The sequence below is a fragment of the Trachemys scripta genome, chromosome 7 (genome assembly GCF_013100865.1).
Source record: "Trachemys scripta elegans isolate TJP31775 chromosome 7, CAS_Tse_1.0, whole genome shotgun sequence".
Lineage (NCBI taxonomy): Eukaryota > Metazoa > Chordata > Testudines > Emydidae > Trachemys > Trachemys scripta.
Genome location: NC_048304.1, coordinates 45656477 through 45800655, shown reverse-complemented (window position 1 = coordinate 45800655; position 144179 = coordinate 45656477). Strand labels below are relative to the sequence as shown.

At 46.1% G+C, this 144179-nt stretch overlaps 1 protein-coding gene across 2 annotated transcripts; it reads right to left on the bottom strand.

Annotated features, from left to right (window-relative positions):
- Positions 1-63612: 63612 nt before the first annotated feature.
- MAPKAPK3 (MAPK activated protein kinase 3) lies at positions 63613-140432 on the bottom strand. 2 transcript variants are annotated; one of them, XM_034777253.1, is made up of 12 exons: positions 140278-140432; positions 137929-138275; positions 85694-85833; positions 84701-84765; positions 82232-82311; positions 73653-73779; positions 72056-72131; positions 71695-71819; positions 69244-69249; positions 69054-69139; positions 66388-66468; positions 63613-65447 (listed from the first exon to the last, which is right to left on the bottom strand). In XM_034777253.1, exons 2-12 carry the CDS (start codon positions 138151-138153, stop codon positions 65289-65291), a joined length of 1170 nt encoding a protein of 389 aa, XP_034633144.1. In that variant the 5' UTR covers positions 138154-138275; positions 140278-140432; the 3' UTR covers positions 63613-65288. The 2 variants fall into 2 exon arrangements, with proteins under 2 accessions (XP_034633144.1, XP_034633146.1); XM_034777255.1 differs by lacking the exon at positions 69244-69249.
- Between the last annotated feature and the right edge of the window lie 3747 nt (positions 140433-144179).

Genomic DNA, 144179 nt, shown 5'->3' with positions numbered 1-144179 from the left:
AGTGGTGTCCCACAGTGGTCAGTAATGGGACCAGTGCTATTCAACATATTCATAAATGATTTGGAAAAAGGGGTAAACAGTGAGGTGGCAAAATTTGAAGACAATACAGAATTACCTTGGATAGCGAAGTCTGAACCAGACTGCAAAGAGTTAAAAGAAATCTCATAAAACTGAGTGACTGGGCAACAAAATGGCAAATGAAATTCATTGTTGATAAATGCAAAATAATACACACTGGAAAAATAATCCCAACTATACATGCAAAATGATGAAGTCTAAATTAGCTATTACCACTCAAGAAAGATCTTGGAGTTATTGTGAATAGTTCTCTGAAGGCATCTGCTCAGTGTGCAGCAGCTGTCAAAACAGCTAACAGAATGTTAAGAACCATTAGAAAAGGTACAGATTGGCATGATATTTTCTGTCCTCTGTATAAATCCATGGTACCCCCACATCTTGAATACCACATGCAGTTCTGGTTGCTCCATCTCAAAAGAGATATAATAGACTTGGAAAAGATACAGAGAAGGGCAACAAAAATGATTAAGGGTATGGTACAACTTCCATATGAGGAGAGATTAAAAAAGACTGGGACTTTTCAGCTTGGAAAAGAGGTAACTAAGAGGGGATATAATGGAGGTCTATAAAATCGTGAATGTAGAAAGTGAATAAGGAAGAGTTATTTACCTCTTCATGTAACACAAGAACCTGGGGAAATTAATAAGCAGCAGGCTTAAAAATGAACAAAAGGAAGTATTTCTTTAAACACACAGTCAAGCTGTGGAACTTTGTTGCCAACGGATGTTGTGAAGGCCAAAACAGTAACAGGGTTGTAATGGGATTGCACTCACCTCTCACAAGTGCCATAAGCACCAACTCCAGGGCTGGAGCACCCATGGAAAAAAATTAGCAGGTGCTTAGCACCCTCTGGCAGCAAGCTCCTCCCCCCACCCAGCGCCTCCCATCTGCCGGCGGCCCCACCGATCAACTCCTCCCCCCCTGCACTCTCCCTCTCTCTGTTTGTGGTGGGTCTTTGGTGACTCAGCCCATATGTGAAATAAAAATCCCTTCCATGGTATAAGTCCAATAGAGGGTTTATCTCAGTGCCCGCTCTAATGTCACTATCTGCAGCCCTATCCCTGGCCTTGATCCTCAGATCAGTCCAATAGGATCTGACACAGTACCCTCATTCAAACTGTCCCTCAACCTCTTCTGGGCTCTCTCAAATTGTCCCTGCTCTGGTATGGAGCAGTACCACAGGACTCCCTCCCTGGAGGCAATGTCTTCACCCCCTCTTGGCCTTTCTAGCCCCCACTCTCCTGCTGGGCCACAAAGAGTTTAGCTCCCCTTCTGGGGTGCAACAATGTCTAGGCAACTTCCCCAGTGGCTGTTGTGCAGAGCATATGGGAGGGAATCCAGGCCTGCCCACTACTCTGGATCCCAGGTAATCAGTCCTATAGATAGCAGCCGTCCACTGCATTCCTTTAAACAAAGTGCATCACTGCTACAATTCCCCGAGCTACTTCCCCACAGCCCAAGCACATTCTTCATCCTTACCTCACGGGCTTGTCCTGGTTGAGTCCCAGCAGCCAGCCAGCAGCTCCTTCTCATTCCCCACCCCTGTCTCTGCCAGCACTTCTCTGTACAAGGTCCAGTAGCTCCCTCAGCCATCCAGGGCATACTGGGGGGGAGGGATAGCTCAGTGGTTTGAGCATTGGCCTGCTAAACCCAGGGTTGTGAGTTCAATCCTTGAGGGGGCCATTTAGGGATCGGGGGCAAAATCAGTACTTGGTCCTGCTAGTGAAGGCAGGGGGCTGGACTCGATGACCTTTCAAGGTCCCTTCCAGTTCTAGGAGATAGGATATCTCCATTAATTTATTTATTTATTTATTTATTTTCACACTCCTTCAGCTCCAGCAAGGAACTAAATGCACTCTGGCCCTGCAGCTCTTTTTATACTAGCCTGCTAGACTCCCTGCAGCTCCTTCTGATTGGCTGTGTAGGATGCAGCCACTCTAGGCAGGTTGGAAGACCCTCTCCATTACCCTTTTCTGGGGCAGGGTGTGGCAGGGCCATAAGGCCTCCAGCAAGAGGCGCCTCAGGGCCTAGTCCACCCTGTCACCGTTGTTCAAAAAAAGAATTAGATTAGTTGGAGGAGGATAGGTCTAGGATTGGCTATTAACTAAGATGGTCAGCGATGCAACCCATGCTCTGGGTGTCCCTAGCCTTCATGCCAGCAACTGTGAGTGGATGACTGGGGCGGGATCACTTGATGTTTGCCTGTTCTGTTCATTCTCTCTGAAGCATCTGGCAATGGCCATTGTCAGAAGGAGGATACTTGGCTAGATGGTCCATTGGTCTGACCCAATATGGCAATTCTTATGTTCGTAACTCATTGACATAGATGTTAATGAGACTCAGGGGAACTAAGTGGGTAGTCTGAGAAATGGGGCATCCTAAAATTAATGAGTAAGTGCAAATAAGGAAAAAGGGTTGACACTCATATATATGCATAAGCATAGGGAGTGGAAAAGAAACTCAGGATAAAAAGGTGTTGCCTAGGCTAAGTGGGTAGGGAAGGTAACATCCAACAGAATGGCCACCTGGCAATCATCCTACTCGTATTGTGTTTTGCCATGGTCTGAGCGTATGAAATCATTGATGTTACACATCTTGTGGTTTGTCTCTATCTGCATGTATGTGTCAGTAGTTGTGGCATTGTTCATCTTAATAAAATTGTTAATAAAAAGGATGTGTGATAACTTGTGAGCATGTTACTTGTGGTCACTCTTCCTCACGTGCCCCTAAAGTCTCCAAAGCTAAGGATATTTCTAATGGTGGTTCTCAACCTGCCAGTCCTGATACTGCTGTCATTCAGGAGTTTGAAGATTGGCACAGGTCACTGTGGTCTTAGAGACCACTGTTAATACCATCCCATCACTATTATAAAGGGTATACGTTCCAGCAACCTTTTAGTCTACCAAAAATGCATTCAACGGTCATCCTGCAGTGCTGAGTCAGTAGTTGAATCTTTATTTGGCACTGTTGAGGTGACCAGTATACAGCATCATGAACTAGGGTAAGTCTGTGTCTCCCAGAATCATTGCTGGCATTTCAACATCACCAATGGTAATCCACCAGTCAGCAAATAATGTCTTGGTTTGCAGCTTTTGGAAAAGTCCTGTGTTCTTAAAGATGTGAGCATCATGCACCTTCCTTGACAAGCCCACATTGACATCAGTGAAGCATTCCCAGTGATCCACTAGCACTTGCATAGCCATGGGAAAAGTATCCCTTTCTGTTTATATAATCGCTGATGAGGTGGAGTGGTGCCAGAATAAGGATAAGAGTGCCGCCTGTCACCCCAGCACAGTTTGGGCACCCCACTGTTACCAATCCATCCACTATTTCCTGCACATTGCTGAGAGTCACGGTTGTCTGTAGCAGGATACACTTAATGGCCTTGCACACTTGGATGAGTGTTAGATGGCCCCCACTGTGGATTTTCCAGCTCCAGACTGTTTGGTCACAGAGTGATAACAATCTGGCATTGTAAGCTTCCACTGTGTGATCACCACTTGCTTCTCCACTGTCAATGCAGCTCTTATTCTGGTGTCCCTGCACTGAAGCAAGCTCGGCGCGCAGAACCTGGAATGTGGCCTTTTGCATCTGAAAATTCTGCAGATCACTGCTTATCATTTCAGCCATGCACTACAATCTGATCACACCAAACAATGCTTGTTTCTCAAGCCCAGAAGCAATGAGCCACCCTGGAGAGCTGCTCTGGGAATACCAGCAGCAACCTGGCATTTTTATTCGCTGTGTCCATCAGCATACAGTCATCATTGCTGAATACCTCTTCTTTCTCCTCACACACACCCAGCTGTAGTAGTACTTGTTGAAGTTCTGCAAATACTGGAGAATCATGTGTCCTGTACTAGCAGTAGTCATTAAAATTGCACTGAGTTCTTCAGGATCTAGGCTTCTGCCAGAGAGATGGCAGAAACTGAAGAGTGATACACTGGACTGTGTGCCTTAAAATAAGGCATTAAAATTATGGCCTGGAGACAATAACATTGTGGTGACTTGACACCCAGTTCCCAGAAATCCCTGGCAAATAGCTGCTATCCCATAAAGCACTGCGAAAATGTCCCATAAAGCATTGCTCTGGACAGCAGCAGGGATCAAGCTGGAATACCTGCCAATGGTGCACTGCATTTTCCATCCACATAGCCACTTGTGATGAGTATGCACAGTCCCAATGTAAGTAGCCAAGTATGCACTTGCCTGAGCAACATACAAAAGTATATTGCTCAGGCAAGTGCATGTATAAAAGTATGTATAAAAGTCATTGGTTTTATGCTGATGTAACTTGTCAACCAAACTTTGTAGTGTAGACATGACCTTCTTACAGTAGCAGGGGCAGAATATTGACAGTTTTTCCCTCCATATGGTCCTTGAGTTTAATCAAGTTGAATTTGAGTTATGAAATTTATTCAGAAAAGTAAAAAAAAACTTTTCTGATACAAATGATACATGTTGGAAAACAACAAGGTTCTACTGTGCCTATTTTTTTAATGTTTTCTCTTTTTACCCTGCTAGTATTTTCCAGCAAATACTATAAGCTACTGGAAAAAGCCTCCATGTTTAGGTCAATTTAACTAATTCATAAAGTCAGTAAGCACAAAGGAGCTCAGAAATCTGCAAACCTTCCTCTCCCAAATTGGAGCTGAAAGAAACCTTTTTTGGTAACAAAACAAAAATTGAGAGGAACTCTTTATCCACTAACCTAATTTCTTATGGGGAAAGAAAAGGCACAGATACAAGCATGTGTTTGATTTCAGTAGCTAATAGGAGCATTAATTCTAAATAAAAAGGTTGCTAGCTGTAGCCAAAAGGAAATTGATTGTAAAAACTCCATGCAGTGCACAGCGAGGAGACAAAAAGCTGAAGACTTGTCCATGGGCACATAGCTGAACTGTAGGTTAACATGTAGTCTAATCATGTTCTTTAGTCCTTTGGATCCTTTCTCTGAGAGTTCTTGACAGCTTGGATACAGAAACTGACAGTTTTGTAGATTTACAGAGAAACATAGTAGAACCTCAGCATGTGCAAAAAAAAAATCCTTTTGAAGGCCAATATCCTCATTAAGCAAGACCACTGGAAAGAATCAGTAGCTTGATAAGAATTGCAGCTGTGCAATTACTGTGTTTTGTGATTTTTCCAGTTCAAGCAGATTTCCCACCCGTTTTAACTGAATATTACTGCTGCTGCTAGGCCACCTCTTTCCTGCTGTATTAAATCAGGAATTCCAACACTAGCATCTCTTTAGTTCATCAAGGTAGCTGGCAAAGTCCCTGCACAGGAGTGCTGCTGTCTGAATTAATCAAAGAAGCAGGAAATTATAAACTACTCACACAAGGAAAGGAAGCAAAAGAATTGCTTGTGGGGTGAAGAGTAATGAAAAAGACACAGGGTGGAGGGAAAAGAAGATGAAGGCAAGAAAGGAAAGAGGATAAGGCAGTGGTTCAAACACAAGACTGAGAGTTAGGGATTCCTGATTACTAATCCTGGCATAATACCAAATCCACCCAGGCAAGTCACTTAACTTCTCTAATGGAGTTTTACTCATGTGTGACAGGTTTCAGTGGTAGCCGTGTTAGTCTGTATCAGCAAAAAAAACAAGGAGTCCTTGTGGTACCTTAGGGTATGTCTACACTACGAAATTAGGTCAAATTTATAGAAGCTGGTTTTATAGAAATAGGTTTTATACAGTCGATTGTGTGTGTCCCCACATAAAATGCATTAAGTCGGCGGACTGCGTCCACAGTACGGAGGCTAGCGTCGATTTCCGGAGCGTTGCACTGTGGTTAGCTATCCTACAGTTCCTGCAGTCTCCGCCGCCCATTGGAATTCTGGGTTGAGATCCCAATGCCTAATCATGCAAAATAGTGTCACGGGGGGTTCTGGGTACATGTCGTCAGGCCCCTCCCCCTCCGTCAGAGCAACGGAAGACAATCGATTTGCGCCTTTTTACCTGGGTTACCTGTGCAGATGACATACCACGGCAAGCATGGAGCCCGCTCAGCTCAGCTCACCGTCATCATATGTCATCTGGGTGCTGGCAGACGTGGTACTGCATTGCTACACAGCAGCAGCTAATTGTCTTTTGGCAGTAGACGGTGCAGTATGATTGGTAGCCTTCATCGGCTATCTGGGTGCTGGCAGACATGGGGCTGCATTGCTACACAGCAGCAGTCCCTTGCCTTTTGCAGGAGATGGTGTATTATGACTGATATCCGTCATCATCGTATTCCAGTTCGATCAGAGGCACCTGGGCAGACATGCTTTGTCTCCTGGAGACTCAGTCCTGCCGGCAGTCCTATTGAACCGTCTTGACGATGATGGCTAGCAGTCATAGTACAGTATCTTCTGCCAAGCACCCAGAAGATGCCGATGGCTATCAATCATGCTGCACCGTCTGCTGCCAGCTTAAGATGTAAAAAATAGATGGACCAGATTTGTTCTGTATTCATTTGCTTCCCCCTCCCTCCGTGAAATCAACGGCCTGCTAAACCCAGGGTTTTGAGTTCAATTTTGGGGGGGGCCATTCTGTGTGACAGTTGTTTGTGTTTCTCCCTGATGCACAGCCACCTTTGTTGATTTTAATTCCCTGTACCTGTACGCCATGTCTTCAGTCGCCCCTCCCTCCCTCCGTCAGTTTCGCGCCTTTTTTCAGACCAGATGCCATAGCACTGGGATCATGGAGCCCGCTCAGATCACCGCGGCAATTATGAGCGCTATGAACACCCCGCGTATTGTCCTGGAGTATATGCAGAGCCAGGACATGCCATAGCAAAACCAGGACCAGCCGAGGAGGCGATTGCAGCACGGCAACGAGAGTGATGAGGAAATTGACATGGACATAGACCTCTCACAAAGTATGGGCCCCAGCAATGTGCAAATCATGGTGTTACTGGGGCAGGTTCATGCCATGGAACGCTGATTCTGGGCCTGGGAAACAAGCACAGACTGGTGGGACCGCAGCGTGTTGCGGGTGTGGGACGATTCCCAGTGGCTGCGAAACTTTTGCATGCGTAAGGGCACTTTCATGGAACTTTGTGACTTGCTTTCCCCTGCCCTGAAGCGCCAGAATACCAGGATGAGAGCAGCCCTCACAGTTGAGAAGCGAGTGGCGATAGCCCTGTGGAAGCTTGCAATGCCAGACAGCTACCAGTCAGTCGGGAATCAATTTGGAGTGGGCAAATCTACTTTGGGGGTTGCTGTGATCCAAGTTGCCAGGGCAATCAAAGACCTGGTGATATCAAGGGTAGTGACTCTGGGAAACGTGCAGGTCATATTGGATGGCTTTGCTGCAATGGGATTCCCAAACTGTGGTGGGGCAATAGACGGAACCCATATCCCTGTCTTGGCACTGGAGCACCAAGCCACCGAATACATAAACCGCAATGGGTACTTTTCAATGCTGCTGCAAGCCCTGGTGGATCACAAGGGACGTTTCACTAACATCAACATGGGATGGCCTGGAAAGGTACATGATGCTCGCGTCTTCAGGCACGCTGGTCTGTTTTGAAAGCTGGAGGAAGGGACTTTCTTCCCGGACCAGAAAATAAGCATTGGGAATGTTGAAATGCCTATCGTTATCCTTGGGGACCCAGCCTACCCCTTAATGCCATGGCTCATGAACCCATACACAGGCAGCCTGGACAGTAGTCAGGACCTGTTCAACTATAGGCTGAGCAAGTGCCGAATGGTGGTGGAATGTGCATTTGGATGTTTAAAAGCGCGCTGGTGCAGCTTACTGACTTGGATAGACCTCAGCGAACCCAATATCCCCATTGTTATTGCTGTGCGCTCCACAATATCTGTGAGAGTAAGGGGGAGACATTTATGGCAGGGTGGGAGGTTGAGGCAAATTGCCTGGCCGCTGATTACGCGCAGCCAGACACCAGGGCGAGTTTTGTGACTGGCCAGGCTACGGTGTGAAACTTCTGTTTCTCCTTGATGAACCCTCTGCTCTCCCCCCCGCCCCCCCCGCTTCACTCTACTTCCCTGTAAACTAACCACCCTCCCCTTCCCCCTTGGAGCACCACTTGCAGAGGCAATAAAGTCATTGTTACTTCACATTCATGCATTCTTTATTAATTCATCACACAACTAGGGGGATAATTGCCAAGGTAGCCCAGGATGGGTGGGGGAGGAGGGAAGGAAAAGGACACACTGCAGTTTAAAACTTTAACTCTTATTGAAGGCCAGCCTTCCAATGCTCGGGCAATCATCTGGGGTGGAGTGACTGGGTGGCCGGAAGCCCCAGCACCGTGTTCTTGGGCGTCTGGGTGAGGAGGCAGTGGGACTTGGAGAGGAGGGCTTTTGGTTACACAGGGGCTGTAGCGGCAGTCTCTGCTCCTGCTGCCTTTCCTGCAGCTCAACCATACGCTGGAGCATATCAGTTTGATGCTCCAGCAGCCGGAGCATCGACTCTTGCCTTCTGTCTGCAAGCTGACGCCACCTATCATCTTCAGCCCGCCATATGCTCTGTTCAGCCTGCGATTCATCCCGCCACCTTTCCTCTCGTTCATATTGTGCTTTTTTGCACTCTGACATTGACTGCCTCCACGCATTCTGCTGTACTCTTTCAGTGTGGGAGGACATCTGGAGCTCCGTGAACATATCATCCCGAGTCCGCCGTTTTCTCCTTCTAATCTTCACTAGCCTCTGCGAAGAAGAAACATTTGCAGCTGGTGGAGGAGAAGGGAGAGGTGGTTAAAAAAAAGACACATTTTAGAGAACATTGGGTACACTCTTTCACGTTAAATTTTGCTGTTCACATTACACAGCACACGTGCTTTCGTTACAAGGTCACATTTTTCCTCTTATATTGAGGACCTGCCGGTTTGGTGTGAGAGATCACTCACGCAGTGCCAGGCAACAGAATTTGGCTTGCAGGCAGCCATGGTAAGCCACAGTTTTTTGGCTTTTTAAAACTTCATAACGTGGGAATGGTTTCAAACAGTAGCGCCCTGATTTCCCATACCAAGGACCCATTGGGTTGGCCATTTAAAATGGGTTTGCAATGTAAAGGGAGGGGCTGCGGTTTCTGGGTTAACATGCAGCACAAACCCAACTAACCCCCCCCCCCCACACACACACACACACACCCAATTCTCTGGGATGATCACTTCACCCCTCCCCCCACCGCCTGGCTAACAGCGGGGAACATTTCTGTTCAGCCGAGCAGGAACGGGCACCTCTGAATGTCCCCTTAATAAAATCACCCCATTTCAACCAGGTGACCGTGAATGATATCACTCTCCTGAGGATAACAAAGAGAGATAAGGAATGGATGTTGTCTGCATGCCAGCAAACACCGGGACCATACGCTGCCATGCTTTGTTATGCAATGATTCCAGACTACGTGCTACTGGCCTGGCGTGGTAAAGTGTCCTACCAAGGCAGACGGGATAAGGCAGCCCTCCCCAGAAACATTTTGCAAAGGCTTTGGGAGTACATGAAGGAGAGCTTTCTGGAGATGTCCCTGGAGGATTTCTGCTCCATCCCCAGACATGTTAACAGACTTTTCCAGTAGCTGTACAGGCCGCAATTGCCAGGGCAAATTAATCATTAAACACGCTTGTTTTTAAACCATGTGTAATATTTACAAAGATACACTCACCAGAGGTCCCTTGTGTGCCCTCAGGGTCTGGGATCACGCCTTGGGTGAGTTTGGGGGTTACTGGCTTCAGGTCCAGGGTGATAAACATATCCTGGCTGTTGGGGAAACCGGTTTCTCCGCTTCCTTGCTGTGAGCTATCTTCATTGTCTTCATCATCTTCCGTGTACCCCGAACCCGCTTCCCTGTTGTGTGTTTCTCCATTGACAGAGTCAAAGCACACGGTTGGGGTAGTGGGGTAGTGGTGGCTGCACCCCCTAGAATGGCATGCAGCTCCGCGTAGAAACGGCATGTTTGTGGCTCTGCCCCAGATCTTCCGTTTGCCTCTCTGGCTTTGTGGTAGGCTTGCCTTAGCTCCTTAATTTTCATGCAGCACTGCTGTGAGTCCCTGTTATGGCCTCTGTCCTTCATGGCCTTTGAGACTTTTTCTAATATTTTGCCATTTCGTTTACTGCTACGGAGTTCAGCAAACACTGATTCATCTCACCATATGGCGAGCAGATCCCATACCTCCCATTCGGTCCATGCTGGAGCTCTTTTGCGATCCTGAGACTCCATCATGGTCACCTGTGCTCTCCATGCTGGGCAAACAGGAAATGAAATTCAAAAGCTCACGGGGCTTTTCCTGTCTACCTGCTCTGTGCATCCGAGTTGAGAGTGCTGTCCAGAGCGGTCACAATGAAGCACTGTGGAATAGCTCCCGGAGGCCAATAACGTTGAATTCCGTCCACACTACCCCAAATCCAACCCGCAAAGGCCGATTTTAGCGCTAATCCCCTTGTCGGAGGTGAAGTAAAGAAACCGGTTTAAAGGGCCCTTTAAGTCAAAAGAAAGGGCTTCGTCGTGTGGACGTGTCCAGGCTTAATTCGATTTAACGCTGCTAAAGTCGACCTAAACTCGTAGTGTAGACCAGGCCTTAGAGACTATCAGATTTATTTGGGCATAAGCTTTCGTGGGCTAGATGATGAAGTGGGTTCTAGCCTACGAAAGCTTATGTCCAAATACATGCGTTAATCTCTAAGGTGCCACAAGGACTCCTTGTTTTTTTACTCATGTGTGTGTTCCTCACAGAAATATTAGACAACTTACAGTGTTTTGAAGTTAAAAAGTTCTAAAAGTGATTTAATATTTAAAAAGGTAAGGTACAGAAAGAGGAAAGAAAACAGCAAGGGTAAAATGCCACTTAGAAGAATAACTAATTTAGGGTAATGTGTGAAAGTTTCCCAGCTGATGTGAGCTCTAGTGCAGCAATATAAAAAAAAAAAAAATCAAATCCATTAATAGGATGTCGCAGCCAAAACTGCCTAAAAGAAGTGATTGGAGGGTTATCAAGTGAGTTTAAATGTTGTCAACAAATGCCTAATAGGGTCTTTAATACTTAGGGAAAGGGGTTATTTCCCTGATCTTTCTCAATTTAATTCTAAGAGCAGCACATTACCAAGAATGGATCACTCAGGCTAAATTTTCTGGGTAATCTTCCCTAGCTTTGAATAATCACAAAGGAGGAGGAAAAAGAATAGTAATCAGCCTCTCTTTTTAACACTCTAAATGATGGGTGAGATGTGGAATGCTGACACAGAAAGTGGCTAGAATATTTTAGCTACAATGCAGTTGTTTTAACAAGAAACAAATAAAACTTGACAAATAAAAAAAATACAAAACAAAAAGTCTATTTAGTTCACTCTTATAGGCTTTACACGATTTCTATAAGCTTCCTCTCAACTTCTCTGCTGCTGAACTCATGTGCCTGAGCTACTGTGATCTCTTATTGATATCCCAGAATACATTGTAAGGGAAACTGTTGACTCAGGTCCTTGTCTTGCAAATGCTTATACATGTGTTTTAAAGTACTTGAGTAGAGACACTGAAGTTAATGAACTACTTGTGTGCTTAAAATTAAGCACATTACACAAGTGCTTTCAGGATTGGAGTCTCAGTTTTCTCTACCTAGTACACACATGCTACTCAAATGCAGCTTTCAAGTCAGGCAGCTCAATACCGAAACTGAGCTCCTGCAGAATTTGGACTCTATCATATAAGTGAAGTGAGAAAATGAAGTGATTCTTTTACTTCCAACTGTCACATGAAGTAAACACGAGACATATGGAGAGAATTATTTTTCCTTATTACGGATGGGCAGAGCTGGAATATATGTGAAAATCATCATATTGTAATCTACCAATTACTGGTCCTTAACTAAATCTAAACAGTACACCGCAACAATAGATTGAGTACATCCATACTGCATCTGGAGGTGCAATTTCCAGGTTGGGTAGACAAACATCTGATAAAAACACCAGTGTAGCCATGGCATAGTGGGCAGCAGCACAGGCAAGCCATTCCAGTCACTTTGACTGCCTGTGCTGCTTTGGCTACTGCCATAAATATAAAGGGAAGGGTAACAACCTTCCTGTATACAGTACTATAAAATCCCTCCTGGCCAGAGGCACCAAATCCTGTTACCTGTAAAGGGTTAAGAAGCTCAAGTACCTGGCTGGCACCTAACCCAAAGGACCAATAAGGGGACAAGATACTTTCAAATCAGGGGAGGGGGAGGAGAAAGGCTTTTGTTCTGTCTGTTACATGCCGCTTTGGCCAGAGCAAGATCAAAGAAGCAAGCAATCCAACTCCTATAGAGTTAGTAAGTATTTAGCAAGGAAATGCGTTAGATTTACTTTTATTTTGGCTTGTGAATTTTCTCTGTGCTGAGAGAGAGGGTATTCCTGGTTTTCTTTTCGTAACTTTAAAGTTTGGCCAGAGGGAAACCCTCTGTGTTTTGAATCTGATTGCCTGTGAGATTATCTTCCATTCTAATACAGAGGTACTCCTTTCATTTTTTTTCTTTAATTAAAATTCTTTTTTTAAGAACCTGATTGATTTTTCATTGTTTTAAGATCCAAGGGTTTGGGTCTGTGTTCACCTGTACCAATTGGTGAGGATATATTCTCAAGCCTCCCCAGGAAAGGGGGTGTAGGAGCTTCGGGGATTATTCTCAAGCCTGCCCAGAAAAAGGGGTGTAGGGGCTTGGGGGGATATTTGGGGAAGGTAGGGCTCCAAGTGGCCCTCCCTAAATGTTTGTTTAAATCACTTGGTGGTGGCAGCGTTACTTAATCCAAGGTACAAGGAAGGATTTGTGCCTTGGGGAGTTTTTAACCTAAGATGGTAGAAATAAGCTTAGGAGGTCTTTCATGCGGGTCCCCACGTCTGTACCCTAGAGTTCAGAGTCGGGAGGGAACCCTGACAGCTACATTGGAGCTCAATTAAAGCTAGTGTAACTATGTTTACCATAGCTGGAAATTATACCTCCAGCTGCAGTGCAGATGTACCCTCAATGCACCACGAAGTTCTCCCCCAGCATGTTTGCAGAGATAATCTGGACTCCAATAGTCACCTTCAGGGTAAACTGACATCTTGGGAATAATTTCCTTTCTGGTGGGATCACAGGAGGATTTGTGCAACTTGGGATGCTGTGACAGGGTTGTAGCTCACCACTGCGGCGCCTCCTCCTGGTTGTCTCGGGGAATTAGTTCGAACCAGTAGAGCGCCCTCTTCAGGTGGCATCCCGCCTGTCGTCTCGCCTTTGTTAGGTGCACGGACTTGCGTTGTTCCCAACGTACGGCGTCCTCTTCCAGAACACTGTCCTCCGACAGTGTCCCTTTGTCCATTCACACCCCCTTCCGGGGAGGGGGGGGTGGTTAATCAACAGCCCCACACTTTCAAACCCAATCCTGGCAGTCCCAGGTCTGGCGTGGTTCTGGCCGGCTGCTCCCTGCGGCCTACGGCTGTGCATAGGGCACCCCAGCACACAAAAGGGGAAAAAGTGGGGGGACTCAGGCCCACCCACTACTCTGAGTCCCAGTCCAGAGGCTCTCTGGCAACAGTCTCGCCGTCCTCCTTCTCCTTCCTCCTCTGACTACCCCTCTGGACCGCTTCCCCAACGGCCCTTCTCTGTGTTAGGCCTCCTCCTTTCAGACCTGCCACCTGGCAGGCTATGGAGAAGGGCCTTCTCCCACTCTCTCAAGCTGGCCTGCACTGCGCTGTCCGCAGTGCTGGCCTCCCAGCTCTGGAGACAGACCTTCCCCTCTGAAGGCCTGGGACAGACTGACTGCTCTCACTCTGAGCGGCCTTTTATATGGCTAAGCCGAGCCTTGATTGGCTGACCCCAATCTGCCTCCTGATTGGCTCCCAGTAAGCCCTTCTCTGATTGGCCGCGCATCTACGCAGGCACCTAGACCTGCCGCAGCTGAGTCGGCACCTGGTCCCGTGGCATCGGTGCAAGACCAGGGGAGAGACTAGACCCACGTTGGGCAGTTCTCGGTCCCTGTCGGCCTCCAGGCCTCCGACTCAAGTTGAGCGGAGTAGCCCGACCCAGTCATCGCAGGCTTCCCCGGATGTCTGGGTGCCCTCCATGCCAGAGGCCCTACAAGCAGCATGTGACATCCCTGCCGATACCAGGGGCACTGCCACCGTTGGCTCCCTGGTCCAGAGGCAAGCCACAGTCACCTCCTGGTCGGTACCATTCGCAGTTGAGGGAATGTTCCCGATGCCAATCACTGCTCAGCAACCATCCCGTGCATAGTCCACGCCGATCACCGTCGACCTCCACCAGGTTGTCTGGCTGGGTTCCGACTGATAGGGGTTCCAGGCACCGCTCCATATCGAGGGACAGTAAATCTCACAAAGGGAGCAGGCCCCGTTGAGACTGAGACAGACAGCAACGGAGGTCTTCGTTTCCGAGAGGCTTCTATAGCCCGTCGCGATACGGGCGTCGACGCTGTTCCCATTCTTTGTCTCGCTTCCTGCAGTCCCATGCGTCGATCCCCAGCGCCTCACCATCATGGATCCGCCTGCCAGAGCCAATCGCAGAGCAGCTGCTACTGGCGGTACTGTTCCTCCACATCGGGATCATGGTCTCGTGGTCAGCACCGTTCCCGACGCCACCACTCCTCCCAGTCCAGGGACAGCGGCAGGTCATACACCAGCCTGGAATGGGACAGGCTAGTCAGGCTGAACAGCTTGCTCCGCCAGTGCCACAGCAGGTAAAGTGACACCGGGCTCCTTGACCGGCACCGTGGTACCAATTGGCCCATGGCTCCCGACACAGCCCCCGGTGGGGGCTCACTCGGTGGCCGGAGCCTCGGAATGACCGCCAGCCTCCCTTTCCCAGCCTCCCAAAAAGGAGTCGGTAGGATGTGCATCTTCCATTCCGTGCCCAGAGGGCGACCAAGTGGTGGGACCTCCAGTACTGGAGGGTATGCAGAGTACCACACCTGCATCCTCACCACAGGGAAAGGCAGGGCCAACCAGCTCCTACTCCAAAAAATACAGACTCAAGGAGGCTGGTCTTATTTGGGAGAAAGGTTTATTCGTCCTCGAGTTTCCAGTTAAGGGTGGCGAACCATCAGGCTCTCCTGGGTTGGTATGAGTTCAATTTGTGGGGCTCTCTACCCAAATTCGAGGACTCCCTCCAGGAGCGTGACAGGAAGGAGTTCAAAGCTCTGATGGAGGAGGGTACAGCGGCTGCCAGGGCAACCCTGCAGGCAGCGTTGGATGCTGTGGATACGGCTGCAAGGTCCATGGCCTCTGCGGTGTCCATGCGAAGGGCATCGTGGTTCCTGCTGTCTGGGCTGTCCAATGAGGCGCAGAGCTCCTTGCAGGACCTCCCGTTCGATGGAAAGGCCTGTTTGCGGAACAGATGGACGTGAAACTGCATGTCCTGAAAGACTCCTGCACTTCACTTAAGACGTTTGGCCTCTATATCCTGGCTCTGGCTGGGCCCAAGTTTAAGCCTCAGCAGGCTCCCACCCAGGCCATCAACTTTAAATACAAGCCCCCTTATAAAAAGTCGCGGGACTATAAAAAACGCCCGCAGAGGCAGTCCCAGTCTGCCACCCAGCCTGGCTTTCTTGTCAACGGGCATAGGGGGTCGAACTGGGGCAGGGCGAGGGTGGTGCAGGGGTGGATTGAGCACCCACAGGGCACAGTAGAAGTCGGCACCTATAGAGTAGGGCACTTACATCAGCAGGACTAGGCTGTAGTGTGTACACTGACATAATTAGGTTGATGTAAGCTGCCTTACATCAACCTAACACTGTAGTGTAGACCAGGCCTCAATTTGCACAGATCTAGATTTTTGACCTACCAAAAGCCCTCCTGATGTTTCCTTTCACCCAAACTAGGAACCTCTCCAACCTTACCATTTCCATCTTTTAGTAGGACCCATAGCCTGACCACAACTTTTCCCCCTGCTGCTCTCTCCTGGGAAAAGGTGAATTTCTCTGGCTGCTCCTCTCTTCCCCGTCTCCTAGCTTCAGGGGAACCACAGTGAGCATAGGAGTGGCACTGCTTTCCTAAGTAAGTGCATAAAGTATCCCATGAGCCTAAATAGCAACAGATTTCCAAGCAGCTGTGCCTAAAGATTGAGTGTCCTCTACTATCCTAAGGTTTATTATGAGGTGGCATCTGTTCCAATTCTGCTGCTCCAGGTTTTTTTTAGGGGTGTCAGTCAGCTTCCGGCCCCTCAAAGACTCTTCTGGATTTGGCAAGGACAGTGGCCTGTAGCTAGAGGTCCTCTTGAAGCAAGAAAATGGGGCTCATTCCCCCAGCAGCCTTAGAAGGCCCTCTGTTTGGACAACAAGACTAAGCAAATCAGTTGCAATTTTGTTTATAAACTGCCGTTCAGTCTATTTTTTTCCATGTGTTCCCTTGCAGTAACCCAAATGTTACAATGTATATATTTTCTGCCCTAATATAATGTTTTCTTTACATATCCATTTTTAACAGCACTATCTCGACTCTTCCCTCACATCATCTATTTTGATTATTTAATTCCTATACTTGTGAGGGATCATCATTGTCCGCTATTTTTAGCAACTGCCATTGGGTCTATTTGTAAATGAACCTTGCACCATTCCAGCCTAAGCATTTTAATACTGTCTTGTTTTGATTTCTCTCTTTATAGAGCTAGCTGTATAATGATTCAGTCTGGGGTTTCCCCCCCTCATCAGACTCTCTGATGTATACATTGCCTTGTTATTGTTGTTGTTTCTCTTGTTTTAAAGTTTTCTATCTTATCTACCTAATTAAGTTCTGGAGTAGGCTTCCAAGGGAGGTTGTGGATCCCCATCATTGGAGGTTTTTAAGAACAGGTTAGACAAACACCTGTCAGGGATGGTCTAAATTTACTTGGGCCTGCCTCCGCATAAGCAAGATACATTAGATGACCTCCTGAGCAGTGCCGGCTCCAGGGTTTGGGCTGCCCCAAGCAGCCAAACAAACAAACAAACAAAAGCCGCGATCGGGATTGCGATCTGCGGCAGCAATTCGGCGGGAGGTCCTTTGCTCTGAGCAGGAGTGAGGGACCGTCCACCAAATTGCCGCTGAACAGCTGGATGTGCTGCCCCTCTCCGAAGTGGCTGCCCCAAGCACCTGCTTGGTAAGCTGGTGCCTGGAGCCGGCCCTGTCCTGAGGCCCCTCCCAGCTGTACATTTCTGATTCCTTGACCTTATAATACTTTACACCTTTCCCTGGGAATACCTGTTCTCCACTCCTCTTTGAGTCTCTTTGCCTTGTTAATTATCCTCAATCTTTGATCAAACTCCTAGATCCCATTCCGCTCTTCCCATCCCTGGCTCTAGATCCAGCCGGCTCCTCCACTTCTTTGCTTCCTACAACCCTAGGCCCTGATCCAGAAAGGTACTTAGGCCCCTAAATCCCAGTTTTAGGCACCACTGTGATCCACAAAAGTCTCCCAAACACTGTAGGTGCCTAAACGTACTTGGTGCTTAAGTTTTCAGGGAGAAAGTTCCCTTGATTCCTAAATTTCTGCCACCAAGCATGTCCACTGTTGTCTCTCTCTAGGCATCCACCTGTCTAGCTCTCACCTAAGCCTGAGACTGATCCACCAACTGGAGGAAGATAGGCAGAGAAATGCCCCCACATGTGGGGGCCCATTCAGAGGTCATTTACTGGATCAGGTCCCATTCAAAATCTGGCAGGAGGATGAGGAAGTATGTTGCCACTTCCCATTTTATAAGTTTTAACCTAGCAGCTAGAGCACTTGCCTATTATGTGGGAGATCTAGGTTCAATTCCCCCCTCTGGCTGAGGGGGAGAAAAAACTTGAACTAGGATCTTCCACCTCTCAGGAGAGTTTGCTAACCACAGAGCTATGGGACAGTATGATGTGAGGCTCCCTCAGCCTCTCCTGTTAAAGCTGTTTCATTGTGGATAAATAACAAAAAAAAACCATTGGAGCAATGGGACTGGACTCTGGGTCTCCCACCTCCAAGGTGGGTGCCCTAGCCAGCAGGCTACAGCATCATTCCCTTCCTTTGCTCTGGCCCAATGACAATTTGACTGGGATAAATATTTAAATAGTCATTGGGCCAGGGAAAGGGAGGCATTTCAGTGCCTAAGTCCCTTTGTGGATTTAGGCCCACGCCTCTTCTCTACCTGCACAGGCTCCTCTTTAAGAGTGAATGGCACGTGATTAAAAGAGAATAGTTGCCAACATCAGTGGTATTAAATAATAAATGTAGGATCTCTTAAGTAAATTCTAATTTTAGGACCAGTCATGAATTGAGTGGTTATAGGAGTGAAGTATGAGCTGGTTTATTGGGTGAGTTGTTGCTGTGAAATGTACTTCTACCTATGTGGATAACACTTTTTGAATATGTAATTTGCTATTTGAAAACTCTGTGGCTGCATTGTAGGTACTGTTTTTTTTTTTCATAATTATAGTCTTTTTAAAAAAAAAAAAAAAAAAAAATCAAACAGTGTCCTGCTTTTCTCATGCACTTAATGCTGAGCAGAATTTCCTGTGTCTCAAATTAAGTCCGTTGGGTGCTTCTAGTTTGACTGTTTTCTCTATATAGAAGTAGCAGGTAGCAACTGCTATAATTAAATTCCTATCAGGAGTTCCATGACAATACCCTCCCCTCTTGTCCTGCTTTCAGTTTCTCATAGCTTACTGAAAATTTTTCCTGTTCAGCTGAAAGTTGTTCATCCTCCATCACCCAATGTAATTTTCTTTGTTGTGCAAAATTTACAGAAAAACCTCTTCAGCTGCTTTTGAATTATACAGTGATGGAAAAAGTGTACTTCATCAACTGTAAAACATTAAACACTTTTAAAGGTCCTTCAAGTGACAAAAAATCCTCTTTGTAATTAGAGTTTCATTTGTAGTATATGGATCTTGCTAAGTAATCCTCTCTTACTTTACAAGAAATACCTGGCCTGCTGTAGAGATGATGTGTGTTTATACAGAAAAGAAGGATGCTCCAGTGGTTAAGGTGTTGAATCTCAGTCTGCCGAGTACCAGGGCAAGTCCCTGCTCTGTTACAGATTCCATATGTGACCTTGAGTAAGTCACTTAGGCCCAGAGCTGCAAAGGTATTAGGTGCCTAACTCCCATAGAAATGGAAGTTAAGCACCTAAGTCCTCTTGTGGATATGGACCTTAGTATCTCCATTCCCCCATTTCTCATGTGTAAAACATAATATATTTTTTCCTCACAGGGGTGTTACGCAGATAAATACACTGAAGTGCTTGGTTACTACAGTGATGTGGGCCACAGCAGTAGAGAGAGAGCTATTGGATATGTTCTTATGAAAGCCTCTCTGTCCCCCCTCAGTCCTTCTATTGGCACCCCCGTTTTGGCACAACAGAGAAATTAAGATATAAAACTTGTTATAGTGCTTCTTCCCAAGTGTTTCTGCATTGTGCAGACATTCATAGGCTACTCTGTGCTCTTCATTGCTAACCTACCAGCCATTCCTTTCAAATGGATGTGAACCACCCAAATCCTTGTAGGTGCTCTTTGATTCTGCTGGCTTTGGTGTTCTGGTCCCCTTAGCAACAAAGTGCTCCAGCACGTAGCCATTCTAAGAGGAATCACATCACAAGTGTGGGCATGGTGGAATGGGGGTGTTGGGGGGGGGGGAGTAGCCTCAATACACATGCCACCTACAGTTTTTTTTCCTCCAAACATGCAATTGTACCTATGAGTCATTTTATTAATCCAGAGGACAGAAAACAAGTGAACAAACACCCTGTTTCACAAGCATCTGTCTGCACTATTTACTTCTCTCCTAATGAATGAACAGCTAAAACAAAATTATTCTAATTGGCAGCAGCTTCAAAGGGCATTGTTTGCTCTTTGTCAATAGCTGCTGCATGGGTCCTGCCAAGGATCACACTATATTGTCAGAAGATGATATTTAATGGTTCACACCAAAGGCAGTATAACTCTGAAAATTTTCCAAGGAAAACAGTATGAGGAAACTTATCTACAAGTCAAGGAATAGAGGGTAGATTATAAGGCTTCCAAAATGACTGCATCCAGAGGCACTGACTTCCCCAGTTCCTGGGGGGTGCTCGACCCCTGCTTTGCTCTAGGCCCCACCCTCACTCTACCCCTTCCCCCAAGCCCCTGTCCCGCCTCTTCTTGCCCCTGCTCCACCCCTGCCCACCTCTTCCTGCCCTCTCCCCTTCCCCCCCCCCATGCCTCCTGAATGCTGCTGAACAGCTGATCCTGGGAGGGATGGGGAGAAGCTGATCGGGAAGGCCCACCAGCAGGTGGGATGGCTGGGGAGGTTAGGGGGAGGAGTTGATCGGTGGGGCTGCCAGTGGGTGCTGAGCATTTTTTTTCCATGGGTGCTCCAGTCCCAGAGCACCCACAGAGTTAGCATCTATAGCTACATCTTTTCTTTACAAAAGCCATTAAACAATGACACACATGAAGAAATTAGAGATAGAGCTCTAGTATTGTCAGGCACAGGATCAAGCCTGAACTCCAGGCGCATGGCAAAATCAGGTTTTTTACTTTGCATGTAGTAAATCCTGTGATTAAACAGAGGCCCTCAGTGCATTTTTTGGACGTGGAAGTGTGTGTGGGGGGGAACATGGTGGAGTGAGACATTTCTTAAACAAATTATTCAAGCAGTTGCTTGAAACCTCCCATGAACATTTTCGAAGTGATGGTTAAGGGAAGGCTCAGTACAACACAAACCAAGCTCTATTCACAGTACTGCAGGCTGGGAACTTGCTGCTTTATTTTACTGTATAACACCTCACAGTGTATTGGGGGGGGAAGAGACTCACAAAACAGGAAGTAAGGGATGAGTGGAACATGGCTCCACCCCACAATACTGTGAGTAACCCAGTTATGACCACTTTACTACAGGAAGATTGATCCTACCTCTAGCAGCAGGAATGGAGAGGAGAAAGAAAATTCAGTTTTGTCCTCCACAACAACAGGAGGGGAGGGAACTCAATATTGGATTCCCTCATGCCAGATATTGGACCCCATTCTTACCTGAAGCCTGCAAATGTAAGTCTGTGCCTGGGTGAATGAAGAGAAAGATATATGGCTATCCTGAGGAATCATGTATAATAAACTTTATCCCAAATGCCTTACAAAAGTTTCATTTATTATTTAACTGCATGTCTGGCTTAATTCTCACAGCAGCAGCAGATTCCACAGTTATATTTTAAATTGTTTTATTTGAAAATTGCATACAGGGATGGGGTGGAGAAAGAAATAGCTGGGATTCCTTTATAAACTCATATCGTATAGCCAGAGTCCAAGTTAACAACAACAACTGCTTGGAACCTAGTTCTTGCAAAACTATGATACATTTTCTGTCCAAGTTCTGTCCCCACTGGCTACAGTAGTGGAACCCATATGTCAGCTCATAAGACAGAATGTGCAGTGGGACTGGGTAGATCCCCAAAAGCAAGCATCTGACATGCTGAAACAAATTATGACATGCCCCTGTCCTGAAGTACTAACAGCCAGGTGAGCCACTGACACTTCAGTGTGATGCATGGGAGAAAGGATTGCTCTTTTCCAGGAGCAGACAGTCACTTACGCCAGTCAGAGATTGATCATAGGTAGGCCCAATTAGAAACAGAGCTTCTGGTTGTGTATTTGGGGTGTAGCGATCCCAGCAGCACATCTACAGCCACCCAGGAATAGTGCAATCAGACCACAAACCCCTAGAGACAATCATGGCAAAATTCCTTAGTGTGCCAAAGACATGGCAGCACATGCTGATGTGCCTCCAGTAATACCATATAGAGATCAGATATTGTCCAGGGTGATTAGATGTTAGCTAACACTCTTAGTAGGGCATATATATCCATCAGGGCATTGAATCCATTAACATGGTGCACTCCCCCAATTTCAACAGTGAAGCTGATGGAAATCAAAGAAGCTATGGAAAAGGACATCCAGCTACAGGCATCAAGAGAGCGATACTAGCAGGATGGCCAGAAGCCAAAAGCCAAGTAGGTAGGACCAGAACCATATTTTCAATTTAAAGATGAGCTGAGTGTGCAGGATGGAATCCTATTTCTAGGACAGAGAGCTGTTTTCCCACCACATTATGTAAGGATGTGTTGAAGAAAATACACGCCTCACACCTGGGCCATGACAGCGGTCTTAGATGGGCTCATGTGTTTATAGGCCATGAATGAATATGAGTCCACTCCTTGATGGAAGGATGTGACACCTCCCGGTCATGTGATAACCACCAGCAGAAAAAAACTCTTACCACATGAGCTGCCCACCTAACCATGAGAAAAGATGGGAATGGACTTGTTTACCTTTAAGGAAAAGCAATACTTGATTACATAGACTCATAGACTTTAAGGTCAGAAGGGACCATTATGATCATCTAGTCTGACCTCCCGCATGATGCGGGCCACAAAGCCGTCCCAACCCCTTTCCCTTGACTCTGCTGTTGAAGTCCCCAAATCCTGTGGTTTAGAGGCTTCAAGTAGCAGAGAATCCTCCAGCTAGTGGACTGCTATTCTAACTTTTGGGAGGTTGAGGCCCCGTCTGATACAAGAAGCAAGTTAGGGATTGGCAAACTGAGGGCCCACTTAACAAGATATGGCATTCCAGACACTGTATTTACCAACAACTGTTCCCAATTTGGCTTGGAAAAATTTAAGGAATTTGCATACAAATGGGAGTTTGACCACCACACTTCCTGCCTGGCATTCTCTCAGAGTAATCATAGAATCATAGAATCATAGAATATCAGAGTTGGAAGGGACCTCAAGAGGTCATCTAGTCCAACCCCCTGCTCAAAGCAGGACCAATTCCCAGCTAAATCATCCCAGCCAGGGCTTTGTCAAGCCGGGCCTTAAAAACCTCCAAGGAAGGAGACTCCACCACCTCCCTAGGTAACGCATTCCAGTGTTTCACCACCCTCCTAGTGAAATAGTTTTTCCTGATATCCAACCTGGACCTCCCCCACTGCAACTTGAGACCATTGCTCCTTGTTCTGTCATCTGCCACCACTGAGAACAGCCGAGCTCCATCCTCTTTGGAACCCCCCTTCAGGTAGTTGAAGGCTGCTATCAAATCCCCCCTCATTCTTCTCTTCTGGAGACTAAACAATCCCAGTTCTCTCAGCCTCTCCTCATAAGTCATGTGCTCCAGACCCCTAATCATTTTTGTTGCCCTCCGCTGGACTCTTTCCAATTTTTCCACATCCTTCTTGTAGTGTGGGGCCCAAAACTGGACACAGTATTCCAGATGAGGCCTCACCAATGTCGAATAAAGGGGAACGATCACGTTCCTCGATCTGCTGGCAATGCCCCTACTTATACAGCCCAAAATGCCGTTAGCCTTCTTGGCAACAAGAGCACACTGTTGACTCATATCCAGCTTCTCGTCCACCGTGACCCCTAGGTCCTTTTCAGCAGAACTGCTACCTAGCCATTCGGTCCCTAGTCTGTAGCAGTGCATGGGATTCTTCCGTCCTAAGTGCAGGACTCTGCACTTGTCCTTGTTGAACCTCATCAGGTTTTTTTCTGCCCAATCCTCTAATTTGTCTAGGTCCCTCTGTATCCGATCCCTACCCTCTAGTGTATCTACCACGCCTCCTAGTTTAGTGTCATCTGCAAACTTGCTGAGAGTGCAGTCCACACCATCCTCCAGATCATTAATAAAGATATTAAACAAAACCGGCCCCAGGACCGACCCTTGGGGCACTCCACTTGAAACCGGCTGCCAACTAGACATGGAGCCATTGATCACTACCCGTTGAGCCCGACGATCTAGCCAGCTTTCTATCCACCTTACAGTCCATTCATCCAGCCCATACTTCTTTAACTTGGTGGCAAGAATACTGTGGGAGACCGTATCAAAAGCTTTGCTAAAGTCAAGAAATAACACATCCACTGCTTTCCCCTCATCCACAGAGCCAGTTATCTCATCATAGAAGGCAATTAGGTTAGTCAGGCATGACTTCCCCTTCGTGAATCCATGCTGACTGTTCCTGATCACTTTCCTCTCCTCTAAATGTTTCATAATTGATTCCTTGAGGACCTGCTCCATGATTTTTCCAGGGACTGAGGTGAGGCTGACTGGCCTGTAGTTCCCCGGATCCTCCTTCTTCCCTTTTTTAAAGATGGGCACTACATTAGCCTTTTTCCAGTCATCTGGGACCTCCCCCGATCGCCATGAGTTTTCAAAAATAATGGCTAATGGCTCTGCAATCTCACCCGCCAACTCTTTTAGCACCCTCGGATGCAGCGCATCCGGCCCCATGGACTTGTGCACGTCCAGTTTTTCTAAATAGTCCCGAACCACTTCTTTCTCCACAGAGGGTTGGTCACCTTCTCCCCATGCTGTACTGCCCAGTGCAGCAATCTGGGAGCTGACCTTGTGCGTGAAGACAGAGGCAAAAAAATCATTGAGTACATTAGCTTTTTCCACATCCTCGGTCACTAGGTTGCCTCCCTCATTCAGTAAGGGGCCCACACTTTCCTTGATTTTCTTCTTGTTGCTAACATACCTGAAGAAACCCTTCTTGTTACTCTTAACATCTCTTGCTAACTGCAACTCCAAGTGTGATTTGGCCTTCCTGATTTCACTCCTGCACGCCTGAGCAATATTTTTATACTCCTCCCTGGTCATTTGTCCAATCTTCCACTTCTTATAAGCCTCTTTTTTGCATTTAAGATCAGCAAGGATTTCACTGTTTAGCCAAGCTGGTCGCCTGCCATATTTACTATTCTTTCTACACATCGGGATGGTTTGTTCCTGCAACCTCAATAAGGATTCTTTAAAATACAGCCAGCTCTCCTGGACCCCTTTGCCCTTCATGTTATTCTCCCAGGGGATCCTGCCCATCTGTTCCCTGAGGGAGTCAAAGTCTGCTTTTCTGAAGTCCAGGGTCCGTATTCTGCTGCTCTCCTTTCTTCCTTGTGTCAGGATCCTGAACTCGACCATCTCATGGTCACTGCCTCCCAGGTTCCCATCCACTTTTGCTTCCCCTACTAGTTCTTCCCTGTTTGTGAGCAGCAGGTCAAGAAAAGCTTTGCCCCTAGTTGGTTCCTCCAGCACTTGCACCAGGAAATTGTCCCCTACACTTTCCAAAAATTTCCTGGATTGCCTGTGCACCGCTGTATTGCTCTCCCAGCAGATATCAGGGTGATTAAAGTCTCCCATGAGAACCAGGGCCTGTGATCTAGCAATTTCTGCTAGTTGCCAGAAGAAAGCCTCGTCCACCTCATCCCCCTGGTCTGGTGGTCTATAGCAGACTCCAACCACAACATCACCCTTGTTGCTCCCACTTCTCAACTTTATCCAGAGACTCTCAGGTTTTTCTGCAGTATCATACCGGAGCTCTGAGCAGTCATACTCCTCTCTTACATACAACGCAACTCCCCCACCTTTTCTGCCCTGCCTGTCCTTCCTGAACAGTTTATATCCATCCATGACAGTACTCCAGTCATGTGAGTTGTCCCACCAAGTCTCTGTTATTCCAATCACATCATAGTTCCCTGACTGTGCCAGGACTTCCAGTTCTCCCTGCTTGTTTCCCAGGCTTCTTGCATTTGTGTATAGGCACTTAAGATAACTCAATGATCGTCCCTCTTTCTCAGCATGAGACAGGAGTCCTCCCCTCTTGCGCTCTCCTGCTTGTGCTTCCTCCCAGGATCCCATTTCCCCACTTACCTCAGGGCTTTGGTCTCCTTCCCCCGGTGAACCTAGTTTAAAGCCCTCCTCACTAGGTTAGCCAGCCTGCTAGTAAGATGCAATCAGCAACACTGCTACCAGGGAGGGGAGACCTGCTACAGCCAGAAAGATGAAGATACCACCGAGAGCATTGGCCAACAATCAGAGAAAGAAGGTACTAGAATATGACACTTCAGCCAAGGACCTACTGGTCCTGGAGACAGGTACTCCTTGAGGAAGCAGCCATTAGAGAGACACTAGAAGGAGTGGACTAAAGGAAGTCTAAGGGGTGCAGTGGCACCCAGGTCATACAAGGTGACTACAAAGAGGGACAAGTGATCTGAAGGAACAGAAGATACTTCAACACCCAGAGAGCTAGAGAGAGATAGAGACCATCACAGAACAGAGAGAGAACCATCCAGAGGCCAGCACCACAGAAAGAGTTTCACAGAGAACGAGTTTGCTAGACTCGGAGACAGGGAGGGGTCACTCCTGTTGTGAAGACCAAACTATCTCAATGACTATGTAACCAGCTGAGTCTGCAGCAAAGAAGCATACTGAGCTATGTGCTAGCAACCTCTGGCTGACGGGACACGGGGTGGGATCTTGGTATCAATTATTTATTTTAAGGTTTATATTAAAAATTTTGTAAAATAGAGATGATGTATCATGATGAGTGGAACTGGAGTCACAGGGCCAGTGTTCCCTGAAGGGACTATTGCTGGTACACTAGTGAAACAGGGAAGCTGGAGAGTTAATCAGGAAGCAATTCAGCCTCACGAACAAAGCAGTCCACAAGGTTTAACTTCAAGTTTTGCTTCAACTTAACTGCATTCAGCTTTACACTTGGTGATTGAAACAGGATGGAAAAAAGGAAACAGACAATTTAAAAAACTTCAGAAAATTGCTCTCCAGAAGAGCCACACGTATTTGATCAGCTAAAACCAATAAGTCCTCTATAGATTTTTTGACAGTAGAGAGTCTGTTTCTGATGGCGTAAGATTTTTCTTCCTTGGTTTTCCAATAGAGTCCCATTTCTCATATATTCCACCCCCTTTCACAAATCAAACCAAACTGAAATGCCACATTGTTAATTTACAGCTGCATCCTCATACGTGGCCCATGAGCATGGGTGCAAATGGGGAGAGGGTGCAAAGTAGTCATTTGATGGTGGCGGGCAACTCGTGGGAGGGACATGGTGGCATCAGCTAAAGGGGAGGACACATGACTCCTCCCCACCCCACCTCCAGCCTGGGGCCCCTGCACTTTCTCCATCTGCTCCCCATCCCATGTTACTGGCATCCCCTGGCATGTTCGGCTGCTCTTCCTGGCAGCCAGACCGCGGAACCACTCCCGGATGCTGCCCCATGCAGCACAGCAGCTGCCTGGGAGAGTACCTGGCTGCGGCAGCAGTGGGGCTGCCTCCTGCCTGGGCTTGACTTCCAGGACATGGGCTGACCGAATTGGAGTTCCCCCGCCCGCTTGGCATGCTCAGAGTCGGCTCCTGTCCCCAGGCTCAGCCTGCTCCCAGCCCAGGCTCAGGAGCCAACTCTGAGCATGCTGGGGGGGGGCGGGGGAGGCTCTGGCTGTCTAGCCTGGGTGGGGGGCAGCCTTCTACTGCTGCAGCCAGGCGCTCTCCCACTCAGCCACTGCGCTGCACTGGGCAGCGTCCGAGGCAATGTGGCTGGAAGAGGAGAGGCTCTGGCCTCACCTCTTCCCTTCCGGCTCTGGCCTCGCCCCTTCCTCTCCCAGCCCAGGCTGGCTGCTAAGGGCGCTTGACCCTGCAGGAGGGGCACTTGACCCTTTGTTCACCTCCCACGAGTCACCCGTTTGACACTCCCAATCCTGGGGCTGGCTTTCCGGTGTCTCTATCCTCAGTGTACTCTGAACTACAATGGCATATAACTCTTTCCTCCTAGGCTCCACCTCCTCCTGCCCAAAAGAGGCCATTACGCTGGCTCAGATTGCCAGATTACAGAAGGGGTGGCAGGTTTGTATAATTTTTATTGGTGCCCAGAACAGGTCCAAGTCCTGCTGCCGCCCCTCCCCTCCTTCCCCCCGCCCCACACACACATGGGCCTAAGGCTCTTGGAGGGAGTTTGGGTGCAGGAAGGGGATTCGGGTGCAGGCTCTGGGACAGAGTTTGGGGGCTGGGTGTGGGCTCTGGGCTGGAATGGGAGTTAGTGCAGGAGGGGGTGCTGGGTGCAGACTCCAGGAGGGGGGTTTGGGTGCTAGGTGCAGGCTCTGGGCTGGGACAGAGGGTTGGGGTGCAGGTCAGGGGGCTGGGCATGAGGAGTTTGGGGTGCAGCAGGCAGGCTGCCCTGGGGCTGGGATGGGGGGCCAGAGAGGACTCTCCCCAGCCCTCTCCCTACCAGCAACAGCAGCAAGATCTGGGGGAGGGGGAGGACACTCACCCAAGGTCCCCCAGCCTGCTGCTCAGGATGTCCAGCCAGGATAAGCCCCCCCCCACTCAGAGTCCCTGCCGGGGGTGGGGGCTGCCATGCACCTCCTCCCTCGACAGGGCAGCAGCTGCCTCAGCCAGCCCCCAGCACCACTCCCTTGTAGCCAGCAGCAGCCGGGGAGGGAGTGCAGCGTGGAGCTGCAGAGGGCAGCTGCCTGCTGCCCAGAGCAGGCAGGGATGCTTGGAGGAGGCACACAGGGGTGGCAGGCAGAGCCAGGGGACACTCGGAGGAGGCATGCCCCCCCCCACAAGCCCTGAATTTGCTGGAGCCTGGACACCACGGGCCCATACAACTCACTGCCCCTGGATTACAGCATACACTAGCTACACCCCCTCCAACTCTTGGCAACCCGGTCCCCTATGTTGGTGGGGCTGGGAAGAGGTGGTGTGGATATGGTTATACTGGCTCTATCCCAATCAAGCATTCTGGGGGAAATCCACTATTACCAAGTTATGACATGTCTGTCTCCTTTGCACTGCCAGAGCATTACAAAGAGGCTGGAGCGAGGGCCACCATCTAGTTTTTACCATTAAGGTTGCCTTAGTGTTTTTCCTCACAACTCAAAATGATAAATAGGCAAAGACGTAATAAGGCAAATGATCATACTATCTTCTTCTTCGAGTGATTGCTCCTGTGTATTCCACAGTAGGTGTGCGTACTCGCCACATGCACTGGTGCCGGAAGTTTTTCCCTTAGCAGTATCCGTACTGGAGGAACACCACGGCGACCCCTGGAGTGGCGCCTGTATATCGCGCTATAAGGGGAGCCACAGACTCCCCCCACCCTCAGTTCCTTCTTGCCACCAGTGAAGGTAGTCGGAACTTTGTGCTCCAGCTCTGCTGCAGCCCTTCTTCTTGACCTTAGTGGTACCGTTTGTGGATCATTCTTCAGTTGTTAGAGTGGGCTCGGGGCATGCCCCATGCCCCAGGCTTCAAGTTGTGTGACTCTTGTCGCCATTCTATGCCCAGGAGCGACCCTCATGCTGAGAGTCTTAGCTGCCTGGGTGAGACTCACATTAGCGACCATTGCAAGATCTGCAGGTTGTTCAAGCCAAGGACCAAGAAGGAGAGAGACTTTAGACTTCGAGCTCTCCTGATGGAGTTGGCACTGGCCCCAACGCTGGTATGCAGATCGGACTCAACGCCGGCCGCCGCATCATCGGTATGTAGCGAGGCCCCTTTGACCAGTTGGCGCCACTCTCCCTCCGAAGGACATGTCCCTGCTATGAAGGACATGTCCCTGCCCATCCCGAGCTCGCAACCAGGTTCGGGCCCCAGGTCTCAAGGCAAGCCTCCTTTAGGTGCCCACCAGACCTCTCCGGCCAGCTGCAGTTCCCACTCTGAGGATCACTCCCCGCACTGCTCAGCGCACAGCAGCCACTCGTCTGGCAGCTCCCAGCCATCCTCGACGCCGGCCAGACCGTCCGAGCCGCCGTCGGGATGGGAGTCGTGGGGACCCTCTACGCCGCTTGCCAGTGAGCGTAGGCACCGAGAGAGACATCAGGAACGCTCACCTGCAAGGCGTGGGTACTGGAGCCGCTCTTGACAGGACAGACGTCATCGTTCCCGTTCCAGCTCCCGCTCGACTAGACGTCACGCCAGAGGCTCCCCCTGGGATACCTCGGTGTCAGGGCACCGGGCTTCGCATTGCTGTCACGGGTACCGAAGCAGTTCATCGCGTGGTGTCATAACTATAAATGGAATGGTAACAGCCCTTCTGTGTACAATACTATAAAATCCCTGCTGGCCAGAGATTCCAAAATCCTTTTATCTGTAAAGGGTTAAGAAGCTCAGGTAACCTGGCTGACATCTGACCCAAAGGACCAATAAGGGAACAAGATACTTTCAAATCTTGGTGGGGGGAAGGCTTTTGTTTGTGCTCTTTGTTTTTGGGGGGTGTTCGCTCTTGGGACTGAGAGGGACCAGACATCAATCCAGGTTCTCCAAATCTTTCTGAACAAGTCTCTCATATTTCCAACTTGTAAGTAAACGGCCAGGCAAGGCGTGTTAGTTTTTATCTTTGTTTTCTCAACTTGTAAATGTACCTTTTTGCTAGAGTGTTTATCTCTTTTTGCTGTAACTTTCAACCTAAGGCTAGGGGGGATTCCTCTGGGCTCTTTAAGTTTGATTACCCTGTAAAGTTAGTTTTCATTCTGATTTTACAGAGATGATTTTTACCTTTTTCTTTAATTAAAAGCCTTCTTTTTAAGAACCTGATTGATTGTTCCCTGTTTTTAGATCCAAGGGGGTTGGATCTTGATCCACCAGGAGTTGGTGGGAGAAAGGAGGGGGATGGTTAATATCTCCTTGTTTTACGATCCAAGGGGTTTGGATCTGTATTCACCAGGGAATTGGTGAAGAGTCTCTCAAGGCTACCCAGGGAAGGGAATTAGCACATTTGGGAGTGGTGGCAGCGGACCAGATCTAAGCTGGTAGTTAAGCTTAGAAGTTTCATGCAGGCCCCCACATTTGTACCCTAAAGTTCAGAGTGGGGAAGCAGCCTTGACACGTGGGTACCGGTCCTCGACGTCGAGCTCCAGGTCCCGAGGGAGACGATGTCACAGGCACCGTTCCTACCGCTCCCGGGGCACCGAGTGTTCATCAGTGACCTCGGCCTTGGCACCCATCCTCAGTCTGTGCCATTCCGCCGGGACACATACTACCATTGGGCACTCAGCTGGACCAATGGCAGGGGACCCTATGGCAAGGACAGTGGGCACCGTGGCCACCAGTGCCAGCCCAGACTGGGGCCTGTTCGGTCGCTGGAGCGTCCCAGGCTCCATTGGCCTCGCCAGCCGCCCACGGGACAAGTCGGCAGGTTACGAGTCGGCGGACCCACGCCCGGACTCTGATCTGGGGCTCGACGCCCCGGCACTGACAAAGGCGCCTGGCTCAGTGCGGGCCCTCTCCCTGGCATTAGACGACACCATATCGGCGCCTCCACCATTGGTCCCGCAGGAGGACTTCAAGGCACACCAAGACCTGCTAAAGCGGGTGGCATCTAACCTCCAGCTGCAGGCCGAGGAGATGGAGGGTCCGTCTGATTCCCTCTTTAACGTCCTGTTTCCCTCAGCACTGGGCTGTATGGCCCTGCCTCTGCACCAGGGTATTGCCAACATCTCAAACTCCCTGTGGCAAACTCCTGGCTCCTTCGCCCCAATCTCCAAGAAGGCTGAGAGGAAGTACTTTGTGCCGGCGAAGGACCACTAATACCTTTATTCCCACCCGGCACCCAACTTGCTCGTGGTGGAATCGGTAAACCACAGAGAGCGTCAGGGCCAGCCCGCGCCCACCCCCAAAAACAAAGACACCAGGAGACTGGACTCCTTTGGCAGAAAATTTTATTCGTGAGCTAGTTTCCAGCTTTGGGTAGTCAACCACCAGGCCTTACTGAGCAGGTCCAACTTTAACCTGTGGGTGTCTCTGCCTAAGTTTGAGCCCCTCCTCCTGGACCGGGACAGGAAGGACTTCAAGGCTCTGGTGGAAGAGGGGTCGGTGGCAGCTAAAGCGGCCCTGCAAGTGGCGTTGGATGCTGCTGACATGGCGGCCCGCTCGATGGCTTCCGCGATCTCCATGTGCAGGGCGTCGTGGCTCCTGTTGTCGGGACCATCAACGGAGGCCCAATCCCTGATGCAGGATCTCCCGTTCGATGGCAAGGTGCTCTTTGTGGACCAGACGGACGTCAGGCTGCATGGGATGAAAGATTCCCGCACCACCTTGCAGACCTTGGGCCTTTACGTCCCTCTGGCTAAGGACAAGGCCAAATCGCTTCCGGCGACTGAACCTGAGAAGAGCAGATATGAGCCTCCGTACAAAAGACCCAGAGATCAGAAGTGTCAGTCTCAGTGGCAGTCCTGCTCTGCCCCACAGCCTGGACCCTCTAAGGGTAAGAGGCAGGGAAAGAGGCAGTTTTGACTATTTGCAGGGGGGCACCGGGCCTGTTGCCAGGGAGACCCCCACGATTAATAAAGTTTGTGATCTGCAACTGATTGTCTGCCTTCCTCAGGGCGTGCTCCCGCATAACTTTGGACCAGTGGGTCCTCAATACCATTTCCAAGGGCTACGTGTTGCAGTTCACCTCACCCCCGCCAAATCACCTGCCCTCCATGATGGTCCCAGGGGACCCGGAACATGTTTGCCTCCTGGGTCAGGAGGTGGATCTGCTGCTTCACCTGGGGGCGGTGGAACGGTAGAGTTCCAGGGCAAAGGGTTCTACTCCCAATACTTCCTGATCCTGAAGGCGAAAGGGGGTCTCAGGCCCATTCTGAACCTGCGCGACCTGAACAGGTTCCTAACCCGTTCCAAGTTCCGCATGGTGTCCCTGGCTTCTTTTATCCCCTCCCTGGTCCCGGGGGACTGGTACGCAGCCCTGGACCTTCAGGATGCATATTTTCACATCTATATTTTCAAGGGGCACAGGTGCTTCCTCCGATTCATGGTGTGGATGGACCACTACCAGTTTGCGGTCCTCCCCTTTGGCCTATCCACGGCTCCCAGAGTTTTCACAAAATGTATGTCCGTGGCGGCAGCCTACCTCAGGCGGGAGGGGGTACAAATCTTCCCTTACCTGGACGACTGGCTCCTCAAGGGAGAGTCTCGTTTCAAAGTGGAGTCCCATGTGGAGCTGCTCCAGTCGACATGCGCCGATGTAGGCCTTGTCATGAACGAGACCAAATCAACATTAGTACCCGTTCAGCGCATAGAGTTCATTGGGGCCCTGCTGACTCCTCGAGGGCCACAGCCTCTATCCCGCTGGACAGAGTTTGAGACTCTAAGGGATCTCATCGCCTCGGTCACGGCCTTCCTGGTGACCACGGCAAAGGCATGTCTTCAGATTCTGGGACACATGGCGGCGTGCACTTACGTGGTCCACCATGCCAGACTCCGTTTGAGGCCCCTCCAGATATGGCTGGCCTCCCAATTCTCCCAAGCTCGGGACGGTCTGGACAAAATGCTCACGGTTCTGTCCCTGATACTGAGTTCCCTTCTATGGTGGTCCTGCCCGAGCAATATGCTGCAAGGGGTTTCCTTCAGGGAGGCCAACCCGTCTATAGACCTGATGTCCGATGCTTGGGACCTCGGCTGTGGAGCGCACATGGGAGACGTGCAAACCGAAGGAACATGGTCGACCCTGGACTTGTCCCTGCACATAAATGTCAAGGAACTCAGGGCGATACGATTGGCGTGCGTGGCTTTCCTCATGCACCTCCGTGGCAGGGTGGACAGAGTCCTCACGGACAGCACCGCCGCCATATACTATATCAACAGGCAAGGCAGGACTCGCTCCCTAGCCCTCTGCCAGGAAGCCCTGAACCTATGGGAGTTCTGTATAGCCCACGCTATCTCCCTGAGGGTGGCTCACCTCCCGGTCGTCCGCAGTATGCAAGCGGACCGCCTCAGCAGGGTCTTTTCCCCCCAGTATGAGTGGTCGCTCCACTCGGAGGTCGCTCACCGGCTCTTCCGAGAGTGGGGAGCTCCCCAGATTGACCTGTTTGCAACCTGTCAGAACCGGCATTGCCCCCGGTTCTGCTCCAGGGGAGGGGGAGGGAGGTGCGATTTCCGATGCATTCCTCCTGAGCTGGTCGGGCCAGCTCCTCTATGCCTTTCCCCTGTTCCCCCTCATTGCCAAGGTCCTTCAGAAGGTGAAAGTGGACAAGGTGAGAGTCATTGTCATAGCCCCAGCGTTACTGGTACGGGCCTCTCCTACGCCTCGACGGCCCCCTGAGGGCTCTACCGCTCCGCCCAGACCTCCTCTCCCGGGGGAGGGGGGCGCCTCCTCCATTCCAATCTGGCCGCGCTCCACCTGACAGCGTGGCTGCTCCGTGGCTGAATGAGGAGGAGAACAGGTGTTCAGAGCAGGTAAGGCGAGTCCTCCTGGAAAACAGAAAGCTGTCCACGTGTTGGACATATGTGGCGAAGTGGTCCAGAATCGCCAGGAGGGTGACTGAGCGGAGAGTCTCCCACTCCGCCGCACCTCTCCAGTTTGTCCTGGACTACCTTTTATCCCTTAGGGCCCAGGGTCTGGCACCTGCTTCAGTTAGGGTGCACCTCGCGGCCATATCAGCCTTTCACCCGCCGGTGCAGAGGCACTCGGTCTTCTCGCACTCAATGACCTCCCATTTCCAGAAGGGCCTTGACCATTTGTTCCCACACGCTAGGCCCCCCGTGCCACAATGGGACTTCAACCTGGTCTTGTCCTGTCTCACAGGACCCCCCCTTCAAACCCCTGGCCATGTGTTCCTGGTCACACCTCTTGTGGAAGGTGGCCTTCCTCGGGGTGATCACATCAGTCCAACATGTCTCGGAACTCAGGGCCTTAACCTCAGAACCCCCCTATGTGTTTTTCCATAGGGATAAAGTCCAGCTCCGCCCACAGCCGGCGTTCCTCCGCCTTCCATATGGAGCAGAGCATCTTTCTCCCCATGCTCTGTCCTAAGCCCCGCTCCTCTAACGAGGAACGCCGCCTCCACACGCTCGATGTGCATAGGGCGTTGGCTTTTTATCTGGGTCAGACTAAGCCGTTCTGGAAATCCTCTCAACTCTTTATTGCCTCTGCCAAGCAGGCAAAGGGGCAGCCTATCTCCACCCAGTGACTCTCCCACTGGATCACCTTGTGCATACACACATGCTATGACCTGGCAGGGATTCCCCCACCACCGATCATCAGGGCACACTCTACGAGGGCTAGGGCCCCATCAGCTGCCTACGTCGCCCATGTCCCCATCCAGGACAGCTGTAGGGTGGCCACGTGGGCCTCAGTTCACACATTTACTTCACATTACATGATTGTCTCCCAGTCTAGGGATGATGCCGGGTTTGGCAGGGCGGTACTTCGTCCCGAACTATTGTGAACTCCTACCCACCTCCAACAGATATTGGTTGGAATTACCTACTGTGGAATACACAGGAGCAATCACTCAAAGGGGTCCTATAAAAGGTAGCCAGCCAGTCAGGCAGTGGCATAGACAGCTGCAGCGGCACAGGAGCCAGCAAACAGAGCTGTAAACAGGGGAGTTTCAGTGGCAGTTTGCGGGGGAGATTAACAGAGCTAGGCAAAGGAATAGACAGGCTAGTGAAGGGAGGGGGTGGTGTTCTGCTGGTGTTTTGGTGCCCATTGGGGGTTTGTTTTGCTGTGGGTGTTGGTGGTTTGGTTTGTGTTTCCCGGAATAACAGGTTTTAGGTGGGAAGGCTATGACCAATACGGAGGCAGCAGTGGAAGACACAATGAGGATGACTGGATGTGGCATGTACATGATCCTGGAGGGGGATAGCTGAAAAGAGTTTTGTTTGCATGAAGTGCCGCCTGATAGAGCTGGTGGAAGAAAAGATCCGAGGATTGGAGATGCAGGTGGAAACTCTGGTAGAGTTTAGAAGGGGGTTCGAGCAGATGATGGAGCAAAGACATGAGGAGGCTGAAGGAAAAAGCTCAGACTTGCAGATGGAAGCAGGACCAAAGAACTCTGAGGGGAGACTGCTGGGTGAGGAAAGTGGAAGCATGTGACTAAGAGAACCTGGCAGAGGAAAAGATGGACTAGTGAAGGAGAAATAGAGCTCAGGAACAGGTTTGTGGAGTTGGAAAATGAAGAAGGGGCACAGCAGGTGGTCGCTGAAGGTGAGAGGGCAAGGAAGAAGAGAAGAACAGTAGTCCTATAGGAAGAGGGGAAGAGTCAATGGAGATAACACCACCAAATATGAGCCCCAGGAGGATACGGGATGGATTGCGGAGGATTGCAATTGAGAGGATTTGCAGCCAGAGGGAGCAGGGGATAGACCGGAGAATCGCACCATCACCAGTAAAAGGAAGGTCTACGTGATTGGGGACTCCTTACTGAGAAGAATAGACAGGCCTGTAACTAGAGCTGATCCGGAGAACAGAAGGGTGTGCTGTCTGCCGGGTGCTAAGATACGGGATGTGGACCTTAGGCTGAAAAGGATCCTAATGGGAGCGGGAAAGAATCCGCTGATTGTCCTTCATGTGGACAAATAATACGGCTAGATTCTCGCTGGAACGTATCAAGGGAGACTATGCCAGGCTGGGGAAGATGCTTAAGGAAATTGAGGCTCAGGTGATCTTCAGTGGGATTCTGCCTGTTCCTAAAGAAGGGCAACGAAGGTGTGACAAGATTATGGCGATCAACAGATGGCTCAGGCAGTGGTGCTATAAGGAGTGCTGTGGGATGTATGGCCACTGGGAAGCATTCATGGACAGAGGACTGTTCTCTCGGGATGGACTTCACCTGAGTAAGGAGGGAAATAGACTTCTAGGATGGAGGCTGACACAACTGGTTAAGAGAGCTTTAAACTAGGAATTTGGAAGAGATGGTTAGGAGATGTCCAGATAATCTCGACACCAGAATTTAACATTGAGAAGGAAGAAAACAAAGTAAGAAAGGATACAGCCATGGGTATGAGAATGGACATAAGGTGGAAGGATAGTGAAGATACCAGTCTATTAGGTGATACTGGTGGTAGAATGTCTGTGCCTAATCAGGTAAAGAATGTCAGTGAAGCCAAATGGCAAAAATTAAGATGTTTGTACACTAATGCGAGGAGCCTAGGTAACAAAATGGAGGAACTAGAGCTACTGGTCCAGGAAGTGAAACCAGATATTATGGGGATAACAGAAACATGGTGGAATAGTAGTCATGACTGGAGTACAGGTATTGAAGGGTATGTGCTGTTTAGGAAAGACAGAAATAAAGGCAAAGGTGGTGGAGTGGCATTGTATATCAATGATGAGGTAGACTGTAAAGAAATAAGAAGTGATGGAATGGATAAGACGGAGTCTGTCTGGGCAAAAATCACATTGGGAAAGAAAGCTACTAGAGCCTCCCCTGAGATAGTGCTTGGGGTGTGCTACAGACTGCCGGGATCCGATTTGGATATGGATAGAGACCTCTTTAATGTTTTTAATGAAGTAAACACTAATGGGAATTGTGTGATCATGGGAGACTAACTTCCCAGATATAGACTGGAGGACAAGTGCTAGTAATAATAATAGGGCTCAGATTTTCCTGAATGCGATAGCTGATGGATTCCTTCACCAAGTAGTTGAAGAACCAACAAGAGGGGATGCCATTTTAGATTTGGTTTTGGTGAGTAGTGAGGACCTCACAGAAGAAATGGTTGTAGGGGACAACCTTGGTTCTAGTGATCATGAGCTAATTCAGTTCAAATTAGATGGAAGGATAAACAAAAATAGATCTGGGACTAGGGTTTTTTATTTTAAAAGGGCTAACTTTAAAGAATTAAGGAAATTAGTTAGGGAAATGGATTGGACTGAAAACTTGTGGATCTAAAGGTGGAGGAGGCCTGGAATTACTTCAAGTCAAAGTTGCAGAAACTATCAGAAGCCTGCATCCCAAGAAAGGGGAAAAAATTCATAGGCAGGAGTTGTAGACCAAGCATCTTAGAGAGGTGATTAAGAAAAAGCAGAAGGCCTACAAGGAGTGGAAGATGGGAGGGATTAGCAAAGAAAGCTACCTTATTGAGGTCAGAACATTTAGGGATAAAGTGAGAAAGGCCAAAAGCCATGTAGAATTGGACCTTGCAAAGGGAATTAAAACCAATAGTAAAAGGTTCTATAGCCATATAAATAAGAAGAAAACAAAGAAAGAAGAAGTGGGACTGCTAAACACTGAGGATGGAGTGGAGGTTAAGGATAATCTAGGCCTGGCCCAAAATCTAAACAAATACTTTTCCTCAGTCTTCAATCAGGCTAATGAGGAGCTTAGGGATAATGGTAGGATGACAAATGGGAATGAGGATATGGAGGTAGATATTACCACATCCGAGATAGAAGCCAAACTTGAACAGCTTAATGGGACTAAATCGGGGGCCCAGATAATCTTCATCCAAGAATATTAAAGGAACTGGCACATGAAATTGCAAGCCCATTAGCAAGAATTTTTAATGAATCAGTAAACTCAGGGGTTGTACCATATAACTCGAGAATTGCTAACATAGTTCCTATTTTTAAGAAAGGGAAAAAAAGTGTTCCGAGTAACTAGTTTGACATCTGTAGTATGCCAGGTTTTGGAAAAATTTTGAAGGTGAAAGTAGTTAAGGACATTGAGGTCAATGGTAATTGGGACAAAATACAACATGGTTTTACAAAAGGTAGATCGTGCCAAACCAACCTGATCTCCTTCTTTGAGAAGGTAACAGATTTTTTAGACAAAGGAAACACAGTGGATCTAATTTACCTTGTTTTCAGTAAGGCATTTGATACGGTTCCACATTATTAGCTACATTGGAAAAGATGGGGGATCAATATGAAAATTGAAAGGTGCATAAGGAACTGGTTAAAGGGGAGACTACAACGGGTCATACTGAAAGGTGAACTGTCAGGCTGGAAGGAGGTTACTAGTGGAGTTCCTCAGGAATCGGTTTTGGGACCAATCTTATTTAATCTTTTTATTACTGACCTTGGCACAAAAAGTGGGAATGTGCTAATAAAGTTTGCGGATGACACAAAGCTGGGAGGTATTGCTAATACAGAGAAGGACTGGGATATCATACAGGAAGATCTGGATGACCTTGTAAACTGGAGTAATAGTAATAGGATGAAATTTAATAGTGAAAAGTGCAAGGTCATGCATTTAGGGATTAATAACAAGAATTTTGGTTATAAGCTGGGGACACATCAGTTGGAAGTAACAGAGGAGGAGAAGGAGCTCGGAGTATTGGTTGATCACAGGATGACTATGAGCCGCCAATGTGATATGGCCGTGAAAAAAGCTAATGCGGTCTTGGGATGCATCAGGCGAGGTATTTCCAGTAAAGATAAGGAAGTGTTAGTACCGTTATACAAGGCACTGGTGAGACCTCATCTGGAATATTGTGTGCAGTTCTGGTCTCCCATGTTTAAGAAGGATGAATTCAAACTGGAACAGGTACAGAGAAGGGCTACTAGGATGATCCGAGGAATGGAAAACCTGTCTTATGAAAGGAAACTCAAAGAGCTTGGCTTGTTTAGCCTAACCAAAAGAAGGCTGAGGGGAGATATGATTGCTCTTTATAAATATATCAGAGGGATAAATATCAGGGAGGGAGAGGAATTATTTAAGCTTAGTACCGATGTGGACACAAGAACAAATGGATATAAACTGGACATTAGGAAGGTTAGACTTCAAATTAGACCAAGGTTTCTAACCATTAGAGGAGTGAAGTTCTGAAACAGCCTTCCAAGGGGAAAAGGGGGGGCAAAAGACATATCTGGCTTCAAGACTAAGCTTGATAAGTTTATGGAGGGGATGGTATGATGGGATAGCCTAATTTTGGCAATTAATTGATCTCGATTATTAGCAGGTAAATATGTCCAATGGTCTGTGATGGAATGTTAGATGCGGTGGGATCTGAGTTACTACAGAGAATTCTTTCCTGGGTGCTGGCTGGTGAGTCTTACCCACATGCTCAGGGTTTAACTGATTGCCATATTTGGGTCGGGAAGGAATTTTCCTCCAGGGCAGATTGGCAGAGGCCCTGGAGGTTTTTCACCTTCCTCTGCAACATGGGGCACGGGTCACTTGCTGGTCTTTAAACCACGATTTGAGGACTCCAATAACTCAGGTATAGGTTAGGGGTTTGTTACAGGAGTGGGTGGGTGAGATTCTGTGGCCTGCGTTGTGCAGGAGGTCAGACTAGATGATCATAATGGTCCCTTCTGACCTTAAAGTCTATGAGAAGAAGAAAGGACAGTTACCTGTTCCGTATCTGGCATTCTTCGAGATGGGTTGCTCCTGTCTATTCCACACCCCACCCTCCTTCCCCTCTGTCGGAGTTGTCCGGCAAGAAGGAACTGAGGGTGAGGGGAGCCTGTGGCTCCCCTTATAGCGCGATATACAGGCGCCACTCCAGGGGTCGCCGCAGTGCTCCCCCAGTATGGGTACTGCTAAGGGAAAAACTTCCGGCACCGCTGCATGTGGCGAGCACGCACACCTACTGTGGAATAGACAGGAGCAACACATCTCTAAGAACGTCAGTTATGGAACAGGTAACTGTCCTTTCACATTCCATAAAGTAAATGGGGTGAGGGGGGGAAAAAGGGCAAAATTACATATTTGGGATTTTTACCTCAAGCCAGAAACTCTTACTATATATTTAAACTTTTTATACACCTATTAGCTTATTGAACAAAACCATACACCTTCTTAAAATTTACATTACACTGTTTAACAATCATATATGTATTATCCAAGAAACTGCTACTTGCCCAACCCTTTGTTATAAAAGATTCTTGTGACCTTTTCTTTTATAAACTCTCATACTTCTATTGTTTACAAGCAGACCTTTCATATTTGGTAGAGGGAATGCCCTTAGTCTAGGAAAGTGTCTTTTCTTTGTTCAATACAATTCTGTTCAGCTTTTCCTGAAATAGAAATCATTAAAAATGGCCATTTTCCTTCTCCCACTTTTCTTCTTCGGCAAAATTTTGGCAGCCTACCCAAATAATGACTAAATGTGCAGACATCTGAACACTGGGTTTGTACCACTACAACAGCAGCGGATGAGACTATGTTTGGAACAGCTGGGGACTGCCAGAGTAACTGTAGGCAGAGTGGGAAGATAGCCAGGCTGGACTCCCCTCACATGGTCACAGTGGCTTATGTTTCCCCTGGGGCACCACCTACAGAAGGAAATGGGCCAGACTTCTCTCTCCACCCCATCCCCACAGACTAAGCATGCTGTTTCACCCCAGCAGCACATCCCCCATTTCTTAGGGCACTCCATAGAGGTGGCACTCCCTCACTTCCAAAGAGTAGTGGGGAAAAATAGCTAGGCCAGTTACCCCACAACCATCCCACAGACCCATCACATGATGCCAGCAGCCTCTCCCCATCTCTGAAGGTACCGCATGGGGCAGGAGCTCTCCCAAGTCCAGAGTGAAGGAGAGCAAGCGCACACAGGGTGGGATGGCCCATGCCCTGGAATAATAGCCTTCTCTATTAGATAACATATTTAGTTCTGTTGCTCATTTGGTAGCAGTCTCTGTTGCAATGTTGAACATGCAGGGTTCAAGCTCTGCTGATGATGCATGATGGGGAGGCTGTTACAGTTGTGTAAAAGTAGAACTTGTTTTTATTCTTGTCCATTAAAAAAACCCTTAGGAAATTACATAAAAAAATATTAAAACAACATTATATAGGTTGCAAAGTCAAGAACACGTACTAGGAAGGGCCAGATCTACAGTTGTCTGTGAAACTTTAATACTGCCCTCATTTCTATGTATTACAGTATAGTCATTGCATTGGATGATCACATACTATTTTTTTCCCCCAAAAGATCCCTGCCTAGTTCAGGACACAGGCTGCACCTGGTATGGGGGCAAATTTATATAGATAGCCATAAAACAGGAATTTTCTAACTTTAATGTGTTAGACTTTGCAACTTAAAAGAATATTAATATGCAAGATATATATGTCACAAGCTATACTGTAGCTGTCAGTTCTTCAACATATTAGAGAAATTGTGGGGGGCATGGTGTGGTTGAATGTCTTCTTGTGCTTGGAGAAGGGTACTGCACTAGGTTCTTATGTTGTCTTAACTTATGATTCCTTGTAGTCTCGTGGGTGTATTGGCATGAGAAACTAGACAAACAAATTTCCATACAAAATATCATTAACTTAATTTTACACGTGTAAGTGTGGGAGCAGGGGACACAGTGTTTCCCCCTTCCATCAGCATCACTTCAGTCTTCCCTGGCTATAGTCCAAGTCAAGATTGGTACTGGGGGTGTTATTTAAAGCTTTCTCCACCGAATGTGAAAAGTGGATACAATTTTTTTTACCCTACCAACTCTTAAGTGTTTATACCGGGGTAGGTAACCTATGGCACAGGTACCAAAGGCAGCACGCGAACTGATTTTCAGTGCCCAGGTCCTGGCCACTAGGGGGCTCTGCCTTTTAATTTAATTTTAAATGAAGCTTCTTAAACATTTAAAAAACCTTATTTACTTTACATACAGCAATAGTTTAGTTATATATTATAGACTTATAGAAAAAGACCTTCTAAAAACATTAAAATGTATTACTGGCATGTAAAACCTTAAATTAGAGTGAATAAATGAAGACTCGGCACACCGCTGCTGAAAGGTTGCCGAACCCTGGTTTATACCATGGAACCCTCTATTTGTCTCCATCCTATGCTCTCAGAGCTAAGTAGACATCTTTTGCCATCCCCATTGCTACATGTCCACTGCTTCAGCCAGTTTTCTTCTTATGAATGATAAACACTTACGCCAACATATTTTGCAAGTATAACTTTTATATGTTAAAATGTAATGTGCTTATAGTTTACAAGTACACTAGATGAGGCAGAGGAGTGGGAGGGGTGGTAGCAGTAGTGGAAGGCATTGGATTGCATGAGATACTGTTCAGAGGAGTGGTGCAATAGGCAACGGCTCTTTCCAAATTCTCTAGAAGAGCTCCTTAGGTAATGAACAGAAGCGAAGCTCTTCACCTGAGTATCATAGGAAGCCAGCAGAAGGGCAGTTTCCCTCCTAGAAGATTTACAAAGGATGAGGAAGTTTGAGACAAGAAGGTTCTTTGGATATTGCTCAGAAAGTAGACTGCTGAAGATCCACTTAGATGAGCTGCAAGACACTCCTTTACTGTCAGCTTCCTTTTAGGAAACAGCCTGTAAAAATATATTATATAACCTCTTCTCCAAACACAAGTGAGCAGTACAAAAAGTCAGTTGTATAGCCCCGGTAGTCATCGTTAAATATATTTTATGACAAATTTGATAAACATCTGCATACTGAAAATGATTATGACTAAGTAGGCACAGTAATAATCTTAATAACCTGGAGACTATTCAAAAAATTATTTTTTTCCCTTTTTCTTCTAAGCGATCACTTTTAATGCTTATAGCCTGATTAACAGATTTACTCGTAAATTTCCAGAAAATTCATTCTGTAGTCAGAGTAAATGCTGTAACTTTGGGGAGTAGAAACTATGCATAACGAAGAGGTTTAATTCCCAATAAAAGTACAAATCTCTTACTATGGAGCTGCTGTGTCACCACCATAATAAATCCTGAGGAATTATTGAAACCATGTTTCCAAAGGAGTACGAGATGATACATCTTGTATAATGAGCTAGGGGGTAACTATCAGAAGAGCTGAGGTGAAAACCATTCAATACAATGGAGAACAATCTTGCATTGGCAGAAAGATGGCCTATCTGACCTAGCAAGTCTTTTAAAAGACTAGATTCTACTGGTCTGATTAATATGAATATCCTAGAAGATTTGAAACACTCACCCCTACTATTCATTCCTCAAGAAAGGCAGTTGCAAAGGACAGGGCCGGCTCCAGGGTTTTGGCTGCCCAAGCAGCCAAAAACAAAACAAAAAAAAGCCACGATCGCGATCTGCAGTGGCAATTCAGCAGGAGGTCCTTCGCTCCCAGGAGGAGTGAGGGACCGTCTGCTGAATTGCCGCCGAATACTTGGATGTGCCACCCCTCTCTGGAGCGGCTGCCCCAAGCACCTGCTTGACAAGCTGGTGCCTGGAGCCGGCCCTGGCAAAGGAACTACTAGCAAAATGCAACATATCTAGCCAACTTTTCACTTCCCCACATCTAGTATATTCTCCCCCTCCGAGAACATATTAGAAGAGCAAGAATGAATGTGGACTTCAAATTTTTACATTTTAGCACACATTCTGAAATGAAGCTTTTTATTCAATATATTTGCTTTCTGTATTCTGTCAGGGCACCTTCTCGGTCTCACTAGCCTTGGCTGCTTTTAGCCTGGGTGAGACAGGCTTGGGTAAAACAGTCCCTCTTGGTTGCACGGGGAAGTCCGTTCCTCCTCTCCACCAGTCTTTTGGGCTTGTTTTTCTCCCTTATGGGAGGGAATGCAGCCTCCCCTCCTGGTGAGGCTTGCTGCTCCTAACCTACTGGCAGCATGACTCCTTTTCTCTCTCCCCCTCTTCTCCCAACAGGGGAGGGTTTAAAAAGGTTTCAGGCAGCCCTTAGTTGGAATCAACTGATCCTAATTGACCTCAGGTAACTCCCTCTCAGCTGATCCTAATTGATTCTCTGGTAACCCCTTCTCAGCTGAACCTGATTAACCTGTAGTTACCCCTCCTCAGTTGATAGGGAGGAGGGCCTTTTAACCTTCTGAGACGGTTTCCTACCCACCCCCTTGCAGCTGTCTGTCCTGAGTTTATCACAGTATGCACTTAGTACAGTAATCTGCTTTGTTTATTGCCTCCCTGCACTGCAGAGCTAACTTAGCTAAGTGAAAATGAGAGGAGTTCTACTCCTTCACGTGTATCATCATCAGCATTTGTTCTAAGTTCCAATCAGTTACATCTGTGAAAACTCACTGAAGGCAATAGAACTGCAGGGACATTAGTGGGCATAATTTAAAGGCAGTGGGACTGCACAGAAGAGAAAGCCTAAGTTGCGCCACAAAACCTTTATTATTAGTGTTGATGCGTGTCAGGGTTCCCTCCCCACTCTGAACTCTGGGATACAGATGTGCAGACCTGCATGAAAAACCCCCTACTCTTATATTCCAGCAGTTTAGGTTAAAAACTTCCCCAAGGCACAAATACCTTTTTGTGTCCTTGGATGTTATTGCTGCCACCACCAAGTGATTTAAACAAACATTCAGGGAAGGGCCACTTAGAGCCCTATTCCCTCCCCCCATATCCTCCCAAGCCCTTTCGCCACCTTTTCTGGGGGGTGGGAGGAGGGGCTTTAGAATAATATACCAACCGCTAGGTTAACAAATTTAGCACACACACACCCCAATCAGGTTCTTAAAAAGTAAAGAAGAATCACACCTGCAAAATCAGGATGGAAGATAAGTCTTTCCATTTACCTTGTAAAGTTAAAACCCAGAGGATTTCCCTCTGACTGCTTCCCAGTTACAAAACCGGAATAAAATTACCTCTTAGCATAGGGAAAATTCATAAGCTAAAACAAAAGAATCTAATGCATTTCCTTGCTATTACTTACAATTTCTGTAATTTTACATGTATAATTTCAGGATCTTTTTAGGAGATTTTTTTTCCTGCCCTGGTCCCCCTCTCTGTCCAAGAGGGCACACACAAAGAGCACAAACAAAACCTTCTCCCATGCCCCCCAAAATTTGAAAGTATCTTTTCCCATTGGTCCTTCTGGTCAGGTGCCAACTAGGTTAATTGAACTGCTTAACCCCTTACAGGTAAGTGATTCTGTACCTCTGGCCAAGAGGGAGGTTATGTTACTGCATAAATAAGGGTTGTTACCCATCCATTTATGATATGCCCCCCAAAATCACAGATGGTGGGGGACGGCCTGTTTCGCACTGGCTGTGATTTCTTCCTGGAGCTCTAGGAGAAAACAGAGTGAAGAAGACACATGCACCTTTAGATATACTACTGATTATATAAAAACTAACAATATTTTTCACATTTCGAGGACTATTTTAACTAGTTGATTTTTGGGAAACTTTCACGGGAGAGTGCATCAGCTCCTTTGTTAGAAGCTCCTGAAATGTGTTGTATTTCAAAATCAAAATCTTGAAGAGCTAAACTCCACCGAAGAAGTTTTTGTTATTTTCCTTGACTGTACGAAGCCACTTCAGTGCAGCATGGTCGGTTTGCAGATGGAAACGCCGTCCCCAAACATATGGGCATAGCTTTTCCAGACTGTACATAATGGCATAACATTCCTTTTTGGTGACTGACCAGTGGCTTTCCCACTTAGACAGTTTTTTGCTGAGAAACACGACAGGATGGAATTCTTGAGCAAGTCCTTCCTGCATTAAAACTGCTCCCACACAACGCTCGGATGCATCTGTGGTTACTAGGAAAGGTTTGTCAAAGTCTGGGGCCCTTAGCACAGGGTCAGACATGAGTGTCGCTTTAAGCTGGTTAAAGGCCTGCTGACACTTCAGTCCACCGAACTGCATTTGGCTGTTTCTTTTTGGGCAGGTCTGTCAGTGGGGCAGTGATTTGGCTATAGTGCAGTACAAATTGTCTGTAATATCCGGCCAAGCCTAAGAAGGATTGGACCTGTTTCTTTGACTTTGGGACAGGCCACTTTTGGATAGCATCCACTTTGGCCTGTAGGGGGTTGATAGTTCCTTGACCCACCTGATGTCCAAGGTAAGTCACTCGGTTTAGGCCTATTTGACACTTTTTAGCCTTAACTGTTAGTCCTGCCTCCCTTATGCGCTCAAAGACTTTCTGGAGATGCTCCAGGTGTTCTGCCCATGAATCAGAAAATATGGCCACATCATCAAGATAAGCGACTGCAGATTCTCCCAATCCCACTAGGAGACTATCTACACATTTCTGGAAGGTGGCGGGTGCATTTTGCAGCCCGCAAGGGAGCACATTAAATTCATACAGCCCCTTATGGGTGATGAAGGCTGACCTTTTCTTGGTGGATTCATCTAGAGGTACTTGCCAGTACACCTTGCTTAAGTTTAAGGTAGAGATGAACTGGGCACGTCCCAGTTTCTCCAATAGTTCATCTGTACATGGCATTGGATAGTTGTCTGGGTGAGTCACAGCATTTAGCTTATGGTAGTCCATGCAAAAAGCATATTTCCTCATACGGTTTGAGAACTAGAACCACTGGGGATGCCCATGCACTGTTAGAGGGGTGGATTACACCCATCTGTAGCAGGTCCTCGATCTCCCGTTCTATAGCAGTTTTGGCTTGAGGAGCCACCCAGTAAGTTTGGGCTCTAATTGCCGAGCATTACCTGTGTCAATGGAGTGGTATGCCCGTTCAGTCTGTCCTGGGGTGGCTGAGAACATCGGTGCGAAGCTAGTGCACAACTAAGCGGTGGATGTGGTATACCTAGACTTTAGTAAGGCATTTGATACGGTCTCGCATGATATTCTTATCGATAAACTAGGCAAATACAATTTAGATGGGGCTACTATAAGGTGGGTGCATAACTGGCTGGATAACCGTACTCAGAGAGTTGTTATTAATGGTTCCCAATCCTGCTGGAAAGGTGTAACGAGTGGGGTACCGCAGGGGTCTGTTTTGGGACCGGCTCTGTTCAATATCTTCATCAACGACTGAGATATTGGCATAGAAAGTACGCTTATTAAGTTTGCGGATGATACCAAACTGGGAGGGATTGCAACTACTTTGGAGGACAGGGTCATAATTCAAAATGATCTGGACAAATTGGAGAAATGGTCTGAGTTAAACAGGATGAAGTTTAACAAAGACAAATGCAAAGTGCTCCACTTAGGAAGGAAAAATCAATTTCACACATACAGAATGGGAAAAGACTGTCTAGGTAGGAGTACGGCAGAAAGGGATCTAGGGGTTATAGTGGACCACAAGCTAAATATGAGTCAACAGTGTGATGCTGTTGCAAAAAAAGCAAACATGATTCTGGGATGTATTAACAGGTGTGTTGTGAGCAAGACACGAGAAGTCATTCTTCCGCTCTACTCTGCTCTGGTTAGGCCTCAGCTGGAGTATTGTGTCCAGTTTTGGGCGCCGCATTTTAAAAAAGATGTGGAGAAATTGGAAAGGGTCCAAAGAAGAGCAACAAGAATGATTAAAGGTCTTGAGAACATGACCTATGAAGGAAGGCTGAAAGAATTGGGTTTGTTTAGTTTGGAAAAGAGAAGACTGAGAGGGGACATGATAGCAGTTTTCAGGTATCTAAAAGGGTGTCATAAAGAGGAGGGAGAGAACTTGTTCACCTTAGCCTCTAAGGATAGAACCAGAAACAATGGGTTTAAACTGCAGCAAGGGAGGTCTAGGTTGTACATTAGGAAAAAGTTCCTAACTGTCAGGTTGGTTAAACACTGGAACAAATTGCCTAGGGAAGTTGTGGAATCTCCGTCTCTGGAGATATTTAAGAGTAGGTTAGATAAATGTCTATCAGGGATGGTCTAGACAGTATTTGGTCCTGCCATGCGGGCAGGGGACTGGACTCGATGACCTCTCGAGGTCCCTTCCAGTCCTATAATCTATGAATCCTTGATCTGCTGTCACTACATACGTCCAAGAGTCATTGAGAGGTTCACCTCTTCCACGCCACCGTCACTTTTTCCTTCATAGTAGACACTGAGTGGCTTGAAAGTGTCATTTCCTCCCTGGGCTGTAAACTGACAAACCTTTAATTCTCTGGAATAAAAGGGCTTTAGAGAATTAACATGGTACACTTTAGGTGGGGGATGCTATGAGATAGTTAGTACTCCCAGGAGCTCTTGAACTGTATATAGCCCTTTCCACGACGCTTCCATCTTATGGGCCTGGAGTGCCTTCAAGACCATGACCTGGTCCCCTACTTTGAAGGAACACTCTCTGGCATGTTTATCATACCAGGCCTTTTGCTCTTCCTGAGCATCTTTTAGGTTTTCTCTAGTAAGGGCTAAAGAGTTTTGGAGGGTGTTTTGTAGGTTGTTTACAAAGTCCAGAATGTTAGTTCCTGGAGAAAGCGTAAGTCCCTCCCATTGCTGCTTCACCAACTGTAATGACCCCTTAACCTCATGGCCATACACAAGTTCAAATGGTGAAAACCCTAAACTGGGATGTGGTACAGCCCTGTACGCAAAGAGCAAGTGCTGCAACACTAGGTCCCAATCATTGGAGTGCTCATTTACGTATCATGGCCCCCAAAGTTCCATTAAACTTCTCCACCAGGCCATTTGTTTGATGGTGGTAAGGGGTGGCAACCAAGTGGTTCACACCCATGAGCTTCCCAAAGGCTTTTCATGGTCCCTGCCAGGAAATTAGTTCCCGAATCCATAAGGATGTCAGAGGGCCAACCTACCCTGGCAAAAACGTCTGTCACACACTTTTAGCCCTGGTGTTGCTTAGAGCTACTGCTTCTGGCCATTGGGTGGCAAAAATCCATGAAAGTCAGTATGTACTGCTTTCCTCTGGGAGTCTCTTTTGGAAAAGGATCCAGAATATCCAGAGCTACTTGCTGAAATAGAACCTCAGTTATGGGGAGTGGCTGGAGAGGGGCTTTGCCCACTCTTTGGCACACCTCACATGATGGACATAAGTAGAAACATCCTTGCCCATTCCCTCCCAGTGGAAGGACTTCTCCAAGTGGTCTTTGGTCCTGTTTACCCCAGCATGGTGACTAGGATGATCGTGGGCTAAGCTCAAGAGCTTTACCTGGTACTTAGTTGGAACTATCAACTGTCTTTGAGGATGCCAGTCTTCCTGGTGCCCAACAGAAAGTTTCCTTGTATAAAAGTCCTCTTTCTACAACAAACTGGGATCGAGTAGAAGAGCTGAGAGGTGGTGAGTTGCTCTGTGCGGCCATCCAAGCCCCCTGGAGGCTTTCATCTGCTTCCTGCTCAGCCTGGAACTGTTTCCTTGATGCTAGAGACATCAGTTCCTCACTGGATTGTGGACTTGGGGTTGGTCCCTCTGGAAGCAATGTAGGTGATGGGGCTGTTTCTGTTGACTGAACCGCTCTCCACTGGTGCACTGTTGTATTTCAGGCTCCGGCTGAGCCTCTTGCATAGGTTTATCTGCTGCTGCCAGGGCAGGCTCAGTGGTGCCCTCTGGCATTGGAGTTATAGACGGGGTTGCAAGCATTGGATTCAGTGTTGGCAGTGGTTTTGGTGTTGATTGCTCTGCCAGTTCCGGGACTGGTTCTGGCTGGGTCTCTGACTGGATCCACTACTGCTGTTGCAGATGTTGGCATGGGGTCTGGTTCCACCACCTCAGTCTGAGTCTCTGGTAACTCAGATGGGGCCCTTGTAGAAAGCTCAGGAACAGGGATAGGTGTGAAGGCTTGTTTAGCCTGGCTGTGGGTGACCATTCCCACCTTCTTGGCTAGCTTCACATGGTTGGCCAAGTCTTCCCCCAGCAGCATGGGAAGGGGATAATCATAGACTGCAAAAGTCCACATTCCTGACCAGCCCTTGTACTGGACAGGCAACCTGGCTGTAGGCAAGTCAAAAGAGTTTGACTTGAAGGGTTGAATTGTCACTTGGGCCTCTGGGTTGATGAATTTGGGGTCCACTAAAGATTGGTGGATAGCTGACACCTGTGCTCCAGTGTCCCTCCACGTGATAACCTTCTTCCCACCCACACTCTCAGTTTCCCTTCACTGTGAGGGTATCTGGGAGGCATCTGGGCCTGAGGACCTTTGGTGAGACCCCGGTGCAATGAACTGTAATCTGTTGGGGTTCTTAGGGCAGTTGGCCTTTACATGCCCCAGCTCATTACATTTAAAACATCGCCCAGCTGACTGGTCACTGGGGCGAGGTGGGTTGCTGGGATAAGGTTTCTGGGGTTTTCCTTGGGGTGTAGGTGGGGCCTTAGGCTGCCCCCGGTGGTATGGTGTGGTCTTGGGGTGTCCCTTCTGGTATCCACTCAAACTGTGACCTGGGTTGTTCCTCTCTGCTACCTCCACCTGCTTTGTTCCGATTTGCCATGCCTCTCGGTCTGGGACTGCTCACATTGATCAGCATAAGCAGCAACACTTTCTGCTGAGTCCATTTTCTTATCCCATAAACACTGTTTTACATCATCATTGGTCAGTCAGGAACTGCTCCTGTACAACCAAATCACACATGCCTTCAAAGCTAGTTACACCCCTTCCTTTGACCCACTTATCTAACAGATCCTTCATCTGGTTTACATAAGCCACATTAGTCCAGCCCCTCTCTTAAGGGCTGGAAATTTTACTCTGTAAATTTCATGTAAGTTGAAATTGTTTCAAAACCAAATCCTTAAATTTACCATAGTCAGAAGCATCCTCAATAGGCATCTTGTTGATTATGTCCAGAGCTCTTCCAGTCAATTTTGCTACTAATGTGGTTATCTTGTGATCTTCAGGAATTGCATGGAGGGTGCACAGTCTCGCAAAGGTGATGAAATATTCAGCAACATCACTGGATTCATCATACTGTGGACATAGTCGCTCCCATTTGTGGATTTTTGGGGAAGTGGAGCCAGCTGCTGAAGGGTTCCATCTTTTCAACTCCACAACAGCCAGTTCATGCTTCTGGGTTGAAATCTGGGCCTGTATCTCTGTCTTAACTCCAGAGCTCTTTTATGGGCAGCCTCCTCCCTGGCTGCCTCTGCCTCTAAGCATTTTGCCTCCTTCTTCTCCTCCATGTCCAACTCCAAGTGCTTTAAGACCATTTGTCTTTCATGTTCTTTCTGTCTCTCTTCAGCTTCCAGTCTGGCTAATTCTAGTTTCTTTTGTACCTCACTTTCCGTCATCCTAGCCCTCCTGCACTTAGCCTAGCCTAACCAGAGAGCTAGAAAGAAAAAAGAAAAAAAACGCACAAACACCACACTCCCTGGTTTTCAAGCAGCTGAAAGGAAAAAATGTGTCCTTTTAAAATCCCAACGTCTGTGCTTCTGGTTCAAAATGATCCCACTGCATTGCCATCATGTCAGGGTTCCCTCCCATCTCTGAACTGTTGGCAAACTGGGTCCCCCTGCAGTTGCTGGGGTGCATGGTGCAGAGCATCCACAACAGCTTCTCTACTGAGCAAGCCCAAGCCTCAAGAGCTGGTCATTTTCCCACCCTAAACTGTTCCATTGAAGATGGCAGCTTCTGGGCAGCCTCATGCTGGGATCTGCTAGTTCCACTTACACTGATCCAATGGATGTAGGGTACTTGGACTTTCAGAAAGCCTTTGACAAGTTCCCTCACCAAAGGCTCTTAAAGCAAAGTAAGCAGTCATGAGATAACAGGGAAGGTCCTCTCATGGATCAGTAACTGATTAAAAGATAGGAAATGAAGGACAGGGATAAGTGGTCAGTTTTCACAATGGAGAGACAAATAGCAGGTCCCCCAAGGATCTGTACTGGGACCTGTGCTGTCAATACATTTATAAATGGTCTGAAAAAAGGAGTAAACAGTGGGGTGGAAAAATTTGCAGACAATACAAAGTTATTCAAGATAGTTAAGTCCAGGGCCGCCCAGGAGATTCAGGGGGCCTGGGGCAAAGCAATTTCAGGGGCCCCTTCCATAAAAAAAAAATGTTGCAATACTATAGTAACATGTATTTGGAAATGTAAAAATTAACCAGTGAAATACATTAAAAAAATTAATCTGAAAATACACAAAATACATTTAAAAACATTAAATGCTTTAATGGTATGTATACATTTGCAATTACATAATGGGCTGTTGCTGGGTGATGGTTGGTGCCAATGGGCTGTCGCTGCCTGGGGGTGGCGCTACTGTTGCCCAGGGCTGGGTGGGGAGCTGGGCTCTGGGTTGGGGGTTGCCTGGCTCAGATAGGCTGGGAGGAGGAGGAGATGGAGTTAGGGGGGTGTCCAGCTCAGAGGGGCTGGGCGTCAGGGCTGTGGGGGGATGGGGTCAGGGGGGTGTCCGGTTCAGAGGGACTGGGCTCAGAGCTGGGGGGTCAGGACTGTGGGGGTGTGACAGGTTGGGACTCACCATCCAGCACCTCCCACTGATTGTTCTGGGAATTAGCTCAGTTCATGGGGAGCGCCCTCTGCCGGTGGTGTCCCGTCCGCCATCTCTTCCTCACTGATGTCTGGACCCGCGTTGCTGACACTGGGCTGGAGTTCCCTTCTGCTCCCCCGGGCCTGCCCAGCACTGCGCTGTCCCAGGTGCTAGTCTTCCAGCTCTGGAGACTGACCTTTCCCCATGAAGATCTGGGACAGACCAACTGCTCCCTTCCTGAGCAGCCTTTTTATAGGGCTGACCTGGGCCCTGATTGGCTCCCAATAAGCCCTCTTCCTATTGGCTGTTCATCTGCACAGCCCCCCTGGCTTGCTGCAGCCCCCTCTAGCATGGGGGTGGGGCAGCCGCCCCACCACAGGGGGGATGGGGTCAGGGAAGTGTCCGGTTCAGAGGGACTGGGCTCAGACCTGGGGGTCAGGGCGGCGGGGGATGGGGTCGGGGGTTGCCCAGCTCAGAGGGGCTTATCATGCCGCTTACTACCTCTCCCACAGCCTCAGTGAGCCGCGTCCAGGAGCTCCTGCCGTTCGGCCCGCTGGAGCTCACAGCCCCGCCCCCTTACCATGCGGCTCTGAGCGGGAGGACCTCAGGCCCCGCCTGAGCCTTGCCGCTGTAGCGCTGTCCAGGGCCGCTGCTGGATGCAGCACGCTGAGGCGCTGGGGGATGGCAGAGGTTGGGGGGGAGCCTCCGACATTCTTGTGGGGGCCCCTGCGGGGCCCGGGGCAAATTGCCCCACTTAACCAGGGCCGCCCAGGGGAGGAGGGGTAAATCCAAAGCTGACTAGAAAGAGTTCCAAAGGGATCCCACAAAACTGGGTGACTGGGAACACAGTGGCAGATGATATAGAATGTTGATAAGTGCAAAGTAATGCATAACATAATCCCTACTATACATACAAAAGGATGGAGTCTAAAGTAGCTGTTATCACTCAGGAAGATCTTGAAGTTACTGGATAGTTCTCTGAAAACCTTTGCTCAACATGCAGCAGCAGTCAAAAAAGCCCACAGAATGGTAGGAACCATTAGGAAATGGATAGACAGAAAATATCATAATGCCACTATATAAATCCATGGTAAACCCATACCTTGACTACTGCATGCAGTTCTGGTTGCCTTATCTCAAAGATATATTAGAATTGGAAAAAGTACAGAGATTAGCAACAAAAATTAGTAGTATGGAACAGTTTTCATATAAGGAAAGATTAAAAGGACTGGGACTGTCGATTTTAGAAAGGAGACGATTAGAGGTGATATGATAGAGGTATATAAAATCATGAATGGTGTGGAGAAAGTTATTTATACCTTCACATAACACAAGAACCAGGGGTCACCCAATAAAATTAACTGGTATCAGGTTTAAAAACAAACATAAGGAACCACCTCTTCATACACACACAGTCAACCTATGGAACTCATTGCCAGGGGATGTTGTGAAGGCCAGAAGCATAACTGGGTTCAAAAGAGAACTAGATACATTCAAAGGCTATTAGCCAATGTTCTGGGGGTCCCTAAACCTCTGACTGCCAGATGATAGGCCTGGACAACAGGGGATGGATCACTCAATAATTGCCCTGTTCTATTCATTCTCTCTGAAGCATCTGGCGCTGGCCACTATCAGAAGACCAGATACTGGGTTAGAAGGACCATTGCTCTAATCCAGTATGGGCATTATGTTCTTAGAAGTAACAGGAGATGTAGCACTGTCAGTTATAGTGGACGCGCACAAAGAGACTTTTATTATTTGAGAGTCAGACAACTGCTGAGTGTTACCTGAACTGCTTCCACTTCCTCTTTAAATCTTTCAGATCGGGGGCAGGCTTTCTGAGGTGAAACCACTGAAAATACCATGTTTCACAGACCGGAGCAGCACCAGGGTTTTTGGCACCCTAGGCAGGAGGTCCTTCCGCGCTCCCGGTCGTCGTCAGCAATTCTGTGGTGGGGGGGTGTCCTTCCGCGCTCCTGGTCTTCGGGGCACTTCAGAGGCGGGTCCTGGAGTGAGTGAAGGACCCGCCGCAGAATTGCCGCCAAAGACCAGGAGCACGGAAGGACTCCCCGCTGCCCAATTGCCACCCCCCAAATCCTGGCACCCTAGGAGACCGCCTAGGTCAGATAAATGGAAGCGCCGGCCCTGTTCACAGGAGCCCAGAGCACCTGGGGGGAAGGGAAGGGCAGAGATGCACAATAGATGGCAATTATTGCTGCCTTTCAGCAAAGATGTCATGCAATCACAGCCTCACTCAAAGGCTGAGCCTGGCACTAAACTGAGAGCTGCTGCTTATACTATTACATCACATGGGTCAGCTGAAATAGTCGGAAGCAATGTGCAGTAAGATCCAGTGAAAGACGACACCTGGCAATATGTGACAGGACAATCCCATTACACAATCCCTCAAATGAAATTTTTCCACATCAAGTCAAAATGCAACAATAAAATGAAATTAAACGGGACAAGAAAGTCCAAATAAACAGAATGAGAAAGTCAGACTGAAATGATAAAGTTAAACAAAATACTCTATTGTCATTCAAATCATGACACCTTTTCCACTGATGTAGACATGTTCCTATGAAACATTTTGATGAAGCAGCACTTTCTGACAGAAAACTGTTCTGATAAAGTTTTCAACCAGCTCTACTGATTTATAGATGTGTTCTAGCAACTGCTTGTCCTCTCCTGAAATAGATCCACCTCTCTAAAACCATGGATCTGGGACACTCATCGGCACCTTTCATACAGAGGCCTTGTGCTTTCACTGTTTCTTGACCTCTCCCTGCCTCCACGGATCATAGGTAATACTGTGCAGCTGAAAGCAACCAATCCTTGTGTCCCACAATCTTGGGTTTCTTAGAGTAAGACAGTTGCTGTTGGGAGCAATATTCTTTCAGGGTGACCCAGAGGAAACTGCCACAAAGGAACCATCCCTCACACTCCCAGTACCCAGAGCTTTAACTGGGCTGATTTAATTGGCAGAGTTGTCCATTGTCTCTGGGCTTGGTGTGCAAATGCTGGGGAGGTTTCAGGAGTTTGGCATGGCACAGGGATACACCTTCCATTCCTAGATATTTTGGGCTTTTCCTTCTCACTGCTTTGCACATAATATAGGATCCTATTTTGAAAGTTTCCTGCCAGACAACAATCCCTTGATAATATTTTCCCCTGCCCTACGTGATTGTAAGAGATGGAGTGGCAGGCAGCCTCTTGAGTCAAAACAAAGATAAAGAGACATCATGGAATAGGTCTCAGGCTTGAGGGGAACTAAATAAATCTTCATCCAGGTCAGAAATTTGTAAGATTGACAAAGGATCATTAAAAAGGGAAGGTCTACTTTGCCTGATCATATATCTTTCTTTAAAAACAAAGAGCGAGATCAGCCAAGTAACTGAGAGAGGGACTGTATCTGATAACACATGGACAGTGCATTTGTTCAGTTATCAGCTTCTCTAAAAATTGAGCCTATTAGATAAATGAAGGTATTTACTCAAATGACTCATTCATATCCATAAGGCATAGCCTTGCATTAGAATTCTCCAGAAATAGGTAGAATACATTTTGTACTTGTCTTTAGGGAGATTTAATTACTTCTGAATTCAGGAACTGCTCTGAGATGGGGTAACAGCTAATATCCAAACCAGAATTTTCCTGATTCATTAGTGAAGCAATACATTTTAGATTTAAAAATCTGAGTCCCCCCCCACACCAGTCTTTCTCCACCAACACACTTTATTCTACTGTTAGTGTTTTAAGAAGTTTCTTTTCCAGATCTACCCATCCTTTTCACATTTAAATAATTTTCGGTTTCCAGAGAGCTCAGTTTTAGCAGGTGTTTCAGTAGCTAAGCAATAAGAAATGTCTCCCGAGAACCGTTTTCCAAGCTTCTCAAAGCGGTAAGCAAGGAAATTTCAGGAGAGCAATTATAGTCCAAATAACCATCCCATTTAATTGCAAGGACCTGAATAAAACTGATGCAACAAAAAAAAGGAGGGACCATCTATAATTCCTGTTAATGAATAAAGTGATCAGAAATGGTTGTGAAACAAAAATCATTTGTAATTAACTTCAATACATTGGAATTCAGCACAAGTCAATTCTATAATAAAACCATGCAACTTCCACTTTTTGGATTCTTTATGCTCCACACAGTCCATGATTGGCAGTTACTTTATGGAGTTCAATTGTATGGCCCAATGTAATAATGAAAAATAATACCCCATCCACTTGACAGACAATACTAACAAAGCTTTGCTTCATTCCAGACTTAGTAGGGGCAGGAGGGGACAGGGCAGAGGTACCTATACCATCTTTGAGTTCCACCGCTCCTTTGGTCAGCTAGGGGATACATTGGCTCATGCTGACACTTACAGCTGTTTCAGGGCTACTCTCTCTGCCTGACCGACTATAGTTCCAAGGTGCCATTCCAGCAGCCAGGGATTGCTGGAATGCAGTAGCACTCCCACCTTGTTTGTCTCTACCCCTAAAACACAGGATATGGTGAGGGGAATGCCATCAATGGTGCCTGGAGATTCCCTCATGCCAGGGGAATCCATAGTTGGATAACTAAGTTGGCTTTATGGCCCATTTACCCTACTGGAGCATGTAAAGGGTACCACAGCAGAGCCAACTATCTGAAAATATGAGGTATCAAGAGTAAAAACAAGGGGAAAAACCAACAAAGAAATTAAAAATCTCTCCTGCTAGGTAGCAAAAGATTGTAAAGACAAGCAGGATGGCACTGGGCAAGGACGCTGGCATCTGGATTGGGACCCCAAGGAATGTCTCAGCCAGACATAAGACAGACTCACAGAAGGAAACTTCACCAAAGAACAATAGTGCTTCATAATACAACTGCCCCATAATCTTCCTCCATTGATATGTTTAGAGTATACTTTTGGATTTGGAAATGGTTAGTACAGTTAGATTCCAAACTCTTGAGGAATGCTGAGTGCACGAATGCAAGGTGGGCATGTAATTTCTTGAATGGATCTAAAAGTTCTCTGCATCTGGAAGTTACTGGGCAGGCTTGGAAATAAGGTTAGATTTATCCATACAGAACATTTCTGCTGGAGAGGAGCTTATAACATCACTTGCCATGATAGGGATGTACCCACATGTGTGCAGGGGTCTTTTTCTATTAGCAAGGTGTGCATGTACAGAGCATTGCACATAGTTAATTAGGATTTTGCCTGATGAGGTTCCTCAGGACTCAGGGTACTATTTCTTGGGCGGGGGGGGGGGGGGGGAGTGGTTTAAGAAGATCCCTAGCTCCTTCAAGGAAGCCAGTATTCCGGTGGCTATTACATCTCCATCCATTTTCTAAATTCTCAATCTTGTTCCTCAAGACAGATGCCATTTAAAGAAATTATAACTATGCCACATAAGGATGCCCATAGAACCCATTGTGACAAAGTTCCTCCTCTACCTTGGTAGGTCCTGCACTTATTGGCGGATTTGCTTGCTTCACAGATTCACCCTGTGGGTCAGGAAACAGTCCAGAGACCTTCCCCTCTGGTAGAAGCTATAGTCCAGGTCAATTCCTCCTGTATTTGATCAGGAGTTGGGAGGTATGGGGGGAACCCGGGCCCGCCCTCTACTCCGGGTTCCAGCCCAGGGCCCTGTGAACTGCAGCTGTTTAGAGTACCTCCTGGTACAGTTGCACAACACCTACAACTCCCTGGGCTACTTCCCCATGGCCTCCTCCCAACACCTTTTTTGTCCTCATGACTGGACCTTCCTCCTGATATCTGATAATGCTTGTACTTCTCCATCCTCCAGCAGTACGCCTACTCACTCTCAGCTTCTTGCATACTCTTGCTCCCAGTTCCCCTCACACACTTTCTCTCCTCTGGCTCCCCCTAGGTTGACTGGAGTAAGCCCTTTTATAGCATCAGAGGGGCCTTAATTAGAGTCAGCTGCTTAACTGCCTCACCTGACTCTTAGCAGGTTAATTGGAGTCAGGTGGTCTATTGGCCTGGAGCAGCCCCTGCTCTTGTCACTCAGGGAACAGAAAACTACTTATCCAGTGGCCAGTATATCTCCCTTCTGCTACTCTGTTGTTCCCAACTGGTCTTGGTCTATCACACCATGTTAACCTCCACTTGCTTGAGTTTTGAACCTTGACTTCCAAATTCCTTGCTTAATTGTTCACAGCTATGGATACATTTAGATCCTAGGGGGGAGCATTCTCAGGATGACCAAGCCAGTCAGCTGTAGTTGTGCAGCTCTAGGCATTTGCATTAAAACAGGATAAATAAAGCATATCTGGGGTACAGCACAGAACTCATGACACTAGACATTTTTCAATTCTCACTCCCTTTTCATCATGACACATTTCCACCTCCCCCACCTCATATTAACTTTTCTTAATAGCCCACTGTATAAGACAATCTCATTATTAAGGCTGCATTTCATTCACAGAAAGTGAATTTCTTTCTAATGAAAAACACATTTCATCAATTTATTTAATAGCTGAAATTGACCTTACAGTTTCAACTGGAATGTTTCAGTACATTTGCTCCTTTGCCTAAGCACTATCCCCCAGGGCTTTTTACCTACAGGCACATCTTCCTACTAGATTTTCCCACTGACCTCCTTCCCTGGGGACTCTAGCAGCTTCTGCCAGGGACATCTCAGCTTCTTATAATCCCTATTTCAGGGCTTTCCACAGAAGCTTGACCTGATCCCTGTAGCCTCCCTAGAGAGGGGAAACTCCCCTTGTACCTCTCTCCTAGATCTCCTTCCTCTGACTGAGTTTTCCTCTTTCTGCATGTAGTTTTCCCTGTATCTGTATGTAGTCCTCCCTGACCCTTTCACAGCTGGGGTCACTAATGGTAATTAAGACATTAGAGCAGGATCAGCTGGGGGTTAACTGGTAGGTCATGGGCAAGGTTGAGCCTGATTCTCCTTAACAGGACAGATACCCTGTGATGGTTCTTCTTCCAGCAGCTTAAACAAGGAGCCTGCCCAGCAGACCAGACCACTAAAAATAGCAAGCTGAAGAGAGATAGAACAAGAGTTTAGGAGAAAGCAAACCCTTGTTCTGATCAGAGGAAAAAAGTATGGGTTTTTTTGAGGGAGTTAGATCCATTTTCTCAGTGCATAATTATTCTTTTCCTCTCTCTCTTCACCCCACTTTGGTTTATAGGGAGTCTGAAAGAGCAGTAATGAATGAACAGGGGTTGGTAGGTAGGGGAGGTGTCTGTGATGTCAGTGGTAGCAAGTTCATAGAGATTTTAGCAAAAAGGGGGCAGGAGTTGACCTGGATCTTGACATGAATGGGGAATTCACGGAGTTAGGGAATGGTGTGTGTATGTGGGGGAGTGATGGGGCAATGCTTCCTTCCACCTGTGAAAAAATACAGGGGGTATGCAGCATATGATGGTGGCTGGGAAACCAGGACACAGGGAGGCTTTACATGATGAAATTGCAATAGCCAAAGTGCAAGGAGACAAAGGCATGGGAAGGAAGATGCAGAGGCAAAAATGAAACAAACCTATATTACAGGGAAGGGAGGCAGATTGCAGGTCTGAGTCTGGAAGAAAAGTAGAAGGGGTGATGTACAGTTTGAGAATGAACTTCTCAGTTCAAGAATTAATTCTTCCCCCAGTGGAGACAGGAAAATGTCCTTGGGATAGTTTAATTGTGGGTGTGAGAGCGGCACCCCCTAACAGATGTTTCAAAACATTGCAAAAAATGTTTTCACAAATGTACCTCCAAGACCACCAACTCCCCATCCCACCAAATACCCCTCTTCTCAAAAAGCCTCACAATCAGAATTTAGTCATGTACTGGCCAAAAAACCCCAAGTTAATTGAAATGAGAACAGGAAATTAGATCAAACTGAGTATGTAGCACCCTACTTGTCCCCAAGTTGAGGCAAGTGAGGAGCTGCAATATAAATGGGCTTCCAAACCCCAGCTAATGAAGAGTTAAGACATGCAGTCCCAAGACTGCATGCTTTTGTTTTCTCAATTAGAAGACACCGCAGTAGAACAATGGCTTACAATTAAAATTGGTTTTGAAATGTAGTGTGTCAGAAAAGGTTCATCACAATGTACATTTGATCAAAAACAAGGAGGTAGTCAGATGTGTAATACAGGCAGAGAAAAGCTGATGGAGGGAATTACTGTATCTGTGTGTGAGAGAGTGCGCGCATAGAAATTAGAAATTAATGGAGATATCCCATCTCCTAGAACTGGAAGGGACCTTGAAAGGTCATTGAGTCCAGCCCCCTGCCTTCACTAGCAGGACCAAGTACTGATTTTGCCCCAGATCCCCAAGTAGCCCCCTCAAGGATTGAACTCACAACCCTGGGTTTAGCGGGCCAATGCTCAAACCACTGAGCTATCCCTTCCCCCCCCCCTCTAGAGGGAGAGAGATGGACTGGAGACATGCACAAGGGAAGCGGCAGCCCATAAGCAATCATTAAAAGAAATGGGCAGGGAATTGTGCATACAGATCTTATTCAGCTTCTGCCTAAAAGATTTTTTCCCCCCTTTTTAATCTATGTTTTCTTTGCAGCCTGTCCTATTGGCCATTCACTTCTTTCTCTTCCTGGCTGTGTCACCTCATCAATGTGACTGATGAATATGCAAATGAATCAGTTTTATAATAGTCTATCCTCTTTAAAAACAGGCGATAAATTTGGACTCCCAAGCAGTATGTTCCAAAGAAGCTATTATACCAAGTGGGAGGACTGCATGGGAGTCGGGGTAGGGTTCATGGAGGTAAGATCCAAGTACCATAGCTAATAATCGGAGCACTTTATGATGTGTGAGAGTGTTGTGATGGATATTTTGTATAACTGAGCTAAAGACCACAAGGAAAAGATCTCCTATGAAACATGAGAATCCATAGAATACAGAGCACCATTCATGCCTTGTCTTGCAAACCTCTTCCATGGCAGAGTAACCTACATTAAGGTAGGCACCAAAAAAAAAATCACTGAGCTTCAAACAGTTGCAACATTTCAGTATCATTACAAAAATCTTTAGGGTGTGGATGCTATCCACTAAAAGCAATTTTGTTTTACTTTGTTCGATGTTCTATGTTCCCATCCTTGCTTCTTACTGATGTTGAGACTCTTAATACTCACCACTTTTTAATGCTGTAACAAGTGCAATGATGCCGAAGGACCAGCAGGTAGCTCCACATCCACAAAAAAACCTTTGAAATTAAAAGCCTTCATTTTCCAAGGCTTTGTCTAATCTACATCTTTTGCCATGTAGTGGAGGGGGGGGGGGGGCGGGAAGGGTTACAACATAATTATCCCCAGATTTAGTTACAAAACACTTGCATATTTCAGTGAGGATGGCACATTAACCACATGCTCAAACTCTGCTGAAATCTTTGATGTATCCAAGGCTTTGGTGTGGCTCAGTAACAAGGTTAAAATAAAGCTTGTTTATATTGTAAATGGAACCAGATTGTGTAACAACCATGTTGTAGCCAGTTTCCCCTACATGGCTGAAGTTGTAGCACATTTGGGCTTGAAGGGTTGACATATATTACATGGCATTTACCTCACATGTTCCTCTGTCCCTCATTAAAAGATGTTAAGCAGAAATATTCCCTCATGCCCCCTCTCCCCATTTTCACACTGTACTTTGGAGATCTTCCTGGGGCTGCCCCTTGTGGTTTGACTTAGTCCATTCCTAGATGTCACGGTACAACAGAATGTGATGGCATTCGTCAGAAAAATAATATGTCACAGCTTCCACGGTCCAGGGACTGGTATTTGAGTACCTGAGGGCCTGACTCACCAATTTGTCACTCCAGTTTTCCAGTGGCGTAACTCCATTGATTTTGAGGAAATTACACTGCTGTAAACTTGGGGTAATGTAGTGATGAATTGGGCCCTTGGTATACTTTGGAGTTCTCCATCAGAAATGACCAATGCTTCAGCACATCCCTTAAAGCAGTGGCTCTCAACCATTCCAGACTACTGTACCCCTTCCTTGAAGGAGTCTGATTTGTCTTGCACACCCTCAAGTTTCACCTCACTTAAAAACTACTTGCTTACAAAATCAGACAAACATACAAAAGTGTCACAGCACACTATTTCTGAAAAATTGCTTATGTTCTCATTTTATACAATTATAAAATCAATTGGAATATAAATATTGTACTTATATTTTAGTGTACAGTATATAGAGCGGTATAAACAAGTCATTGTATGAAATTTTAGTTTGTACTGACTTCGTTAGTGCTTTTTATGTAGCCAGTTATAAAACTAGGCAAATATCTAGATGAGTCGATGTACCCCCAGAAGACCTCTACATACCCGCAGTAGTACATGTACCCCTGGTTGAGAACCACTGCCTTAAAGAGCTCCAGACTGCTTGAACTGACAAGTTAAGAGAAAACCTGAGCCACTGTTTTGCAGGAGACCAACGGCTCAGACTTTTAACCTTTAGATGATGGGAAATCCACTGCAGAGGATGAATAACACTGGGACCACGATGGCTGTCATATTTCTATATAATCAAAAACGGGCAGATTACTAGAAAGACATCCTTTGCACTCCTTGCCCTACTAGCTGGGATATGGGAGAACGAATTCCAACTTGAAGAGGTGTAAAACTCAGATGGCTGGTATGATGTGGTAGCTACCCTCTGAAAACAGATGAACTCTTGGGAGGAAGGATAGATGGTCTTGTGGTAAAGGCACTAAACTGGGACTAAGGAGATCAATTCCTAGCTCTGACACAGACCTCCATCCATGTGACCATGGGCATGTCACTTAATCGCTCTCTGCCTTATTATCCCCATTTTATAGATGGGGAGTAACGTTTCCCTATTATACCAGAGCCTAAAGGATAAATCAATTAATGTGAGATACACTATGGTCATGGGAGTAGCTAGATTGAAAACATGAAATAACCCTTTAGTGCTTGCATTTACAGAGATTTCTGATTTAAAAACAAAGCTTTGAGAGCAAAAAGATGTTCAGATAAGCTGGCCAGCCTTTGAGTGCAGGTGGTATTTTTCCTTTTTAAACTTTTCCTTTCCTGCCAAAATCCTCAAAGATGCCTGTACCTGGTACTGTATCATGAAACCACACAACGTTTCAATGAAAACAGGGACTACTGTAGGAAGAAATGCTGGAACATCATGATTTATTAAAATAATTTTGTAAAATCCTAAGATTACACAAAGAAAAGTGGATGGTTTGTAGGGAGAGCCAGTGCTTCCTACATGGGACCAGAGCCCATCTGTAAGGTCGAAGCATCAAGCAAATCTTCAGTGGAGAGGTAACAAGTTCAGTGTGGCTTTCAGATAGATTGGAAGATCCAGACTCTGTTTGGCAGGATTGCTTTACTTCCTGTACACTGCTGTCCTCTTGTCTGACCCTTTCAGCCCCTCATTTCCCTTGTTACAATGTGTTTATTTGCACCAATGGAAGCACTTAATTTCACATAAACAGCTCTCAACATTCTTGCTGATGTTTTGTTCGCCTCAAATAAAACCCGTAATGCAGTAAGAGGAAACAATCTGAACATAAAGTAGAAGAACAAATTAACAAACCACAGCCAGAATACCATAAAACAGAAGTTTGAGTTAGGAAAAAAAAGACAATGGGTGCATATCCATGTTGGGACTCTGGATCCAGCAGTATTGCTGACATAGGTTTACACTTTCTAGTGTCAGAATGGGTCAAAATACTCCCCAAGGTTTAAAGTTTGCTTGTTAAAGCACAGCAGGTAAAACCTAACAGAAATAAGCATTTTACATCAGGCATAAGACTTGCATGTACTAGACTGGATGAAGTTAGATAATGGGATTTCCTACAGAGAACAACCCTTTCCATTTCTTTGTGGACTTCAGACACCTCTTTTTAGAGCAGAGGTGTGTATAGTTATCCAGTTGTGTTCATTGAAGGTTCACAGACTCAGCAGGATTAATGACATGTTCTGAGTCCTAATTAAAAACAAACAGCTTTATGTAAAATACTGCCATAGATTTAAAAAACAAAAACAAAAAATGCAAGAGAGGGATATGCCAATAGAACAGACATGGCATCATTGTAATTGTAGAAAATGAACAAACTACTGAATTAGAAAAGTGCTACAAAACCTGAATTTCACATAAGACTAAGGATCTGTGTGAATAAGGAAATGCAAGAAGGAAACTCTTACTCCATCCATTAGCTGCACAGGAAGGTTTTCCTAAACCAAGGACAGTGATTCCCTATTCAGATGATGATGTGCAGCTGTAGGAGTTAAACCTGGAAAACACTCACTGTTCTAACCAATGCTAACATGAGCTGCGATTCAGATGCGCCAGCAACACCAAGAGTTGAGACTGTGCTGCTTGTGTGAAGAGAGCAGTGATGTTTCACTCCATTCCCCTTGCCCGAACTCTTGAACCTCTCCTACCAGAACACTTTGGTCTTCCCCTCCACAAGCTTAAAATCACAGTAGAAGTCAGGCTGTGGTTAAAACCTTTGTGCATCAGTATCCTAAAACTTGATCTCCTGTACCCTCTGCTGCCCCAAAACAGCTAAAGCTGTGTCAAAATTCCACAATTTCTGGTAATGCTAGGTACCCCTGGCAAAATGTAAAAATCATATGACAAGAACAAATCCCCCTTAAAAAGCAAAGCCCAGAAAAAGTTCTAGAATGATGTAGTCTTTAACACTTCCCCCCCTTTGCAGGCCAGGTTCCTCTTTTTCTCAAGGCCAGCCCCTTTGTGGTATAGGGTGAGCTGACCCTGCTCATTTTTATTTGTTCCTTTTAATTTTAACCCTCAAATCCTTAGCCTCCTCTCCTTTAGTCTCATTGGTTGTTACATCCTGGGGCTGCGGAGGAGGTGCCTGCCTGTTTCTGTTTCTTGCGGCGTTTGTTGAGGAGGCGGTTGTTGGATGTTTTCAAGTCTTTGATTTTCACTTGGTCGTAGTCCACTCTCATGGTAGCCAAAGCACTTGTCATCTCTTCCTGAAACCACATTGAACAATTGTGAAAACTCAGACATAGGCAAGACAGCCATTCCATCCTACTGATGAGTGACTGTCTGACAGAATGGAGCCCTGTTGTAGGTTATATTATAATCAATAATAAATTAGACCTTTCTGTTGCCTGGGAGAGACTAAAAGTGTTATCACCTGCTAACAAGGTATGGGAGCAAAAATCTTACTCCTACTCAATGTAGGCTGCCTATGTGAGTGTCAATGAATTTTGCAAACAGAAAATAGTTCAAATTTACAAGAGAATGCACCAGACTAATGGTCAAGTGATCAGAGAACATCCAAGAGGCCTGAACAAAATACATACAATCAAATAGAGACATGGGACTGAAAAATCATAAATGAAACTATCATCTCAATCCCTTTAATGACATTTTATATGTGAGTCTTGGCCTTATCTTAACTCATTTCGCAGACAAAACTCCATCTTAATGTAGTTTAAAAGTTGAGAGAATGTCTGAGTAATTTAGGTTAAAATACATTACAGGGATGTTGCAATTATCCCAAACATTATAAAATGTTTATAATTTTAACCTTAAAAGAAATGAAATATGTTAAGGTATGGAAACAGAGTTAGAGAATCCAAACAACCTTAAGTCTGCCCTATAATGACAATGTAATAACCATACAGTTATGATCAATGAACAACAGTGTTTGGAGTCCCAGATTAGATTTAAATGATTTTTTTTAAAAGACAAATTAGATCTTTTTCACTCTTTTTCCTTATGGTGTCTCAGGGCAGAGTTAAGGTTGTTTGGGTGCCCATAATGTGCATTTCCATACATTAACATGTTTGGATTTCTTTCATTCCAAAGAAAGAAAGGCCTCTCCACCCCTTCTCAAACCCCATTCTGGGAAGAATCCCCAATAACCACAAAACTAATAATTCACGCAGCTGTTCTTTGGCTGACCTTCACTTCATCCCAGTGGTCTTTATCCTCTTGCAGGACCCGTGCAGTATGAAGAGGGGTTGGTGGTACCACCATTGATTTCTAAGGAGAGAAATAAAACCAGAAAGAAGCATTCTGCAAAGCTAGCTGTGTGAAATGATCACTTACTCTCATGAATGTATGTGAGGCAGAAGACCTATCTAAGCTACTTAAATGGCCTCCCATTACCTTAGAATCTGAGTGCCCAACAATCAAATGCATTTATCCTTTTTTCACCCTGTAAGGTAGAGAAGTATTATTATCCCCCTAAAATATCACCAAGGCATAGAGGATGTAAAAGCCACAGTCTGGCATTTCATTTGTTTTTTATTCTTTTCTAGGTTTTTTTTAAAAACCATATATTGTGTATTCTTATTATACTTTGTTTTTAACAACTGTTCATTCATTAAGTATCCCATTCAAAGCAGTTCATTATTTTTCTTCTAGCATTTGTGATAGGGGAAATTTCATTTTGCACATATAGTACTACTGGCTATGATCTCATCAGAACTTAAATGTAGGGAGGGACACAGTAGTACTCCCATAGGAAACCTTTCAGGAAAAGTCAGGTCTGGGTGAATTGGCAAGTGGAAACACAATCAAATGTTTGGAACAGGTGACTGGGAATTCGGTCACTTGAGTTCTATTCCCAGCTCTGCTCAGTATTTGCAGTGTGATGCTGGGCAAATAACCAAGCTTTGTGCCTCAGTTTCCCCATAAGTAAAATGAGAACAATTATGATGACCTCCTTTTGTAAAGCACTTTGAGATCTACTGATGAAAAGTGCTATATATGAGTGAGGGATTATTATTCATCCAAATGTAAAATAGGTACAAAATAACTGACTGGAAAAGGTTGGGAGGCTAAATTAATGGCTGAAAATAATTTAGATACTTGGCTGAAAGGTGCTACAGAAGAGAAATGTATAGTTTTATTATCTTGAGTAAGTACATATTCAATGCCCCCAACAACTGTTTTGCTTGAGATGCTCTTTCATATAAGACTTAAGACTGAGGTCCATGATCTCTTGTCAAGAAAGGTCTTGTAGATCTTTTTGGTAGAGTAGGGTTGTTAGCTCAATTTCCTTGCTAAATTCCAGCTGAGTAATGACATTTTGCCTGTCTACAGCTCACACTGTAAACTCAGTTGGGCACAGAATTCTCCTGCTGTTGCATTCCATACCAAAGCAGACTGCATTTCAGCAAAGGGTGAAGAGATCCCTGTGCATGTTATCATCATTTAATGTTTATATTGTAATAGTGCCTAAAGGCCACCCAGATCAGGGTGCCATAAAATTAAATCCTGCTCTAGCTAATATGGCAAGAGGAAGCCAAAAGCATGGCTGATGCCTTCTCTGGAAAAAGACTCCATGCTGACCGAGGCATGATTTGTCAAGGATAGGCTGGGGAGGTGGGAATGGAAAACTGGCACCATGGAGTGCATTTTAGTTTCTCTGAGCAGGAGCTGAGTGCCTTCACCTGCTGACAGTTACTGCTTGCTGACTGCCACTTCCATACCAACTGACTGGAGGACAACATGCTCCTCCTAAACGACAAACCACATCCTCTTGCACCCGAGATGCATGGGATGCAATGATAGTGCCCTCATCCATGCTTCTAACACAAAATGAGGACACCCAGCTGATTCACAGGGGGCTAATAAGGCTACATTCCTTCATGTTTGTAAAGGGCTTTGAGATCTTCAGATGAAAGGCATCGCAGACTTATCTTCAGCAATGACTACAATAAAATAAGACACTATATGAAGTTATGTTGCTGTTTGTGTCTCTTCCTCCTGGGGTGGGCACAGACAGGGAAGTTCCTCAGAACTGCCATCCCTGGGAGAAAGGATTGTGCATTGTAAGCATTCTGTCTCCTTTGGGTTTGTTTTCATGGGAGTGAGAACCTAGCTCTGTGTTAGGCATGAACGTCGAAAATTTATAACATTCTCAGTGACACCTACAGACCAGAGATCGCATCCTAAAAGCCTCTGTGCTTGATTCATCCTGATAGCACCTTGGAACCCGAGCAGGAATTTGCTTCCTGCTTGAGATAATAAATATTACTTTATGAAATATAGACATCTGCTCAAATACTTGGGAGAAAAAAAAAACAAGTGACAAAGCAAGACTTGAACTAGTGTCCTCAACACCATCATGTATACCAGTCTCTGTTGCTTTCTCATAGGTTACAGTTAAATCCTTCCCCTTTCCCAGGCATTTTCAGATCTATGCCAAGGATGAGAATTCCCTTAGCATGAGGCTCTGAATTCATATCAACTTAGCTAAGCCTGGGACTTCTAATAATAGCTCTTCATAAGTTCTGCAACAATGAAGTACCATGGCTTTTTTTAAAGGGAGGAGGGTGGTGCATGCTACAGTCAGTAGCAACTCTTGGCTGAGAGTAGGTAGGGATGTACTTGGTTCTTGCTCACAAGAACTGTAAAGTGTGTCCTCTGGTACCACAATGAGGAACTGTCTCTTTGCAGACAGGTGTCCTTTTACAGAGAGCACACTGGGTAGAGTCTTTGCTAATTAACAATGAGTAATAACAACAACGCTCTCCCTTCATGTGCCAGGCAGAGCAGCATTTCAGGCTCTGTATGTAAGAATCCATCCCTCTCCTTTGTAAAAATCACGCAGGACTCACGTTAATCCAAGGATGATTCATAAACTGAGAAATCGTCATTCTCTCAGTCGGGTCTGTCTTAAGCAAGTGACGAATCAGCTGCTTGGCTGAAAGACAAGTACCAACATAGCACACTGTATTCTGCTATATCCAGCACAATCTTCAGAACAAGAATTAAGAAGGGTAATTGTATACAGCTCAAGACACCTACCTGTGTCTGCTCTCATGTTGAAAAGCAGAGGAGATGGGAGAGACAGAGAGAGAACATAAGTACATGTACACACAAACACACGCACACAGGAAAGATAGTAGGAAGAGGAGACAAGAGGGTTAGGGATTCTATGAGCCAGTCTACACCCTGAAACTAACCTGTTGCTGACTACAGGTGTCAGAAGTGGGTCCCGTGGACCAGTGTTGAAAACCGTACACCTTGGCTGTTGTCTAACACAGGGTTTTCTGTAGCTCTACATCAACTTAATATCTAAACCTTTAATGACCACGGCATATACCAGACAAAATTGTTCTCAGCTCTGTTGGCGTATCATTCTTTCTGTAATCAGTTTTGTCCCATCCATACTAGCTGTTACACAGTTTTCAGCACTGGTTCAAGGGGATCCATTGCTGAGTTTGGTTTGTAGAGAGGGCTGAATAGGTTCAAATTAGGAGGGAACTACCCTCAATCACATCCATATGAAAACAAGTTTTCCAAATAAATTACCTCTCTCCACCTTTCTCTAGCGTTTTAATAACTGCTGTCCTGGGAGAGGATAGGAACAGAATCCAGGGGAGAATGAGCATTCACCCGGGGACATACAACTGATGCATCGTCCTTCACATTAAATGTGCAGTGGCCCACTCCGCATGAATGTCCATGAGATCCCAAAATGGACAGCTGTACCACATCTCACAATGTGACACAGTGATGATATCTGCTTTTCACTCAATAAGTACACATTAAAGGGTGTTATCACAGTATAACCCACTTCTTTTCTAACAAGCCATTCCATCATTAGAAGTATGATCAGAAGCTGAACTTATTTCCCTGACACATGGTTTGGCAAGTGAGAGTAGGTGGTCTAGGAAACTGGTGTAGTAACAGGGAATCAGAACCTTTCACTTCTAGCACACTGATTTTAATTCATCCAGGTCACCACTCAACAGCTGACTTTGGTCACTAGTTTAGCTGAAATAGATCGTTGACCTCAGCCTAATACAGAGGTCGGCAACCTACGGCACGCGTGCCAAACATGGCACGCGAGCTGATTTTGAGTGGCACGCAGCTCCCTGCCGCGGTCCCGGCCCCCAGCCCCACTCAGCCCCCGCGCCCACTGCTCTCCCCTGCGGGGGCAGGAGGCAGAAGCTTGGTTCCTGCCCCTCCTCCTCTCCTTCCCTGCGCCAATCAGCTGATGGCCCTAGCGAAGGGGAGGGGGAAGAGCGGCAGCGTGCACACAGCTCCGTAGAGAGAGGTAGGGATGGAGCCTGGGGGAAGGGGGTGGAACAGGGCATATATCCCTTCCAGCCCCCTGCCATGAACCGCTCGGAGCACCCCCACGAGCCCAGCACCCCAGCCTTCTGCCCTGCACCCCCCACACCTTCAGCGCTCTGCCCTGAACCCCCCACACCCCAACACACACCCAGCCTTCTGCCTTGCACCCCCGACACCCCCAGCCCTCTGCCTTGAACCCCGCACACACTCAGCCTTCTGCCCTGCACCCCCAACATCCCCAGCCCTCTGCCCTGAACCCCCCCCATCCCAACACACATCCAGTCTTCTGCTCCCCCACACACCTCCAGCCCTGAACCCCCCACACCCCAACACACACCCAGCCTTCTGCCCTGCACCTCCCCAGCCCTCTGCCCTGATCTCTGAACACCCCCCCCATACCCCAGCCTTCTGCCCTGCACCCCCTCCCCCAGCCATCTGCCCTGACTCCTGAAACACTTTCCCCGCCCCCCAGGTCTGGGGTCCCGGCTGCAGCCCTGATCAGCCCGCTGCTGGCCTAAGTGAACAGAACCCCAGGCTGGCAGCGAGCTGAGCAGGCTGATGGCGTAAGATCAGCATTTTAATTTAATTTTAAATGACGCTTCTTAAACATTTTGAAAACCTTGTTTACTTTAAATACAATAGTTTAGTTATATAATATAGACTTATAGAAAGAGACCTTCTAAAAACGTTAAAACTTATTACTGGCACGCGAAACCTTAAATTAGAGTGAATAAATGAAGACTCGGCACAGCACTTCTGAAAGGTTGCCGACCCCTGGCCTAATACCTGGATGATAAGTGTCCACCCACATCACAAAATTTATTTTGAGAAGTTGGCAATATCAATAAGGAGGCCAATGTCTGAGTTCTCCCCTGCAGCTCTCCTTGCACCACACTGTTACCTGTTTTATAGATTAAGGTCTTCAGTTTCCAGGGATGTTTAACACCTCTCACCAGCACTAAGTGCCCTTTAATAAAAGTTTTCTGTTATTTACGTTCCATACTGCTCAGGAAATGCATCAATCCCTAGCCCTTCCCTGTATCATTTTATAAAGTCTTGATTTAAAGGACATCACAAAAGAAAGACTCCTTAGAAACAGTCTGAAATGTAAACACATACCCCTCCACCATCCAGTGTGTATGTGTGAGTAACAGAGACACAGGCTAGTTCAGTTACCTTCTTCTGATACTTCAGACCATTCTGGATTGGGAAACCCATATTGCCCCATCCGAATTCTCCTTTTCATCCCTGGGGAAATGGCTTGTCCGGTGTTGGAGTAAAATGGAGGAAACCCACACAGGCTATAAGAGAGGTGCATTGAATGGTTGTAACGAGGAAATCCCCACATTCCTTTGTCCCATATAAAGTCATACAGCCTATGATTCTTCCAAAGATGGGATGAGTAAAATCCCAGTGACTAGTCCATTATTTAGTGCAATGGTATCTGGGATGGAGGTAGGCAAGGCATATGGGTCGAGAGTCTGCTAATAGCTGGCCTACCCTTGTTTATTTATCTGTCCCCATATCTCATACTTACAGAATATATGTGATGACACCAAGAGACCACATGTCACATGATTTGTCATATTTCTCAGGACCGAGGACTTCCGGGGCTGAGGAAGGGAAAAATCAGAAACAGTTGATTGCCAGATATTTTCCTCACCTCTAAACAGCAAGTAGTAGTATAAAATGACAACAAATATATGTTGCAGGAAAAAATAAACGATTGGGTATCACTGCTATCTTTTCTATTTACAAACTGCTGTGTGATCTCTATGGAGCTCCACATGTATGGGTGTCAATCTGAAAAACTGCACAATTCCTCATTGGCAAATCTCTGCTCAGGAGAAGTCCTGAGCTAAAGTAGCAGAGGGTGCTGCAGCTCAGGACTTTATGGGGATCCAGGATTGGAATAAACAGGAGTGCATATTGCAGAGATTGGAACTGAAGTGCACTGACAGAGCTATGTGGGGAAGTCTTGCACTGCACCTGCCTGGATTGTGGTTGGTTACAGCCAGAATTATTATACTCCATCGCATCTAATTCTTACAAAAGTACAAAAATGAGAAAAAAAGATATCAGGGGCTCGGGAGGTGGGGAAAACTGTTTTTTTCTTAGGGGAAACAAATTGTTTTTAGGTTTGCTTAGCAAGAAAAAGGTTCTCTGAGTATATGAGCAATTCATGCTGGTTTATAGAGGTATGGAATGGGAAAAGTCAGCCTGTGCAAGTGCAAATATATAGGACATTAAAATATGTGGATATGAATTCCTTTAACATGTCAGTGTGCTGATCATACGCATGGTGGGTACAGCCCAATGTTGTTTTCCTAGTGCTGTTTTTCTTTACATGGTTTTTGCCATTATCACTTGAATTTTGCCCAGCCCCCCAGGAAGATACTTACTCCATTAAAAATATCAATAGGCTTTCATATGTATAGCAAAGGGGACCAGCTCTGCCAAAATAGTGAAGGCTTTTTATTATCCCTTCTCTTCCCCAAAGAGGGGTTATGAGCGCAAACTGACTCAGCCATACAAAAGGGAGAGTGACTTTTCATCCTATCTTGAGGAAATCACTGTCCTAAAGATTGCAGTGGCTGTACCCTAGAATCAGTACAAGTACAGTGCAATGAGACATTCAGTACATTGGTACACACTGCTGGATGCAAGTAAGGCAACATTTCAGCCAAGACTAAATTTTGTTCTTGGATTACCAATTTCTCCATTTTCCTACTTTAAAAATGCACCTTTATAGTTGGGGGAAGATCAATTACCCTGTTTTCTCTCACCATGTTTTTATGCTAAGCAAAGTTTTGCAAGAAAACATCCAATGGTTGTGAAGGCTGGGTTCGGATTATGGATTTAATCACATCAACCCACAGTGAAAAAGCCAACATTATTTCTGTATAGCCAAGTTTGCCATTATGTTTTCTCTCTCCTTCCCACGCAGAAGGGCTTGAACTCTGTGTTGGGACTAGGTTAGTGTCCAAGTATGACCTCAATTAAAATTCTGGGTGTCTCCTTTTCATCTCTGTGGGAGAAAAGAGGTGCCCTTCACAGCATGGGGAGCTTTCCCGAGGTCTTCAGACTCACTGGGATGATTATACATGTGGAGGAGGGCCTCCCAGAAGACTCACCCACATAATAAGGAGTGTAACAGGGCGTCTGCAGTGCATTCTGTACAGTGGTCTCTTTGGCAAAACCAAAGTCTGTGAGCTTGAGAACTGCATTCTTTTCTTTGGATGTGTAAAGTAGGTTTTCAGGCTGCAATGGTACCAAGAGAAAAGGTAATTGCAACAACATAGAAGAAGGGTCTCAAAATAAATTCTATTGGGCTATACTCCTAATTCATCCACGGGGCCACCCATTACCGACCATGAACTGCTGCACTCTCTCTCCTCACTTTCCCACCCCAGATTTAGGATCATTCCCCTTCCACAATAGGCAGCATCTTTGCCTAGAGCAGGCATCAAAATCCTTCCCAACCCAATAATCACAAAAAAATGGGCTCAGTCCTTCACCCACTGGAGTCAATGACAAAATTTCCATTGACTTCAATGGGTGCAGGACCATGTTTTCTATGAACTCCTCTTTAGAACATTACACTTTAGGGGATTATTCTTTCTGACCTACATGGCATCTAATCTGATGAAGATATCGGTCCATGCTTTGTGTTTCCATGAGGCATTCAGGCAGTAGGAGCTAAGAACCAGGGTACTGGTAACAGCTCATCTTAAGAACCAGATCCATGAGCAGTGTCTGACACTACTCTATTAAAACCAGCACAAAGATACAGCTTTTCCCTGAAAACTGAACTAATTCTGCCCTTGCAATCTGTGTACTAGCACCTTTGCACAGTGCACTCTGAGAGAAGGGGAGAAAGGTTCTTAAGCACTGAGTCAAAGGGCACTGGGAGTTAAAGTATTAGTAAGTAAGGACTTTATTTAACTTCACTGGGAGGGAGAAGAAAACACTCTGAAATAACAGTTCTGTACACAGATATGCCCTCTTCCACACTGAGGTTATTAAGATGGAAGAAAAATGTTTTGAGGAAGGACTTGAAGGAGGAGTGAATTGAGGGACGGCTAACCAGTTTGTACCATTTCTGCATTAACCTGCTGTGCATGTGGCACATGTTGTGTAGCCAACCAACATCTAGTTCTCATGCTTATGTGCGGCAGTGGCACAAACTCAGCTCTGCCAAAGTACATGGAATTTAGTCCCTTAACTTGTAAATCATCCTCCAAGTCCCTCTTTAAAACACACTCCTTCCATAAGCCCTATAAACCCTAGTCCTCCTTTCAACTAAATGTGAACAGAAATAGATGCTAGAAAACACACACACAAATGAATACGTTGTGGAATGGGAATAGGACAGGTGCTAAACCCCATCACTAAATCACTTGTTCTTTGTTACATCCCATCCCTCATTTGTACATTGAGTATTTAGATTGTTCCCTCTTTGGGGGCATGGGTCTTGTCTTTATTTTTGCTAAGCACACTACAAATACTATGTAAATACAAGTATCAAAGGGGTAGCCATGTTAGTCTGGATCTTTAAAAGCAGCAAAGAGTCCTGTGGCGCCTTATAGACTAACAGACTTATAGGAGCATGAGCTTCGTGGGTGAATACCCACTTCTTCGGATGCATGTAGTGGAAATTTCCAGGGGCGGGTATAAATATGCAGGCAAGAATCAGTGTAGAGATAACGAGGTTAGTTCAATCAGGGAGGATGAGGCCCTCTTCTAGCAGTTGAGGTGTGAACACCAAGGAAGGAGAAACTGCTTTTGTAGTTGGCTAGCCATTCACAGTCTTTGTTTAATCCTGAGCTGATGGTGTCAAATTTGCAGATAAACTGAAGATCAGCAGTTTCTCTTTGAAGTCTGGTCCTGAAGTTTTTTTGCTGCAGGATGGCTACCTTTAAATCTGCTATTGTGTGTCCAGGGAGGTTGAAGTGTTCTCCTACAGGTTTTTGTATATTGCCATTTCTAATATCTGATTTGTGTCCATTTATCCTTTTACGGAGGGACTGTCCAGTTTGGCCGATGTACATAGCAGAGGGGCATTGCTGGCATATGATGGCGTATATTACATTGGTGGACGTGCAGGTGAATGAACCGGTGATGGTGTGGCTGATCTGGTTATGTCCTGTGATGGCGTCGCTGGGGTAGATATGTGGGCAGAGTTGGCATCGAGGTTTGTTGCATGGATTGGTTCCTGAGTTAGAGTTACTATGGTGCGGTGTGTAGTTACTGGTGAGAATATGCTTCAGGTTGGCAGGTTGTCTATGGGCGAAGACTGGCCTGCCACCCAAGGCCTGTGAAAGTGAGGGATTGTTGTCCAGGATGGGTTGTAGATCACTGATGATACATTGGAGAGGTTTTAGCTGGGGACTGTATGTGATGGCCAGTGGAGTTCTTTTGGTTTCTTTCTTGGGCTTGTCTTGCAGTAGGAGGCTTCTGGGTACACATCTGGCTCTGTTGATCTGTTTCCTTATTTCCTCATGCGGTATCGTAGTTTTGAGAATGCTTGGTGAAGATTTTGTAGGTGTTGGTCTCTGTCTGAGGGGTTGAAGCAGATACGGTTGTATCTCAGTGCTTGGCTGTAGACAATGGATCGTGTAGTGTGTCCGGGATGGAAGCTGGAGGCATGAAGGTAGGCATAGCAGTCAGTGGGTTTTCAGTATTATTTGCACCGCGGTGAATGGCAATATACAAAAATCTGTAGGAGAACACTTCAACCTCCCTGGACACACAATAGCAGATTTAAAGGTAGCCATCCTGCAGCAAAAAAACTTCAGGACCAGACTTCAAAGAGAAACTGCTGAGCTTTAATTCATCTGCAAATTTGACACCATCAGCTCAGGATTAAACAAAGACTGTGAATGGCTAGCCAACTACAAAGCAGTTTCTCCTCCCTTGGTGTTCACACCTCAACTGCTAGAAGAGGGCCTCATCCTCCCTGATTGAACTAACCTCGTTATCTCTACACTGATTCTTGCCTGCATATTTATACCCGCCCCTGGAAATTTCCACTACATGCATCCAAAGAAGTGGGTATTTACCCACGAAAGCTCATGCTCCTATACGTCTGTTAGTCTATAAGGTGCCACAGGACTCTTTGCTGCTATGTAAACACAGTAATTTAATAGCAAAAGCCTGCCAAATCTCCCCCACTAAATAGGCTGGCAAATATTAGCTAGTACCTTAAATCAGTTCTGCATGGTAGTGTTAAATGAGCTCTCCCTACTCCTCCTGATTCTGAACTCTGCAATAACATTAAGAATATTTGAAAAGTTGCATTTACATCTTGACTGCCTCAGAGCTGAGTTTGCAAGAGCCGTAAGCAGTGCCACTGCCATAACAAATGGGTGCCAATCATAAAACACATCCTACATATAAAGTGGGCTAGCACAGAAATGGTACAAGTGTGTCAAATGTCTATTTCAGGACAGGCTGTATCTCCTCTGCTGAATGGGACTGAGGCATTATCAATGATGCTGAGGAACACTAAATAGCCAGGGGTATAGTTCTACATGGCTTTATGGAGAGGATGGCTGAGTGCACCAACACCTGTCTTGCAAGTGTGTATACCAGGGGTCGGCAACCTTTCAGAAGTGGGGTGCCGAGTCTTCATTTATTCACTCTGATTTAAGGTTTCACGTGCCAGTAATACATGTTAACGTTTTTAGAAGGTCTCTTTCTATAAGTCTATAATATATACCTAAACTATTGTTGTATGTAAAGTAAATAAGGTTTTTTAAAAGTTTAAGAAGCTTCATTTAAAATTAAATTAAAATGCAGAGCCCCCCGGACCGGTGGCCAGGACCCGGGCAGTGTGAGTGCCACTGAAAATCAGCTCGCGTGCCGCCTTTGGCACGTGTGCCATAGGATGCCTACCCCTGGTGTATACTGTATGCAGGCCAGGCATTCTTGCTTCTCTGGAATAGCCTGAGGTTCTTACCACTGTTCTAAATCAGGGTCTGAAATCCAGATCTGCTTTCCGGAATGATTCTCTTCAGTATTGTGCCACAAATAATTACCAGGTACTAGCGCCTTCCAACATCATCCCCTTTTTCATTAGGTATTTTAAAACACTCTTGAAGAAAGAGAGCCAACTTAAGAAATATTCAGACAGGACTGCACTTTTTTTTTAACCTGCTGTTGTTACAACACCTCAGATTGCTAATGAAAAGTGATTAGATTAAAAAAATCATAGAATCATAGTAATGTAGGACTGGAAGGGACCTATGTTAGCAACAAGAAGAAAGTCAAGGAAAGTGTGGGCTCCTTACTGAATGAGGGAGGCAACCTAGTGACAGAGGATGTGGAAAAAGCTAATGTAATGTACTCAATGCTTTTTTTGCCTCTGTCTTCACGAACAAGGTTAGCTCCCAGACTACTGCACTGGGCAGCACAGCATGGGGAGGAGGTGACCAGCCCTCTGTGGAGAAAGAAGTGGTTCAGGACTATTTAGAAAAGCTGGACGAGCACAAGTCCATGGGGCCGGATGCGCTGCATCCGAGGGTGCTAAAGGAGTTGGCGGATGTGATTGCAGAGCCATTGGCCATTATCTTTGAAAACTCATGGTGATCAGGGGAGGTCCCAGATGACTGGAAAAAGACTAACGTAGTGCCCATCTTTAAAAAAGGGAAGGAGGAGGATCCGGGAACTACAGGACAGTCAGCCTCACCTCAGTCCCTGGAAAAATCATGGAGCAGGTCCTCAAGGAATCAATTCTGAAGCACTTAGAGGAGAGGAAAATGATCAGGAACAGTAAGCATGGATTCACCAAAGGCAAGTCATGCCTGACTAACCTAATTGCCTTCTATGACAAGATAACTGGCTCTGTAGATGAGGGGAAAGCAGTGGATGTGTTATTCCTTGACTTCAGCAAAGCTTTTGATATGGTCTCCCACAGTATTCTTGCCAGCAAGTTAAAGAAGTATGGGCTGGATGAATGGACTATAAGGTGGATAGAAAGCTGGCTAGATCGTCGGGCTCAATGGGTAGTGATCAATGGCTCCATGTCTAGTTGGCAGCTGGTATCAAGCAGAGTGCCCCAAGGGTTGGTCCTGGGGCCGTTTTTTTTCAATATTTTCATTAATGATCTGGAGAACGGCATGGACTGCACCCTCAGCAAGTTTGCAGATGACACTAAACTGGGAGGAGTGGTAGATACGCTGGAGGGTAGGGATAGCATAAAGAGGGACCTAGACAAATTAGAGGATTGGGCCAAAAGAAATCTGATGAGGTTCAGCAAGGACAAGTGCAGAGTCCTGCACTTAGGATGGAAGAATCCCATGCACTGCTATATACTAGGGACCGAATGGCTAGGCAGCAGTTCTGCAGAAAAGGACCTAGGGGTTACAGTGGACGAGAAGCTGGATATGATTCGACAGTGTGCCCTTGTTGCCAAGAAGGCTAACAGCATTTTCGGTTGTATAAGTAGGGGCATTGCCAGCAGATCGAGGGATGTGATCATTCCCCTCTATTTGACATTGGTGAGGCCTCATCTGGAGTACTGTGTCCAGTTTTGGGCCCCACACTACAAGAAGGATGTGGAAAACTTGGAAAGAGTCCAGCAGGGGGCACAAAAAATGATTAGGGGGCTGGAGCCACATGACTTATGACGAGAGGCTGAGGGAACTGGGATTGTTTAGTCTGCAGAAGAGAAGAATGAGGGGGGGTTTGATAGCTGCTTTCAACTACCTGAAAGGGGGTTCCAAAGAGGATGGATCTAGACTGTTCTCCGTGGTAGCAGATGACAGAACAAGGAGTAATGGTCTCAAGTTGCAGGTTTAGGTTGAATATTAGGAAAAACTTTTTCACTAGGAGGGTGGTGAAGCACTGGAATGGATTACCTGGGGAGGTGGTGGAATCTCCTTCCTTAGAGGTTTTTAAGGTTAGGCTTGACAAAGCCCTGTCTGGGATGATTTAATTGGGGATTGGTCCTGCTTTGAGCAGCGGGTAGGGCTAGATAACCTCCCAAGGTCCCTTCCAACCCTGATATTCTATGATTCTATGATTCTTGAGAGGTCATCTAGTCCAGCCCCCACACCCTGAAGCAGGACCAAGCATAACATCCTAGACCATCTCTGACAGTTGTTTGTCTTACCTGTTCTCAAAAACCTCCAGTGACAGGGATTCCACAGCCTCCCTTGGGAACCCGTCCCAATACTCAACCATCCTTATAGATAGAACTTTTTTCCTAATATCTAACCTAAATCTCCCTTACTGAAGATTAAGTCCAATACTTCTTGGCCTACCTTCGGTGGACATAAAGAACTATTGATCACTGTCCTTTATATAACATTCCTTAACATGTCTGAAGATCTATCAGGTTCCCCTGTCTTGTCTTCTTTTCTCAGGACAAAACATACCCAGTTATTTTAACATTTCCTCATAGGTTAGTTTTTTAAACCTTTTAACATTTTTGTTGCTCTCCTCTAGATTCTCTCCAATTTGTCTACATCTTTCCTAAAGTGTGGTGCCCAAAACTGGATACAATATTCAGCTGGAGTGTCACCTCTGCTGAATAGAACAGGACAATCATATCCCTTGTCTTACACATAATACTCCTGTCAATACACCCCAGAATGATATTAGCCTTTTTTTTATAATTGCATCATATTGATGACTCATATTCAATTTGTAATCCACTGTAACCCCAGATCTTTTTCAGCTGTACTGTGTCTAGCAGTTTTTCCCCATTTTGTAGTTGCACATTTGATTTTTCCTTCCTAAGTTTAGTACTTTGTCTGAAATCAACAAGATGAAATTCAATAAAAGGCCAATTCTCCAATTTGTCAAGGTCATTTTGAATTCTAATCCTGTCCTCAAAAGTGCTTGCAACCCTCCCAGTTTGGTAGCAGCTGTAAATTTTTTGAGTACGACCTTTCAACCAGTTGTGCACCCACTTTATAGTGTGGGCCACATTTTCCTAGTTTGCTTATAAGAATGTTATGTGGGTCTGTGTCAAAAGCCTTATTAAAATCAAGATGTATAACATCTACTGCTTTCCCCTGTCTCGTAGGTCAGTAACCCTGTCAAAGAAGGAAATTAGGTTGGCTTGGAATGATTTGTTCTTCACAAATCTATATTTGCTACTATTTAGCACCTTATTATTCTCTAGTTGCTTCTAAACTGATTGTTTACTAATTTGTTCCGGTATCTTTCCAGGTATCAAAGTTAAGCTGACTGGTTATAATTTCCCAGCTCCTCTTTGTTCCCCTTTTTAAAGATTTGCCCTTCTCCAGTCCTCTGAGAACTCATGGAGGACTGGTGAGGTCCCAAAGATAATTGCTAATGGTTCTCAGATTGCTTCAGCAAGTTCATTAAGTACCTTAGGGTGAATTTCATCAGGCTCTGCCAACTTGAATACATCTTAAATATCTAAATATTCTTTAACCTATTTTTTTCCTATTCTGGCTTGTGTTCCTTCCCCCTTGTTGTTAATATTAATTGTGTTAAGCATCTGGTCACAATGAAACCTTTTTTTTAGTGACGACTAAAACAAAACAAAACACCCCAATTTTCTTGATGTCTTCCATCATTAGCTTTCTTTTCCCACTAAGTAGCATACCTATGCTTTCCTTCATCTTTTTCTTGCTCCTAATGTGTTTATAAAACCTCTTATTGTCTTTTATAGTCCTTGCTTGATGTAACTAATTTTGTACCTTAGCCTTTTTGATTTTGTCCCTACACATTTGCACTGTTCTTTTGTATTCATCCTTAGCAATTTGTCCATGTTTCCCTGTAGGATTCCTTTTTGATTTTCGGGTCATTAAAGCAGCAATACTGATTTCTTGCTAGTCCTACTATCTCTTCTTCGCAACAGGATAGTTTATCATTGTGCCTTTAATATTATCACTGAGAAATTGCCAGCTTTTCTGAATTCTTTTTTCTTTAGATTTTCTTCCCTTGGGACCTTACCTACTAGTTCTGAGTTTTCTGAAGTCTGCTTTTTTAAACCCCATTATCCTTATTCCGCTGCTCTCATTCCTTCCTTTCCTTAGAATCGTGAAATCGGTCATTTCATGATCAACCCAAGTTGCCTTCCTCCTTTGCAACCAATACCTCCCTGTTAGTCAGGATCAAGTCTAATATTAATTTCTCTTCCTCCTCCCCAGTTTGTTTATTTTGTGTGGAATTGGTTTCATACTTTCCTCGACATAGGCAGTTTCTCCTTTTACTGTGGTCTTTTTGAAAACATAAAATAGGAAAATATGATTCTGAACCCACAAAAACTGACAAGGCGACTTCAGGTGTGGGTGCAGTATCTGAAACAACTTAATACATTTTTTAAAATTAACTTGACTTCAAGTTGAATGTCTCTTTAATACCAGTTATGACTACCTAGATCTTTTTGTGTTGCATATGTAACTGAAAACCATTGGCCTTGGTATGGGTGGGTATTCAGACCCTGAACTGATTGGGCATGACAGATCCTCCCAACACTGGCATGAAACAGGTACACTTTGGCCACTTTACTGCAGGGGTGCTGGAACAATTTGTACAGTGGGGGTGCTGAGAGCCATTGAACGAAAATGTAAACCCTGTATATAATCGAAACCACTTCAAGCCAGGGGGTGCAGCAGCACCCCTCCTTCCAGCACCTATGCTTTACTGTACTCGTAAATGTTATATAAATCAGCATCGTCCACTTGTTTGCAGTTTAACTTTTCTCCCCTGCACAGGCACATTCAGGCCTCACCTTGACATCTCTATGGGCAATGTTCACTGCATGCAGATACTGGATGGCTGTTCCGATGTCTCTCATTATCTCAGAGGCTTCTATAAATATAATTTTAGAGAAAGGTCATATTAACATTCCCACTGTAGCTCAGAGACATGCTTGGGAATGTTTCTGAGTTACATACAGCTTGTCTGTATACAGGGCTAGCGTCAATGCTGGAAATCCTAAAATTAGCCTCAACAGCTGTGTTTTTGTTTTGAAGGCAATCATACCCCACAATCCCCCTGGCAGCTCAGCCATTCTCATGAGCAGGCACAGTAACTTAAATAGTTGAGACTCCTGCTCTGTGTGTACTTGTAAATTAATGCTCTGCTGTGCTCATCAGAACAGAGTATTAAGGGCATAACAGAGTGATGGAGCAATGCGCAAGATCATGAAGAAAGTGCCCCTGGGTATATTTTTGGGTTGCCCAGCAGAGAAGTTTAACTAACAGTGCACACCTACTTCTGGAGGGGCTAAAAGTTCTTTTAGCATCAGATCAACATCATAATATAATAATATCATGGTAGGTTACATTTTTGGTCCTCATCAGCCTTAACAGTGTCTCCTCATATAAAAATAAAAGTGAATTAGCCATTTTATCCTGCAAAGCCTATCCTAGTATATTTTTTCTCCAGTTTATTTTTATGTCTAATTTCTGCAGTTGATACATACTCCAGCAGGAAATTCTAGTGGCCAGTGAGCTGTCTGTCCCCCCAGCAACAGGTTTTGTGATGTGGAGCCTGGAAGAGTTCGTCGACTTGCGGCAGCCAGAAGAGCTTTATGTGGGAGGTCATTTCAGAGAAAGAGGGTTGTGGCCTCCCCCGGCTCTGTGTGCTGAGCAGCTATTCTAGAGCAAGTGCTGGTTTTGGCTTCAACCCCCTAAGGTACTTCACCTGCAGTCTCTCTCTCATTTTCTCTGTTCCCATTGTTATGGGTCAACACTGTCTTAAATCCACAAGTCTACAGAAATATCTACATTATCCAATATTGTCTGAATTAACGGAAGTCAGAGTTAATATCTTTAACTTGGCTGTTTGTTTCCTGCACAGGTAGGAGCATAACTAAAGTGATGCTCTCAGCTTCAGAGGCTGAGGGGAAAAGCCAAGATTATTTTACTGTAACCAAGAAAACCAAGTTTATATAGACCCATCTGGGTATAAAGCAAGTCTCCTGCTTTGGCTGGAATATCCAGGTCTGGACTGATACAGAGATGCTTTTGCTCGAGGGCATAAACTGTGCCCTGTCAGGCAGGAACAATCAAAGGCAAGAAAAATGCATCCCATTTGGAAGCTGTGAGGTTAAAACCTTGCATACCCTTCTCCTTTACTACCTAGGCCTTGAGCACTGGGAAGCTATCTGCTAGATGGGTGAAGAGTGGAAGGTCAGTGGATCTTGGGAGGTCCCTCAAAGAAAGAGGGATATTAATTTCTCAGCGCCATTGTGCAAGTGGAGTATTTTTCTCTTGTAGTCCCCAAAGGTTTGTGAATGGGTATCTGGGAGAAAACACACTAGGTATATAATGCATAAAAGTCATGTTATCAGGGTAGAATCACCTACAGTCACAGCACCATTCTTTCCCTCTCGAATCTTGTATCTGACAGAATTACACAGAACACTCCTTAGAACTGCATCCAGTTCATGGGCTCCACATGAGTCACTCATGCCTCTTGACGGATTCGTCATAGACTAGAGATTAGCATAGGAAACTGGGAATCAGAAAACCTGGCCTCTATACCAACCTTGCACAATGGTCACGATAATTTACAATCCAGGTATAAATTCCACTCACCTACCCATTTTGTGAGAACAATAATGAAACAACTCTAATAATATTTTACTCTTCAGTAAAAGTAAGCCACTTTTCCTGCAGTGAGTGGGCAAGTAGAATTTTGCAGTCATGTGCATTTATGGTACTGTCCAAATAATAAGTAATAATGATAATTAATAAACAACAACAAGGCTGTTGTGTTCCAGGCTCTCTCACTGATTCACTGTGGGACCTTAAACAAGTCATGTAGTCTTTCTGTACAAAGTGTTTGTTATAATCATTTATTCACAACACAGCTGAACACAACTGATGTTACTCAAGGGAGGGACTGCATGTCAGGATGGGGGTACACTGGCAGAGCTGTGTGAAGACCAGGAATTAGAACAGCAGGGGCTGCTGCAGTTTAGTACTGAAGTGTATAGGCAGATGTGTGTCAGGAAGTTTTCATTTAGCTTTCCACATTACGCCTAAATCTATCCAATTCTGGTAGCTTCTCATTTTCTTGAGCTGTGACATTAAATTGTTTTAAAGATAAAAATAGAATTTTAAAACAACAGGAAACAAAACTGAACCCAATAAAGTTCCTGCAAAAACTACGCAAACATTTTCCATTTATTTCGGATAGGGAGGGAGGGTGAAGGAAATAAAACCTCACAAATTTTCTCATGACATTCTACCTTTCTCTGTGAAAGCTTGGTCTCCTCGCTCCTGGATCCTACTGAATAGTTCCCCTCCCTCCATGCTGAAACAGAGAACACATACAAAACAAATTCAGGGGGACGAACAAAAGAAAATCTCCAACAGACTGTGCATCGTCTTGTGTGCATGGACCTGCAGCAACTGTGGTTTTATGTATGTTAGGTAACCTGCCTGCCTATCTCTGAGACTTGAACTTGCTAAATAATCTGTTCCTGATAGGTCCAGTGCAGATTGCTGTCCTGCTCTACCATTAAATAAATAATAATTAAAAAAACCAAAACAAAACGGAGTATGGAGGCCTGTGATTTAATATGTAGTGAGGCATTTCCCAGAAAATAGAATCACTGACATTAGTAACATGCCCCACATCTCTGCTGGAAGACCAGAAATGACAGGTTAGATGCTGGTTCAGAAGGCTGATAGCAATCTTGTGGTCTTACTGCACTGCTAAAAAGTTCTTTAAGGTTTGGGGATGAGGAAACAACTGAAGCAAGCAAGCAAATAAGGAACTGATAAGAGAGATATTAAACTGGTCCCCCCAGAGGAAGACAACATTGCAACAGTGGCACCAAGAGAGTAGGGGACAGTGGGAAGAATTAGGATTAAGTAATAGCCTGAGGGGAGCCAAATGACCTTATAAGGACAGTCAGCCCCCATGTGAATGTATCAAGGAAAGTGACAGATGCATGTGTGAATATATGTATTAATTACACCCACGTTTCCATAAAGATACTTTTCTCTGAGTGCAAAGGAAGGTTAGTTTCATGATTAGTCTTCTTGTTCCTCCCACAGACAGGCTGCTTGGAGCAGCTGCAGGTTTCCCCATAAATCCTATAAAGAGAGAGATGCACTAGGCTAATGCATGGCAAGACTGTGCAGCCAGGACTGCTCCCAGCTCTTACATCCAGAGGTCACATTCCCTCTACTCTCCAGAATATGGATCAGGTGGAAGGGACTTCCCTGGTTCGTACCATTCCATGATGATGAGGAGGCATCTTTTCCCCTGATGTATGTTCTCATACACATCCAGAATATGGACAATATGGGGACACCCTGATGCCCTCCAGTGATGATCCACCTCCTGTCGTGCTTTCGGGCTATCATACAGGAGCTGTAAGGAGACAGGAGAGAGCAATGCTATCAGTCCAAGCCAGGGGTTCTCAAACTATGGGGCAGGCCTCCCAAGGGAGACACGGGATGTGTCAAGGCAGGTGAAAGCTGTGTGCTCCCCTCCCTCCCCCACCCCGCTTTAAGAGCTCTGTCAGCCCCAGGCAGCCAGAGCTTGTGCAAAAGGGCCGTTCACACCCAGGATGTGGGGTTAAACAGGCCAGCCATAGCCCCCGGGCTCTCCTCCCCACTCCCCAATCCCTCACCGGGATGCACTGGGGCTCCAGTTGTCAGTCTCAGAATGGCAGTAGCAGCACAGAAGTAAGGGGCAATGGGGCGCTAAGTCCACTGTGAAAAGTGCTATTGATGAATGTCACTTTTCACTTTGCCTCCCTTACTTCTGTGCTGCTACTGGCGTGGCGCTGCCTTCAGAGCTGGGTGGCAGTATATGTACTTGTGGGAGAGGGGCGTAAACAACTATAGACAAAAAGAAGGGGGGCTTGATCAAATAAGTTTGAGAACCACTGGTCTAAGCTATTCTGCTTAAATCTAGTACCTAGGGTTCAAAGGGCAGTTGCACTCAAGACTGTGGCAGGAATCCTCTTTGGCTGTCCTCTCAGCCCATAGGATGCTAGCCCATCCTGAGATGTTTTATGCTATCAGGACTGACAACCTTCCTGGACTAGTGGGAAGGCTATAGAAGGCTATTGTTCCTTGGAGAAGAAAGGGTCTGTGGGTGCAAGGAGGAGGGGCAGTGTTGGGATTCCTAGATGGAGGCAGTCCTAACCTACCCACTCCTTGCTAGGAACATTCTCTTCCTCACTGGCTTGCATGGGATCTTAACACTGCCACACACGTAGAGAAGCAGGTCTGCTCAGAGCAGCAGCTGTGGGAAGGGACTTCTTGACATGGAGCCCAGAAGAGGCACCATGCAGAGAGGCTGGCCAGCCAGTGAAGTTGGACAGGTGGGGAAAGAATGTGACGCTGTTCACCTGCTGGAGGGAGTGGGGAGGGAGTGGGGGTAACAGAGGGGCAGGAGGTGGTCTCGTGTAGCTGGCAGGGTGCGACAGGGCTGCTGAGGGAGCAGGAGCAGCATTGACTTGGTTCCCATCCCTCACCTTAGGAAGAATAGACACATCCTTAGGGATCTAAGGATTAAAGCATTAGCCTCTAATAGCAGTGAGAGGCTAGCACTGCTCTTGGGCTTCTCCATAATAGAGGCAACTGATAGTGTGAATGAAGTAGGAGGCCCCAGCTGTCCAGATGATTTTGAAGATTAGCAACTCCTCCTCCCCACTCCAGCCACCATGGAGCTTGAAAAATTCAAGGTGTGCTACAGGGCCCTAAAAAGTAGTGAGATTTTAAAAGTGTGCAGTGACTGTGTATACAGTCCTGCGTTTGTGAGTATGCTCCTTGAGTATTAACAAACTTCTAATGTTCCCAGGATTGCGGCTAGATACTCATGCTTCTTCTCTATTATATGCAGTGATATAGAATATTATAACCCCCTCAGAAGGTAGGTTAGGTTAGAGATTAGCTTTCCTGATCATAGGGAGCTCTGCACAATATGAAACATATTCCCTCCCTCCCCAAAAATATTCTGAGCAGCACAAGAGCTTTCTGATATTACCATTCCAATTATTCATCTGCCAGAAAACACCATGACTCAAAATGAACTGTGCCAGCCAGATCCGATGCCCAATGTTCTGCATGAAACACAACTGTATACTGGCAGGCAGGAGACCTGAGTTCTATTCCAGACTCTTCTACTGACCTGTTGTGTGACGTGGGGCAAGTCACTTCACTTGGGTTTGTCTACACTGGGGCATCCAGGAAAATTAAATTAATTAAAGGTGCATTTGAAGTGGATTAGTGAAACTCCTGCATTAAACTGCTGTGCGAACACCCTTGCTCAGAACTGAAGTGGCTTTAATTCTGTTTACCTTGATTCACTTCCAAAGTGAATTAAGCTAAACTGAATTAAGACCACTTTAATTCTGAATAACAGCATCCACACAGGGATTTAATGCAGTTTGATTAATTCACTCCAAATTCATATCTTTAGTTAATTTGGATTAACTTTACTGGATATCACTGTATAGGCAAAACTTCAGTTGTGACTTCTCTTCCACTTCTTCTCTCTGTTTTGTCTATTTAGACATTGTAAACTCTTTAGGGCAAGAACTATCTCATACAGTGTATCAGTACAGTGACTAGCACAATGGGTTCTTGATATTGGTTGATGCCTCTCAGTGCTAATGTAATAGTAGCATTAACAGGACTGGAGAAATAATGAAACTGGCTCTCCACACACTACTGTCAAGTGCACAAAGTAAAAAAAGGAAAAAGAAAATAATTTTCTCTAATTTATTTCAGTTACTGGGGCCTTAGGAGTTAAGTATAGCAATAGTAGGTGAAATATTTTCAGAGAAATTGGCAACATCATTATCATTGACTTTATGAGGCCAGAGTCTGCCTCATGTCTCATTTGTTTATTATATTAGATCTTAGTCAAAACGGAACTAAAGATACTTGTTGAGAACAAGTTTCAGTATGTATTCTGTCATTGGTACACTAGGTGCTTAGAGAAAGATGCATGGTCTAAAGGTTGGAGCAAGGAACTGATAGCAGCAGTTCTGGTTTCTTTTCCAGGCTCTGATACAGACTCTCCATGTGACACTGGGCCGGCCATTTACTCTCTGTGCTTCAGTTCTCCCTTCTGTAAAATGGGGGCAGCAATACAAAACTACTTCATGGGCCCTTATTATGCTTAAATAAATTAAATATTTGTGAAGGACTTTGAGATCCTTAGATGTCAGGTGCCATCGCCTCTTTCTCCCTGGCAGCAGCCCCTGTTCCGGATGCAGGGACGAGGGAGACATCGGAGTGACTATGGTGTTTCTACATTACTTGGAGATTCCCCCAGGCCAGAGACTTTAGGAAATCTTCATGCTCCTGGAGGTGGTGGAAAGCTGTCTCAGTGCAGCTGAAGATGAGACCCATAGTCTCCTTCCCAAGGACCTGCCTCCTCTTTAGTTAAATGGCCAGGGATCCCACTGACTAGGAGTGGATGGGTCACTAAAAAAAGTAATTTTCCCTCTCTTCATATTCACCCCTTCTTGTGAACTGTTGAGACTAGGCCACTTCCACCTTAATTGAATTGGCCTTATTAGTACTGACCCCCCACTTGGTAAGGCAACTCTCATTTTTTCATGTGCTGTATATATATATATATGTATATTGCTTACTGTATTTTTCACTCCATGCATCTAACGAAGTGGGTTTTAGCCCACGAAAGCTTATGCCCAAATAAATTTGTTAGTCTCTAAGGTGCCACAAAGACGCCTCGTTGTTTTTGCTGATACAGACTAACACGGCTACCACTCTGAAACTTGCCTCTCACTGGAGTTCTTAGAAGGCTATTTCCCGTATAGATCAGATGATTAAGGTGCGAGAGTTCCTGCCACTCTTCGCTTTTACACAATGCTCAATCAATGCAAGTTCAATTAGCAAATGCAGATACAGTGTAATTTCCTAGTCTCCTTTTTTTCCCACAGAAATGATCAAAAGAAATTTCACAGAGCAAGGCTAGAGCAGGCATTCTGAGGCAGGGCTCAATTTTTTTTTAAACACATAATTGCTAGCCAGAGATAGACACAAAAAGATGACGAGCAAGGCCTAGGGGCAATGCCCTTTGGAGAAGCTCAGTCTTGCCTCTACCACCAGCTACTGGAATGGGAATGTCTGCTAGAATTTCTACCAGAATCCTGGCCTTGTTCCTATCATATACTCTGAACCTCTACCTCTCCCCCAGAGCCTTCCTGGCTGCTGCAAAGAGCTGAGGGGAGGACAAGGAAATAGGTTTCTATTACTTTACACCTCTCCTAGCCTCTGTTTTTGGGTCTTCCCATGAAGAACTCTGGTTCTTGTCTCAGCTGCCTCTCTGAACCAACAGCATGAAAAAAACAACATGATCCTTCAGTTTCCTTGATGTCTTCAGAGTTCTGAAAATCATCAGTGAAACTGATTTCCAGTCTTATCAGTTTCGCTTTACTGTTGTTTGGCAAGCTATTAGCAGCAGGAGGCCCAGTGCATCTTTCTACAGACTCAGGAAGATGACACTGCTCCAGTTTACACTTAGTGCAAATTTGGAAAATTTTCTTTGCACCCATAAGAGCTAGAATCCTAATAGTGGTTTTAAATAACAGCCTAAATTTTGCAGAAATTGTTTGTAGCCCCTGCATTCACCAAGGAAAGTTTCCCTCTTGGCACAGGTGAGTGGCTTTTCCAAGTCCCATTTCAAGGTATGATAAGGGCATCTCATTTTACGTTTGAAACCAAAGATTAATTTAAGTTTTGTAGTACTCTTACAAGTAAAGATTTGACTGTGAAGAGTTAATATTCAAACCACCCCTGAAATGTGACTCAAGGCCCCACATTTCTGCTCTCAATTTTTGTGTGTGTTCTTTCCCTCTCCCTCCAACTATCATCTTGACGTTACCATAGTCAAGTCTGGCACTAGGGAGCACACCTGGGCTGTTGGCCAGAAGTGATGAAAGAGGAGGTGCAGAAATCGTTATATGTCAAAGTGCCTGCCAAAAGCCTTTTTTAGAGGGTGAGGGTTAAACTCTGGAAAATATCCTTTGTATTTATTTGGTACACAGATTCCAAAAATAAGCCCTTTGCATACTATATACAGGTACAAACATATGTAGCATTTTGTGAAATTAATGGTAGTAATGGAATCCATGGGCTGGTGCAGTAGGAAACAGAACATAGTATACTGTCCTATGACAACCGTGTGATTTCCCATCAATGTACACCAAGAACTACTAAGTGATTGGTGTGTGACATTTCCATGGAAGGTGATTTTACTATTTCATCTGATTTCTGGGGCTTAAGGATATGGTTACATTGCAAAAACTCATGTCAGCAACGAGTCTCTACGCCTGGGTCAACTGATTGGGACTCCCACTAAGGGTCTAAAAATAGCAGTGTAGATGTTCCCGCTCGGGCTGGAACCTGGGCTCTGAGACCCTCCTCCCTCCCCAGGTTTTGGAGCCCAGGCTCCAGCCTGAAGTCGAACTCATAGCATGAACCCAAGTCAACTGAGAGTGGCTGCTGTGGGTCTTGTTTTGCAGGGTAGACGTATCCATTGACATTGTCCCTCTATAAAAAGCAACAGAGTCTCCTGTGGCACCTTTAAGACTAACAGATGTATAAGCTTTCGTGGGTGAATGCCCACTTCGTCGGATGCATGTATCCCTCTATAGTAGATTAAGAAAAATCCTCTTCTTTCTCAAGTCCCTGTGATTCCAACAAGTTCTGGGACTTGTATTAGACCTCTAGCAGACCCACTGATTACTACTTTAGGTATTTGCACTTGAATTTAGTTGTCCCAGTAACATCTGATTTTACAAGTGGTCCTCTCTAGGTTCACTCATTTACTCCCATTCCCAGCACCTAGTCTCTCCTGCAAACAGAAAGTATGTGTCCTCACATTTCTGTTGTTCATTTCAGTCAGAGATAGGGCTGTAAGATTAGTAGAGATGGGCCTGAACTAAATGTCCAGATACTAACACTCAACTGGGGGAAACCTGAAGCCAGATCCAAACTTTGTTTGCAGCAATCTATACTTTAGCAGGTCAGATACTCACCCATCACGTGCAAATGATGGACATATGTCTACCTCAATTTACTTCCTTTCCTCTTTGCATGCTGCTTTTATGAGTGTGAATTACAGGAACATGCGTCAAAATCAGGTCTTTGTTCATGCACTTGAACTAATACCAGTTGATCCACAGCTGCTCTTCCATTCATTCTCTATTCAAGAGCTGCTGTTGTCACAAAGAGGCCTGTATAGTTATGTATGATTAATGCAGCTTTTACTTGTCCCTTTCCCTCTTCCCCCACCCACAAAATGTCTCTACCACGATGGCTTTGGACCACCTGTTGTCTTGCAGTCAATTCCTTATTTCTATACTAACTCTATAATGGCACATCTGGATGGTCTAATGCATAATGAATGTGAACATGCTGGTGAGACCACTTGTGTGCCATTAGAATGGAAAGAGAGAAAGACACTGAATCAACCATAAAGGTTTTTAAATAAGATGATTGCACCTCAATTTCAGCAAAGGCATGTTCTGATAGCTTTACTTCACTGGTTGTTAAATCATATTTTTATTAATCCAGGAAACCTTGAAAAGGCCTTTGCATAGACTGTGAATTCTGGTGACTAAAAGGTGCAGCATGGGAAGAGAATGGAGGAGAGCCCATTGATTAATGCCATTCAATAAGAGATACCGCACTGTCTTTCTCTAAGTGCTGTAATTCCCCAAAGAGGATCATGTTTTGCATTTTTCTTTACTGCTTGCTCTTAACATTAACAGCTTTTTGGCCTTGAAAACAGAAAACTCTATTGGGAAGCTCAGGTATCAGTGAGATGCTGTTTCACTCACTATTTTTTCAAGACACTTCTCAACTGGAGAGGGGGTGGGGAACAGACAGTGATAGGTAAGGCTGAGAGTTTGTCACAGAGGTCACAGATTCCTTGACTTTCTGGGACCTCTGCATTGCCCACTGCAGCTGGCCCAGGGGCCACCTGAGCACCTCGGCCAGCCTCTGGGCCAGCCACACCAGCTACTGCTGGGGCAGTCTTAGGCCACTGCCCCCCTCCCGCAACAGCAGGAGTTTGGATGTGTGTGGGAAGGGGCTCAGGGCTGGGGGTTGGAGTGCAGAAGGGGGTGCTGCTGGACGGTGCTTACCTTGGGGGTCTCCCCAGAAGCGGCAACATATCCCTCTTTCAGCTCCTAGCTCCACGCACTGCCTCCGCCCACAGGCCAATGGGAGCTGTGGAGTCAGCGCTTGGTGGAGCTAGAAGCTAAGGGAGGGACATGTTGCTGCTTCTGGGGAGCCAGGAGGAGTCAGGTAGGAAGCCTGCCAGCCCTGCCAACCTCACCCCCCACCAGCACCAGCGGGGGTTCTGGGCCACGTGTCGCTGCCCCCCCAGTACCAGCAGGGATCCTGGGCTGCCTCCCCACAAGCACCTGCAGTACCCCGGGGTCGCCCCCCCCCCGCCAAGATTTAGTCAGGGGTATATAGTACAAGTCATGGACACATCATGGGGCGTGAATTTTTGTTTATTGTCCGCGACCTGTCCATGACTTTTATTAAAAATACCCGTGACTAAAATTTAGCCTTAGTGATAGGTAGATGGAAGTAAGACAGTGCTTCTGGCTTGTGTTACCCATAGAGGTGAAAAAATCCTTATAGAAGAAGAGCCTCAGTTGGTGGAGAAGCATCCACATTCTCCCTTAAACAGTGGGGAAAGGGAAAAAATGCAGTAGTTGAATATATCCCCTCTGAATAGGTTTCTCTTCTGCTCTCAGTGGGGGGGGGGGGGGGGGAGGGAAGAACAACCACCCAAAATTTCATCATGATTTCTAACAGTCCATTAGAAGGGTTGCAAAGTAGTCCTTTGTGCTACAGTCCTAATGGAGCTGATGTTAACAAGAATGTTTACTTCCTTGTTTGTGCATCAGTCAGAAGAGCTCTAGCAGAAGCATGTTAGCCGTGGCAGTTAAACCAGCAGAGAACACAAGCCTGCAAACCCTCATGGAAAAAGTGGATTTAAAAAAAAAAAAAATCTTTCAGTGACTGTTGGATATTTAAAAATAACCAGGTGGACTGGATGGATCAGGGGATTGGTGGTGGGTCACAAAGCCTTTCACTTCTAGGTCTCTACACCAGGGTGTTAATGACCAAAACTGGTGGCCTAAGTGTAATGAACCTCTAGTCCAATTCCCGTGGAGCTGTCCACATTACTAAAGCTACCATTGCTGTCGGCACTAATGGGCACCCTTAGTGGAAAGACCAGCTCCACAGGTGGTCCCTCCAGGTTAGTAAAGAAGCGCTGTGCAGTAGCAAAGCTTGCATTGCTCCAGTCTGTGCTATACTTGTACACAGGGGAGTTCAGTCAAGAACTGTCATTCACCTTTCATAAGCCTACATGGGGTAAAGCCATTAAAAACATAAAAAATGCCAAGGTGTCTAGAACAGTTTTAAAAGATGGCTCTGGTTTTATACCTAACCGACTCAATGCCTCTAAGCACTAAATCAAGGGCTTTCGTTGTCTGCTTTAGAAATCCTTCCTCCTCCTCCTGTCTCTGTTCTTCCAATTTATACCCAGCTAATCACTCTAAAGGCAAAAGCTGGAAGACTGATATTCAGTATCCTACCAGAATGAGCTAGAGTGAAAGGGGTTAAAAAGGAGTATTTGCATGTGGTGTCAGGGGGAGAGCTAGTTCAGTGGTTTAAGCATTGGCCTGCTAAACCCAGGGTTGAGAGTTCAATTCTTGAGGGGGCCACTTAGGAATCTGGGGCAAAAATCTACCTGGGGATTGATCCTGCTTTGAGCAGGGGGTTGGACTAGATAACCTCCTGAGATCTCTTCCAACCCTGATATTCTATGATTCTAAGACTGAACTCACTTACATGCTGACACTCAAACCTCGGACACTGTTCCATAAGAAGTTTTAAAGAGTATATTTAAGAGGAAAAACGCAAAGAGGGGAAGAAGACAGACAAGCAGAGAGAGGTATGATCCTTTATAAATCTGACCATTTGTAAAACTTACTTGCTTGCAGACCAGATGTGGTCAATTTATGAGGTGCACATCTCAGTAAGCAATAATCACATGTTTCAGAAGTATGTCAAGATTCCTCTGTTTTTAGAACAACACAAGGATCTCTGTGCATTTACGGAGAGGATGATGTATTAGCCTTCTGGACACACTACAAAAGTCCAACTCTTTTCCCAAGCATTTGGGAATTAGTTGGATTTGGTATGAGGAATTAAGGAGTCCCTGAGTATAATTGGTTTCCTTGGTGGGTAATTTTGGGCAGTGGCTTCAAACATATCTGTTTAATGTCACAGTATACTTTATTATAGAGGTACCCAGAAGATGGCCTGGGTGCCCAACAATATGATTGTACAAACTGAAATAAATAAATGAGACATACAGCTATTAACTCTAATTACACATATCGCTAGCCACTCACTCTGCAAAGGTCAAGTGTCTCTGCTCTTAACATCAGCAGAGATGGGGCAAGGGTAACTGAAATGGCAAAAGAACAGCTGGATATACGTTTCAAAGGTATCCTCTGCAGATGAGGTTAGCATACAGTAAAGCAAAAACCCATAATTTATATTAACACAAACCAATGATCTGTTATATTTAATAGTATGAGTGTGTTTTCCTAATTGAAGTATGGTGACCTAACTATTCAGGTTTATGTTTTATACCACACTGCATATATAATTTGATTTAAAAGTCTCATTTCCTTTTATTTTTTGTTAAGTACTGTATATTTGTGTTTTAGCACTATACTTGCTTTGCAAGTTGGATAGATAAAACCATCTGATACGTGCCATAAGAATAAAAGTTACATTCATTTGTAGTGGGGAGAGAGGAAAGGTGGGTCAAGAGAGTGGTGGTGAGATAGGAAAGAATGAGGGAAGCCGACTTCACAGCTCAGGCGCTCTCATTTCCCAACATTTAAAAATTCAAATGTTGATAAATATTAGCCCTTTATTAAAAGGCTTCCAATTTTCCATAAGCCAAAAAGGTGGTGGTGTTCTAGTGCTGTTTGCATAGAGTAACCTTGTTCCACCTCCTCCATCAACTTTTGTTAGCATTTTAGAACAGAATAAGATTTAAGCTACAAGCTGCCCACAAATGGTTTCTATGTTATTCTAAACACTGTAACCATATTTAGTTTAAAAAGCCACAGCTACAAACAGATTTTTTTCTGCCACAAAACTCTTAGTCTGACAATTTGTTTAGGCAGGTCTAGGACTCCATTTCCCAGTTCACTATTACTTCTCAACAGGGCCATCCTTAGGTTTTATGGGGCCCTAGGCATTATTATTAAACTGGTGCCCCTATGCCGGTGCATTTGGCTCTGTGAATACGGCCCCTGCCTTCTGCCTAGTAAGGAGATTATAGTGCGCTCTGGGTGTGTGGGAGCCGATCTACTCTTACCTGCTGTCCCGGTCATAGGCGCGGACTTCGTGGGTGGGTGCTCCGGGGATGGAGCATCCATGGGGAAAATTTAGTGGGTGCACAGCACCCACCAACGACACCAAGCTCCCCCCCCCCCCCGCCCCTCACTGAGGTGGGGAAGGGGTGGAGTGGGGGCAAGGCCTGGAGCAGAGGGCGGGGTGTCGCGCACTCCCTGGCAAGATGAGAAGTTGGCGCCTATGGTCCTGGTGGTGCCCCAAATTTTCGGGTGCCCTATATAGCCACATATGCTGTGTATGCCTAAGGACGGCCCTGCTTCTCAAGTACTATTAGCATGATATGCTACCGATGACTTACGCGTACAGTACTAGCATAACTCTAGGCTCAACAGTCATCATCCAGCTAGAACTCTCTATCTCAAAGCCCTGCCACGGACAAGCTTCTTTCCATTAACACAGTAGTAGACTTAAAGACTGGCTGCCTGCCACCACAGTAATCTGAGTCTTCTCTCGTCTCCTTCCTCTCCACCAACAGACAGGATGCAGAATGACTGGGCAGACCACAAATTCTTGCTTGAAGCTCTTGTGCTGGATATTTGGTCATTCATCACTGTGGGGGATCTCAGCCTGCTCCAGCTGTGTGCATAAATTAGGTTGTTTGGAGACGACCAAATTAATTTCCACCTAACTAAAGCAAGGATTCGAACTAGCATCTGGAGGTAAAAGTCTAGTATGTTAGACAACTGTGCTACCTAAAATCCTGGCCTGTTTGGCCTGACAGATCATCATTGTTCTGACTGCAGCTTATTCGGGCTAATTGCTGGTGATAAACCTTCCAAAGATATTTACTGCAGGGAGAACGTGAGCGTCTCTGTGCAGTAAATTGGGCTTCTCAATCAAATGACCTCAACTGCAGCTCCACCACTGCTATTCAAGTAGTGATTTGGAAAAAGGCAGTTTAAAATCCCATCTGAAATAATTACACTTTTCACTTGTGGTCCTACTCTGGAAATTGAAATAAAAGTTCTTCGAGTGCTTGCTCATATCGATTCCAATTAGGTGTGTGCGTGCCGCATGCACAATTATCGGAGAATTTTTACCCTAGCAACACCCGGTGGGTCGGCTGTGGAGCCCCCTGGAGTGGCGCCTTCATGGCGCTGGATATATACCCCAGCCAACCCAGCGCCCCTCAGTTCCTTCTTACCGCCTGTGATGGTCGTTGGAACTGTGGAGCGCGGCATAGCTTTCCTCCACTCTCCCTAGCTTTTACTTCCCGGTTTAGATATTGTTGTAGTTATATAGTTATACATTTAGTGTAGTACAGTAGGTGATAGTTATAGATTTAGTTTTATAAGTGAAGTTAGCGGACTGGAAGGGGTCCCCCCCCGCCCCCTTCTTCCTGGCGTGCCGCCCAGGCTTATGCCCAAGGCTCCAGGTTTTAAGCTTTGCTCAGCCTGTTCAAAGCCTATGGCAATGGGAAATCCCTACGACTCTTGTTTAAAGTGCCTTGGGGAGTCTCACCGGACCAAAAAGTGCAAGATCTGTAAGGCTTTCAGGCCTCGAACCAAAAAGGAGTGGGACTTTAGACTCAAACAGCTCCTTATGGAGGCGGCTCTCAGCCTGGACCCTCATTCGGCACGCCAAGTTCCAGCACCGCGTGCCTCGGTGCGCAGTGCTCCGGCGGCGACTTCCAGTACTGCCCCGCGAGGAGACGCGGATAGAGTCCCACGGCACCGGCCTTCGCCGGCACCGCGTCCACCGCAAGCACCTCGGCGCCGGTCCCTGTCCCCACGTCAGAAGAGACCTCGCAAACCAGAGGCGGCTGCCTCCCAACAACAGGCACCGGCACCCCCCTTACCAACCTCGGATTCGCGTCCGGGACCGGAGCGACCAAGGATACAGGCGCCAATATTGGCATCGTTGACTCCAGCATCGGCAGAAGGGCCGTTGAGTCCAGCGCAGACTGGCTCCCCGACCCGCACCACGGTTGAGCCCCGTCTTCCATCGACGCTGGAGACATTTGTGACAGCGAGGGACCTCATTGCCCTTACAGAACCAGCACTGACTCAGGCTAAGGTACCGCATTTCACCCGTGCGGTGCAGTCTAGGGGCAAGCCAGTCCTATTACGTCTACCATCTCCGAGCATGGACTCTTGGCACCACTCCCGATCTAGGAGATCATTCTCTATCATGGCACCAGTCGTACTCGCGGCCCAGATCTTCCTCCTGGTACTGTTCCGCCTCGCGGCACCGCCTCAGACCTCGGTACCATTCGGACTCCCGACACCGCTCCCGGCACCGGTCAGAGTGCCGCTCCCGCTCGAGAAGCCGCTCCCGGCTCCGCTTCCGCAGACGGTCTTCATCGCGATCCAGGTCTGGATCTCAGTACCGGCATGACTATCGGCACCGTTCTCGATCCCGGTACTGCTCCCCGGCACCGCGCAGAAACCGCTCTCCTGTGGGCCAGCACCGCTCAGCACTGTTCCCAGCGGAGTCAACGCAGGCACGCTCCACACCACCCTGGCCCTCACGATCCGCCTCATGCTCTTCCCAGTCGAACGGCGCCTCCTGCTCAGCCTATCCTGCACCGGGCCAAGCAGCGGACAACCTGGGTCACTGGCAGAATGGGGCCGAAGACCCTAGCCAGGAGCCTGCACAGTGGTCTTTCTGGACCCTGTGGGCATACCACCAAGCCCAAGGAGTTCCACCTGCGGCCTCCCGCTCAGCCCATTCAGAGCCTCGAGTACCGGAGGCCACCATCAGTCCCCCCCCACCCGGGGGGGTATGGAGGCATCTGCGCCCACTCCTACGCAGGCCCCAGACCCCGGTCCAATTGATCCTGAACATCTGGATCCCTCGCAATTGGACCTGCCACAGGATCCATTAGCTCCTGTAGCATCTTTCTCATCTTTTCCAGAGGAGGCAGTGGCGGGGACAACGACCTCGGGTCTCCCCCTGCCCCAGCTCCCCGATAGACTTACGTGCTCACCAAGACCTTTTATGTAGGGTGGCACGTAACACGGACCACCAAGCAGAGGAGATAGTGGAGTTGGAGGACCCGGTGATGAGCATCCTTTCAGCTGACGCCCCATCCCGGGTAGCGTTGCCCAACATCCGCACCATTCAGGCTAACGCCAAGACAATATGGCAGACCCCTGCCTCTATCCCACCTACTGCCAGAGGGGTGGAGAGGAAATACTTTGTTCCCTCTAAGGGGTATGAATACCTGTATACTCACCCTCAGCCATGTTCACTGGTGGTGTCCTCAGTGAACGTAAGGGAACAGCATGGTCAACAGGCTGCAGCGCCCAAATCTAAAGACGCCAAGTGCTTCGATTTGTTTGGACACAAAATTTACTCAGTGGGGGGCCTACAGCTCAGAGCTGCAAACCAACAGGCGCTCTTGAGCCGCTATGATTATAACTCGTGGAACTCCATGGGTAAATTTAAGGAGTTGATTCCCCGAGAGTTCAGGGATGAGTTTGGGGCTTTAGTGGAAGAGGGCAAAAAGGTGGCTAGGACCTCCTTACAGGCCTCTCTTGATGTAGTGGACTCTGCTGCTAGGACACTGGCGTTGGGCATAGCTATGCGACACATCTCCTGGCTTCAGGTCTCTGGCTTACCGCCAGAACAGCAACAGACCCTGCAGGATCTACCATTTGATGGGCAGGGCCTGTTCTCGGACAAAACGGACTCTCGGTTACAGAGCCTAAAAGACTCCAGAACCATCATGCGCTCCCTAGGGATGCATGTCCCAGGTACCCAGAGCAGGCCCTTTAGACCACAGCCTCAAAGGTTCTACCCTCCCCCTCATCCAAGGCAAGACTTTTACAGAAGACGTGGACGAGGTGGTAGAAGGAGATCCACCAGCCACCAACCCAGTCCTAAACCATCGTCAGGCCCAGGCAAAATTTTTGAAGGTGCGCCCAAGGACAGCGTACTAGTCACCACCCAGGATCCTTTCCCTCCATTTCGAGATCGTCTCTCCCATTTCCACTATGCATGGTCCCTTATAACTTCAGACCAATGGGTTCTTCACACGGTGGAAAGGGGATATTCTCTCCAATTTTCTTTCCCCCCGCCCCCATCCTCCCTCCCCATCCCTCTTCAGGGACTCCTCTCACGAGCAACTCCTTATACAGGTTTCAGAGTAGCAGCCATGTTAGTCTGTATCCGTAAAAAGAACAGGAGTACTTGTGGCACCATAGAGACTAACAAATTTATTAGAGCATAAGCTTTCGTGGACTACAGCCCACTTCTTCGGATGCATACAGAGTGGAATAAATATTGAGGAGATATATATACACACACATACAGAGAGCATAAACAGGTGGGAGTTGTCTTACCAACTCTGAGAGGCCAATTAAGTAAGAGGGAAAAAAACTTTTGAAGTGATAATCAAGCTAGCCCAGTACAGACAGTTTGATAAGAAGTGTGAGAATACTTACAAGGGGAGATAGATTCAATGTTTGTAATGGCTCAGCCATTCCCAGTCCTTATTCAATCCTGAGTTGATTGTGTCTAGTTTGCATATCAATTCCAGCTCAGCAGTCTCTCGTTGGAGTCTGTTTTTGAAGTTTTTCTGTTGTAATGTAGCCACCTGCAGGTCTGTCACTGAATGACCAGACAGGTTAAAGTGTTCTCCCACTGGTTTTTGAGTATTATGATTCCTGATGTCAGATGTGTGTCCATTAATTCTTTTGCGGAGAGACTGTCCGGTTTGGCCAATGTACATGGCAGAGGGGCATTGCTGGCACATGATGGCATATATCACATTGGTAGATGTGCAGGTGAACGAGCCCCTGATGGTATGGCTGATGTGATTAGGTCCTATGATGATGTCACTTGAATAGATATGTGGACAGAGTTGGCATCGGGCTTTGTTACAAGGATAGGTTCCTGGGTCAGTGGTTTTGTTCAGTGATGTGTGGTTGCTGGTGAGTATTTGGTTTAGATTGGGGGGTTATCTGTAAGCAAGGACAGGTCTGTCTCCCAAGATCTGTGAGAGTAAAGGATCATCTTTCAGGATCGGTTGTAGATCTCTGATGATGCGCTAGAGAGGTTTTAGTTGGGGGCTGAAGGTGACAGCTAGTGGTGTTCTGTTATTTTCTTTGTTGGGCCTGTCTTGTAGGAGGTGATTTCTGGGTACTCGTCTGGCTCTGTCAATCTGTTTTTTCACTTCAGCAGGTGGGTATTGTAGTTTTAAGAATGCTTGATAGAGATCTTGTAGGTGCTTGTCTCTATCTGAGGGATTGGAGCAAATGCGGTTATATCTTAGAGCTTGGCTGTAGACAATGGATCGTGTGGTGTGTCCTGGATGGAAGCTGGAGGCATGTAGGTAAGTGTAGCGGTCAGTAGGTTTCCGGTATAGGGTGGTATTTATGTGACCATCGCTTATTAGCACAGTAGTGTCCAGGAAATGGACCGCTTGTGTGGACTGATCTAGGCTGAGGTTGATGGTGGGATGGAAATTATTGAAATCATGGTGAAATTCCTCAAGGGCTTCTTTTCCATGGGTCCAGATGATGAAGATGTCATCAATGTAGCGCAAGTAGAGTAGGGGCGTTAGGGGACGAGAGCTAAGGAAGCGTTGTTCTAAGTCAGCCATAAAAATGTTGGCATATTGTGGGGCCATGCGGGTACCCATAGCAGTGCCGCTGACTTGAAGGTATATATTGTCCCCAAATGTGAAATAGTTGTGGGTGAGGACAAAATCACAAAGTTCAGCCACCAGGTTAGCTGTGACATTATCGGGGATACTGTTCCTGATAGCTTGTAGTCCATCTTTGTGTGGAATATTGGTGTAGAGGGCTTCTACGTCCATAGTGGCCAGGATGGTGTTTTCTGGAAGATCACCGATGGATTGTAGTTTCCTCAGGAAGTCAGTGGTGTCTCGAAGATAGCTGGCAGTGCTGGTAGCGTAGGGTCTGAGGAGAGAGTCCACACAACCAGACAAGCCTGATGTTAGGGTGCCAATGCCTGAGATGATGGGGCGTCCAGGATTTCCAGGTTTATGGATCTTGGGTAGCAAATAGAATACCCCTGGTCGGGGTTCTAGGCGTGTGTCTGTACAGATTTGTTCCTTTGCTTTGTCAGGGAGTTTTTTTAGCAGATGGTGTAGTTTCTTTAGGTAATCCTCAGTGGGATCAGAGGATAATGGCCTGTAGAATGTGGTGTTAGAGAGCTGTCTAGCAGCCTCTTGGTCATATTCCAATTTATTCATGATGACGACAGCACCTCCTTTGTCAGCCTTTTTGATTATGATGTCAGGGTTGTTTCTGAGGCTGTAGATGGCGTTGTGTTCAGCAATGCTGAGGTTATGTGGCAAGTGATGTTGCTTTTCCACAATTTCAGCCTTTGCATGTTGACGGAAGCAATCTATGTAGAAATCCAGTCTGTTGTTTCGACCGTCCGGAGGAGTCCACGCAGAATCCTTTTTTTTGTAGTGCTGGTAGAGGGGATTCTGTGGGTTAGTATGCTGTTCAGAGGCATGTTGGAAATATTCTTTGAGTCAGAGACATCGAAAGTAGGATTCTAGGTCACCGCAGAACTGTATCATATTCATGGGTCTGGAGGGACAAAAGGAGAGGCCCTGAGATAGGACAGACTCTTCTGCTGGGCTAAGAGTATAGCTGGAAAGATTAACAATATTGCTGGGTGGGTTAAGGGAACTACTATTGTGGCTGCTTGTGGCATGTAGCAGTTTAGATAGTTTAGTGTCCTTTTTCCTTTGTAGAGAGGCAAAGTTTGTCTTGTAAATGGCTTGTCTAGTTTTTGTAAAGTCTATCCATGAGGAAGTTTGTGTGGAAGGTTGGTTTCTTATGAGAGTATCCAGGGAAAGATTAAGAATGAGCTCTCAGAACTGGATACTCTCATAATATAAACCAACCTTCCACACAAACTTCCTCATGGATAGACTTTACAAAAACTAGGCAAGCAATATTTATTCCACTCTGTATGCATCCGAAGAAGTGGGCTGTAGTCCACGAAAGCTTATGCTCTAATAAATTTGTTAGTCTCTAAGGTGCCACAAGTACTCCTGTTCCTTATACAGGAGGTCTTTACGCTCCTGTCCATGGGAGTGATTGAGGAGGTTCCATCGGAGCTAAGGGGCAGGGGGTTTTACTCCCGCTATTTCCTAATCCCCGAGGCAAAAGCAGGACTTCGACCCATTTTAGATCTGCGCGGACTCAACAAATTCATGGTAAAGTTGAAGTTCCGCATGGTCTCATTGGGAACCATTATTCCTTCCCTGGATCCTGGAGACTGGTACGCCGTCCTCGACATGAAGGACGTGTATTTTCACATAGCAATTTACCCTCCACACAGGCGCTTCCTTCACTTTGTGGTAAACCACAAACATTACCAATTTGCCATCCTTCCCTTCGGGCTGTCCACAGCTCCAAGAGTGTTTACTAAATGTATGGCTGTCGTGGCAGCCTACCTTCGTCAACAACGGATACAGGTGTTCCCGTTCGACGACTGGCTCATTCGGGGCCACACCAGGGAAGAAGTGCAATCCCACGTCCAACTCACCCTGCGCACCTTCCGCAAGCTGGGCATCTTACTCAAGAGAGAGAAGTCAACTCTGGAACCAACCCAGAGAATAGAGTTTATCAGGGCAGTCTTAGACTCCAGACTCACCCGCGCTCTCCTGCCGAAAACTCGTTTTCAGATCGCAAACATCATCCGCAGCCTCCAAAGCTTCCCGACTTCCACAATAAGGATGTGCCTTTGCCTTCTGGGGCACATGGCATCGTGCACTTCTATAACCAGGCATGCCAGACTTCGGCTCCACTCACTTCAGGCCTGGGTATCAACGGGTCGGGACAGCCTGGACATGGTGGTCACAGTTCTGGAGTCCGCCTTGTCCTCCCTCAGCTGGTGGCTGAGCCACACGTCGGTGTGCGAAGGGGTACCATTTCACGCCCCACAACCTTCCTTATACCTTGTCACAGACGCATCAACTCTGGGCTGGGGCGCCCATATCGGGGAACACCAGATGCAGGGCCTTTGGGCCACGTCCGAACTATCTCTGCACATCAATGTACGAGACCTGATGGCAGTACGCCTAGCGTGTCAGGCATTTTGCGGTCTCCTACATGGCTGTCGTGTGGCAGTCCTCACAGACAACACCACGGCCATGTTCTACATCAACAAGCAAGGGGGAGCCCGGTCGTCCCCCCATGCCAGGAGGCCATTTGCCTGTGGGAGTTTTGCACAGTCCACTCGATACATCTGATGGCATCGTTTCTCCCAGGAGTCCAGAACACGCTGGCAGACCGTCTCAGCAGGTCATTCCAAACTCACGAGTGGTCGATTCGCCCAGATATCATCCATTCCATCTTCCAGAGGTGGGGGTTTCCCCAGATCGACCTATTCGCCTCACGCATCAATTGGAAGTGCCAAGTGTTCTCTCCAGGGTGCTCTCAGGGCTCCCTGTCAGACGCTTTCCTACTGCCGTGGAAAGACCAGCTGTTCTACACCTTCCCTCCATTCCCACTGGTCCACAGGGTCCTGCCCAAGCTGTGCAGGGATAAGGAACGCATGATTCTGGTTGCTCCAGCATGGCCCAGGCAGCACTGGTACACCACACTCCTGGAGTTGTCGGTAGTGCCTCCGATCACGCTCCCACTGTGGCCGGACCTGATCTCCCAGGACCACGGACGACTCTGTCACCCCGACCTGCAATCGCTCTACCCTACAACGTGGATGCTGCATATCTAACTCGGGCAGAGTTACTCTGCTCACAATCCATGCAGCAGGTTCTGTTAGGCATCAGGAAACCCTCCACACAGGCCACCTACTTAGCCAAATGGAAGCGCTTCTCCTGTTGGTGCAACACAGTGCGCCATACCTGCACTCCTGCAGTGCGCCACACCCCCGTTGCAGGCGTCAATACCACTTATACTGGACTATCTCCTGTCCCTAAAACAGCAGGGCCTGGCAATATCATCTATCAGGATGCACCTGGCAGCTATCTCGGCGTTCCATCCAGGAGAACATGCTTCCTCGGTCTTCTCTAACCCAATGGTCATCAGATTCCTAAAGGACTTAGATCGCCTATACTCACAACTGCGTCAACCGGTTCCAGTGTGGGACCTTAACCTGGTCCTCTCCAGGCTCACGGGGCCCCGTTCGAGCCAATGGCTACCTGCTCACTTCTTTACCTATCTTGGAAGACAGCCTTCCTTGTAGCCATCACTTCAGCAAGGCGTGTTTCTGAAATCAGAGCCCTCACATCAGAACCTCCGTATACAGTCTTCCATAAAGACAAGGTGCAGCTTCGCCCCCACCCTGCCTTTCTCCTCAAGGTGGTATCAGCTTTTCATGTGAACCAGGATCTCTTCCTCCCGGTCATCCATCCTAAGCCGCACTCTATGCGGCAAGATCAATGTAGGCACTCTCTGGACGTGCGCAGGGCCCTCGCATTCTATATCGAGCGTAAGAAGCCGTTTAGGAAGACGACTCAACTCTTCATTGCAGTGGCTGACCGGATGAAAGGCCTACCGGTCTCCTCGCAATGTATCTCCTCTTGGATCATGTCCTGTATTCGTGCTTGCTACAACTTGGCCGGTGTCCCAACGCCACGCCTCACCGCCCACTCCACCGAGGCTCAGGCTTCCTCGACCGCTTTCCTGGCACAGGTTCCAATCCATGAGATCTGTAGAGCGGCGGTTTGGTCATCTGTTCATACCTTTGCTGCTCACTACACGTTAGTACAGCAGTCTAAAGACTATGCCGCATTTGGCTCAGCGGTTCTGCACTCAGTGATGTCTCACTCCAACCCCACAGCCTAGGTAAGGCTTGGGAGTCATCTAATTGCAATCGATATAAGCAAGCACTCGAAGAAGAAAAAACGGTTACTCACCTTTGTAACTGTTCTTCGAAATGTGTTGCTCATATCCATTCCAAACCCGCCCTCCTTCCCCACTGTTGGAGTAGCCGGCAAGAAGGAACTGAGGGGGCGCTGGGTCGGCTGGGGTATATATCCAGCGCCATGAAGGCGCCACTCCAGAGAACTCCACAGCCAACCCACCGGGTGTTGCTAGGGTAAAAATTCTCCGACGATTGTGCACGCGGCGTGCACACACCTAATTGGAATGGATATGAGCAACACATCATCTCGAAGAACAACAGTTACAAAGGTGAGTAACCGTTTTTTTCCTCAGAAGAAAAAAATATCACTACTGCCAATTTATAAATCCTTGACAATAAGGAATCATGCCATCCCTGACAAGCAATGACCTGTCCTCTTTTATTCTCCTTGCAGATGGACTAAATCAATGCAATATTCCTGGGCATGAAGGCTTAGGAAACTCCAACAGTACCATATATTGCAGCATGTCTCTTCAGCAACATAGGCTACTGCAAACGCATCAAACTTGTCCTCTGCTCTTTACACTGGCTACCCAGTTAATCAAGTTCAAGGTCTTGGTCCTTATCTTCAGGGAGGATACTCTGCCCCCAGCATGATGTTTGTTAATCTAAACCTGAAGCTGTCAAGATGCATCATCCCTGTGTATTGCAGCTGTCTTAGATGGCTGCAGAGAATGAGGCAGTCACTAAGATAACAGATTGGGACCAAAATAAGCGTTTTCTGGCTTAGATCAGGGATTTCAAAATGGACAGAGCAGTGGCATTTGTGAGGTATCATTCCTTTATTACTGATGACATAGTGCAATCATGCATCAGTTTAAGTTATGTTAAAGCCCAATGGTAGATTTCTGAGCAGAAAGAGAGCAGTTTAGTGGATAGTTGAAGAAAACAGTATTCTTCATTACTAGTTCAATGTCCAGGAGCAGCAAAGAATTCTGCATGAGCCTGTGGCTTAACAAAATTTTGACTGTCTGTGACTTGATGCTCTCAGTCAATGGGGAGGATAGATTACCATCAACTTCCTTGAAATGTCTCCTCTTTCCTGGAGGGAGCTTGAACCACCTGCTCTTCATCCATCCATTTATTTCTTCCAGGCATTGGGATGTCTATGTCAGAGGCTCCATTAGTGGAAGAGGAAACATGCAGCTGAATGCAGTCCATACATTGGTGCATGGTGGTCCATATACTGGTGGACCATGGTATCTCACAATCTCTAACAGGAGAGGTGTAGAATCTTGTAGGACTCCATATAACTCCAGGTAACATGGAAGAGCTGCTCACCATTATTCTCTGGATCCAATTTTCTCCAGCAATGTGTCATATGTGTGAACTACCTCTCTTGCATCAAGTCTTGTCTGCAAAATCTTTCAACAATGGGACTACAGACGCCCCCTGACTTACGCAATTGTTCCATTCCGGAAAGCCTTGTGTAACTCGAATTTTGCACAAGTCAGAAATGTATACCCATAAGTTACCCAAAAATTTCCGCAACTCGAAAATCCTATTTCTGGCTTATGGAACTTTTTCTGTAAGTGCAAATTTGCTTAAGTCGGGTCTTGTGTAACCTGGGGAGCATCTGTATTAAGGTTTCTCCACCACTTTGAGCCCGTGCCATCATCTGATATGCACTGTATGTATTTGCGTGAGCTAGATTGCAAGTGCTTTAAACCAGAGATCATGCCTATTTCTAAGGCCTGGTCTACACTGGGGGTGGGGGGAGGGGAAATCAATCTAAGTTATGTAACTTCAGCTACGTGAATAACGTAGCTGAAGTTGACGTACTTAGGTCTACTTACTGCAGTGTCTTCACTGCGGTAAGTTGACTGCTGAGGCTCCCCTGTTGACTCCGCCTGCGCCTCTCGCTCTGGTGGAGTACCGGAGTCGACAGGAGAGCGCTTGGCAGTCGATTTATTGCCTCTAGACTAGACGCAATAAATCTACCCCCGCTGGATTGATTGCTCCGAAGGTAAGTGTAGACATACCCTAAGTTACAGCCCAGCCTGCAGCAGGAGTAATACATTAGAACAGTGGTTCTCAACCCGCGGCCCAGTCAGCACAGAGCTGCAGCCCATGTGATATTCTCAGGGCCATACAGGTAGTATATATATTGTGTGGATGTGGACCACATAACACAGGGAGAGCTGCATATGAGACCCACAATGATAAATAGGTTGAGAACCACTGCATTAGAGCAACAGCTCAAGGGGATCACCGGGATCTGCACATCTTGTGCAAAGCACACTTGACACAGCAAGGGGTGAAAATCAGAACTGTTCCAAATGCAGGTGCCATTTCTGTATTGCTACTCAAGAGAGCAGATACGAGAAGTAGGATTGACTTTGGTGAAAATAACTCTCCAAACCTCTGCTTGTGCTTGCTTTTCTAAGTATGCAGCTTCTAGAGCCAAGAAAATTAATAAATTCAAAGTGAAGAAAACAAAATTTCAAAGTCAAAGGTGGACTCAGTTCATATGGGTGACAGTACAGTAAGACTATTAATCATGTCCAAGGGGCTGTTTGTTAATAGGCGATCACCCAAGAATACAATTAATATGAGGCATCTTGTGTGGCGTAAGATTTTACTATTAGATCAGAAGAGATGGTTACAAGGGGACTATTAGCACAGGTTTCAATGCATAGTCACCTCCCATGTGTCCCCCTCTCTCAAAGCCCAGGCTTTTGGAAGTCTTAACTAACCCTGGAAAGCATGACATTTAGGTGGTCTGTCAGACTCTATGATAACGTGCAGTGTAGAGAGGAAAGTGCCGATATGAGAAATAAGCTCAGATTTACAGAACGGCAGTTTGCAAATACGCACTTCAGAAGAGGACTGTGTGCCCAATAGTACTGGGAAAAAAAAAAAAAAAAAAAACACACCCACGGTCTGGTGTGTTAATACACTATCAAATCATTCACACTCATGCAATCATCCATTCATTGGGGTTGGTGTTTAGCTATGAATATAAGCAGTCATCTGGTTTTTAGGTTAAAGCAACAAACCCTTCACCCTCCTGTAAGAAGGTCAAAACATTTCTTAAACAATCATATTTTATTTCTTGCACATATATTGCACAATATAGACTTGCCTTGCAAATGCATTTTAACAGGTAACCTGTATTACAAGACAACAAATAAACATCATACTTTGAGAACTGCATCACAAAAATCCCCACATTAACATTTGGGATGCATGTGCCTTTAGCCATGTGTCTGGAACCTTTTGCTGGCAGTGACTGCTGAAGCCACGAGCTCCTTGTGCATGGAACTTACAAGAAGCTATAAACGGGTTGTAGCTCCTAACATAAGAGTGCGCACGGGGTGTGCCGGCTGTGCCCAGGCACACCCTAATGCAGGGGTGGGCAAATGGCCCCACTCCCCGGTGCGGCGAGCTGTGGGGTCTGCGCTCCCAGGCCGGAGCGCCCAGCCGAGCGCAGCAAGCCACCAGACCCTCCCCTGCCTTCCCCCGTCCCCTGGAGCCATGCTGCCGCCGCGCACAGCACTCTGGGGGCCGGGGCTGAGCGCGCTCCCGCAGGGCAGCATTTGGCTCCGCGGTGAGGCAGATATGCTCCCCCCCCGGAGCGCAGCACTCTGGGGGCCGGGGCCGGCGCTCCCGCGGGGCAGCATTTGGCTCTGTAGGGAAGCTAGGAGCCTCATCTCATGGTAAGGGGTCTGGGGCCGGGGGGTTGGATAAGGGGTGGGGGCAGTCAGGGGACAGGGTGAGTTGGATAGGGGGTGGGATCCCAGTGGGGTGGTTGGGGGGGGGTCTCTGGAGGGGGCAACCAGGGAGCAGCAGGGATTGGATGGGGCATGGGAGTCCCAGATCTCTCAGGGGGTGGTGGGTGGATAGGGGTCAGGGCAGTCAGGGGACAGGGAGCAAGGAGGGTCCTGGAGGAATAGTTAGTGGAGGGAGTCTCTGGAGGGGGTGATCAGGGGACAAGGAGCCGAGGGGGTTGGATGAGTCAGGAGTTCTGGGGGTCCTGTCAAGAGGCAGGGGTGTGGAGAGGGGTTGGGGGAGGCAGGGAGCAGGGGGGTTGTATGGGTTAGGAGTTCTGGGGGTCCTGTCAGGGGGTAGGGAGCAGTTGGATAGGAGTGGGAGGCCCAGGGATCTGTCTGGGGATGGGGGTGTGGATAAGGGTCGGGGCAGTCAGGGATCAGGTAGAGTCCTAGGGGGGCAGTCAGGGGACAAGGAGCAGGGGGGGATGGGGTTTCTGAGGGGGGAAGTGAGGGGGTGGGAAGTAGGAGGGAGTGGATGGGGGCGGGACTAGGGCAGGGGCGGGGCTCCCTGGGTGCACACCCTAATGAAATGGGCTGCACACACCTATGGCTCCTAATCAGAGCCGGCTCTAGGCACCAGCAAAACAAGCTGGTGCTTGGGGCGGCACATTTTTAGGGGCGGCATGGCCGGCACCAGAATGCCACCCCTGCTGCCCCTAAAAATGTGCCCCGGCCGCCCTAGCTCACCTCCGCTGCTGCCGCTCGCGTACCGCTGCTCGCCCTCCCTCCCAGGCTCTCAAACCTGGGAGGGAGGGGGAGATCCCGAGCGGCCGCGGCGTGCGAAACAGCTGATTCGTGCGCCGCTGCTCGCCCTCCCTCCCAGGTTTGAGAGCCTGGGAGGGAGGGGAAGACTTCGAGCGGCTGCGGCGCACGCGCCGCTTCTCCCCCCTCCCTCCCTCCCTCCCTCCCTCCTTCCTCCTAGGCTTGAGAGCCTGGGGGGAGGAGGCAGGGCTGGGGATTTGGGGAAGGGGCGGAGTTGAGGCGGGGCCGGGGATGGGGGCAGCCAAAATTGTTTTTGCTTGGGGCGGCAAAAATCCTAGAGCCGGCCCTGCTCCTAATAGTCACCTTGTTTGCTTTTCACAGTCAACTACAGCAATAGCTCGGAGGCTTGGAGTGAGCTAGATAGTCCAACTAATTTTGCCCCAAAATTGGGGATCTAGGCTTAAAGTATTCTTGTGGTTAACTGAACTGTAGTACTGTACAGTCCTAGGTATTCAGTTCGTTTTAGCTGCAAGTAGCTTTAGGACACTTCTCACACACATACCCCCTTCATATTCTAGGCCTAGAAGCCTGTTGGGGCTTTTATGCAGCACTGGCTTTGAGTATGGCTAAACCAGAGAAGCATCTGAGCTTATACCAGTACAACAACTGCAAGCCCATGTCAATTACTGCCTTTGCTGTCAGGGAAAAGGGCATTCTCCAGGCTAGTGCAGCCTGCGCTGCCTTTTCCTCCATCCATAGCTTCTTCCAAATGGCTACAATTCATCCAACTAGGGAAGAGAGAAAATAATTCAATCTTGTTTCAGCCTTAGTTCCAGATATCTTGGAGATTTATCTACTTCAGTCAAAAGATTCTATTTCCTCAATGTCCTTTGCTGAAAGTGCACAGGAGCAACATGAGATTACCATGTATCTCTGAAAGGTATGCTCTTGTCACTCATCCAACACTGAAGAGATTTCTAAAGGGTCCTTTGCAAGCAGTGTGAAATCTGAAATCTAAATTTAAATAGAATGCTGTTGGGACTATCCATGTGAACCACTGTTGCAGTTTTCACTGTTTCACTTTGATTATTAACCCTACATTTCTCACAGCAACAACGTAAGCCACACGTTCTTGCAGAAGATACTCTCTTCACTATATTCCCTAAAGTGGTGCTAAATCCTTATACACAATTTATCTCTAAGGACATGTCAGATTTTAACTTTGATATTTGTTTGGGTTTGCCAGTATTCATCTCCAAAACCCCAGTTATCCTGGGGAGGCAGAACACATTAGTGGTTGTCAATCTTTCTCCTGTGACCTTGGGAGCACATCAATGCCAAAGGCAGAGGAGCCCCCTCCCATACTGTAACTCACATCAGGATTCAGGCCTGACACTCATTGCCCTAACACATTGTTGTCGTAATATTTTGATAGATTAGATAGCTAGATTAGATAGATAATCATAGGCATCATGCAAGATATGTGTAAACTGGTGACAAACTGGTCCCAAAAATCATTATTTGATGTATGTATGGGTTGTGTACAAGTGATCATAGAATCATAGAATATCAGAGTTGGAAGGGACCTCAAGAGGTCATCTAGTCCAACCCCCTGCTCAAAGCAGGACCAATTCCCAGCTAAATCATTCCAGCCAGGGCTTTGTCAAGCCGGGCCTTAAAAACCTCCAAGGAAGGAGACTCCACCACCTCCCTAGGTAACGCATTTCAGTGTTTCACCACCCTCCTAGTGAAATAGTTTTTCCTGATATCCAACCTGGACCTCCCCCACTGCAACTTGATATAAATGTGTGATGGGAATATGTTCTTAAAATGTGTTTGGGAGGCAGAGCATGAGCTCAGCCTGCCCTAGACAAAGGAATGTGTATTTACCCATCTGACCAGCTTGTTTACAGGCAGAGGACAATAGAAGGACATTTACATATATACAGTAAACAAATCATCAAGTTAAACGAACAGGGGAGAAGACCATTTACAACAGAATCATAGAATCTTAGGATTGGAAGAAACCTTAGGAGGTCGTTTAGTCCAACTCCCTGCTCAAAGCATAACCAACACCAACTAAATCATTCCAGCCAGGGCTTTGTCAAACTGGGCCTTAAAAACCTCCAAGGATGGAGATTCCACACCTCCCTAGGTAACCCATTCCAGTGCCTCACCATCCTCCTAGTGGATTGGAATTCTGATGTAAGAATTGTACCTCAGTAATATGGTTTAACAACATTTTAACAGTGCAATTGAATATAAACCTCTTTATAGTACTCCTACACAGGAAAAGGCGGGTATTCTAATATTGGGATCAAACAAGGATACAACTTTAATCAGCCCTAGTGAAATAGTGTTTCCTAATATCCAACCTAGACCTCCCCCACTGCAACTGCCACCACTGAGAACAGCTGAGCTCCATCCCCTTCAGGTAGCTGAAGGCTGCTATCAAATCCCCCCTCACTCTTCTCTTCTGCAGACTAAACAAGCCCAGTTCCCTCAGCCTCTCTTTGTAAGTCATGTGCCCCAGCCCCCTGATCATTTTCGTTGCCCTCCGCTGGACTCTCTCTAATTTGTCCACATCCTTTCTGTAGTGGGGAACCCAAAACTGGATGCAATACTCCAGATGTGGCCTCACCAGGGGGAGTAATAGGGGGAATAATCACTTCCCTCGATCTGCTGGCAATGCTCCTACTAATGCAGCCCAATATGCCATTAGCCTTTTTGGCAACAAGGGCACACTGCTGATTCATATTCAGCTTCTCATCTACTGTAATCCCCAGGTCCTTTTCTGCAGATCCCCACTTGTCCTTGTTGAACCTCATCAGCTTTATTTTGGCCCAATCCCCTCATGCTGGGGGACAGAATCCAAATCTGAGGAAGACTTCCTGGCTCTTGAGGCAAAAACAATGGACTCTGAGTAGTACAAGGGGAGCAAAAAGACCTTTTCAAGATCCATCACTGAGGGGACGATAGGGTACAGAACCCTTTGCGCCTTTGAACCTGGATCCTTTAGCCTAAAAGGCAAGAGCTACTGGAAATTTGATGCGAGTGAGAATCGTAATTTAACCAATTGTAATTTGCTGAAATTATGTTTTAGTCCAGGGGTAGGCAACCGCCTTCGGCACACAAGCTGACTTTCAGTGGCACTCACACTGCCTGGGTCCTGGCCACCGGTCCGGGGGGCTCTGCATTTTAATTTAATTTTAAATGAAGCTTCTTAAACATTTAAAAAACCTTATTTACTTTACATACAACAATAGTTTAGTTATATATTATAGACTTATAGAAAGAGACCTTCTAAAAACTTTAAAATGTATTAGTGGCACGCAAAACCTTAAATTAGAGTGAATAAATGAAGACTCGGCACATAACTTCTGAAAGGTTGCCAACCCCTGTTTTAGTCAATAAAAAGAATGTTTTGTTTATAACCATACCTGTCTTTTTTATTCTTGCTTAGTATCACTTCAATCTCTATTCTTTGCTAACAAACTTATTACAAACTTTTATTACAAAACCACCTCAGTGCCGTAAATTATGCGAGTCCTCAAAAAAACGGACGCACTTGTGCATGTTCTGTCTCTTTGGAGGCAGCGAACTTGATCATTTCTGAGAGTGTCACAGTGAGAGGGACTGGACCCAGCAGAGACACATCTCTGGGGAATTTGGGTTCACTGATTGTTACCTGCAAGGCAAGGTTTGGACTGGCAGAGTCCGGAAGAGTTTCCCAGCAAGACAGACAGGCTGGTGCATCAGGGAGCTGATGCACAGCTTAGCAACAGAAAAACTCTCCCTTACTGAGGCAGAGAGGGGTAACACAGTGGTTCATAATTCTGGGTGTCCTGAGCAGGATGTCACACTATGCTCTGTACACCATGATTCTAGGAAGTGTTCTAGCTGCTTCTAAACCTGATAGGGTCTAGCAATTGGCAGGTCCTCCAGACACCCTCACCAACTGCCTCCAGAAACACTATACTCCTACAAGGTCCCCAGATACCATATCTCTATGACCCTCTCCTCACCAACTGCCACATAAGCATCCTCCACTCCTGACCTAGAACCTTCACAAGCGGGAAGGAAAGAGCAGCAGCAGATTCATAACAATGCATTTTCCTGACGTAAAACCACTCAGCAGATTCGTCGCACTAGCATTCAGGACATTATCTACAGCTCAGGATTTCCAGACAGACAATGAAAGCATTTGAAATAGGTCCCTGCACTAAGTAGCCTAGAAAGCATCTTTCTCGGAGAAAGAGTGGAGAGAACAAAGAGTGGAAAAGGAGAAGAACTTGATTCCTTTGCTGGGTACGTTCCAACTGTCTAGAGCAGTGGTCTCCAAAGTGGGGTGCGCAAGATGATCCATTGGGGGGCGCAGCAGGAGGAGTGCTGCCAGAGAAAAAAGGGCGGCCGGAGGAGGGAGGGAGCAAGCGAGCGGGGAAGCTGCCTCCCGGAGGCGGGGCCACCCGGAACGCAGGGGCCTTAGGGGCTGCAGGGCCCTGGGCCTAGGGGGCCTCAGGGCCCTGGCCTGCAGCTCTAAAGCCCCTTTCGGAATGCAGCCCTGAGTCCTCCGGCCCATGGAGGAGCAGGGGCAGCCGCAAAGCCAGCAGCCAGAAAGAAGCGGCGCTTTCCCCTTCAAAGCCGGCTGGAGAGAAGCGGCGCGCGGCTGCCCCTGCTCCTCCTGAGTCCTCCGGCCCGTGCTCGCAGGGCTGCATTCTGAAAGGGGCTTTAGAGCTGCAGGCCAGGGTCCCGGGGCCCCCTTAGCCCAGGGCCCTGCGGCCCCTAAAGCCCCTGCATTCCGGGTGGCCCTGGCCCTAGGTGGCGGAAGGTCCCGCCCCAAAATGCTGCCTCCCACAGAGGCGGCAGAGGGTCCCGCCGCCGAAATACCGCCACGGTCGCCGCCCCCCAAACTGTAGTGCCCTAGGCAACCGCCTAGGTCGCCTAATGGGTTGTGCCGGCCCTGGTAAGGAGTCATTGGTGATGGTTCATATCGGCACTAATGATGCTGCATCGCAGGATATCTCATAGCTAACAGATGACTCCAGGGTAATCAGAAGCATGCAAGCAAAGAAAGACAAAAAGAAGAAGATTCAAGACGTGAACTGCTGGCTAGGTAAATGGTTTAGCTGAACATTGGTCCATCTTCTATGGGGAGAGGGCGCTGTATAGTTTGGATGGCCTTCATCTCAGTAAAAAGGGAACTAATCTCCTCAGGGACCAGCTGGCTAGAGTAGCCAAAAGAGAGTGAGTGTTAAGCTAACAACAAAAGGGGAAGGGGAAGAGAGGGAAGGCATGAATGCTCATTTAGCACAAAAATCAAGATGTTGAGAATAAAATTAATCAAGGAACCACAGGATATGAAGAGAAATAATTCTTTAATTGCCTCTATACCAATGCTAAAAGCATGGGTAACTAACAAGAGAAATTGGAATTGCTCATTCAGGAGCATAAATTCAATCTAGGTGGTAGTACTGAAACCTGATGGGATGATTTGCATGATTGGAATGTTACAATCAGTGGTTATAACCTATTTAGGAAGAAAAAAGTTGGCAAAAGGGAAGGTAGAGTGACACACTTCAAAAATGGCATTACCTGTTTCAGAGTCACTCGCAACCTGGAAGAACATGATCTTGAATAATTATGATCAATGTCCTAACAGATAAGCACAAGATGGGGTATTTACTCAATTAAGTCCACAGCAGACTGCGAAGAGCTACAAAGGGATCTCACTAAACTGGGTGACTGGGCAACAAAATGGCAGATGAAATTCAATGTTGATAAATGCAAAGTAACGCACATTGGAAAACATAATCCCAACCATACACACAAAATGATGGGATCTAAATTAGCCATTATCACTCAAGAAAGAGATCTTGGGAGTCATTGTGGATAGTTCTCTGAAAACATCTGCTCAACGTGCAGTCAAAAAAGCTAACAGAATGGTAGGAACTATTAGGAAAGGGATAGCTAATAAGACAAAAAATATCATAATGCCACTATATACATCCATGGTGCGCTCACACCTGGAATATTGTATGCAGTTCTGGCCACCCTATCTCAAAAAAGATATATTAGAAATTGAAAAGGTACAGAACAGGGCAACAAAAATGATTAGGGGTACGGAACAGCTTCCATATGAGGAGAAATAATAAGGACTGGGACAGTTTGGAAAAGAGGCTACTAACGGGGAATACAATAGAGGGCTATAAAATCATGCACGATGTGGAGAACGTGAATAAGGAAGTGTTATTTTCCCCTTCACATAACACAAGAACCAGGGGTCACCCCATAAAATTAAAAGGCAGCATGTTTAAAAACAAACAAAAAAGTACTTCTTCACACAATGCACAGTCAACCTGTGGAACTTGTTGCCAGGAGATGTTGTGAAGGCCAAAAGTATAACTGGATTCAAAAAAGAATTAAATAAGTTCATGGAGGATAGGTCCATCAACGGCTATTAGTCAAGATGGTCAGGGATGCAACCCCATGCTCTGGGTGTCCCTAGGCCTCTGACTGCCAGATGCTGGGACTAACCAACAAGGGATGGATCACTTGATGATTGCCCTGTTCTGTTCATTCCCTTTGAAGCATCTGGCATTGACCACTGTCAGAAGACAGGATACTGGGCTAGATGGATCATTGATCTGACCCAGTATGGCCATTCTTATGTATATTCTTAAGTTTTGGTGACAACAATTAAAAAGCATGTTGATAAAATAGAAAGGATTCAGAGAAAAGCCACAAGAATTATTAAAGGTTTAGAAAATGTGTAGACAAGAGGTCAGACTAGATGATCAAAATGGACCCTTCTGACCTTGAATCAAATGCTCATCATCCATCGGAATGTAGACATAGAGAATACCCCTCAGATCCCTAATCTCCTTTTCCACTCGCCCTGCGGCGAGCAGAGTTTTCAAACCCCACAGAAAGGAAATATAATTTTGACTCCAATCCCCACCTTATTGCAGTTTCCATCCTTGTGACCTTCCTCTGAAGTCTCTCCCTAGCCAAGATCATGCTATGGAGGAGGGAAGGGGAGGTAGAGTTTTTCCATCCATTCCAAGATCTGTGATCCAATTTTCCAGGCATTAGAAAGAAAGCAATCTCCTTTTCACTCCCTGCTATTCGATTATTGGGCTGCAGAGAATCAAACGTAGTGAAGTATGAACAGGGCAATTCAAATGGAAAAGAGTATGTTGCTATAATCAAAAGAGGCGTCTTAATGTTCCTAAATAGATTTACTCTCCATTCTTCTATAGCAGTGGTTTTCAACCAGTGGTCCGAGGACATCTGGGCATCCACAGACTATGTCTAAGATTTCCAAAGGGGTTCGCACCGCCACTTGAAATTAGAAGTCTGCAAATGAGATAAGGTTGAAAACCCCTGCTCTATAGTATTGCCACTGGATGCCTACTCGATGACCATGCACATTAGAGGAAAGGGAGAAATTCCAAGAATATTTGGAAGACTAATGTTTATTCTTCCTTTAAACTGGGGATAAAACAGAGGGAAGAAAAGTAAGACATTGCAAAGGTGGAAAACAAATGTCATTCTAGGAGTTTCAATCCTTTCTTAAGCAAGTTGTGAAATACACCTCCAATTGCCTCTTATAGGACCCTGCCTTTCTCCTCCGCTCCCTGCAACAGTTTCTTTGGCCTTGGCTACACACTGCCACGGCAGTGCTGTGAAGCGCGAGTGTAGTCTCACCGCCAGCGCTATGAGAGCTCTCTCGCAGTGCTGCAAGTACACCACCTCTCCGAGGGGAATAGCTTGCAGTGCTGCGAACGAGTGTGCAGCACTGCAGACGCTGATTACACTGGCGTTTTACAGCGCTGCACTCGCGGGGGTGCGTTTTCACACCCTTGAGCGCAGCAAGTTGCAGCGCTGTACGGCGCCAGTGTAGCCAAGGCCTTTGTGTCAGCCTGCAATGCTGGCTCATTTCCAAAAGTCAGTGTGTTTCTAAGAGAAAAGTGTGGGTTTAGTAGAAGGAGAAAGAGGAGCAGGGAGGTGGGGTAAAAGGGAGAAATAGCACTGATGTGACTTTTGATCAGACTCTAAGCAGCTCTCTTATTCTAAACCTAGCAGGGGGAGCTGCAGCAGCAGCTGCTTCATGAAATTGTAAAATGTTTTTTGAAGAGATGGATTTCACTGACATGATGTGCCATCCACTATCATTCTCCTGGACACGATGTGCCGGGGAATCAGGGAAACACCCACACTAAAGCCATGTTAACAGAGAGGCAGATTGTCCGACTGGTGCAGCTGCAAGTCCCTCTCAACAGAGCTGAGCTAACATTTCACACCAGGAGAGTGGCAGGAGGAGGAGGAAGAGAAGGATCATGGAGACAAGTCATGCTGGGGAAGAAGAAGAGTCACTGATCTATCATTGCACAGCACTTCATGATACTGAGTAGATTACCTACCCATTGCAGGTTCTCTCCCTGGATCTAAATGGTGGTGGTCATTTTCAAATCTCATACGTTCCACATCTTGTAAAAATCTCCTTCTTTATTTACACTGACTGTTAGGTACAGGGCCAGCTTTAGCAAATGCAGGGCCCGATTCGTGGGGCTTGTACTCACCGGGTGGCGCTCCGAATCTTCAGGGACACTTCGAACTGCCATGCTCCGGCCGGGGTTGCGGGGCCACAGGGTTGCTGGGCTCCGGCCGGCGCTCCAGCCAGGGGAGCGGCGCCGCGGGGCTTGCCGGGCTGGGGCCGCAGGGCTTGCTGAGCTCGGGCCGGCACTCCGGGGCCCGCCGGGCCGCCGCTCCAGCCAGGGGAGCGGGGCCACGGGGATTGCCAGGCTCGGGTCCGGGGCCCGATTCCGGGGAATCAGCCTAAAACCAGCCCTGCTTAGGTACATATATGCGCGCGCACACACACACACCCCTACCCCCTTTTTAAACAGAGAGAGCATCAGTTGGTTTATCCTCACCCTTTCATAAAAGGGAGTAAAAGAGAGAGACACTGAATTTTCTTATCCAAACTCTCAGGCACAATCTTGACCAGCCAGTTAACTATTCTTGGCAGTAAATGGGGGCGTTCATGAGCCTCAAACAGGTCCTGCAGTATTTGGTTCACGTGAACCATAGGATCGATACCTATCTACTGAGTGCCAGTTCAGCTCCTGCAAGTTCACTGGAGGATCTGGGTTCTACAGTACCTGAACCTCAAAATAAAATTCCAGCCATTGGGTACCCACTACACCCTAAGCTTCATCTTTTCTTAGGGGATAGGGTGAAGAACATAGTATTCTATTAAACCAGCATTAGATAGCACCCCATAATCCCTAGCACTTTAGATACAGAATGTTTCCCTGCTTGTTTCCTCTTTTTTGGGGTGGGGTGGGGAAGCAGAGGAAAGCAGGGAGATGGAGTAGAGACAGACAGGTGCCTCTTGAAGACCTTTTGAATGATAAGCTTCGTGGACAAGTCCAATAAGCTCAACATGTTCAGAGAGCACTGACAAACACTATCCACCTCCTCCCTGCATCATTGACCTTCAACACTGAAAAGGTGACTAAAACTCTCTCACTCAAAAAAGCTAGGAAAGCTGCAGGGCCTGATGGCTTCTTTCCAGAATTTCTTAAAAACCTTGGAGTTAAAGGAGAGAAATGGCTGGAAGCACTGTTCTCCAATATCCATTCCTCAGGTCTTGTCCCAGGGATCTGGTGTGAGGCTGTGGTCATAGCCATTGACAAGCCAACCATTGTAGTGGCCCATGTCACTCCTCTGCATGTTACACAAGGTCATGGAGAGAATATTATTGGCAAAGATTATGCCGCTTGTAGAAGCAATGTTTCTGAATAAATAAGTAGGTTTCTGACCAGGCCACAGCTGTACTGACCAAGTATTAGCCTGACCACCACACACTGAGGCACAATTCCAGTGAAAACACAAGACTGGGGCAGTTTTCTTAGACTTATCTGGTGCCTATGACACCATAGGGAGGAACGTCCTTCTCTTGAAAGCCTGTGTTGATTGAGATAATTTTTCTATGATCAAACTCCTCTGAGACGTTTTGGCCAGCTGTAGGTTTTACTTTTTTGTTGGTGACCAGATCAGCAGGCCATGCACTCACAATGATGGCCTACCACAGCGACTGGCTTAGCACCGATCTTGTTTAATATCTGCACCACTAACCTTCCCCAAATATCATGGAAATCAGTCTATGCTGATAAAATTGCTCTGACTACACAGGCATGAAATCTACCTACTATAGGACAAACCCTAACCAAAGAAAATTAAAACCACGGAATATTTCTTATATTGGAGGCTAAAACCAAAACCTACTAAGAATGTCATGTCAGCATTTCATCTAAGCAATAGAGATGCTAGGACGGAGCTGCACACAGACTTTCATGGCCAGCAGCTTTTTATTATCCTAGCTTGAACTGTTGTGGCATGACATTAGACCAAAGCCTCGCGTACCACCAGCATCTGAAAAGTATCCACGACAAAATAAAGAGGCGTGTAAATATCATCCAGAAACCGGCAGGAACAACCTGGGAAGCCAATGCAAATAAACTCTGCAGACCATCCCTGAATCGATGCCTGTACTCCACCTCAGCAGGAGGAGTAAGCTGAGTCGACGGGGGAGCCGTGGCGGTTGACTCGCCGCCGTGAGGACAACCAGGTAAGTCGAACTAAGATACTTCGACTTCAGCTACGCGAAGTTGTGTATCTTAATTTGAACTCTTCCCTCCCCCCCAGTGTAGCCCAGGCTTTAGAAATGCCCATATATGTATTCAAAACTCCAACTGGGGTTTCATGAATAAGGATACTCAGAAATTTCAAGTATTGGTGACAGAAGGGGGTAGATGAGCACTGAATAATTTAAGTACCAGAATTTAATGATAATACCAGGGTGGATAAAAATCAATTATTTAAAAAAAAAAAAAAAAGATTTTTTTTATTTAAATCGGATTTTTTTGATAAAATGCTTTTTGAGGAAAAATTAAAACAATCTTTAGGTAGGTTAAGATACAGGATAGCTCAAAGATATCTCATCATGAAATAGGGATTATAAATTCTAATTCTATAGTATGAGACAATATATTCATGTAATGTTTAAGAAAAGTTTTGTAAATGAGTTCCAATAGTTCATGGATTAGGCACCCAACCTTATAGGATTCCAGGGGCTTCTGTATAGATTAATTAGGTTAATCTTTCTGTCTACTCAATGGGACTCGGAGCTCAGTCTAGAAGATACCATCAGAGATGCTTAGTTTTGCAGTCCTCAAACTGTGGATTTGTGTCTCCAGAAATAACATGTTTGTTAACAGCAAAAATGTGTTTAAATAAATAAATAATATATAGAGGTGAGAAATAACAGACCTCAACCCTACTGTCCCTCTGCAAATTTGTGTACACAGAGTCAATCCCTTACCTCTCTCTAAAAGTGCAAAGTTTCAAAAAGTTCAATGAATAGAAGATGGCTGGGAGCGGAATAGATCTGGATAAGGAGATGATGTCTGGAGATAAATATGAGAAGGGAGGGACAGGCAGTAGAAACAAAAGTAAAACTGTTTGAGCACCATATTCCAGAAGTTCTTTCTGAGGGTAGCCTTCACTGATTTGAGATCTACCATACCATTCTCTCACTAGAAGGGAAAACCTACAATGTCAGCAGGCTGTAAAGGAGACCCAATTTGGGAATATTTTAATTAAGTTCCTCTACCTGTGGGTAAGACAGGCATGTGTGCAAAATGCTAACAGTGCAACAAAGAAATGCAAGGCCTTGTTTCCCGAATAAAACAACATCATGAGAAGTGTTCCTTCTTAGGAGGAAGCTGCGTTGAAGATGATGAAAGGAACATGTCTGAACATACTGGATTTTCAGGTTGATAAACTTTTTTATTTCATACTTCTTTCTTAAGGACTGCCTGTCTTCCTTCTGGATTATTCTTGAATTCTCATGTTTGAGCACAAAATATAGTTGTTACTCTATGGTACTATCATTTTAGATGCAGTTGTGATAAAAAATAAATAGCTGAAACAGGCAGATCTTCCTTTTACAATTTCACCTTTAAAGTAGTACTGAGTGTCAGTGAATGCAATGAGTAATACTAAATGAGCAGTATGGTAATACTAATTAAATAACTACATTGACTTATTTTGTTTAGGAGAATACATCCTCAACATACAGGATTTTGAAGACTATCCACCTTCAAGATCACCATCATTTTCTATAGTTTCAGAGTTATCTGCCAATGATAGTGTTTCGTCATATCATGTATGTCACATAGCCACAGTATATCACCTGTAGCAAAAAGAAAAATAAAATTCCATCATCCAGATACAACCATCGATAAGTTTGTGATAAGAACCAGCAGATTACAAAAAGAGGTAATAGATGAAAAACTCTCCTTTCCGTATGATTGAGAACCCACACTTCATTAACATGGTTCAGTCTTTAAGACCAGGATACAGTCTACCCAACAGAGCAGATGTCACAGGCAAATTGCTGGACAAAGTGTATGAAAGAGAAATTGAGCAGTGTGCAAAAGGTCTAGAGGGTGAAATTGTTAACCTGAGTCTTGATGGGTGGAGCAATGTCCACAATGATCCTCTTGTAAGTGCCTGTGTAACAACAGAAGTGGGGCATGTCTTCCTTACAGAAACAATTGATACATTGGGAAATGCACACACAGCAGAATACTTACAAGTAGCAGCAGTAAAAGCTATAACAAACTGAAAAAAAATTCAAATGTCTAGTATGCAACTTGGTCACAGACAATGCTGCAAATGTATCCAAGATGAGAAGAAATTATTTAGAAGAGCATCCCATGCTAATAACATATGGGTGCAGTGCTCATTTGATGCACCTCCTAGCCAAAGACTTCAGTGTTCCAGAAATAAAGACTAATGTTGTTGAAATTGCAAAATACTTCCGTAACAACCACTTTGCAGCAGCAGCTCTGAAAAAGGTTGGAGAAACCAAGTTAACTCTCCCACAAGACGTGCGATGGAATTCAGTAGTGGACTGTTTTGAGCACTATATCAAGAACTGGCCTAATCTGATGACAGTTTGTGAACAAAATCGTGAAAAAATAGATGGCACTGTCACAGCCAAAGTTCTCAACATTGGGCTTAAGAGAAGTGTTGAACACATGCTGAGTACCCTGAAACCTATTTATGTAGCCTTGAACAAAATGCAGGGAAATAACTGTTTTATTGCTGACGCTGTTGAAATTTGGAAGGAACTGAGTGAGATCTTAAAAAGAGAACTAAGCAATGACAGAGTTAAATTATAAGCATTAAAAAACGAATGGGACAAGCACTATCTCCAGCTCATTTTCTTGCAAATATTCTCAATACTCAGTACCAGGGTCAAACCTTAACTGCTGAAGAAGAGGAGTTGGCTATGACATGGACATCGAACAATCATCCCTCCATAATGCCAACTATAATAAACTTCAGAGCTAAGGGTGAGCTATTCAAGACATATATGTTTGCTGATGATGTTTTAAAGAAAATCACACCAGTGAACTGGTGGAAGTCACTTAAGCACTTGGATTCAGAGACTGCTGAAGTGATAATCTCACTTTTAACAGCAGTAGCTTCTTCTGCCGGTGTAGAAAGACTATTTTCTTCCTTTGGACTAATTCATTCCAAATTGAGAAATTGCTTGGGACCTGAAAAAGCAGGAAAGCTTGTTTTTCTTTTCCAGATTATGAACAAACAGGAAAATGAAGGTCAAGACGACTGAGTTAGCTGCAGAAGCCAATATTTTAAGTTTCTCATGTTGACCTGGCTGACATAGTTAATTTAATTTTTTTTTTTAATATTTCATTTAACTATTTTAGTTAAAAACAATTTTAACAAAAACAAACCTGATTTTAAAAAACTTGAATGTTTTACTAAATTCAAAAAATCATATGCTTGTTTTGTTAAAATATTATATGTTTAAATGTGTCTGGTGATGTTCTCCTCCTAATACAGCATGCCAAGAAAAGTCACCTCCCAATGACTTCATAAATATCTACTTCAATCACCTTTGGTAAATGAAATAACCAATCATTCATTTTCTGATATAGCTGTAAAACTAATCTGAAAAGTTTTCAGAATAAATCACTTAAAAAATGTATAGTGCGTACTTTCTAAAAACGAAACCTACATCTATCGCTGAGTTGTGAAGAATCAATACTGTATTTATACTCTTCCCTTTCTGACTGAAGCAGCACAGTCAGAATCATCCACTCCCACACCATGAGTAAAATAGCTGTCTTCACTTTGTTCAGATTCTGGAGTTCTAGGAGTTAAAATGCTGTAAGAGCTGCTCTGGGATTTTTCACACACTTAAATATTCCCTTACACAGCTACATTGTCATAGCCATGGCACTGAACTTTCTAATTAAAACACAGCCGTAATAATTTTACTTCTTACCAACTGCATGTTGGATATTTGCTATACCCATCACTTGCACACAAAAGCATATGTAAAAGAAATTGCATGTAATTGAAACTAGCTATCTGAAGTTCTGGTTCAGTTTGTTCAAATGAAGAACCATTTGAACCACAATGCAAGTGAGAAAGTAATAACTGATTTCCCTCTTCTTCCCAATACCAGACAATTAACATTTCATTAAGCAACAGAGGAAGGAGGAGCCTGACTGGTTATCATTATTGGACAGGCTATTGACTAACAGAAGCTAAAGAGAGGAAGGATGGTAAAACCCCTGCTCTAAGAATGCTCAAATGCAGGTCACTAGACTAACCCTAGAAGGGAGAAAGGAGTGTCTTAATTCACTGCTTGTAGTTTTCCCAGACCTGAAGAGCAGCTCTGTGTAGCTCAAAAGCTTGTCTATCATCAACAGAAGTTGGTTCAATAAAAGATATTACCTCCCCGCCTTGTCTCTAATTGATTGAGTCAGGTTTCCACCAAGAAGCAGCAGTGGGGTGAAGTAGTCATATGCAGAACGTACACAATGTTGTTTTGTTACAAAATAAAGTTGTTTAGAATATATACACTGAATGTCCCCATAGGCTTGAATTAAAATGGTATACTGCAATATAAAAAATAAAAAGCAAAACAAACACACATGATACCAACAATAACTGCATTTGGAGATCACAACACTTGTATAATTAATCGTGCAAAAACTGACATGTGAGAAACAACACACTCAGCAGCTATCATCAATACTTTCACCTCCTATTGTTAATGAACTTCCACACAGCCTATTCTCACTTTATACTAATACTCTCTTCCTAGGGTCCAGTCTTGGACCACTGTTCCTTTTCAAGTCTTCATGTCCTTCCTAAAATTTCTCCTATGAGCTGCACCCCGCGTAACAGGATACAAGCAATTTCCTGGCAAATGTATTTAAAAAATCTTTAAAAAGACTGAACACTTCAAAATGGTTAAGCCGAATTACCTAGTACAGTTCTAGAGAGACACGGCAATGAGATATCTTTTATTGGACCAACTTCTGTTGGTGACAGAGACAAGCTTCCCAGCCACACACAGCTCTTGTGACTGACATGGCCACAACTACACTAGTACAATGTTGTATGGGGGTGGGGGGAGTGGAAGTTGGGGGTATTTTTGTTAAACAAAAAGTTTTGATATTGCTTCATTGGAAGTTTTATTGAACCAGCAATTCTGAGCATTTTTTCCCCCATGTTCTTCCTGTGTGAATTGACTTTTGTGCACCAGTATATAACATTGAAACTGTTTTTGCTGCCCACAACCAATGATTCAGACAGCTGAGAGGTGTGAAAGGCTCTGTTAAGCTCTCTTTTAAGCCTTTTTTCAGTAATGTATATTATTGTTTTCTTCCCCACCCTATTGCAGCAAGAGGTTAGAATTTTCAGATCTTCAGTGCAACATCCTATTTATGAATAGCAATAGGCATGCAGACCCATTACAAGTCAAGGCAGTTACACCACCAGCTAAAATAAAGGTGCGCCTGACGATCAGGATTTCTGAAATTCACTTGTGTTACAAGTAACCCCAAGCTCTTTTGCCCTCCATCCTCAAAAGGCCTTTAATCACAGCATCTCAGCAACAAGAGAAAGTTATTACAGAGCTGAAAGACTATTCCACCCAGTGCCAATCCTTCATAACTGAGACGGTTTCTACATTAATCGGCCGTTCCCCAGCTCTCTCTATCTCTCTGGTGCTGGAAATCCTGTCAATTTTCAAAGACTGTAAAGAACCTAATGAGACCCAACCCAGTTAATCCTGCAGGAGGTTTACCTTGTAAAACAACAAATTCCAGCATACCAGATGCAGACAATGCACTGATTTTCCCTTTTGCTACCCAGGTTATTTCTGTACATAACTGGAGGATTCCTACAGTACATAAGGCACCTGCCTGAAAGTAACATACAGATACAGTAATAAAATACATCTGATTGCAAAAAAGGGCTATAAAACTTTTGTGTTGTTTTAACTATTAATGTGAGAGAGACACCTAAATTGGAATTACATCCTTGAGTGCATTTGGGTAGAGTCTGATTTCACCATGCATTTGAAACATATTATATATAAATATTTTAAACCAGCTTATTTCCACTCCGTTTCAAATCCCTGGTTAAATGTCATTTTAATAGCAATTACCTGGTCGTAGCTTTTTTCTTTCTATTAAAGGCTAAAGTAGCAGATAGTGCACCCAAAACTAAGATTATTTTAAAAAAAGAAAAAATGAGGACAGCATAATGCTCCAGGAGTAGCATAGTAACCATACTAGATCCGATAGGATGACTCCAGGTCCCTGATCCTGCAAACACCTAGGGCTTGTCTACATGGGGAAATTGACTAGAATAGCTATTCCGCAATAGCTCAGTGTGGACACAGATTCCGGAATAAGAGTGCCTTTTTTCCAGTTTAGCTCTCTAATTCTTATATCAGAATAAGTGTCCAGACAGGGAGCTATTCTGTAATAGCTGATGTGCTTTAAATTCACTTCCTACCCTATTCTGGAATAACCTCTCCCTGTGGACAAGCTCTTACATGTGCATAACTTTATGCATGTGAATGACATTACTCATGTCCATAAGCACTTGCAAAATCAGGACCTAGCTCCACTTCTCTCTCCTGGGTTAGCAGAATGCTATACTTGCTGAGGCGGTATATTTAGCAGCAGGGAAAGGGAGAGAATCAGCTACTTCCCTGAAGCATGGGTACTATCACTGCAAACTAACACAAAGGACTTACATAGCACTATTAGTTTCAAAACATAAAAGTTTGTATAACTTGCTTGCAGAGACACACATTTCATTAAGGTTCATAAACATGACCCAGTCCATTATAAAATCCTGATAGCGTTGGTCTCACTGACATTAGAACAGAGAATTCCACAGGTTCACTAAATATTAATAAAAGTAACATGTTGTTTAAGGATGGGATTTTCCTAAGGGAGTTAGATGTCCAAGTCCAATCCTTAGGTTCTTTTGAAAACTCAATGCCCTTTAAGTTCTTTGAGTGTCCTCTTGGTTTCATATTACAGCACAGGGTGAAGGGAGAGATCATTTTTCACACTACCTTCATAAAAGGGCTGTGAACTAAAGTGAAAGAGGATGGTGTGTCTGTGTGTTATTTTAGTTATAAACACAAACTGAATGCTGCAGGTCCTGTATGTATGCAAGTGCTTTGTTGTTCACAGAAACTTTCTTTTAAACACAGAGGACAACAGCAGTATCCTTGAGATTGGAGGGTCTGAAAGAACAGGAACGCTTCAGAGTATCAAGCCAATGTCAAGCCCCGTCACCCTCCCATGTGTCAAAGTTTGATTGTAAATTGATTGGAAAGGGAAGAGGAGAACAAAATAAAAGGCTTTTACTCCTCACAAAAACAATGGAGACCTTGTACTGTAGTGTGGCTCCAGCAGGAGCTTCTACTGTGGAGAGGCAGCTGAGCCAGAGAAACCCGCCCGCCCCCTCTCCCCACCTTCAAGCAATGACATCTTTGCTATTAACAACTCTGTTGCTGTGGCAACCAGACTGCTTTTGACAAAGCCACATTGACTGAAAGCAACATGTGGGAAACCGGAATCGTTATAAAGCTCTGTGAGAAATGAATTCTTAAAAGAAAAAAAATTAGGATTTTAAGTTTTTGGTAAAAACAACAAACAAGCCCCCAAACAGACACACAGACCTGCAAATGAGGAGAACGTTTTGGTAGCAGGGCTTCTATTGTGCACTACGCCCTATGGTATTGTGAACAGGGCTTTAAATATCCCACAACAGTAATATTCAATCTGCCATAAACCTTAGAGAGATCTTAGACTTTCAGGATATATATGCACAGAACAGTGTGCAAGAAAGACACTAGTAGTTCACCATCCAGGCTTTGCCCTCAAAAAAAAAAAAAAAGATGTAACTGAAAACCAATAATGGTTATAAGTTATCTTACCTACTCACATGTTTGTAAGGGATAACAGAGATATTGAATATAAGGGGCATCACTGCTAGTTCACAAGGCAAATCACTCTCACTAGCCAAAATCTCAATGGAGAGCAACCAAAGAGTACCATTCTAGCTACTCTTTGTGGCTTCCAGAGATGGGGGCCCTGACTTTGTATATTTTAGCAGTGCATTCCAACAGAATTCTGCACTTCTCAACTCCACCTTTGAAATAGGCATCATAAATCTGTCCCAGACAGTAGCTGACTCAAATCCCACAAACTGCTCGAGGGCTTATTACTTAACCATTAGCACGCTCAAAACAGGAATCGGGAAGAACTAATATTTTTGGGAAAAGGCCTGTGGAGAAGAGCCAGATTTTGAACTGACAATAGGTCAGACTCGAGAACAGTGCAATAAGCTCTGGCTCATTGGCCAGCTTGGGTGGTGTCTGAAATTACATTTTAAAGATGAAACATTCCGACTATTTTATCAAAAGTTTGGCATTGTTAAAGTTGCTTTGGAATAAATTAATTTTAAACATGTTGTGTTTGCTATTCCTCTCAAAGCAGTTTTCAGACGCCTCAGCATGAAATGCCATATTGTAAAGATTCAGAAAATAGGAAGCCCAGGGCTGATTAGCAGGCGGAACTAGAATTCTTTCCTCCTTTCAGTTTAGAGGTATTAAAATGCAAGGGAGTTATAGTTTAATCTCATTAAGAGAGCTTTGCATCATCTTAAATACTTAGGAAGTCTGTGTAAAAGTACCACAATCCAGACAGTTTATACGCTCTAATCCAGAGAGGCTGTTGGTTCCACTGGTTAGGAGAGAGAGAGAGAAGTTCTCACGTTTTTCCAGTTAAATAGGTTTCTACTCTCATCCCATCACTGGACACATGTACACCACATTGCTGTTCAAGAAGGTTTCCATGTGGATATCTGCAGTATTAAGACTATGAAGCGGAGCAGTTCAACGAACTCTTATTGTGGTAAAAGAAATAAGGACTGCTAAACAGGAACCATTGCAGTTGGTACATTACACATAGTCTAAACAGTTTGGCTTTTTAAATTAAATACATCTTTAAGTCAGGAAAATCAAGAAAAAAAAATGGGAGTGTAGCTATTATCCCATAATATGGAACAATAAACATTTCATGCTAACAATGGCTGCTTTTCAAGAGTGAAATGTAGTTCGCAAACTATTTTAGAATGGAGTGTTGTACAGATATGAACTGATCAATAATCAATGGTTAATTTACATCTGCTTTAAATTGGTTCACTTAATATACAATTAAAATATTAATATTAAACATTCTATTTATGCCAAGCACTTTTATCTATGCATGTTGGCATATGGTCCCAATTACTGCAGAATGTTGCTAATCTGTGCTCCCTATCACTTTAACACAGGAAAATGGGGGTCTCTCCCCATTTTTTGGCCAGAGATTTAATAGCAGAGGGCTAGCAGGACTCCTCATTTTTCTAAGACTGCATTACTTGTACACGGGACACCGTTCCACATTTACTAGTGCACTAGTGAAGGAGAAACGGGCCTGAGCCTTGACATTCAAAGGAGGATGCGATTTTCCTCAAATTGCAGAAGGCTGGATCAGACATTCAGTTCAGGCATCCCTGTGCTGCAAAGTATTACCAGAAGTAATTAAAACTGAAGCAGACTTGTCTAAATAAATGAACATTTTGTTATTCTAGCTTACTGGGTGCTTACATTAAAACTGATATGCAAAATCCAGTTATCTGTAATGAGACGCTCAGTCAGTGTGAATTAGTGAGGTTCTACTGTCGTTAAATGGAACAGAAGGATTTAAACTATAAATGGGGAGAGATGGGGAGAAGGGTCATCTATTCCTAAAACAGAGCGATCTTAGTCAGGTCTGATGGACAGACAGACAGATGCACATGACAAGATTTGTATCTGTAACAGTTTTTCAGATCTTCAAATCTGCTTGAAGCCACAGGGACACACCTTGATCTTCCTCAGCTTTGTTACTACACATGTCTGGATGGAACATGTTTCAGCTTGTTGGCACACTAGAAGAGAACATAAAAAGCACAGGGGGAACAGCAATACAGCTTGCTTTTCACAGAGACCTTAATCGTTTTACAGCATCTCCTTCCTTTCTGCATTTCCACTTTACAGGCTTGATGAGTTAGCATCCACCTGCTATACCCCGATTATACAACTCTTCTATGGTTAGAAATCAGCCCACGCTGGCAATAAGCACAAGAGACCACTAGACTAACCAACTTATTTACATCTGTAGAGTGCAAGCCAATTGACAAACTCCACTGATAACCAAACCAAAACAACTGGTCCATAAGATGCAGCAGTTCTAGACCAATTGCAGACAGGTAAGTGCTTGAATGATCCTAGTCTTTCAAGTAATCCATTGATTTGCAAAAAGTTTCTTGGGACAGATAAAATAATCCACTATCCACCCAGTGGATGTTTATTTTAGGTATTTCATACATGATCTGGGTTTGGCATCTAAGAACAAAGTTCAGGGTACCAGTCTCACACTATGCATATTTTAGGTTCTGCTCCAGTTCAGGTGGAATCTTCCTGAAGTATGCTTGTTTCACCCAGCATCAGCCTTCTCCCACATCCCATTAGCTCCCTGGAGCAGGCCCATTCATGTTGCCCTAACCAAGATGAGGAGGGTGTTAGTGTATATTGTGTGTGTGTGCAGGAGAGAAAAAGTCACAGGCAGCCACTCTGCCATTTCAGTCCTTTTCCGTAGTGTATCAAAACACTCAAACCACTGCCTTTGACCTTTCCGGAAATCTAAACGTTACCCCTGCTCAGCTACTAGGTTCAGACTAGCTCAAAAGGAAAGAGATCCAGGGATCAGTAAAAAACACAGCTGCACATGGTCTGCAAGTCTCAAATAAAAGAACGGTTTTGTTATCTACAAGCTGTAATGCACCAATTCTCACTCAGTGGGGTGTGAAGCAGAAGTGGGTTAAAGGGGATGTTCAGTGAGTCATATCCAGCTGCTGACCAATGTAAAAATCTCAAACTCACTGGGACACAGTGAGAACCCAGTAACAAAAAGAAAGAAGAGGCTCATTCCTGCTGATGCTATCCCTGAACAGCCATCCCCAAGTCTGAGGACAACTGTTTTCTCCCTCCACACAGTACTAGGCTCCAGGGCAATAAGAAGCAGTGCTCTAAGGATCTGTTTGACCAGCTTCTCATCCACTAGCAGCAGTTCATTGCCACCCTGGAACGGAGCACCGTGCAAGCACAGAAAAGCCTCCATGACCCAGAAGACCCTCCAGTCTCCTCACCTTTTTTGATACACCTCCATCCTATAAACCTAAATCACATCATCCTCAGTTCCACAGAGCTTTGTGGGATAGGGTGGGTCATGGGATGATTTTTTGGCCACTTTGTGAGTCTCATTCCACAGAAGAAGAAAAAAAAAGTGTTGACAACCACTGGCCTTTTTCAAGAAGGCAACTTTCAATAACCCTCATGTTTATCACCTTTGTCCCAGGTAGAAAGCTGGCCCAGATTCCTTTATCCCCATAAGGAAGGGACATAATAGAGAGCTTTCAGGCTGACTGCAATGCAAGCAGAAGGGAAGTTAAGTATCAGCACTTTCTCTAAGTCTAGCTCCACAGGGAAGTAGAACTATGAAGAATGGGGTCAGGACACAAAGGAAGGGACAAAAATGCAAGAGGGCTTGTGACATCACCTAAGTTATGGAAATGAATCTAGGTTAGTTGCCTACCTGGTAGAAAAATAATAGATGTGTGAACTACTCAAAATTGCCTTCTAGAAGGCCACTGTCCTGTAGACCAGTTTGTTTACTCCTCCACCCTTATTGTTTGGAAACACTGCTGTACAGCCAACGTGTCATTACGCGTATAAGCAAGTAGCCAGATTAGATTTTCTGAACTGTGGAAGCAGTGTGGGTGGCATTTCAATCTAATAGAAACAAAGGTGACAGCACTTTTAAAAAGCGTATAACAGAACACTATGCCAAGCAGAGTAAACGAAGCCACATAACACTTCAGAAAAATTAGCAAAGCCACAGTTAGAGCCCCTGCAGTATCCTGGGAGGATGCCTTGTGTTTTCCCAGTCTAAAATGATTAGTGAAATTCTAACTAGTTCCAATTACAGGCATGGACTAAAGGAGACAACAGGGACCTCCCAATTACAATATGTAGTGCTTGACTGACACGGATGAATGTTTCTGCCTCTTCAAGCCCTTTTCTCTTGAGTACCTCGGTAAAAATTCCTTCTGTGGAGTAAGTTCTGTGCTGGCTTTGTTCCCTTGTGAAAGGGAACCTGCCGGCAGAAAGCAGTGCCATCTGCCAAGTCAGGAGCAGCTTTGATGGGAGAGTTTGGTGGTAAAGAGAACCTACTGTGGATAAGCTCTACCTTCAGCAGCAAGAGGGTTTTTTGATTTTGTTCAGGGGACTTGGTTACAGGAAGCAGAGAGACAATGGAGGAAGTTTGTGTGCACATGCACACACATATGTTGGTCCTGCTTTGAGCAGCGGATTGGACTAGATGACCTCCTGAGGTCTCTTCCAACCCGAATATTCTAGGATTCTAAAACACTATGTATTATATGACGCACAAATAAAGCCCTAAAAATATCCACCTCTGTCCCTCTTTTCAGCTTTTGGCTCCTTATACAAAAAATTTACACACAAGGTAACATTTGCATTTCTCTACTTTTAACGTTTACATGTCAAATAAGGAGTCTTTTTATAATAATTCATCCGCACCTACTGTTTAACCCCACCAATGTTAGACAATTACATGCAAGTGGGGAATAGAAAGCAATGGTAAACTGAGAACTCTTGAACCTATTTTCCTCCAAAAGGAGAACAAGCCCTACACTGTACAATATAAAAGCAGAGTTTCTCAACATACCATATTTCCAGAAGTTTTTACACAGCTGTTTTGTCTGGATGGGCTGTTCTGAGGTCCCATGAGGAGCAGGAGAGGGACTTGTGCTGCTTGGTTCAGGATCCCCGTGAAACAATGACAACATCTTCCCTGAACATTGCCACCAGTAGCTTCAGGGCTCAATATAAGATTTTTCTGTTCAGGACAATTAAATGATTTTGTCTGTCCTTCCGTGATTATTTTTTTCTTTGCCATTTTTTGGAAGTGGCTGCACTCTGAGCCATTGGCAGTTTTACATAATTGCATATTTCATTTTGTATTCGGCATTCAGATCCATAGTGATGAAAACTGTATACACAGAATATGGCATCAGCTGCTATTTTAGCTCCCTATGGCCTTTACACACATCTTAACACCTTTCTGGCCATTTCAGCAGAACAAGGGAGCACTTCCTGAAGTGCAGACATTCCACTGGAACATCACAACAAGACTTCAGTGATATACCAGGTACATCAAGACAGAATATAGTTTTGGTTGTGTATGTGTGGGGGGGAAGTGAGGTAGGGGATGGGGTTGTGTGTGCCCTATGTATGTTAGCACTGAAGGGGTTAACTGATTTTTCAGCATCATTTTTCGTTACAGGGGACCTCTACATTGGATGTCTCAGATCTCTTCCTCCATCATTAGTTCTTCCTGCTCATTAGGCAAAGGTAAGCCTGTTAAAAAGCACATTACCTTTAATTTCTGACATTCTTCTCTGTAGCTTCATCAGTATTGAATTAGTTTTTTAAAATTACATCTATATCCAGGACGCAATTTATTACATGATTTCACAGTTACAGAATTTGCTTTGAAATTCATCCATTACCACAGAACCATGCTCTAGAAAAGAGACTCTCAACCTTTCCAGACTACTGTACCCTTCTCAGAAGTCTGATTGGTCTTGCATACCTCTGTTACACCTCACTTAAAAACTACTTGCTTACAAAATCAGACATAAAAATACAAAAGTGTCACAGCACTCTATAACTGAAAAATTGCTGACTTTCTCATGTTTACCATATAATTATAAAATAAATCAATTAGAATATAAATATTGTACTTACAATTCAGTGTATAGTATGTAGAGCAGTATAAACAAGTCATTGTCTGTATAAAATTTTAGTTTGCACTGACTTCATTAGTGCTTTATATGTAGCCTGTTGTAAAAGTAGGCAAATACCTAGATGAGTTGATGTACCCCATGGAAGACCTCTGCGCATCCACAGGCGTATGTGTACCCATGGTTGAGAACCACTGCTCTAAAACAGGGGCCGTAGTTTGCCCACCCGGGGACCACATCCGACCCTCCAGATATTTTAATCAGGCCCTCGAGCTCCAGCCAGGAACCAGTGTCAGGGGCTTTCCCGACTCCGGCACTCCAGCCAGGGAGCAGGGTCGGGGTCTTGCCCCACTCCACACGGCTCCCGGAAGCAGCAGCATGTACCCCCCTCTGGCTCCTATGCGTAGGGGCAGACGGGGCTTCGCACAGTGCCCCCGCCCCAAGCCCCACCCCCTCAGCTCCCATTGGCCGGGAACCACAGCCAATGGGAGCTACAGGGCTGGTGCCTGCAGACAGGGCAGCACGTAGAGCCACCTGCCACACCTCCACAGAGGAGCCAGAGGGGGGACATGCTGCTGCTTCTAGGAGCCGCTGGAGGTAAGTGCCTGCTCCAGCCTTGATCCCCCTCCCATCCTCTGAACCCCTCGGTCCCAGCCTGGAGACCCTCCTGCACCCCCAACCCCTCATCCCCAGCCACACCCCAGAGCCCGCACCCCCAACTGGAGTCCTCCTGCACCCCAACCCCCAATTTCATACCATTTCCATACCCAGATGTGGCCTGCCTGAGTCTGCAGACACTGTGAAAAAGCTCTGAATGTTAATTGTTCCCTTCATTTTAATGAGTTAGGTCTGAAAATTAAGTAAGTGTCAATATTAACTAAAAAGCAACAGAGGGTCCTGTGGCACCTTTAAGGCTAACAGAAGTATTGAGAGCATAAGCTTTTGTGGGTAAGAACCTCACTTCTTCAGATGCAATATTAACTAATACACTATGACAGACATGGCTACAACTATACTCCATAATTCACTGCTGGTCATTTTAATCAGAAACAACAAGCTAACGTACTTATCCGACAATCTCAAACACCCTCCTATGCCTGCCTGTGTGCCAGAAGCCGCAACGTTCCCCCACCCACTTGCCAAAACCTGCAACTCCATCCTAACAAACTTCTGCAATTCAACTATGCGTTGTCAATACAGAAATCAGCAGGAAAACTAAAGATGCGAGGAATGCATTAAATTAGTCCCTCTGTTATTTTGAGACTACATTTCTGTACAGATTGATATTTTCATGTTTAATCAATTAAAAGTCCAATATTTTTATCTGCCACACCATAGTACAGAATGCAAGAACCTTGCTGTTGAATTCAGGTCCAGCCTGCTAGAGACAAGGTTTTGTCCATACCACAACAAGTCATCCAGAAGATCACTAGCAGATTTGTCCTACTCTCTCCCAATGCATTCAGGGTTTGAAGGTGGGGACAGAAAAGGGTATCTGAAATCTTCTAGATATTCTAGTTATCCCAATTAATGCAAAAGAAGCAGTATTGGGCTCTGAGGCAGTTCACACAATTTTGTTGCTTATGCTTGTTTACAGTCTCGGTGAAGATTAACTTTGTCACTATTAGGGTTAAATCTGTACAATACTGCACAAACCGATAGGTAAGCCCTACACTTATTAGTGCATGTTTCCTGCTCTAGTTATCTAAACGACACTTATTACCCTAATATTGGCTCATCATTGATAACGGGTAAACACGTTTGCCCAAACCTGATATCTCTGATCTGTTTTCATATGCCCTACTCTTTTGGAAGTAGATAAGAAAATGGAATTATTCACTCACCCTGCAGTTTTTATTCAACAACTAGAAAAACTCTTTAAAGCCCTAAGAAATATTTTATAAGAAAAACAAACAAACAGGCAAATATTTGTCAGGGACTCCTTTCCATCAGAACTGTAAGTCTTGGACCCCAGGATCCATATTGCCCGTTAGTACTTCTTTTAAAGATGGAAAACCAGAAGACTGGCAATACTCCCCAGCAACTACACACCACACCAAGATAAACCAACTCAGGAACCAATCCCTGTAGCAAACCTCGTTGCCTACTCTGTTCCCATATCTACTCTGGCGACACCATCAGAGGACCAACCACATCAGCCACACCATCAAGGGCTCATTCACCTGCAAATCTACTAATGTTATATGTGCCAGCAATGCCCCTCTGCCATGTACGTTGGCCAAATCGGACAGTTCCTACGTAAAAGAATAAATGGACACAAATCGGACATCAGAAATGGTAACATACAAAAGCTAGTAGGTGAACACTTCAGTCTCCCTGGACATTCTATAACAGATTTAAAAGTCACTATTCTTGAACAAAAAAACTTCAGAAACAGACTTCAAAGAGAAACAGCAGAACTAAAATTCATTTGCAAATTTAACACCATTAATCTGGGCTTGAATAGGGACTGGGAGTGGCTGGCTCATTACAGAAGCAGTTTTGCCTCTCCTGGAATTGACACCTCCTCATCTACTATTGGGAGTGGACTACATCCACCCTGATTGAATTGGCCCTGTCAACACTGGTTCTCCACTTGTGAGGTACTCCCTTCTCTTCATGTGTCATTATATAATGCCTGCATCTGTAACTTTCACTCCATGCATCTGAAGAAGTGAGGCTTTTTTTTACCCACAAAAGCTTATGGCCAAATAAATCTGTTAGTCTTTAAGGTGCCACCAGACTCCTTGTTGTTTTTGTGGATACAGACTACCACGGCTACCCCCTGATACAATACACATAAAGGCATCAGGTCCTAGACCATGGGTTCTCAAACTGGGGGTTGGGACCCCTCATGGGGTCATGAGGTTATTACATGGGGGGATCATGAGCTGCCAGCCTCCACCCTAAACCCTGCTTTGCCTCCAGCATTTATAATGGTGTTAAATATACAAAAAAGTGTTTTTAATTTATAAAGGGGGGGTCGCACTCAGACACTTACTATGTGAAAGGGGTCACCAGTACAAAAGTTTGAGAACCATTTGCAACAGATTCCTGACTGTTGATTGCACAGTATCCGTATTAAAAACCCAGACTAAACCACTCAGGGGGGTGGGCTGCAGGTTTTTCAGTCCAGGTGGAAAAGCACAGTCAGTTATATAAATGATAATTGTTACAGAAACTCACTCAGGAATGGTCTGAAAAAGACCTCTTGAGTTTGGACCAACATACTGTTACATTAGACTGTCTCTCTGCATATCCAAGAATCTCTAACGCATCCATCTCTGCTTTACTTAGGCATCAACAGAAAACATGGCCTTCTATGGGATTTTGAGAGATGAGCTTTGGCCTCAAAAAATGTATACAAGAAAAAGTCTACATACCTTTAAAGCGCATTTCTGCTCTGTCACCTTGTTAAAACACTCCAGTACTTTGCCATTAACACCCAAGCCTAGCACCCGTTTGGAGAGCTTATAGTCATCTGTAACTGCATGTTTTTTTATTTCTTCCCAGACATGGACAGCTCCCCCAGGCAAGGATTTCACATTGCTCTTGCTGTCCTCATGACTCTCTGGCTGGGGCACCTGCTCGCCCTCACTTTGTTCCATAGCACTGAGAAGTTAGAGGTTACAGATGTAGACACCAGATCCTCAGTATGATTTCCCTCAAACTCAGCAGATCAAAGCAAGAGCTTCGAGGAGTCCATTTGGTTGTATTTCACTCAGTTTTCCTAAACAAAAATGCAAATAAATATTAGCAATTTACTTGGTAGAATGAAACTCTGCTCCTACACAAACTCCTCTCTCTCCTGCCTTCTTCATATTTAGACATCTGGCAATACCAGACTTACAAATGACTGAAGATGGTTGTTCACATCAGAAAAGTAACTTTCGCCTATCAGCATAAAGAACTTGATCAAGTTACCTTGAATCATTTATTCACAGGTAACAGTCCATCACTATTTATCTACACTGTGGCAGAGCCTGGGGCCTGCGCCATGGACCCAGACCCCATTGTGCCAGGTGCCATACAAACAAAACAAAAAGATGGTTCCTATACCCCAAGGAGCTTACAATCTCTAATAACAAATGTTGAAGACAGTTGTACCTATGATCTGAATATCAGCCTTACAGCACTGAACAGTGACTGAAAGGTTCAAAAATCACCCAATTAATTACAGGCCTAAGTGAACCTGGTTTCAAATGAGTCACTGATGCACCGACTCAGGAACAGGACTGGGTAGAGAGATAGAAGGAAGCCCTAAATAAGAGGTTACCTAGTTGCCCTGGTACATAAGCTGGAGAAAAAGCAGGGGGGAGGGTGTCCCCAGCTGAGGGACAACCTGGCTATCCCAATGCACAGGTCAAAAGAAAGAAAGTCCCAAGGTATGGGGTTCACTGATCATACATAATTGAACAAGTTGCTGGGAAAAGGAAGACCCCAGCTAAGAGGTTACGTGGCAATTCCAGTGCAAGAGTAGTCCCTAGGTGAAGTCAGGTTGGGGGAGAAGGCCCTCAGGTGAAGAATCACCTGGCCACTCCAGTGCTGGGTCAAGAAAAGGGGCAGGTGATAGGTGAAATGAAATACATGGATAAGGATATACTTGGCTGCCCTGGTGAAGAGTTCAGGGGCAGGGATAAAACATGTGAGGAGTTATGTGGCCATCCTGGTGCACGGGTCAAGGGTACGGGGAAGAAGGCCTTCAAGTGAGGGTTTATCCAGCTGCTCTATTGCAGAATTCAAGGGGGTGAAGGCCCTAGATGAGAGGTACATATAGGGTGACCAGATGTCCTGATTTTATAGGAACAGTTCTGATTTTTGGGTCTTTTTCTTATATAGGCTCCTATTACACCCCCTCACACACACCCAACCCCCAATCCCAATTTTTCACATATGCTGTCTGGTCACCTTAGATACATGACTATTCCCATTCAGCATCCAAGGCTGAGAGGTGTGTGTATGTGGAAGAGCTGTCCCCCAGATGAGGTGGTAATGACAGTCCTGGTGAAGAATCACCAGAGAGAACCCCAAAGTAAGGAGTTACCTGGCTAATCTGTAGCAGACTGGAGGAGAGGAAGCCTCAGGTGAGGTATTACTTAGTCACTACAATTAGAGCACTCTGGGGCACAGTAGGAGGAGGGGAGGTTAACCTGGGCTTCCTCTGGGGCACATTTGGGTGGAAGGTGAGGGCCCCTCTGGGCTTCATCTAGGCCAGGTCACAGAGTTGGGGGGAGGGTACAACTGTGGGCACACCTGGGTTTTCCCCAAGGCCCAGCTGGGGGGAGGGGCAGAGCCCAGGTGTGGGCCCACCTGAGTTTCACCCAGGACACAGGCAGAGGAGAAGGCCTACCCCAGGTGAGAGCACACCTGGGTTTCACCCAGGACACAGGCAGGGGGGAGGGGCAGAGCCCAGGTGTGGGCCCACCTGGGTTTCACCCAGGGCCCAGCCAGCGGGGAGGGGCAGAGCCCAGGTGTGGGCCCACCTGGGTTTCACCCAGGGCCTAGCCAGGAGGAGGGGCAGGGCTCGGCTCGGGTGAGGGTCCACCTGGGTTTCCCCCAGGACACAGGTAGGGCCCAGGTGAGGCCCCATCTCTGGGCTTCCCACAGGACACAGGCGGGGGGAGGGGCAGAGCCGGGCAGGTTACCAGGCTGCCCCGCGCAGAGCTAGGGGCGGGACGGGCCCAGGTGAGCCTGCCCGCTGCGCTATTGGGGGGGGGGGGAGTTCGGGTTACCTGGATGTACCCGCCGCAGGTGAGTCGGGGAGGGGGTGTCCCAGAGGGACGGGGCTGATGTAGCCCCGGGCCGCCTCCCGCACAGGGTCCGGAGCGGTCTGTTCCCCCAGCCGCCAGGAGAGGCGGCCGCTCATGTGACGCCCCAGTCCCGCCTTCCTGCCACCGCCGGTCCTGGCGGAGACACGCGGCCCGGGGAGGGGCAGGAGCACGTGCTGCGCCAGCTGTAGGGAAAGGGGAGGGGCGCCGCATAGGGTACCAGCCAGCCACGGGAAGGGGGGAATGTACAGGGTGCCAGCCATCCGGGGCGAGCCATGGAGAGTGTGTGTGGGGGCGTGATGTACAGGGTGCCAGCCAGTCATGGGGAGTTGGGGGGGGGAGATGCACAGGGTACCAGGCAGCCATAGGGAGTGTGGGAGGGGGCGGGTACAGGGTACAAGCCAGCCATGATAAGAGTGTATGTCTGTGTGGGGAAGATACACAGGGTACGAGCCAGCCTGGGGGGCAGGGGGCACACAGGGTACCAGTCAGCCGGAGCAGGGGAGATGCACTGGGTACCAGCCAACCATGGGAGTGGACTGAGGGGTGGGGGGAGATGCACAGAATACCAGCTAGCTGAGAAGGGTTGTACCAGCCAGCCAAGTGGGAGCAGGCAGGGGTGAGGTGCACAGGGTACCCACTAGCCAAGGGGGGAAACACATATGAGCTAGGCAGGCAGGGGTGGGAGGGACATACAGGATACCTGCCAGGCAGGGAGAGGGAGGCACCACACAGCGTGCCAGCCAGGGGGTGGGTGCACACAGGGTACCAGCTAGCCCAGGAGGGGGAGCAGGGACACAGCACCAGCCTCTTGACTAGGAAATGTGCAAAGGGTAGGGGGCATTAGCCACAGAGGCATTGCCAGACACACAAGATAGCAGAGGAGGAGGTGGTATTATGAAGGGGTACACGTACCTTCCTCCTGAAAGGAGGGACACATTGCCAGGGTATGGGTTGTGGTGAGGAGGGACACAAGGATTATGGGTTAATTAGTTGGATGGGGGAACAGGCAGAAATCAGCTTTGATGCAAAAAGCACTGACATGAAATACCCTCCTGATAGAGAGCAAAAGGGTGAGTCAGAGGGCAGGGAGAACCTTAGCACTGGTGAGTGAGGCAGGCATGACTCGTAGAGACAGGAATAAAAATAAAGACACAAACCCACGCTGAAGGCCCCCGTGCCTGCTGTAATGTAGTACTGACAAACCTCATGAGAGTTCTGTCCTTAAAATTGTTTGTTTCTTTTCTTTTTCTGGCAACACTTGTAATGCCAATAAAGTATTGCTCACAGAACTGAAAGCTCTAATCTTCCATGGGAAGCATTATGACTCAGAATTCTCCTTTGGTTTCTTCTACAATGGGAAATTGAGGTACCGTATTCTCTGCTGCTACAGATCCCCTAGAGGGTAGGTAACAGACACACCTGGAGTATTTTTACCACTGTGTCCAGTAACCCAGTTCAGACCAGCTCTAATCAATATGTTCAGAAACTGCAACAGCCCATCCATATAGGCATCCCAACATTGTTCACAGCAGTGTAGCTGAACTCAGGGGATTTTTTTTTAAAGTGACCCTAGGGTGGACAAGGCCCAGTTGTCACTTCAATGCCTGTGTGCAGATGTAGGCAACATGTTCGAGAGCGGCAATAACAAAAGAGCTGTATTTCTTCCTCACTGATTAAGCCAAGGACATGCCTCTCCAGCAGCAGGCAATCAGGCTTACATTGCATACTCTGAGATGGAAGGCTCCAGCACCAGCTGGATGGCGCACTCTTTGGGATGCAAGGGGAAGGAAGATGCATTCAATATAGCTAGGGATAATTTGGGATGGTCTTTTAAGACAGGTGTCACAGCAGTTACATGATGGGGATACCATGCATGCATGATGAAGCTGTTAGAAGACCAATGAGCAGTAGAACAAAACTAGAAGAGGCAAAACCTGAGACTCTAAAACAGCAGCAAAGGAATTGTCACTCCTTTCTTAGGGCACCCTCAGCTGTAGAGAAGGGTTACTAATGGCAAAGCCTAGCTTACAGAAGCTTTTGCCCTGTTCCCTTAACAGATGAGTCAGTAGCTGTATCAGTACAACAGGTCCTGGGAAGAAAGACTATATTCCAAAAACAAAAAACAAACAAACAAACAAAAAAACGGGGGGAGGGGGGGGTAGAATTCCCAGTACCACTGCCAGTAACACCCTTCCCTGAGGCACAGCTTGATCAGTAAAGGGGAGGAAACCACTTACAAAACACAGCTGCATTAGCCTTCTTTGAATTTTGGTATCACTCCACTTTTGATATGGTAGCAGTATGACACCTTCTGGTGATAATGGGCATATCCCAAGAGCAAACCTGTAAAGCAACCTTCTCAAAGGCTGCATCAAATGTGTGTCCTGCACCTGTTATTTTAAAAGTGAGAAAGGATTGTCACATTCAGTCTAAATAAAGTCTGTTTATTAACCTGTAAAATTTCTTCTACAAAGCTAAGCAAAAGGAATCAATAAAGCGATTTGGACAGGCTACACAGGGCCATCCTTACCCATTCGCAAGTATGCAGGTGTGTAGGGCACCAGGAAATTTGGGGCACCAAATTTCCTGATGCCCTGTCCAGCTGCGTGCTGATCCAGTCCCTGCTCCTGCTCTTCCCCAGGGCCCCCACCCCTGCTCTGCCTCTTCCCCACCCCCCTGAGGACTCTAGAAGCAGTCGGGCCTGCACTCACCGGTAAGTAGAGCGACCCGGCCCCAGCCTGTTCCACTCCCCTGGCTCCCAGCCATGCCACCGGGGAGTGCTGGGGGGCAGTGCCCTCTTTCCCCCAAGCCTGGGAGCCAGGGGAGCAGAGGAGGCTGAGTCTGGGTCACTCCACTTCCCTCAGGAAGTGGCCAGCCCCCCCAACCCTGGAGGCCTGGGGGGGCTGCGTAGGGCACCAAAATAGCTAGGGATGGCCCTGAGGCTACATCTCCATGGATACGCAGCTTACTGGAATATTCAGCATTGATATCCAATTCACACACCCCCACACATACGTACACACAACCCTCCTCCACTGTGCAATGTTCAGTCAGGATATTAAAAATATGATAGTTCTCACACCATCACTCATGACTGTTGAACAGAGTGCTGTTATGTGAATGTGAGATGCTGAGCTTTTTGTACATGTGAAGATATTAATCATTCCATTGAAAAGTAGCTGTATTTGTTTCAATGCAAGGATCTCCATGTATCCATTCTATAGGGATTAAAAGGGAGATTTCACATTTTATGTAAAACAGCAGCATCTGCAATTATAGAGAGTAGGATAACAGTTACGGTGGTTCATGAATCCCCCAGGGCAGGCCTGCACAACATTCAGCCCGGGGGCCGCATGCAGCCTGCATGCGGCCTGCGTGGGCTCACTGTGCGGTCCACGGGGGGTGAGTAGGCAAGTGGGGCTGAGGAGGCGAGCAGGCAGGCAGTGGCGGGGGGTGAGTAGGCGAGCTGGGGGTTTGGGGGGACTGAGGAGGTGAGCGGGCAGGCAGTGGAGGGGGGCAGGTGAGCCGGCGGCTGAGGAGGCGAGCGGGGGGGCAGGTGAGCCAGAGGCAGGGGAGGATGCAGCTGAGGAGGCGAGCAGGCGGGCTGTGGCGGGGGGTGAGTAGGCGAGCTGGGGAGCGGGGGGGACTGAGGAGGCGAGCGGGCAGGCAGTGGAGGGGGGCAGGTGAGCTGGCGGCTGAGGAGGTGAGCGGGTGGGCGGGCAGTGGCGGGGGGGAGGGGCAGATGAGCCAGCAGTGAGGGAAGGGGGGGCTGAGGAGGCTAGTGGGCAGAAAGTGGCAGGGGGGCAGGTGAGCCAGCGGCGGGGGAGGCAATGGCGAGGGCTCAGGTGAACCGGTGGCTGAGG

What these genes read in the sequence shown, in the direction of transcription:
- MAPKAPK3 (XM_034777253.1), bottom strand. Translation starts at nt 138,153, where the DNA reads ATGGAACAAAGTGAGGGCGAGCAGGTGCCCCAGCCAGAGAGTCATGAG. An exon ending in CTCCTCATCATCATGGAATG is followed by an intron (nt 84,766 to 85,693) that starts GTACGAACCAGG and finishes TCTCTGTTTCAG; the next exon opens with CATGGAGGGAGGGGAACTAT. An exon ending in TTACACTCCTTATTATGTGG is followed by an intron (nt 72,132 to 73,652) that starts GTGAGTCTTCTG and finishes TCCCTTCCTCAG; the next exon opens with CCCCGGAAGTCCTCGGTCCT.